A 137,364-nucleotide genomic window follows, 5' to 3' on the forward strand; every position below is an offset into this window, starting at 1 on the left:
GTCCCCAGCGAGCGCGGTGGGATGCCGGGGAGTTCCAGGGATGCGCTGCTTTCCCCGAGGAGGACGTGTGCGCTGGAACCCGCGCCCCTCTCGTGTTCCCTCGGCCACGAGGAGAGTAGCGCTGGGAAAACCCGCAATGTGTTTTGCGCGTCCGGTGTCCCACGCTGATTCCCGGCTGAGCTGGAGATCAGAGATTGCAGCATGGGAACTCTAGCCCTTTACACCTTACGGGTCGGCAGATGGGCTTAGCGAGAGGATCGGGTTATAAATCCTGTGTATGTGTTTTGTGGGATTCTTTGGAGCACGCCAGCCTTGGCTGGCTGTAGCAAACTTCCTATTGCCCAGGGAGGAACTGTTTGCTGCTGCATGGGTGGCACAGCTGTCCGAGTGGCACGGCAGTGTTATCTTGTTACAACCCTCCATTCAGATTGTTTGCTCAGGTGGACTTTGGTTTGTGGCAGGAGAAAGCTCAAAACTATGGGATAGGAAGGTGTTGTGTCCTAACTTGTTATGAACCTTGGAGCCTTCTGCCAGGGATTGTTCTGGTGCCTGTTCCCCTTTTCGCTGTGCTCTTTGGTCCCTGTGCCCTTTAAAGCCTTTCAAATGGTCTTCTTCCATCTGGAGGATGCAGGGTCAAGCCTACGTCTTTCTGAGACGCTAGCAGAAGCCATGGTGATTTTGGATGTGATGGTATGCGCAGTGTACTCCAGCACACATGCGAGGAAGTAGTCCCATTTAAAAAACAAACAAACAACAAAAAAAACAACTAAGAAGCCACAGCGTGCCAGGGAAGCTGAGGGAGGGCTCTTAAGCCTGCAGTTTGCAAACCTGCATACCACAGTGGTTCCCTGGCCAAGGGAAATCCAACCTCATTACAGAACTTCTAGGTAGGCCCTTTGGGAACCTAGAATGTGACCTGGGGACTTGCAGAGTCCCGAGCTGTTCACTGTTCCAGTATTTTTCACTCTCAGCTCTTCCTGAGAGGAGCTTGGTCTCAAATATCATCTACAAACCAGAGTGTTATGTTAGTTTTTCTTACTCTCTTCCTTATGATAGTTGAGCTGCTTTTGGGGACAGGTTCCCTGAAGGTGTCTTCAGTTGTTTAAATCCTTAGCTCCATGCATCCCCTTAGCTCCTGCTCCTGGAAGGCTTTATGTGCATCAGGCTTGCAGAAGTCCACTCCCAACATTCAGTTTTACAGCAGCTGGGTACTGGCTTTCTGTTTTATGGCTTTGCTGGAAAATAGCTGAAGAGAGCTGAGGAGATGAATTTGCAGTACAGTGAGTAATGATGTGAGCAGGCAGCTGCCTGGCCACGCTTCCCCTTCTGCCCCGTTCTCCTGGCTGCACGCAGGCATTTCCCTGTTCTGCTCTGGTGCTCATCCCTCCAACATTGCACAACTTCTCTCTGGAGAGGAGGTCTCGAGGCTCTCGGCCTTGGTAAAAGCAGCTGGGGTTGTTGATCTGGCTCTCCCAAGCCAGATTGTGTGCTCATGCGTAGCCAGAGTGCTGGGGTTTTGCACAAATGATTTTTCCACTTCTCTGGCTTAAACTGCAGGGGGTTAGTCCAGAGGTGGATTTTTTCTTTCCTGACGAGGAGTTGCTGCTGGACCAGGGGCTGGAGAAGAAAGGATTTATAATGAGACCGTGGTCCATTTCTGCTGCTGCTGGATGCTGGATGGGACGGAGCAGGGGTTGGGTCTTCTGCAGAGGTGGGATTTCTGTTTCCCTTCAGCCCCTGCCTCCCCTCCAGAGCCGAACCTGGAGGAGTCGTGTCCTCAGAGTACACCAGCTCTTTTCCCCTCATTCTCTAGACCAGTATAGACCAGTACAAACTGCTCAGTGGGCGTCCAAACTGGGGCTCGATGTTTTCTGGGCAGGGCAGTAGTGAAGACCATTTCTTGTCCTTTGAAAGAATGTGTTGCAAACACTTATTCTTTTCATGTTTAGTACTGTCAGGCACAAAACGTATTGCAAAAAAGAGTGAGGGGGGGACAACAACCCTAAATGTCGTGTCTAATTTGAATAGCATGATCTTGTCAATTGTTAGAACAGTGGCCTGAGAACAATGTGGGTGGGTTTATTCCAAGGTCAGCACAAAGATACAGAAAAGCCTCTTTTTGCTGGAAAAGTTGTGTTGGAAACGCAAGAGAGAAAGCCTGAGTAATGGTATTTTAACGCTTGCGCTGCTAGTCCTTTCATTTTTCTCGTTAATAAAGCCGGTGTTACGTTGTAGTCTGGGATGGTGTTTTGAGAATTTGGTCCATTGTGTTAGGTGCTAAATGACTGGGTGATATAGGAAAGCATCTGTCCAGAGTTTATAGCCGTGTAATTTAAAAGCAGCCTCTTCTCTGTAGAGATACCAAAAATATATAGGAAGTGTCATTCATTTAGCATCCTCAAAATGGGCTCGTTAAAACATAGTGGTGTTTGTTACCCTGGGCTGCAGTGAGGTACCTAAAAATGCTCCTTCTTGACCTCAAGCATGGTCGATGGCCACTGTACCGCGATGGCCACTGTACCGCCATGGCCACTGTACCGCGATGGCCGCTGGCCGAGGTGCCCTTTGCTTGCTCCGTGGCTTTGGGGAAATCACTTGTTACGTAGGATCCAGTTTGAAAAGTGTCTCCTGACAGTTACTTTCAGGCATCCCTCGGGCTGTGGGTGCTGAAGGTGAGGATGCTTAACAAAAGGGTGATTTCCAGGCATCTCAGAGCATCGTGGGGGGTTCTGGCTGCTCAGTGCTTGTAAGAATCAGGGTCAAACCTTATCACTTCTAAAAACATGGAGTTTTTCCCCCTCTTCCAGCACATCCTCTATTCACCTTTATAGATATGTGAGTATAGGAGGTGATGCACCAAACTGTCTTCATTTTAGCCGTTTCCAGTAGGAGAGGGGTTAAAAAACATGGCTAACTTAGCTGGCTGGACCCCCAGTGTGGATGCAATAACACATTCTCTGTGTGGTATAAGCACAATGACTTTCTGGCCAGCTGTAGCTGTTCCCCGGGGCTCTGACCACAGCAAAGGCTGCTGAGGGGTTAGGAATCGGGCCCAGTGTTACCAGTGCCCCTAGCAGCAATGTCCCCTTTGCATGTGCCCCCCACTCTGAGCATGCATGTGACAGCAAAGACAGAAGTGGGTCCCACAGCAGTACTGATGTCCTTGGGGGAGAGAAACTTGGCAGGAAAGCTGAATGGGCTGCGGGGAGGGAGGCATTGAAGTAATTTATTTCCCTGGGAACTGGTTTGCTTCGCTCAACGTGAAGCCGAGATGCTGGGCTCAGATCTAGACCACACAGCCTTGTAAGTCTCTAGTGGATAAACCCTAGCAAAGGAGGTTGAATTGTTCTTGCACCCAGATGATGGTCCTTGGAGGAGCTCGCTGAGGATGGTGCAAGGAGGGAAGAGGTTCAGTGTTTCCCATGCTGCTCCTTGCAGGCTGTTTCTTTTCTAGAGGTCCCTTCGGTATGTACAGGCAACCTGGGCTGTTGGATGCTCAGTGCCCTGATATCTTTTCTACCTTTAGGAAAGAGGAGCTGCTCTCCCCTTGCTGTGAAAGCCACGGCTGCAGAACTGCTTGTTTTCTGTGGCACCAAGGGTTTGTCTTCAGAATTTAAACAATAGCTGTAACTGTACCCGACACACAAGTGTAGGTCAGGGCCAAGGATCCTCAACGCCCCCATGATGAGTTCATCCGGAGAGTCCCCGCGTTGCAAAGGCGATGTTCTGCTGGGACTTGTTCCCTGCTGGGAAATTTTGTGGAAACCCAGAAATAAAGGTGCTGCTGTTTGTTGCCTTGGCTGGGTACCCATCTTGGCACTGGTTCCCCTGCTGCTGCTGGTGGGAAGGAGGTGAGGTGGCTGGGGGGGGAAAGGCTCCCTCTGGGTAGGAAAAACTTGGGTGACTTTTCCGTGCGAGAAGCAGGATGCGTTTTTGCTGTGACAAGCTTCAGTTCTTGCTCCACCTGAGGTTGTGTAGCCAGGGCAGAGAAGCTGGGGAAAACCAGACGAGGCTTTGAGAAGTGAAGCGGGGCTGGGGAAAAGAGGAGGCTGAAGTCTTGATCAGGAGAGAACGGTCACTACACGCCGTGTGTCTCCCAGAAAATGGGCCAGTGCGGTTTGAGCCTTCCATGCTCTGAAAGCCACAGTGAGGGTTGCTTTGGGTTTGCTTGGAGCCAGGTAGAGGTGGGGTTTCTCCTTCAGAAGGACACGTGCCATAGGAGCTCGCTCCTCCAGCAAAACAGCCCGATTAAAGCTGTTGTTGGCTCGCCGGCTGTTTCAGTGCTGGCCAGCCTGGACCATTCCTGTCTTTTCCCGGCGTGCCTCTCTCGATATCAACAAATGCGCTGTGAACCTTGTACGTATCAGCTGTGAGAAGGAAAGAGGGTTAGGTGTCTGAAGGCTAATTCTTAAATAGGCAGATCAGAAGGATTAAATCGGTTGCTCAGCATGCTCTCATTTTACAAAAATTGCCTTCAACCTGGGAAGAACTGCGCTGGTTTTAATCTCCTGCCTGGAGAGGTTTTCGGCCCGAATGCAAAACGTGGCTATCCCTGTTTGCTTTTTTTTTTTGGACTGAGTGCTGATTGTTCAAAGTGAATACAAATTAAATGCACAGCTGAGGAATATGCGAGGGTCGGCTGCTCGTTTTAGCCTGTTCATCCTTGGGCCTTGCACGGCGCGGGAGCTCACGGCAGAACAGCTCAGCTGGACTAAATGTGGATGAGAACGTGGGTCGTTCCACTGGTGCCAGTGTCTCGGTGGGGCTTGTCCTCATTAAAGCTGTCAAAAAATGAAGATTCCATAGTAATTTTGTAAGCATTTTTGGTATCTCTGTCTTCCCAAACCTCCTTCACGTCCTGCTATTATGGTGAGTTGTCGATCAACAAATGCACCCAGCAAAATCCTTCCTCCTGTCTTGGGGAGGAAAGCACATCCCAGATTGCAGCTGTTTTTTCAGCTGTGCACAGAATTGCGTACCCTTTTCTGGACATGGAAGAGAAGGCAGAGAATAAATAGTGGGCTGGATGAGCTGGTCTGAAATAAAACTCAGTGCGGACATTGCTTAGAGTTTGCAGAAAGAGAAAGGCTCCCTGCTTGGGACAGGAGGAGGTTTGGAAGAGGCTGAACTTATGAGCCGTACAACAGGAATAGCTGAAGAGGAGAGAGATGCTCTTAGCAGCTTGGCATCGCTCCTGCTTGCTGGTCCCTAGCCACAAATGTCTGTCCAGTTCTCCGTGGAGGAGCGATGGCTACGTGTGGGTGCCAAAAGGCAGTAATTGCTCTTCGTGCTGTTCTGATCCATCTGCTTGGTCCTTGTGGTGGCATGGTCTGGCACCAAGGCAGGGGACAGCAGACTCCCGTAGAGTATACAAACGCCCCTGAAGCCAGAAGAATTGATACCTGCATAGAAATCAGTGTTGATTTATGCCGGAATAGGATATAGGGAGGTTTTGTAATCGAACGAGGTATTTTGTGAGTCTACATGGAAGCAACTAACCGGTTTCCAAGCTAGTTTTGGACATGGACTGTTACACAATCCAGGTTAGAAGCTTCTATATGCTAAAGCTCTAAAATACCAAAATTATTGACTCAGGCAGAAAAGGAGGTCAACTGCAGCTGATCAGAATGGGTTCCTTCTGGCTTTTACAATTTGACTTTCATTTCTGTTCCACGTGCTGTTGGGTTCAGAAATGAATAATTTGTTCTCCAGGATACCAGTTTCTCAGAAGCAAGCGAGGAAAGGCAGCAGAGGAGCTTTGGGACCGCGTGCCCTAAGCAATGCATGGAGGTAATGGCTAAGTGACGTTGTTTGTCACTCCTTGGAGGCCGTTGTTTGAGGAAGCCACAGGTGTGGGATCTCAGTTGGCAGCAGTTTGTCCTTGCCACAGTAGGAATGCAAAACCCCTTACTTCTTTACAGACACCAGTTATTATGCTGCAGGCTTTTGGGTGGGATTGAACCTGGGACTACACCCCTCTGCTCAGGTAGCAGAAGTATGAGACCTTTGGCTTTGTTCTTTTGGCTGCAGCCTTTCTCTTTGACCCCGAGTGCTTGGTTCACCCCACCGGTGGCAAAGATTTGTGACTCTCTGTTCATTTATCTCTTTGTCAGGAGGTGAAGATCTTCCGTGCCTTAATCTTAGGGGAGCTGGAGAGGGGCCAGAGCCAGTTCCAAGCACTCTGCTTCGTCACACGGCTTCACCGCAATGAGATCATCCCCAGCGAGTCTATGGCAAAGCTGCGGCAGGTAAGAGGCACCTGCGTCTGGCTTCGGTGCCAGCTCCATCCTCTGTACATCCAGGGGTGTTTAGAGCTGTCCTGCCTGGATACTGTTCCCAGGCAGCTGCAGGATGGCTCAGCTATTAGACCCACCTTTGACTACCCCTGTAGCTTGAGGGACTTGGTATTAAACTAAGTTCATCAGTAATATTGATCGTGGTCTACTGATATATTAGGAGGCATGATTTAGCTCAATGTAATCTGTATCGAAGGGTAGGTAGATGACTAGAGTAGTCACCACCAAAGTCCCTGCCCCGTATTACCCATTTAAGTACTGATTTGGGACCATCCATCATGACAAAGCATTGAGGAACGATCACAGGCGAATGAGAGCAGTGATAAACTATCATCATTTTTGTCACCAACAAGTTTAAGTGCCTTCCATCTGGATAGGATGCAGGTGTATTTACAGAGGAGCATCCATGTGTACGTCATCTTACGTTGGCATGAAATCATGACACGCACTAAGGGATGATTTGTTGCAAGTAGAATTCAGGTTTTCGTGATTTCATCCTGTGCAGAAAAACCCCAGGACGGTGCGGCAGGCGGAGGAGGTGCGGGGCCTGGAGCATCTCAGCATGGATGTAGCTGTCAACTTCAGCAAGGGGGCCCAGCTGAGCTCTCACATCCACAACGTCTGTGCAGAAGCCAAAGAAGCAATTTACACCCGAGAAGAAGATGTCAAATTTTGGTTGGAAAAGGGTAAGTTTCCTTCGGTTTCGTTGGAACTGCTTCTGCCAGCGAGTTGCACCCTACCGTGATCTCCCCTGCGAGGTTTCTGGTGATCAGCACAGATCATTTTGGCTTTTCCTTCACCGTGTTTACAGTGGATAAGGCACGTGTATCGCTTGCTTGCACTTGGCGCTAGTCTATTTATTAGCATATCTGACTTCTTTTGGTGGTGCTCTCCTAGTCAACCTAATCAAGCAGGTATTTTTAAGGCAACCTTTCACCTGGTCCACCACCCAAAAGAAATATGTTCTTTACATGCTTTGTAAAGAACATGCTATGTTCTTTACATGCCTTTTAGCTTGCCTTTCCCAGGGCCCTTTCTTCTCCCGTGCTTTCTGTTCAGACTCCTGTCCAAACAGCCCCTGGAAATGCACCCTGTTTAACCTCGATCTCCTTGATTGTCCTGGACACTGTGCAGAGAGCAATGCTTGCTCTGGTGACCCTGTCCCTGAGCAGTGTCTGTGCTTTCTCCCGCAGGGGTGGATGGCTCCATGTTCGAGGTCTTGCCGCAGACATCTGATCTCCCTGACCTGCAGCGCTGCAAGCTGTGTGCAGACCGCTGGAAACCCTGCATCTGCAGCTACTCGCTGAGCATCGAGTGGTACCCGTGCATGCTGAAGTACTGCAAGAGCCGCGATGCCACGGGCAAGGTTTCCTCTTACAAATGTGGCATCCGCAGCTGCCAGAAGGGCTACACCTTTGATTACTACGTGCCACAGAAGCAGCTATGTCTCTGGGATGAGGAGACCTAGCTTAGCCAGGCCAAGCCTTTCAAGGGGCAGCTCATCTGCCTCTTGCCACCATTTATGATGCTAAGGGCCTCCTGGAGCCGGCTGCTCCAAAGAAGGAACACAGTTCACAGCGGTGCCTTGTACCAGGAGAGCTCTGTGTGCGTGCCTTCCCTTCTGGCCCCCTGTGACCCCTCCCCTCCTGATGCTGCCTCATACTGTGACAAGCGGGCTCAGCTCGCTGTGTTGATGCTCTCCTGCCAGCTGCCGGGAGACCCGGCTTCCTGGAAGAAGCAGGTTTCGGAGGTGAAGCACCGTGAGAAGTGTGTTTTGCCCTGGTCTGGAGTTAGTAGATGTGAAAGGGGGCAGCTCTGATCATTTGTCAGCCTTGAGCATCCTGAATGAGTGGTCAAGGCAGGGAGAGAAATGGTCTTGATGACCTGGCTTGTCAAACATCTCTGCCACCGAAGCAGCCCTTTCACTGACTTGACCTCCTGGTGACACAACAGCGTTTCCCAACGGGGAAAGAGCTGATTTATGGGACCACATACCCTGAACAAGGAAGGTACGAAGCTTACCCAAAGCAAGAGCCTGCCTATAGCTTTTTCTAGAGTCCAACTGGGCATTATATCCTCCCTGTGGCTAGAAGGTATAATGGAGGGATACATCCCAGCAATTACTTTTGCCCCTAAAGGGCTGGTAATTAGGGCTCTGATTAATCCCCATTTAGACTAGCGAAGGACCAACTTTTTGTGTTGGTCCTGTAGCGCTCACACTAAGAAAGAAACATCTAGAGACTTGTGACTACCATCATAACACTGGTTGCAAAGGGGGAAGCTGATCCCAGGTGGGTTTGCACTGTTGTTTTGAAGAAGACAACATTCTACATCTACGTCCAGTTTTATGTTCTACTCTGCCAGCTATTCACAAGAAGCTCTTAGATAATTGTACTGCCTCGCTGTGCCTTGGTTTCCCCATATGTAAAACAGGGGTGACACTGAAGCTGACCTTGGCCTCGGTACGTGCTTGGAGGGCACCAGACAAAAAGCACTGCAGGAGTGTTACCTGGTCCCTGTGTCCTCCTCCACTCAATCAGAACAAGAAGGAGGGGAGAGAGGCTGTTGGGGGTCATTGTGGATCCCCGTACCTCCTGGTGAAAAGCCTTCACAATGTGCCTTTTTGCCTAAAATATTGGAATTTTTGACAAAAAATATTTGGTCACAATTATTTTTGTATTGATCACTTAAGCGGGGAGAAGGGAAAGGTATTTTAATATTGCAACATGAAGTAAAACACACTTGAAATGATTTTTTTAAAACCAATTATTTATCATTTGTAAGGTAAAATAAACTGATTTTTTTAAAGCATCCCTGGCCCAAGAGATTCTTTGTGCATCTTGTGTGATGCAGTCGTTCGCGTTCTTGGAGTTGTTCCCTTATGGGTACATCTCAAGCCCGTGCTTGGGACATTGAAGACCTGTGGATGGGGAGGATGGTCCTGCTGTTCGGCATGACCACAGCACTTAGCGGTGTAATTCTGCATCTCAAGCATGCCCTCCACCCAGCTCCTCAGAACAGAGGCAGCTTGGACTCATCTCACACAGCTGTGGAAGCTTTGAGCCTGAGCTCTGGTGAGGACCAGCAGCAGGTCCTGGGTTAGGCAGCCTGGTGCCTGCTTTTCTCTCCAAGTGAAGGTTGGGTTCCCGTGGGGGCTGTGATGCAGATGTGGCTGGAGGCTTGTCTGGGTCCAGCAGCCTCAATGGAGCATTTGTTGTCTATTCCCCTGCAGCTATAGCTGAAAGGAGATGAGGGCAGCAGCGGTTTTGTCCAGCTCAGGTCTAGCTCTCAGCTTAGTGGCTGCTTGAGGGAGAAATGTGGAGTGCTGATTCCCCCTAGTGTGGTGAATGCAGAGATGGGACAAGAATTTCTACAACCTCTGCCCTTCTCTGCTTGAGCCTCTAAGACAACTTATCCCCTTACCGTGATTTCTGGGGAAGCTGAAAATGCTTCTTCTCGCTTATATGGGCAGCATTCACAGGGGTCTGTTGTCTGCTGCCTTGGCTCCTGCTGCAGCAGGACAGTGTGGGACTTTGTCCCTGCTGCTGGAGTTGAATCCAGCTGAGAGGTGAGGTGGGCCGTGAGCATCGAAGGGAGGGCTGCGGGCTGGCTGTGTGCCTTGGTGCTGGGAGCCCTGCGCGGCCCATTCCACTGTTACCTCCTGTACGGGGCTGCTGGGGAGGGAACACGAGTTCGCTCTGGGGGCATCGGGTCACATCCTGGCGAGCTTGGACGTGCTTGTTCTGTAGAAGTGAGGCTCTGGTGTAGCTGCATCATAGTGACATCTCAGCCCTTTCACTGCTTCTTCGGCAGCACTGAGCTGAGGCATTCCCAGGCCACCCTGGGAAGGCAGCAGTGCCAGACCATCTCCTCGGATCTGTGGGGTGCTGGAGGAGCCTTTTATGAGCTGGTCAGAGGGCGTTTTTTAGCTCTCTGCACGCAGCAGGGCCAGTGCTGTGTTGTGGGAACTGCAAGAGTAGCTCGACTCGATAGGTCTTTCTGGATCTGTGTGTGCTCCAGTGGAGCTGCGTTTCAAGGGGAAGCGAGCGAGAAGGGCACGTCCCTTGGGTGTGCTGCTCTGCTTTCCCGCGGCTAGCACCACCTGCCTGCCCTGAGGCCACCGGGGGCTCGAAGGGGTCCCCAGAGGCACCAGGAGTTTCTGGAGCAGCTGCCCGAAGGTCGGGGGCCGTGCCCGGGGCAGCCCGCGGTCCGGCGGTGCAGGTTTCCCGGCTTCCACAAGTGGGTGCTGGCGGAGCGCGGCTCTGCCGGCGGAGCAGGGGGCGCAGCCGGGCTGCGGGCGGTCCGTGCCCGCACTCTGTAATAACGCTGCATCTTCGTCCCGCCGCCTCGCCAGCCTTGCCAGGAGAGAACTGCTCTCAGGGCATTTGCCTTTCCGAAGAAAAATCCTTCTTCTTGATGCACTTCAACAACACCCTCAAAAAGCAGCTGTTGGCAGGTGGAGACATGAGACCTTTCTGGCACAGAGAGGAGGTGCAGTCGGCCAGGAGCACCGCTAAAAATCCCTGCTGCTAGGTAAAAGCAGTGGGGAATTTTGTAACATCTTCCTGCAGTTCGTTCTTGCAAGGCCCGTCCAAAGGCCGTACTCCATAAATCAAGTGCTATCTGCGGAGCTTATCTTCCTCCGAGAGGGGAATAAACACTAGCAGCAGAAGTGGAGGAACACACGATCATCCAGTGATGGCTACAGGAAAATAAAAAAGAGCAGTATATCTGCCAGCATCTAGAAGTGATCACCTCGGGAGAGTTAAAGTAAATCTGCCTTTTCCTGGAGAAGGGAAAGGAGTGATGATGCTGTGATCCTTCCGCTATTTTTTCTCTCTCTGGGTAGCCTTAATGAGCAGGGTGCATTCTCTCTCGCCTGCATGGCACAGGGCTGACGCCAAGGGTGCCAGGAGAGGGCACTGCGGCTACCTGGGACTCCTGCACGGCTGCAGGCACCACCGGCAAGGACCTGCCTCCCCGAGGCTCCGGGACCGGCTGCTCCGCTCCAGAGCAAGGGAACGCACCAGGAAGCAGGGAGAAAAGCTCGGTGTCAACTGAGCTCGGTGTACAAAAGGTGCTCTGATGTTGGGAAAAGGAGACCTCTCGTGGTCCACATTTCTAGGGCTTTTCTCCTCTGCCCCAGAGGCCGTTCAAGCTGGCTAGAAGCCACCGGCAAATCCATGTTTGACGCAGTGAAGATACCTGATCGCGTCAGCCTTCAAGATGGGGAAAACCCAGACGTGGGGGTCATGCTGCAAACACTGGAGAACAGACCAGCAGCTGCCCAGGAACGCCCCAAGGATCAGGACCTGCATGGCTGAGGCTCCGCCACAGGCTTGGGATCAAGTCCAGCCCCTGCAGCAGCTCAGGAAAAGCCGCCTGCACAAACCACTCCGTGTCACCTTTCTGCTTCCTGGAGCAGTGTTAAACGCATCCCGTAGAAAACTCCCCTTGCGCCCTGTCCTGCAAACGTTAGTCTGACCTGGGAACTTCCCCTCCTCCCTGCTTTCCCCTTTCCATCTCTCCCCCGACTTTCCTCCTCTTTTTCCTTGTTAGAGTTGCGTTTAACACCTCAACCCCTTTCCTCGCAGCGTGTTGCCCTCTCCTGAGGATGTCCTCCCTGACCACGCAAGCCGAGGGCAGGCGCTCCAGCCCCATGATGTCGGACTGGGTTGGAGGTGAGGTTCAGAGAGCCTGCCTGCCCGCCCACCCATCTCTTCAGAGAAACCTGTCTTTCCAGGGAGGGAGAGCAGTATGTGGGAAAGCTGAGAGCCCTGGAACGTGAATTAGCCAGGGAGAGATGAATGTGTGATAGCTTGTACCTGGCAGCTACCAATTGAGCTTGTTAACACTTTCAGGAGGGGTTTGAGCAGAGCTGGAGTTCAGGCATTTAATGCTATCCTGCTGTCCTGGCCTGTAGCAGGGGTCATCAAGGTAGTGCATGGCAGGGACAGAGAGCAACTGCAGTGCCACCAGGGTGACTGTTGGTCCCCTTCACAGCTCAGAGCGTAAGCTGAGGATCTGGCAGCTTCCTACCAAACAAGTCAACATTAGGGGATTTTTTTCCCCGGCTTCCCTGGAAGTCAGTTAATACTGCAGCTTTAAACAACGTGGAGGAGAAGGAAGAGGCTGTCTGCCACTTCTTTCCTCTTCTTGGGGGACCGATGTACCTCAGAGCACAAATCAGGAAAGAGGAGTCTCCACGTGCTGATCTTAGCCCTGCCTTGTGTCTTTAGCCAAGCCAGGTTACTGTTCTGCTCTCAACTTTCCCTTTTGTGCTTGTTGTTTCATAGGGCATCATTCAGTTTCGGCCCAGACCTTGGGGATGCAACCACGCAGGTTGCTCTCATGGCTCACCCTGGGCAGACCCCAGGGTTACCGGAGTAGCCAGAACTGGAGAGGCTGTTCTCGCAGTTCCGATGTCTTCCCTTCTGGGTGCTGCCCAGCCTAGCTCGATGCCTTGGCCTCTCTCACCCATGCATTGCAAGGGGCAGAGCCAAAAGCCCATCTGCAAGGGGACAGCTCAGACCTGGGGCTGGTGGGTTAGCCCCCACAAAGCCCCCTGCTTGCAGCCGAGCAGGCAGGTGCTGTGGGGTGTATCTGTGCAGCTGAAGGCGGGCAAACCGCCTTCCTTCCTCCCTCCTTCCCACCCCACCCCACGCCCTGGTAGCGCTGCAGGGACTCATCCATTCCCGAGTTACTAATATGCAAATGGGTGCTTTTGCATGGGCTGGGCGCCAGGCTGCGGGGTGTCAGGGCACCCGAGGGAGCCGGAGGTGGGGCGAGGCGTGGCGCGGCGCCGCATGCTCACCTGGCCCTGCATGGCAACAGGCAATGGAGCTCTAGGTCCCTTCGGGAGCGGACCCACGCCCGGTTTGAGAGGCAGCGGGTGGCAGAGGAGGGAGGGCAAACTGGCAGCCCCTGGCAACCTGGGGCTGACGGCAGGAGGCTGGGCGCACCGCGGATTTCCCTCCACCAGCAGGATGGTGAACCTGGAGTCTGTGCACGCAGGTAAAGAGCACTTGAAGGATCGGGCTGGAGCTCGCCACGGAGCTGAAACCGTGGACTTGGGCAGGAAACGGGGTTGCTCTGATTCTTGTGGCCTTTCCTCCCTCTTTTCCCTCCTCTTTTCTCCTGCTGGAGTTGGCTATCACAGGCAGTGCCTGGTTAAGCGCCCACATTCCTACCTGGGGACGGATGCTGTCCTGATCCTATTTAGGGGGCTGCCAAGCCATGCCCACAATGTGGGCGCGCTGGTCACGCTGCCAGCCCTAATGTGGGTCAGGGACCATAGCACAGAGCTCTTTTGGGTGCCTGGAAAACGGCATTTAGTGCATGACCTGTGGGTCCAGTCATTGAGATAAAGCTGGGAGGAGCGAGAGCAGATAAATTCACAGAGGGATGCGGCAAGGGTGGAGGGGAGCCTGAGTGAGAGTGAGAGCGAGATGGAACGTGGGTCGGTAGGAGAAAAGTTAACGACGAAGAGGGAATAGGAGGGAGAAATGAATGAGGAGGGAGCTGTAGGAGGCTGGGTTGAGTGAGAAATGAATGAACAGGGACACTCAGGAAGAGAGTTCCATGGGGTCTCACATCTTCTCTGAGCAGACCTCCCCTCTGCAATTAGCTGGGGAACAAGAGCAATCACTGCCAAATCACTTGGACATGTGCTGAGCGCCGCTCACCTCAACAGTGTGAGTTTGGCTTCTGCCCTCAGCTCAAGGCTCCGTGCTTGAGGGGACGGATGGTGTCCCTGGGCACGCTGGAGCTGAGGGTGACACTGGGGCAGGAGCAGAGCGACAGCACCAGTGAAGGGCAGATCCTGACAGCCCCTTCTGTGGCAGGGGCAGGCAGCAGAGTGTCGAGGGTACGGGAGTGAGCTGTGTCTGGTGCTTTGTGCAGCAGGAGATGCTGCATGTTGTCCCCAGGTTTGGAAGGGAGGCAGCAGATGCATCCATCAGTGTGTCCCAGGCTTATTCCCTTCGCATGCCTGTGTGCATGCTGCAGCAAAGCTCAGGTTTCAATGGTCCTGCTGTGCAGGGGAGATCCGGGTGTCTGTGCTCGGTGCTCGCAGCCCCTCTCATGCAGGCTGGCAGGGCAAGGCAGATGCTGCAACAACGCCATCACCTAACACAGTGTCAGCCTGCAGCAGGCAGCAGAGATGGCCCAAGCTGCTGCTCCACGGCTGCATTGCAACCTCCCCATGGCTCTGGGATGCCAGCAGGCCCGCCGTGGCCAGTCAGTGCCCCCCCGAGCAGCCGGGCTCCCCGTGCCAGCTCCGGGAGCCCCTGGTGCTGCGTGGCTGGCGGCGAGGAGAGGCTGCAGGAGCCTCGTGGTCTTGGCTCAGCACGTCAGCCTGACTAGTCTGAGCACCTGCGATGGGTGTGCTTGTGTGTGGTGTCTCTTGGGGACGCATCCCCCGCAGGCTCCTATCCACCCATTTGCTTTGCTTGTGGGCGACTCTTTCTTCATGAGAAGATTCCCAAAATCGATACTGTGCCCTCTGTCAAAGCCAGTGGCATCAGTCCCAGGGTGGATTTGGCCAGGAGCTGCACAGAGCTGGGTGTGCGCTGAGCTTCCATTCTCCTAAATCATCCCACCCTGTTGTCTGTCAGAAGGACCTAAGCTTTAATCGGTCTTTTTGCAAGGAGGGAATCCAGCCTGGGCCCAACCGCTTTCACGTGCCGGAGCTCAAGGCTGGTGGAAGGGTGTTTCTTCACCCTTCTCTCGGTGTGTTCAGTCTGGGGTCCCTGAGCCTTGCAGTGAGCTCCTTGCAGACGTGTGCTCTGTTTCTGTTCCGGCCATGCAGGGAAGACACAGCATGCAAGGAGAAGGTGAAGGTGAAGGTGAAGGTGAAGGTGAAGGTGAGCTGCTTGGGCTCTGCATCCCCTCATCCCTGCTGGGAGGGTTTCCCTGCAGCAGCACGGTCCCTGGCGTGTACCACCACCTCCTCCCCAGGCATTTGGATGTTTCACCTTCATGGAGCTTCCAGAGGGGCTTGGGCACCTAAAGCACAGAGAATAGACTCCAGGTTACGGCCTCAGCCAAGCTGCGTTCCCCACCACCACTGGCTTTCATTTCTCCTTTTAAATTCATCAGGCTGGTTTACCCTAGTGCCAACGTCTGTACAACTACTAGGAATAAGGCCTTGGGAAAGCTTTATTTGCTGACACCATTTGTTTCAGCAAAAATATAGATGCAGATATATCCCCAGAGAAGTGTCTGCACTGGCATAGTTTCTTTGGTCTGGGTGAACAAACCAGACTACCCCTACTCCAGGTATGTTTGCTAGCTGAGGTATAGCAACACATTTTTAATATGGCCCAGGCCACTGTGGCGGCTCCTAATAGGTCTGTGGTTGGAGTTAAGCAGTCCTACGTTGCATTATTTTTCCCAGAGATTTTTTTACTAGCCTGCTTATTCTGTGTATAGTGCCAAGCTGGCAAAGCTGTATGGAATGAGCCTCCATTTAGTCGGACTCAAAGTCTCACAGCCTGTCCTGTCCTGAGATATGATCTCCAGATGGAGGGGGCCAAATCCAGATGCACGACTCTGTGCTGGTTTATAGAGGAAGACTCTTGGGTACCAATAAAAAGCTGTTGGTTGCCTTTATCTTGGCTACACTTACATGAGGATGTAATTCCTCTGCATGTTTGCTCCTTGTTTTAAGGATCCCTTGGAGGCTGACGGGTGCTGCACTGCTGTCCATGGGTGCACAAAACTGGCCAGCCCCAACCCGCTCAGATCAGTAGGCTTTCATCAAAAGGGTTATCTTGTTTTTCCCTTTTTTCCCCCCCGGAAGATATTTAAACTGCAATAAGTTGTGTACATTTATGATGGGAACGCATTCATTCATCTTCATGAAAATAAACTTCTGCTGTATGTATGAAAAAATCACAGGGTACGTTGTTATCTCCTGACCCCAGGAGGAGGGAATCTGACTGATGGGTGGTGTGTGATTTGTAATTAAGTTGCCGTGGCGATTCCTCCTTTCTTCCCCACCCACCCCAGGTTATAAGTGACAGAGGGGCTGTGGGTTCAGTCCTACCAGAGAGCTTCTCATGGTGTGCTGGTGCATCTTCCCCCTTCTGCTCTGTCTGCACTGCTCTGCCTCTTGCTCTATGCCATAAGGGTCTCGGGGTTTAGCTAATTTTCTTTCACTAAAGTGCATTCATTTGTTATTTGTGTGCTCACGATGAAACTTGCGCTACTTTTTTCTTTGCAGACTTTCTCACTAAAGCGAGCACCGAACTTCCACATAGTTTATGTTTCTTTCTTGCTTTGTTTTATGAGAACCAGGGTTTTTTCTTTTTAAGATACTTTTGGCAGCAAGCAAAACTTTGTGCTTTGTAGCTTGCCTAAGTTAGGGTCCCTTGGCAGTGTTACAAGACAAGAAGATGTTTATAGCTGATGATAATTACTCTTCCTGCAGCAGAAGTGCTTAGAAGCCCCACTAAATGTTCATGTCTTAATTGCAGTGGGTTTATTTGAAGGGAAAAAAATCCCACAACCCTTTTCTCCTTTTCCCCTTCACTCCCTAATACAATTTAAAGAAAGGAAGTCTCTGAAGTACGTGGATGTTTATGCGCTCTCTCTGGTACAGAATCTTGTCGCTCTTTTCTTCCTTTATTCATTTGCTGAAGAAAAAGTTTCGAAATTTAACCTAAACGAAGCTATTCAATTTTGGCTAAAAAGCAGGTGATTTGCAATTTGCACTCTGGAAGCTTGAATAGGGGAGAAGAAAACCTGAACAAACAAAAAGCCCTGCCTGCTTCAGCGTGAGTAACAGAGGGGAATACGTATGAAAACCTATAGGGTCCTTCCCACTGTTTTGGCCTTGTGTTTGGAAGTAATATAAGGTGTATCTATAGGAAAGAGGAAAAGGTTTGCATGATGCCTTTAAGAAGGCTTCCACCTGCCTTTTCTACCCCAGCAAAACCACAGCAAACACTGGCCAAGCTTCCACGCTGTTGTTATTACCCGATGCAAATCGGATGACTTCTTTGGCCAGGACTGGCTGCAGGAAGCACATGCAAATCACTTGGTTCTTTATTTAATATCTATATATTTATATAGATATATATATCCCCTCCTCAATTAGACTGGAAAGAGTTAAAATTCCCATGCAAAGGGTAAAGAGCATGAGGAGGTGTCCATCTGAATGTGAATAGAAATTCTTCCTTCTTTCACTGGTGTGTACTTTGCCTCTTTTAAGGAGGAGATGAGCAACACCTTGTAAAGTTGACCATTCCCACCTTTTCTTTCAGCTGTCCCTGAAGGAGAACGTGGCCCCGGGTGTGGTGGAAGCCATCACTTCAAGGGTAAATGACAAATTGATTGGTATTAATAAAGATGGGGGGGAGGAATATGCAGGAGCTTGATGGCAAAGCTCTCCTCTTGTTCATGGTTTAGGAAGAGGAGCATGGCAGCTTCTTCGTGGTTTGTGAGGAATGGCAGAGAGCCGAGGGAAGAGTTTGCAAATAGGGATCATATGTATTGAGAGCAATAATGCGTTTGCAAGGGTGCGAGAGGGGAAGAGAGACTTCACCTCCCTCTCTGAGAGCATCCTGCCCTGTGCCTGCAGTTCTGAGGCTGGTGCTCCCTGCCTGTGCTTTGCACAGCACCAAGCGCTGGCCCGGCCGAGCTGCTTCAGGGGACAAGGAGAGGGTGCGGGAGAGGAGGGGAATGATGGGAGGGGTCCCCAGCCGCCCACCTCAGGTGTGGTGGAGGACAGTGTCAAACCGAGAGCCACACCAGCGGCTTCGGGAAAGCGGAGCCATGGGAAAGCAGCAAACTGGGGAGGGGGAAAGGAATGAGGGGGATGCAAAGAGCAACAGGAGGGAAAGTGCATCCTCGGAGCTGATGCATATTCTAGTGACTGTATGTTGAGGAATCAGAAATTTGAAAGTCTGATGGTTTATTATAATTACACATTCATTTGTGCTGTTTAGTGGAAGCCACATGTGCCTGTTGCCTGGGACTGTGACCTGTTATTAAAATCAGTTGTGCCTCGTTTTCCAGAGATCAAGATGAGCGGTGATGCGGCAGATTCCACAGATACTCGGCACGAACCTGACCAGGTGGAACCAGGTAAGGAGAGTCTGGGATGTGAGGAGCAGGCGAGGGGGCCCAAGGAAGGGAAGGGAAGGGAAGGGAAGGGAAAGGAAAGGAAAGGAAAGGAAAGGAAAGGAAAGGAAAGGAAAGGAAAGGAAAGGAAAGGAAAGGAAAGGAAAGGAAAGGAAAGGAAAGGAAAGGAAAGGAAAGGAAAGGAAAGGAAAGGAAAGGAAAGGAAAGGAAAGGAAAGGAAAGGAAAGGGGGGCATGGGTGCTCCAAGTTTCTGTCTGTGCTTTTCTTGACTCCTGTTGCTGCTACGTTGTGCTCATCCAACCAGCCTGGGAGTCAATCAAGAGTGTGCCCTGGGCAAGGATTGTGTTTGTATCGTGGTCAGCGTGCAAGATCCTTCTGTAACAGCAGCGAATCAGTGCGTGTCTCAGTAACGTCCTCGGCGGTTTTAGCGTGGAAATACGCTTACGTGTTGCCAGAGGAATAATGCCATTGAAATAGTCTTGGTCTGCTAGGTTTCGCACAAGCAGCTCTCTGGTTTTTGGAGGATTTGTTTTGTTAGACAAAACTACCAGGGGACTAAGCCTTTTGTGTCCATGTGTGTGTAGAAAAATGGGAGGGACTTTGGGAATAATCAAATCCAGCTAGGTAGTGCCAGCAAAAACTCATTGCTCTTCATCCTGAAGCATCATTGAGTTTCTCATTTCCAACACACCCACCTGATGGCTGCTCAGGCTCTCGCTGCTCATGGCTAGAAGCTCCAGTTTTCCTTGAATAGGGAAAGCTGAAGAACAGGGTGATTCTTTGAAGATGATAGCGCTGGCGTTGGCACTGATTTCTGCCAGGTTACCGACCAACAAGGCGCGATATACACCAGGACAATCAGCTTGATGTTTCCTGGCATCACTTCTGACTGCCACCGGCCTTTGAATGCAAGACCTCGAGTCTGTAATTTCACAAAAGCTCACGGTCAGGTTACTTTTTAGGCAAATAAAAAGCAATAAGAAATATTTTTAGCACCCAGCATGTGTAACAAATTAAGATTATTAGAAACCGTGAGGCTGATCTACAGACTTAGAAGTAAACACCTTCTAAGAGACAATGGTAGAGATGTCTAAGAGACAATGGTAGAGACAATGTAGAAGAATCATTCTTTGAGTGATGAAGAGCCCTAAGCTTGGGAAGGGGGGAGGTTTGACAGCAGATTAAAACTACCCTTTCATTTACAGCTTACACTAAGGACTAGAAACCCGCTGTGCTCTTAGCTGCTAGGATGGGGTATTTGACATAACCCAAGGCAGAGATAAAATGTGGTTCTTTTCATGCCCATGAACTCCAATGGACTTCAATGAGGTCAGCGGGGCAGCGTCTGCTCAGGCCTTTCAGATGACCCCAAGGTGGTTTTTGACAAATGTTCCCAAGCTCCGTAGCCACAAACGTGTCCCCAAAAAGCCCCGGTAGCTGTTTCAGGGCCTTACGTTGGGAACCAGCATCTCTTGCAATGTTTCTGCACCTTGGCGCACAGACCTGGTTGAATCAAGATTAGAGGAGGCTGTGCTGAGAGCGGTGTTGGCAGTCCCTGGTGTTCAATAGGCGAGAAGCTGGCACTGCACTTGATTGGATAAAATATGTTTTTCAGCTTAAGCCTCTCAGCCAGCCATTAGTGTCAGCACTAGCACCTCTTTCTAGTGGTAACTGAGAAAAGAAAGCAGAGAAGTGAAGTCAATTTGTTTTAAAATAACAAAAACGTTTGCAGCAGCGTTAGCTCTGGTCTAGGAGCCTTCAAATCAAGCAGGGAAATCAGAACGAGTAAATCTCCTTCATTTGCAAGAGGGTGACACTTCCCCGCGGATTGGTGCAAGGAACCTGTTTGAATCATCCTTTCTTTGCTAATGCGGTCCCGGTGACTGGTTGTTCTGCTCAGGATCCTCCAAAATCACCAGATTTAGCTGCGATCAGAGCCGAGCCACGGAGGGTCCGCCTTGGTGCTCCACCAAAACCCTCTACGGAGCTTTGTTCTGTTTCCTTTCCTCTTTCCGACCATCCTGTTTATAAACAACGAAGCTCTTTGTACTGAACTTCCCTGGAAGTTTTCACTTTCCCTTGTACGCGTCGTTAGGGGAATATTTACTGCAACACCCAATAGCTTAGTGCTTTGTTTACCAGCTTCATGTGGGAAAATCTGTTTTCCAGTGACTCATTAACTGAAGACCCATTTCCTAATGAACCGGACCAATTCACGTGGCTCTCCAGGAATCTTGTTACCCCCCAAAGGAGAAGAGAGTTACCAAACTAACAATATTATAGCTTATAAAGAATGAAAATACTTCGAAGTGCAGATTTAGCAAGGCCTTTCATCACCAAAAGGTGCAGACTAGATCCAAGAAGAATTTAAGAGAAGAAAAAAAAGTACTGGAGAGAGCTGGGTGCCAAAATGCTTTTGTAAAGCAAGCCCTTGATCTACAACTGATGCCTAAAGATCTGATGGGAAGTGTCAGTAGCAGAAGCATAATCTCACCCTTTCATATCTCTGCCAATTCTAGGCTTAGAGGGGGAAAAAAGGGTAATTTGGGGCACTGCTTTACTTTGAAAGTGTTTAAAATAATTAGGAAGGGGGTCTTTTTTTGAGAAAATTTCCTAAATTATTTATTTTTCATAGGAGATTAGGAAAGCGGAGCTTCCCCCCCCCCTTTTCCATCCGCACCAATTTAATAGAAAATGCTTCGAAGCTTTTACTAAGATGCTCTCCAAAACCCCACATCTGTCTGATTCCATCCCCTCCATGCCTACTGGTTGTAGGTATTTTGCCATTTTACACAAAATAGATGGATTTTTTTTTTTTAAACAAGCAAAACCAAACCCCAAAATCCCAGCCCTGCCCAAGCACAGGGTCCCCTCTCCCACCCCAGGGTCACCCCTCCCGTCCCAGGGTCCCCTTTCCCGGGCGATGCCCGTGCGGTTTGACCCTCGTGTGCGGAGGCCGTGTCTGGGCTCGCAGGCAGTCCCGCTGACTCCATGGGGGGTAATGACAAGCATGAGTTTTACGCTTGGCCGTAAGCTCTTTTCATCTCTTTAAACTGATGAAAGCCATGCCAGCAAGTTCTGGGTTGATTTTTTTTATGGGAACTGTGGGGGCTTGGCACTGCAGAGTGTCGCCCCTGGTCTTCAAGCCGAGAGGCAGAGATCTCCCCCTTCTTGTGGTTTATCTAAGCCCTCTGTATCTGATGCAACAAAATGCTGAGGTGGGACTTGCCTCTGTCTGTCTGTTTGTTTGTGTCAGACACTTGTTCCCCGTTTATCTGCTTGATCAAAACAGGTTACACCAAGCAAAGCTACTTCCCTTTGATTTCATCTGTTGAGGCTATGGGGGGGAAGCCAAAGCTTTAACAAAAGGGTGATAGGGAAGCTCTTCAAACACCAGCATCGGTAACTGAATAGCTGCAGGCACTCCGAACATCTTCCCTCCCCACCCTGTAACACGGGGAACTGGCCGGGCTGCCAGGAGCCCAGGGCGGGGTGCGTGATGGGCACCCCAGCACACGGGGAGCGGAGCCGGGTGTGTATGTGTGGGTGCAATATAGGACAGCCCCACGGCGTTATCGCTGCCTCCGGAGCAGCTGATATGGTTCCCTGGGACGGCGGTGCTTGGCTGACCCGGCAGCTTGGCCCAGCTATGCTGGGTCTGGGATCTGGAAGAGCGGCAGCCGGGTAGAGGAGTGCGGTTTGATGGGGAGAGCACACGCGGCCAGAAAGCCGGGCTCTTGGCTTGCTCCTGGCTCTGGTGGCAATGGCAGCTGGGCTGTTTAACCCTCACAGCTTGGGTAACATATCTGGGTGCATTAGGAATCAATAAAGCAGGTATCTTCTCTCTGAGGATAAGACCCTTTCCTTTAAACCCCAAGAAAATAAAGCTGGTGAGGAGCTATGATGCGTCTGCTCCTACGGTCTTGAAAGTGTCCCTTTTAAGGGGACACTCCATTGAATGTCATTGCTCTCCCCCTGCATCCCCCACTTCAGCCAGCTTGTGCCCGTGGAACGATGCCAGCAGGAGACACCTTCTTCCATTGCTCCGGCAAGGTGTCTGATGTCCCCTGGCAGTGGATGAGAGAAAGCAAGGGCAGCTATGAAACTGGATACCAGAATTTCCCACCCTAGCAAAAGATCCTCCTGGTACCCCAGCTTCTATGCCAGTGCATTTGACATTAAATCCATATCAGAGTAGATGGCGAAAACAGAGACGTTGTCTCAGTTTGTGTCTCTACCACACAGTCCTTGTACAACTTAACTAAATCTATCTGTGTTCCAAAGTGAGGGTCACAATCTGTTCTCCCACCCTTTTGGCAGGGTTTAAACTCTCTGATGCAGGTGCTGCTCTCCCCGGGATGGGTGCATCTCTTGGCAGAATGGAGCCCTGATTTCTGCGAGGCTCTGGAGATGCTGTCGTTCACTGTATTCTGACTGTATGTCTGGGTAGGGTCTCTTTTAAACCTGATGCCTCATGTTGGAATAGGGTATGAAGCCTCTGACCTCTGCGTCAGCTTCCAACTTGGACAAAAGCAAATGCGAACAAGCAAGGGATGTTAGATGGAGCAGCGCAATGGCTTGTGTGAGATGAGCTGGTGGGTGCTCAGGCTGTGCTGCTGGGTGCACAGGGGCTCTCGTTCCACGCAGCAGGCAAGCCAAGGGACGCACAGGCTGAGCTCTTTGCCTTTTGTTGTTACCTCTTCAGATGGGGCTGGAAACACATTGTCGGGCCAAAGCCTTTTGAGGAAACTTGGCCTTCCCTGGCCCCACGCTGAGCCCAGTCCTTGGCTACGCCTTTGCTCTCCCTGGTGAAACTTCCCTCAAAACCTCCAGGATTTCTCTGGTCTCTTCCCCCTGCAGCCATGCACAGCCCCAGGACAAGTCCTGAACAAATGAAAGCAGCAGCAGCCGAGCTGGAAACAGCTGGTTGCTATGGCGATTGGGCCTGCTCGGGATTTGCATAAGGCTGATGATTTTCATAGCACAGCCACATTTAAGGCAAGCAGCAGAAATTTCCATATTCCCAGCTCCGAGTCAGTTGGGGCGTGGGGGAGGCCAGGAGGGGGATATTTGAAATTCAAATGAAGGTGATTAGGGTTTGAGGTTGGGTTATTTTTTATTTTTTTTTCTTAAACATCCCATTATGGAAGAGGATAAAAAAGGATGGGGAGGGGAAAGGGGAACAAAAGGCTGGTTTGACTTGAATCAGAGGGGCAAAGGAAGAGCTGGTCTGATCTGCCTCTTGCCTCTGGTCTAAGAGAAGAGACTTGCCCTCTCCCAGCACCTGCAGGTGAAATGTTTTCCGTGGGAACAACTGCTGCCCTCGGGTTTCCTTCTGGAAGCTGCCAGAGTCTCTCACACTCGCTGTCCTGCTCTCTCTCCCTGCCCCACACGTAGGGTATATTGCACTCAGTGGGACTCGAAGATGTGATTTCTTTGAGGCATGGCTGACAAACGAAGGGCATTTTTATAACCCAGGGGTTTCCACCCAAATGCAACACCTGAGTCTTCAGTGAAAGCTTCCCCTGGAGACTGCAACCATCCAGCTGAGTCAGCACGGATCCGCTTTCCTCGCTAACCAACCTTCACTTTCCCATGGAGATGCTCTGGGTTGGTCTGTGTTTGTGTCTTTAGAGCAAACGGTTAACACGAAAACTGCAATCCTATAGGGCTGCCTCAAAAACTCCCCATTCTGCTAATGCTTTCACCTCTTCCCTTTAGGGTAAGGCTTCTTACTTCTTAAGGTGAGCCTTGGGAACAGTGAGCACACCAACAGGACCCGGGGAACACACTGGTGTCTGCTCAGCTTCAGCTCCTGCTCCCAGGTGCCACTGGACACAGCTGAAGGGAAACAGGAATCAGCCACTGAAATGGAGAGAAGGGGATTTAAGTGAGCTCTTAGCACCCAGGGCTTTTCCTGCGAGTTCTGGAGAAGTCACTGGTGTGGCTGCTGGGAACAGTGGCATGAGAGGTCTGTGACTTGGGGTTTGCTTGAGTCCCTGAACTGAACTGAAATCCCAAGGAGCACATTTGGTGCTGAATATATTTTTTGCTTAATAGAACCACATCCTTCTCAGTGCAGGTGAGCATTTTGTTTCCTTTCCAACACGTGGGTCACATTGTTCACAGTTATAATGGTTGACACTCTTTACCTGCTCTTGAGTAATCTTCCAATTTTACGTGTTGTTTCAGATGAGAGATCTGATTCTTGTGTCGGTTAATGCGAACAAATTAACTTCGCAGCTTCTGAAAAATGTACATTGAAAGGTGCTCTGTATCTGGCCTGTTTCGTCAATCTCTAGTGGCATTGTGCTTTATCAGCTGGAGTGCTAGAATCTCCAGGATAGGCGAGATTCATCTTAATTTTAGGTATTCAATACTTTGAAGCTGGAGCCTGACCTGCTCACCCTGGGCTCCCTGAACAGTCGAGGATGAAATTAGGTTTCTCCAGAGGGTGATTCATCTCTCTGCTGTCTATCTGGGGGTGAGGTGCGTTGCCCTCTGGAAGTGCCTGCTTCCTCTTCATGGCTGTAAAGGGAGCCTAGAGCAATTGGCTCAGAATTAGACACCTAAAAGTTAGACATCTAAGCCCAGGCAGCTGAATCCCCTGCCTGGTGTCTGCCTGGCACTGTTCCTCCGCTGCCATTCAGCTGTTCTGAATTTCCCTCCCAAATGCACGCAGCAGAAAACTGATTCCCTGTGGGAATTCCCCAACACCTGTTAAAGATTGAAATCACCTTCTAATTCCTTGTCCCTTCTGTGCAGCTGAGATCAAACTGTGAGGTGAATTAAGAGTGTAGTTGGGTGGGAAGGGGGATAAGGTTAGCCTCCTGGCTGTAGCCCTGTTTTTGTTGTTGGGGGAAAAGCCACAGGCGGCTGTCACTCCCTATAGGTGACATCTGCATGTTCCTGCATGTGTTTGCCTTGTGAAGATGAAGGCGCTGCAATCTTGATTTCACTTTTCTCCTAATATGGCACTTTTATCCTCAAGTGCCGGACTGGCTTGGCAGCTTCCAGTGGGAATCATGTCGGTTCTGATAGAGCACTTGTCTTTGGTTTTCAGAGCAAACAGCGCATTCCAGGCAGGGGGGGAACAGCAGCGGGTGGGGGGAAGCGTCCGGAACTGTTCTGCTGCTCCTATCCCCAGAGAAACCTCCCCAGGCAAACTCGCACCAGATCTGATGCCAGTGCTATGCAAAACAGCTGCCAGGTGAACCAAGGAGAGCAGCGCAGCCCTCGTCCGCTGAACTGCGGGGAGCCAGCTGAGCTATTGCTGACTTTCTACCCCTGTCTGGAACACCCATCAAGAGGGGAACGAAGGCTTGTTTGACAGGGAACCTGCTGGGAACTGTAGTCCGAGGGGCTCAGAGCAGTTGTTCCCCATTTAAATCCCAGGGACTGCCCATTTCGATGCAATTTAAGCAGGGAAGGACTCCATCTAGCAGATGCTGGATCCTTTTGTTTCTGGCTGGTGTAGCAAGAGGCACATTGTTGGCTGGTGCAATGCTCCATTAAAATTAGTGAAGTTCTGGCAGCTGAGAATCTGCTACTGCTTACACTTTTATTTCTTTTTATCTCCTGGAGCTAGAAAAGATTAAATCTTAAGTGTAGATCCTCGCTGTTTGAACAGCCGGTTCCTCTAAGGAGAGAAATGACTGCTTCAGTTTGAATCCCAATGTTGACAGAAACCGAGGAGAAACTGAGACTATTTTTAAAATATTTATAAGAATGTTACTCATTTAACTGAAAGAGTTATCATCCTTACCATACCCAAACCTCGGCAGCTGGAATCATTTGGATATTACTCCAACACAAGCTTTTACTGAAAAAAAAGATGAGATTTGTTTGCAAATAAATCTGGGCCCAACCACTCACTGGTCCTGCTGAAAAGCTGGAGAGATTTGTGTATCCAGCTCCCATTTACATAACCACTGGGAGCACAAATCACCTCGCCCAGTTTTAGATATCTCACTATTGGACATCTAAGTCTGAACTAGTTGCCCCCGGGTCCCTTTGTAGTCAATAAAGAGAAATAGTCTTCTCCAGAGGGCCATTTATCTCAAGTTGAGATAGGCGTCTAAGATAGGTCAGATGAATGGCCTCTGGAGGTGCCTATTTCTCCTTGCTGTCTACCAAGACAGCCTGGGGCAGTTCTCTCAGACGCCCAAGCTACGACTGAGTTAATGTCAATCTCCATGCACATTTGCAGTATGCGCTGCTGTCGCTAAATATCTCGGCTGGGGTGCTCCCGAACACCTGAGTTGACCTGTGGTGGGATGTGCGAGGGAACGGGTTGGACTTAGAGAAGGCTGTGTCTGGCGTTGTAGAAGAGGAAGGGAAAAGGTAGAAGTCTGTCAGCTGCACACGCTTGTGCAAGAAGGGAAAAGTGAGAGATGAGAAGCTTGGAAGTGGAGGAAAGAACGTGCTGGAGAACTTGGGCCTGGTGGCAGCGATGTGAAGTGAAACTCCATTCCAGCTGTGCATCTCAATTCCAAGTTTTGGGGTGCACGATAGTGACTCAGAGCTATCATCACAGGGTCATAGGGATTTCCCTCAAGGCCTCATCAACATGCTGCATCTGAACGTGAGCAAAACTCTTGTATCCAAGAAATCAGAGGATTACCGTTTCCGTCCTGTTCTATTTTAGCAACTGGGAGCTTTATTTCCTCCTCCTCTCCTCCTTGCCTTTCTTCCCTTTAGCTACTGCCTTTAGATTGCATCAACGCCCTGTGGGTTTCAAAGGTAGAAACTGCAGGCCTTGAAGATCCTCGCACCGTCCTCCTCAGGTGTGTGGATGCTGATTGCGATCATCTATTAACACTATCAGCATTCCCATCGTTGTATGTGCAGTTGTTGGCTCTTGGGGCATAGAGCTGGAACGCAATGAATGAACAAATTCCTGGGGCGGGAGCAGCTGGAGAGAGGTGGTCAGGGTGCAGATGGTTACACAGAAATGTGTGGCAAGCCGGGGGTTGTAGCGGAGTAGGGAATTACATGGAAGAAGATTAAGACCTGACATTGCAAAAAGAAAAAGCTTTGGGAGGAAGACGGGAGGTGAGGACGGGCTCTAGCACAACAGAAACGCAGACCGGAGGAGGGAGAAGCGCAGAGCTGGATCCTGGTTGAGTTGCAGATGGTGAGAAGATAGAGGAGATTTCAGAGCGGGACGGGAGTAGAGGGCAGCAGCTTTTTCTACTGTGAAATAGCGTCCTGGTATTGTTTGATAGAGAAGACTTGCAGCTCAGGCTAACAAGAGCAACAAAGGCAGCTCAGTTTCCGCAGTTAATGCTATTAACATGTTGCAGATTAAATCTCCAGAGCTGTTACTAGATAGCAGAGAATAGGGTGCCATGAAATTGTTGACTCTCAAATATTTTGCCATCTATGAATAATTGTACTAAGCACGCTCCTCCTGGGGATCTCAAAGAACCGTGCTGATTCACCTGGGAATATTATGTGTATGGTGTAAGGTGAAAAACTGCACACTAGATTAGGCCAGAGGCTCGTTGGGTTGAAAAACGCAAGTCAATGGGAGAGCTGGGCTTGCATTCCTGCCTGTGCAGCCTCCTCACCGCCTTCCAACTTTTTGCAAGAGAGACGTGAACTCCCGAAAAAACACGATGTGTTGAAGGTTGATCAGCTCACAGCGCACAGGCTGTGCCTGCTGGGGAGCGGTACACTGGAAGGAAACGGGAGAAGGAGGCCCTGGGGCTTGTGCCAGTGAGGTGTGAACGATTCAAGACTATTTATCCCAAACTCAGTTGGACTGGAAGAGAATGACTTAGGGAATGGATTGCAAAGAGAAGGGAAGGGGTTTCTTGGGGTTGCCTTTGCGACTACAGAGGCTTCGTGGAATCCCTTAAAGTATTCATATCTGTGGAGCATACAACCTTTCCTCTGTGATGTTTTTGATGAATTTGGCAGGCGCGATGGAGGGGGGGGGATGTTTATCATCAAAGGGGAATGAGTGAGGGCCTGTGCGGTACCTTCAGGCTGAAACCTGTCTGATTTTCCCCCTGTGCCTGCCAATCTCTTTTGGAATCAAGGAGACGCCTCTTGAGCACAACCCCACGGCACCCTCTGTTCCTTTAGATATCCCGTAATTACTCAGTGCCACACGGGTTCCTGAGGATCCCCGGTTACCAGCCTCGGCCACCTGTTTGCTAGCCTCTCCCACAGCTGGTTCTCGCTTTGTGTTCGGTGCCTTGGTCCTGCATTTCCCTGGGGATTTGTAACATCCTCCAGCTCCCCTCTGCTGCGTTCTCCCTTGTAGTTGGTGAGCTTTCCCCCACCACTGCTGCTTGGCCAGGTGTCTCCAGGCAGAAGCACTTCTGTTCCACTTCAGCAAAGGCTGATACCACCAAGCGTTGCAAAATCTGCCCTTGTATTTCCATTGCTGCATCGACATTGACTCCACCTTCCTCCTCCTCCTCTTGCTCTCACAGTAAACTGAGCTGGGCTAGGAGTGTGGTTTTTATTACGTGTCTTCTAAGTTCTGGAAAGTTTACATCGGTGCTGACTGTCATTAATATGGATATATTTTTCTGTTTGTTTCGTTATAGGAAATGAACAGAATGGGCTGGACTTCAACAGGCAGGTAAGATGCTCCCTGGGTTTCCAGGTATTCTCCTGCCTTCTTGAATCACTGTTTTTTAATTGCCCATCTTGCTGAGTCCCTGGCAGCTACTGCTACGAGATAAAAACTGTTAGGTCAGAAGCTACCATTAAACAGACCACATAAGTTCTTCGTGGTTCCCCTTGTGGGACAGAATGACGGATTAAACTTCTGGTTTCCAGGCCTTCCTATTTCATAGAAGTTCAGCTAATTATAGAGTTTCTTTAAATCACCATTTGCTCGAGGCCTTTTCTAGCTTTTCAAAATTTTTTTCCGTTGTCATTTAGAAACAAAAGGGGCCCCAGTTACACTGGTGGATGTGCAAATCCCACCCCAAAGCCCCACGCATCTCTACTGCTGGTGACACTGGTGCTAAAAGCCCTGTGGTGTGCAAGTCTGAGAGCACCGGCTGACTCACAGGAGTATCAGCGAGGACTGAAGATGAGGTGGTTTGAGGTCTCCGAGTGTGTAGGTCAAGACCAGGCCTGCTTACAACAGCAGATTCCTCTTTGCAAGGCAGCGGGGAAAGGGACAGCAGACAAAAGCAAGTGCATCTTGCAGGGCAAACACGACTTAATTGCAAATGAACATGTGAGAAACCGTTGTCTTTGTGTCTCCTGTTATCCTCCTGCTTCATACAGCTAAAAGCAACCCCTGTCTCACTGAGTGACTCTTCTGTCCTTCAAGCTTGCCCTGGTGGCTCCTGTCTAACAGTTGTCAGCAAGCTGCTGTTTGGTTGGTTTGGCTGCTCTGGTTTTGGGTGGATTGTAACTTCCTATCAAAGGTGTCTTAACATGTTCAGCCATCTTCCAGGTCTTTGGAATATCCAGCTGAAAACAAAAAGCCTTGTGTCTCCAGCTCTGTGAATTGCAGAGCCCAAAGCACAGGCTCCCCACATGCCAAGAGAAAAATCTAATCTACTTATAACTAGCGATAAAAGAAAACTCCCTCAAGATAGAAATAAGCTATGAAAGTACAAGATCGTTACACGGTGCAAACTTTTCCGATGGCAACACCACAAAGATGTTAGAACTGGAAGCTGGGCTGAGGTTAATCAAGGAGACATTATTGATTGTGGTGAAGCAGTGCTGATTTACATCCACTGATGATTTGACCCATTATCCCTAAGGCCCCAGTCCTCTGCGCGCCACCGAATGAGCGGATGGTGAAGCTGTGGCGGCAAAGAGCCTTGCAGTCAGTAGGATCTGGGCCAGAGTCTGCTTAATAGAAACTTTCTCCTCCCAAAAGAGAGGCTGTGGTTTTCTGACAGCCTTTTGTAGCATTCACTTCCCATTTTCTTCTTTCTCCTGCCACCGAAGGGGCGCCGCAAAATCTCTCTCATTTTTGCCAGCACATCTGTTTGTGTAACCGAGTAGCAAACCTGACTGGGGACTTATCAGGGTTTACAAAGCAAACCTGTGAACTAGTTTGGGTTTCCTTTGTGTTTCCAGCCTGGTGCGATTTCCCCGATCAAAGGGGGTGTCCACACCAGGGCTTTGCGGTGCTGTCGGGATGGGGTTCGAACAGCCTGCGAGTGGACATAACCATGTGCAAACGGCTCTTTGTCTCCCTCTCTTGGCTCTCTCAAGGCCACATGTAGACTTGAGCCACTATTGTTATTATTTCAAATGAGCATGAGCCCAAATGCACATGGGTTATACGCTCACGTTCCAGGCTGACCTCAACTATTCGTGAATTCGTCTTGGATTCAGCAAATAGATTTCAAATGATGAGAAAAAGGAAGAAGGGAGATATGGAAATATCAAAGTGTTTTCATGTAAAATCAGGTGCTGAGATCTTTCATTAGGGGTGGAGGTTGGTGGGTTTTTTAATTTTGGTTTGGGTTTTGAGGTTGGTTTTGGGTGGCTTTTTTTTCTTTCGTTACCTTGCAATTCAAGTTTGCAAACTGAAGCCAGAGAAGCATGGTTTGAAACCCAACTCCAAACCCAATGCAAGAGCTGCTGAGCTCTCTTTGACTTTATTTGGAGTCCTGGGCGCTAATCACTTTGAAGATCATAAATCTCACATCGTTTAAGCCTCTCCCCCAGTCTTTGTAGATGCCCTACATTTCAGGTCTGTTTCCCTCCCATGTTGTGCTCCAGGCGGGAAGAGAAGGGTGGAGTGACCTGGTTAGACCCCTTACTTGCCTTCCAATTCCCTGCTGCGGCTGCTCTCACCCTGAAAATGGGGAGGAGGGAAACTCTTGTGGAGTTTGAGGTTTTCTTGCAGTTTGTGGGTCAGCCTGTGCTTTATGAGAAAGCTCCCTTCTGATCCCTCAGCCTATTTGGCAAACATTTCTTCCCCCCTCCCCTCTTCAGGCTCTCCTCCACCTGGATGCAACAGTAATTTGTATGTGAATGAGAGGGGGAAAAGGTGTGTATGGAAAAAGAAGCATCTTCTGCCTTGCCTATCTGGTTTGGCTTTTTATTTAGTGAGTCTAGTGCTAGTAGTTTCCTGTTTATATCAAGGGAAATGCAAAGAGAAAGTAATAAACTTTCACCTTCAGTGCTGGCAACCTGGATAAGGACATCTGCTTCTTGATGGCTTGGGAGAGCGTCCAGAGCACGGCAGGGACAGAACTGAGCCACTTGGCAAATGCGGCTTCAGAGTCTTGAGTGGGACCAGGAAAGGTTCTGATGGAAAGTGTTGAAATCCCAACTTCTCCGTGCTCTAATGTGATCCTCATCAGGCGATGGTGCTGCAGCCTCACCAGGTTCTGTTTAGTTTATTTTCCTGTTGGTATATGCAACGTTCAGCCTTTAAGGAAACACTACGTAGTCTGATTTTTCTAGAGCTGTTCTGGAAAGCCAGGTAATTCAGCCTGTGTCTGGAGTTCATCTCTGAGCTAATGGTCCCTTCTGGAATACACAGAGCTAGGGCCGATGCTTTTGGGAGCCCAGGGCTCAGCATAGCTTGAATTTTCCTGTCGGTTCTTTACTCCTATTCCTTTAATTTCTTTGTTTCACAGAAATCGGGGGATGTAACAAGGATAGATATCATTCCATAAGGGCTCCTAGAAATGGGATCTGGGGGTGGATTTACCTGGGAAAAGGAGGCAGCTTGGAGATGTATTGCTGAGGCAGGAGGGACCTTCAGAACACAAAGGGAAGCATCTAGAACAGAATAAGGAAATAAGATATGTAATTGAAGTGCCCTCATATTTCATATGCACATTAGCTCAACGCTTACATTTGCACACCAGGTTGAGCACATTGCCGTTTTGACTGTTGCATATGACTGCAAGGGACACTTTTCAAAATGTTCCAGTGGACAGTCAGTATTAAATAATTGAGCTGCTTAAGATTCCCAGTCAGCAGGCCTTGAGTAGACATTGTTTGGCCAGTTGAGGGTGCCTGCTAGTATACAGTAAAAGAGCAGAGATGGACTGGGTCAGTCGAAGTGAAGGATGCTGTGCATTATTTCCCTGCCCTCTGTCCCTCAGAACCTCCTTATCTGACTCCTCTCCCTGCCCTGTTCATTTCTGAAAGAGTCACTGTCCAGGAGAACTTTAATTTTTGAGGTTTATGTGGGGGTTTTGGCAGTTATTTTGAGGTAACAGAGTGAATCATCTCAAGTCTTCACAGCTGATGTCCTGTGGATGCATGATACGAGGAATTAAAGTGGGCAAACTGCATCTGAGGCCTAAAATCACTGGTGGCTCTTCTTCAACGCTTTTAATAATCCTCTGACCTTGTTTGGTACTTTCCACCCACACGTCTGAAGGTACTTCGCTCATGAATTTAGCATCTCAGCGCCTCGGGAAGGTGGGGAGGTGTTTAACCCTGTCTAAGAGATGAGGCAGACAGAGCCTGACTACCTGGCTTTTCCCAAAGATGCTGAGCACCGCGATTGCAGTTGAAATCAGTGGATGCTTTATAGGACGGTTGCCTGTGGACACAGAGGTGTATTGTAATCCAGGGACCTGCTCCCTGGCAGAGCTGGGATACGGACTCCAGTTCTCTGAATCACAGTCTTGTGCTCAACCACAGACAAGTTCTTCCTCCCCTCCATCCTTTTGAAGGTGAAAAAAAGGGCCTAACTTGCTAGGGAGTTTGTTATTAATATCTGGGATGCAAAACTCCCTGCAGATTTAATTTTGCTCCATCAGGGCTTCCCTCCCCCCAGGGATCTCTCTCATAGTTATTCATTCCACTTTGTGTTCCCATCCTCCCAATCTCGTGTGTTCCCTATATGTCATTTCTGTTCCTGTTCGGCTTTTCCCTGTGGGTAGTTCAGGTTTCAGTCTGCCCTCCAGATTTCCATCCCAGGCCGGTTTTGCCCTCCTCTCAAGGGGATGTTCACATCCTGCTTCCTTCTCCCCTCTGGGGATCAATTCAGATTTCACTCTCTCTTCTCTGCATTGCCCCAGGGCATCAGCCTAAGTCTTGCATCTGCTTTTCATCTCTTGAGCCTTCACTAACTGGAAATTAGCCCGGCTGTCCATATCGGCCTTGACTGACACTGTGTCTAAGCTGAACACTACCCTGGCCTTTCCCTTTTGAAGTTTCCTTGTTCTGTCCTAGGGACAGACTGATTGCATAAATTTGTATGTGTGCTGGTTCTTCATTGAAATGCAGTCCTTTGGGAAAGCATCAGAGAAAGCCCTGGCTTCAGGGAAAGTCCTCTGCTTCTATATATGGCACTGTTTTGCTTAGGACAGATATGCAGAGGAACCTCTTCTTCAGGCTTGTTTTGTTCTGACACCTTGCAGAGGCTCTCAGATTGGGAATCTCATTGCTGGGAATGAACTCCAAAGCAGGCCAGTGAGTCTCTGGGGACGCTTATGAGGGAAAGGGGGAGCCGAGTAGGAAGAATGATTTGGGCTTTTACAATTTTTTCTCAAGAGATGGACTGAAATACCTGAATTAATGTTATGTTGGCCAATAACAGCTGATGGCAACCCAGCATCACTTCGGATTTGGTTGGATTGTGTCCGTTCCTTAAGATCCAGATGCAGTCTGTTGACAAACTCCTGCTTTCTTGCTCCATGCTTCTAAAGAACAACCCGTATTTATAAGTTATTTCTTAGACTTTCGCCTTGGTCCACTGGCAAAATATCTTGTTCAGCTGTCTCAAAGGTGTCTTAGAGATGGGGGAGAGACAGCTCTTATCTCCGTACAAATTCCCTGCTCCAAGTGGGCTTCTCTTATCCTTTCGGAAATACCTTCTAGGCTTGGAGGGGACAAGTCCTAGTTTCATGGACCTGTCTAAAGGGACACAACAATTGTTTCCACAACAGAAACTAAGCTCAAGGCATGGTTGTCACTGTCAAACCACTATTTAGGTTGCCCGGCACCTTTTTAAGTGGTGAGTTGCATGAACTATTGTGCATGCATATGACTCTTCTGCCTACTAGAGAATGGCTCATTGGTAATAAGGAGAGGACTCCAAATTCTTGAAGGCCTTTCATCTGGTGAGCTCCAAGAATTCAATCAAAAGCCTGCACCACCCAGCAAGGGTGGGGCCCTACACCCATTTTGCAGAAGGGCAAGTCATAGCATAAAAAGGTGAAGGTGATGGGGTTTCAAACAAGGCCTCTAATTTTGGGAGCCTGACATTAGAGTGCACTTTCTCTCTTCCCAGAGATGCTGATCTCCTTGCGCTCCATGTGAAATCAGTGGGCTGAACCGGAGCTGCTTACCCCCTTAGGAGTCAGATGTTCGGTTTATGGCAGCAAGAAACCCTCTTGCCCTGGTTCCCCAACACAACCTGCCCAGAGCCACCGAGTTGGGAGCTGAGAACTGGCGCTGAGCTCCCTCTTCCCCTCAGTCACTAGACTTCATTCCTTCCACCCGAAATGAGAAACTACTCTCCAGCAAAATTGTTCTTTCTCACTCTCCCTTTCTTTTTTAATTATATTACTTGTGTGTATTTAATGCAATCCCTCTAGCTGCTCTTCTCGTGTCCCAGTTCCCTGGGGCGCGGCAACTGGTGCCAAAACTACCGTGAACCAATGGGAGGAACCTGCGGAGCTGGGATGGAGCCAGCCCCGGTCACGGGAGCTGCCCGATTCCAAGTTAATTCCTTTCAAATGCGGGATGTGCTGGGAAGTGCCTTGCCACTGAGGGCCACTTGTTCCACAAGTCACTAGGTGGACATTGCTCTGCCCTCCTTGTTGGTGACTGATTCAGGGACACTGGTACGGTACAGCAGGGAGGCGGTGATGGGTATTTAGGTGGTTTGTGACCAGTTGGCAGGCAAAAAGCACAGAGAATCCAGAAGAATCACAGTCTGCTCCCCCTAGACAAGAGATCCGTAGAAACGGGAAATTTTTCACGCAGGGAGTTTGGAGAAGAGTTAAAAGTCTGGTCCTGGCCCCAACAAAACCCAATAAGGCAACTTCGCTGCTGACTTCAAAGCAACATGATTAGGCTCCAGGGAACCTGTGTGAGCATGCAAGAGGGCATGGGAGAAGCCATGAAGGCTGGTGTACGTGAAATCGGATTGATAAGGAAAGGGGCAGGGATGCAGCCCAGGGTGGCAGCAGAAGATAAGCACGAAGGTGTAGGCAGAGGTGGAGCTCTGGAGAGCGTTGGAAGTTGGGCAAGTGAAATTGGGAGAGATGCAGGGAGCAGAGCTGCAATGTGTGAGAAGGCTGCGGCAGAAGGGCACTGAGGATGGCTGGGGAGGAAGGGGCAGAACCAGTCCTGGAATGGAGAAAAGAGAGTAATCACAGCCTTAGTGGTGGTAAAGTGGTTTTCCATGCGCTCTTTGGAGGTTCTTATCAATCTGACCAAGAAAATGTCATCTTCACCTCCCCCTTCTGTAAATACTTCCAATTTGGCTTATCCACAGGCCTTGGCAGAGAAGGTGCCACACGCCTGAGTACCAATAGTAAGAGTGAAGATGCTTTAAGTGGTTGCATTTTTGCCTCTTTTTGCCAGTTCTGCTCTTCTGAACGCAGATCACCCTCCGAAAGCGCTCGCCGGCCTCTTTGCTGCTGCGGCTCTTGCAGAGGCTGCGGTCTCTGTGGGGAGCACCTTCGGCAGGGTGCATGTGGCCACCCAGGGCAGGTGCTTGTCCCACCTCTGGTTTGGGTTCTCCACTCCATGCCCACCCCCTGCTTTTGAAACCCGTTGTGCTACACGTGGTCATTTTGAGGTTCTTCATTCAGCACAGAGCAGAGAGGTGACTTATTTCTCCTGTTCTCTGTTTAAAAGCAAAAATGCAAGGGAAGTGCTGTACCAGAAAGCCTGTGGATGCAAAGCTGAGCGTGGTTCTGTTTGTTTTGTTTTATGAAGCATGTAGCTCAGTTACTCTTAAAGTCTTGGTTTCCCATCCCCTCTTTTACTACAGCTGAGGCACAACCATTAACATCCCGAACTGAAGCTCAAAGCATAAAGCATATCAGATCAGGTCTCAATTAATAAACTCAAAGGCCTCATATAGCTGTGATGCAGGTGTGTTGAGGTTAGGGATAACGCTTTAATTTTTCGGTGTGCTGTCTTTACTGAGTTTTAGGGTATAGTCTGTTAGGTATTCAGCATGGGATTAACTCCCCTTTTAACACACTGACGACTTCTGTAAAACTCCACACTTCATGAAAGGGTAGCAAATGTTTTATGGTGAATATCATTGCGCCGACTTAAGGTTTCTCTGCTTTCTTCCTGGGTTTCTGTAAAGCCTTGCCGTACGTGCAGGATAGTACATGTGGAAATAATAATTGCAAGCCCATTATTCTTATTGCTATAATTTATTATTAGTGTGTTTTTTATTTTATAGTGCCCACGTGTGCAGGTAATTCAGAGAAATACACTTGTGCCACTGGAAGGTGGGAAGGCTCAGTTAACTGCAGTAGCCTTGGATCCTATTTTGATACCTGTTCCTACTGCAGAACTTCCTCCCTTGACTTCAGGCACATCACTTTGGGGCAGCTTCAGACGCTCTATTGTATTGAACAGCGCTTTGGGACTGACTCAGCCCCCAAGAGCCGTGCTCTTTGTGTTCAGTAAGGGGCATTTTGTTCAGACCCTCTTGAGTCTGTGTGCACCTGAACCTCTTCTATCCAGTGAGTACCACCCTGCAGTGGAGGGAGGGATATGAGTAAGTCTTAAACAGTTGTGAGTTTCTGACTATAAGATAAGCCAGATACGAAGGCAGATTTGTTTCAAAGAGGTTACCATCTAAACAGAAACTACATGACAAATATGATCGTATTGTCTTAAATTAATGACCGCAGTTCCTGCCTAGTAACTGGTACTGAGAAGGCTGACACGGCTTTAACGTCCTCACTCTGGCAGCGTTTGGGCGTCTCTCATCTAAATTTGGGGAAAGCATTCTGGAGGCTCTGGTGCTGAATCAGTCAGTGAGTCCCACCTTTGCGGAGAGGAGGATGGAGCGGTGCTTATGTTACATCAGAAGGAGGTGGCTTGGGACTGCATTCAGGCTGCCTGCTTCGGCAGCTAATAGATGAGAAAGCCCAATTCAGATTACCAGTGAGCACTGACTCTAAACTGGGCTTATAAAAGGAGTCCAGCCTAGCCAAAGGCATCTGACCGTCAGGCCACTGGATCAAATGTGGCTCGGTCGGTCCGTCCATCAGAAGGACATGGCCTTCCAGGCGGTGAAATCAGAGCTGCTGAGGTGAATCTTTCCAACTTCCTCATGTAGGGCTGGCTTTTCACAGCTTTGCAATATGTCTGCAGGATGTTTTCATGAGCCCGATGTTTGCCAAAAGTTCACAGATCAGTTACAAAACAGATAGACTTTTTTTTCCTCCCCTTCTTCCTACTGGTAAGGAAGAGTTTGTGCAGTAATTGCAGGCAGGTTGGGAGATGTTTTCTTCATAATTCTCCTTCTTATGAAATGTTTATGAAACACCTTCCACAAATCGGTTACGCAAGCAAGCTGAAGAGCTTTGATCATTTTCCATTGCCCTCAATATGTTTCTTAGTTTGTTTTGCTTTTTGTTTTTAGGCCAGAGATAGGTAAGAAACAACCCATCCTTGGCCAGGCCCTGCAGATGTGCCAGCCAACTCGGGAGAAGACTCTTTCCACTCAGTCACCCTTCCTGTGTTTTTCACTCTGATTGCTTGGGGGCAGCTGACCCTATTTTAAGGCTGTGAAAACATCCACTTGAGATTTGCAGGTGTGATCCCTTTCCTACCCGAGAAGCCCCGGGTAGGTCTCCATATGGGTGCCGCCACCTGCCGTCACCTCCTCGGGTGGAGCTGGAAGGTGCTCCCAGCCCTGCCTGGAGAGTCCCCTCCAGCCCACGGGAACAAGGTGCCCGTGGGTTCCCAGCTGGCGAGCCAGGCTCCGCACCTCTCCCAGCTGTCAGGATGTGCTTGCAGTGCATCGCTTGATCCCGCTCCTTCACAAGTTCATTTGTCCTCAGCGCTATTTCCCCAAATCAAGTTCAACGGGAAGAAACTTAGGTTTGCTCTCCTTCTTGTTCCCCATTCCCTGTGTGTCCTGATCATCACATAAAACCAAGGTCCTGTTTATAACCAAGTGACTGTTGCTCGCTCGCGATGTCTCAGCAGGGTTCTCATCAGACCCCTACATGAGGTGATTCTGCGATAATTTCAACATTTTCGGTTCCTTATAGCAAACTTTCCTCATATTTGTAGAAAATGCCTGCAAACGTGAGCCAGATACAGTGGGAAAGGAGAAGGCAACTCCTCCTCTTGTTTTATTAATTTGAAATTTACATTATTTGAAGGGAGTCTCATGATATTGAGTGGCCTCGCCCACAATGTGTGTGGTTTTTTGGGGTTTTGGGTTTTGGTTTTCTTAATGTATAGTTGTTAATACTGCCGGTTTAACCAGGGAAAAAATGAAAGTGCAGGATTTGCATAAACCATCCCAAAAGTTTTGGATATACCCCGAACTCTTGCTAATGAACAATTAGCCAGCTGCAGGCCTGTTGGGGAGAGGAAGAGGAGGGAGAGGTAAATTTGAGCCTAAACCCAATGAAAATAGGTGCAGGGGAGAAAGATTTGTCAAGAGCAGCCGGGTTCCCGCCCACTGCGCAGGAGGGAGCCGGAGAATTCCAGGGATGGGGGAAGGAGCAGTGGGAGATGTTGTTGTTTTTAAATCGGGAACCGGTCCTTTGCCAAACCGACCTGCCGTTCTCATATTGTGCGATGCCGGGATGCAGCTACACACCCCTTTCACCCTGGAACGCTTCCAGATCGTTCTGCTTGGCAGCTGTAAAAATTGATTTCAGTTTGGAAATGGCTTGTGCTTCTTCAACACTCCACTCCTCCCGGGATCATAACTTGGGCAGGATCAAGTGCCTTGTTCTCTAGGACGTGGATGACTTGTCTTTTTGGGACTGTTGAGGCTCGGATGACCGCGTTGTGTGAGGCAGACACACATGAATTGCAAGCAGGGGTAATTCTTTTTATTTCTTCATTTTTACTTCTGGCTCCGATTGCCTTTTTTGTTTTTTCAATGCACCCTCAGAAAGAAAAACGTGCGTAAAACCATTTGCCTGCAATGAATGGACGGCTCGGGGTAACGGTATATTCTCCTGAGCCTTTTGCCTGATATTTGGTAACTTAGACACTATCCACGTTGATAGTGATCAAGAAGATCTTTCCATCTGATTTCTTTTTCACCAGACTAAGAGGGATGATCATGCCAACCTGAAAGGTAGGAAAGAACTGGAATTCATAGCATGTATAACTCTTGGAGCAAGGAGCTAGTGTTATTGCAAAACTAGTTTCGGCGGTGTCCAGAGCTATAGTTGTAATGAAAGGAGATGTTGTAATTCTCTTCTCTCTGCATAGCACCTTCTGAAATGCAGAGGTTAACGTTACAGGTCCAGCTCTCTCTATGAGCCCTTTGCGATCGCGTTTGCTCCCGTGGAGATTTGTGTCTTTGTTTGCTTGAGTCAAATTGAACTAAGACTTCCCTCAACCAAAAAATATTCACTTGGGCCATTGTTCTTAAAAGCTGGATTTCTTGTCCCCCTCTGCTGGTAGGAGGTTGCATGACCTAAAGCCCACAAGCACCGCAAAATTCCCCAGCAAACACGGTCCCGCTTGTCTTCTGGGGGGTGTTGGGCTCCGCTGTAATTCAATGGGACATCATGAGGTTCAGCCCTAGTAGTAAAAGTGAATCATCTGCAATGCTGAGCCTGTGGACAGGGTTTTCAAGACCTTCCCTTTCTGGTGTCCTCCTGGGTTTCCCAGTTTGTGGAAGGTGGAGCTGCTTCGTGCACTGGAAGGGCTTATGTGAAGGATGGGACTTCTGATGTGAGTCTCGTGCCAGGCATTCTCATGCTTAGGAATAACTCGGGCTGAAGTTTGGAAATGGTTTGTTTCGATCTTTTCTTAGCGGAAATGTGTTAGAAGAGCTCTGTGTGACCCTTCTGTCTCCTGTGCATGGCACCTGCACGTAGACGGCGTTCAGGAATTAACCTGAAAACCCCAACCAGGTGCCCCTCTCTCCTGTTCCCGTCAGCCCTACCAAAGGATTTCAGCTGCTGCAAAGTGATGTAATAGTTGCTTTGTTTGTTCCTATTTTTCTTTCTTTTGAATGTAGTAGCAATGTTAGAAATTAACATGAAGGCTATGGAATAAACCAGATGCAAGGATTTACTTCTGGTCCCTGGGTAAACTCTTCTCTTAAGGATGTGGACTCGGAAATGATGACATTTCTGTAGACGTGAAGCTTTCACTGGAACTCGGTTACTTCCTAAAGTGTTTCAATTAATTTCTTTTTAATTGAGCAAACTGCAAGCCTCCTCTTGGCAGAGCAGGAGAACTATGTCCTTGTTATAGACTACAGAGCAGAAGAGGGGAATGATTGCGCCTTTCTGCAAAGCCAGGGCTGGAAGCAGTGAGTCCTGACCTCTAATTTCTCTCTGGAAGGAACCTTTCCTGATCCCTGCCAGCCTCCCAGACTTTAGCCCCCCATACCTCCTGCATCCCCTTGTGTCCTCTCCCTAATGCTACAATTATTTTGTTCTTTTTCAGATTAAAACCGAAGACCTCAGCGACTCCTTGCAATCTACAATCCCCCCTAGGTCAGGTCACCTTGTGCAGGGATCATCAATGATGCCCGGAAGCCAAATTGCAGGGGTAAGTGACTTTGCTGCTTCAGGGATCCAGTGCCTGGAATGGCACTGGTTAGTGACCCTCCGGAGAAGAGGCTGGTTCTGAGACACTGCCACATTACACGTGCCTTTGGACAGTGGCAAAAGGAGTCTAGAGGATGTGATGGACACTAGATTGGAAAAGCGAATCTGCATTAGCAAAACTCAGCTTCCTCCTCAGCCTCTTTCTTTTCTGCAGAAGGTTTTACATGGATTCATCCCTTAGACAATTCAGAGATGGTTCAAGTTCCCCAAGCTCCAAAACAGCTCTTGAGAACCTCAAAGAGCTCATCTTGTTGAGTAATGAGCTCCTTTAAAAATGTACCTCTAAAGAGAGCTGGTCTTATTGGGGCTTTGCTGCTTGCTTGGTTGGTTGTTTCCTTTCCTTTTTTTCCCCCCTCCCTGTCTATCCTAAGGATACGGAAACTCTTATCCCCTAATCCCAACAAAAGACCTTGGCAGTGAGAAAGAGCGCGAGGATGTAATCCGCATCTCTCAGCACCTATTGCCTGCTCTGCTCAATGCAGGGAGGGGAATTCCTGGCAGTTACGTGGCCAAGAACAGGAAGCATTCTCGGGTCTGGTCACCGTGTCTATTGCAATGCATTTGCTGTTGACACAGAGAATCAGGAGCTGCTGGGCATTGATTCTTTTTCCCATCCTGGAGTTTTCACCGTTACTTCTAACAAACAAGTTGGATTGCCAGTGACTCAAAAAGAGTAATTTTTCAAGAATTAGCTTTTTCAGATTAAAGTAGACAACTCTCCATGTGGATGTCTGTGTGTGCACGGAATTCCTATACAGCTGAAAACTTCAGATCCTGGAGTACCTCTGGTCTGTAACTCTCCAGAGCATGAACTACATAAATCTGGTGTGCTGGCCCTTAAATGAGAAGTGTGAATGGGGTCGAGGGCACTGCAAAAGAGCAGGGAAGCTTTACAGGAGAGGTGACGCTGTGTGAACACCAGACATATCTCTGAGTTCTGTTGTTCCCTTTGCTTTTTCCCGTAGGATATGAGCTCTCTTCACACCCTGCAGCAGCTTGTGTTGCTTCCTGGTCATATGCAGTCAGTTCCCCAGTTTCTTCTGTCTCAGTCTCAGGCTGGACAACAAGGTAAGAGCAATGAATGCCAAAAGGGACATTATTATAAGCAGATACATATGTAGGAAAAACCTCCCTTCTCGCGACTGTTGCTTTTGATCTGACCAGTTACATTTTCCCAGCATGACAGTGTCTGTTCCACTATGTTATGAGCTGCATCTTCCCCGGCTCTTGCGCCGGTGCTGGTTCCCGCACCCGGGATGATCCCTTCTGCACAGAGTTGCTCCGGGCAGGGTCCAGTTGCAGAGATGCTCCTGGTACCTGTGGCTTGTGTGCACCACGAGTGCCACCTTGGGGCGAGCCTCTGCAGACCCGGTGGCGATGGCACCTCCGGAGTCCAGGACAGCACTTGGCTTTGAGCACAGCGGCGAGGAGCCCGCTCCTGGCAGCAGGCGCAGCCCGCATGGGGTCCTGGATGCCTGGGCAGAGCAAATGCTGAGCTGCTCTGGTGGAAGGATGGTGCTGGTGCTGGAACCAACAGGTCTAACCTAGCCAGGAGCAGCCTGCGGGTGAGAGCTGAGAGGTTTGGGGTTGCCAGTGGTTGTTCCCAAATCTCGCTCCGAGCCATGGGCAGGAGAGGATGGGGTCTAATTACTTCTGAAACACAGCGTAACCAGCTCCATGAAAGGGAGGGAAGGGCTGAGGGCTGAACTCAGTGCTAGAGAAAGTCCCGGTGTTTTTATTTTTACCACCAATACTTTTTAATGATGTTTCTCCAACCACAGGGATACAGGTATGTAATTTTTTCATGAAGTCTTATGCTGTTTGTGGACAGGAAAATATACTATTTGATCCATAACCTCACAGACGCAAAGGGACCTGGGTCCTTTGTTTTCATTATTTATTTTGGCACAGAGGGCCCTCTGTATGAACCAAAACTCAGAATTAAAACCTTAACAGCTTGAATCCACTGTACATATGGTCCAAAAGGAAACTTATACTGTAGGCAAGTGGGAAACCTATTTCTCATTGAGAGTATATAAACTCCTCTCTCAGCCAATTGATGGTAAGTGATGTATAAAGAAATTACTATATGTATATTTAACAATAATCTAGAATGTCTATTGTTTGAAATGGCAGGGTAAGGATGATCTGTTGCTTACGGTCTGCTTTTATCCATGCATAATGGGAAATACATTATACTGGAAAAGAGAACTTGCTTTCCTTTATAGACTTAGAGTTTCTTCTATGATGTGGCTTCCTTTGGCTCCCACAGGTGGTCACCTGTTTGGCCATGGCCCCTTTTCGTTCCAGATGTGATACAGATGAGATATTCTGGCCAGTAGCTGGCTTTTCATCCAATTGCACTTCCACTGGCATAGATGAAGTTCATTCATTCCATATTCCATTCATTCCATAGCCCTTCGAACAGCTAATGCTGCCACACTTGAATAAGGGGGAATGCTCTGTGCCATAAAGGTGGAAACAAGCAGCCAGGTAGATGCTGGGGATACCATCAGCCAAAATATTGCTGCTGAAGTCTTCATCTTAGGAAAACACAGCCTGGCCCATCAGCTGTCGAACCGGTGATTCCTGAATCCAGTTCATCATTTTCATTTGAGCTAGGGCTTAGCTTTCACAAAGGTGTTCAGTCATGGTTTTAAGGACTCCGAATGACAGATCAGCCGCCATGTCCCTAGGCAAGCCATTCCGGTGATTAATTACCTCCACTGTTAAAAATGTGCACCTCATTACCAACCTGCATTTGAAATTCAAAGTTGTTCCAGCATTAGAGAGGCTTATTGAAACACCAATCTAAATAAATACATGGGATCCTGCACATTCAGATCTAAATTTAAAAAGGAAAGGCAGGCAGGCAGAAAGAGGGGAGAGTGATTGATTTCCAAGGTGATATTTGTTCCTTTTCTTTTAGCAGAAGTCCATAAAAGTCTATAGTTTTCCCTATAATTGTCAGATACAATCAATAGAATATATTGGCTGTTTCAAGAAAGGTTATAAATCTTCACTAAATTATATAGGTTTCACCCACAGCAAACTTGGAGAATGTAACTAAATTTCTAGGGAACTACACTGTCTTGGTCACTATTTAATCCTTTAGGACTTTCCCTGTAAGAGATATAGGCTTGTACTCAGCAGTTTGTCAACCAAACAATTGCACAGCCTTCATAAATAGTAGTTTTTGTTACTTTTATAGATTTCTCATCTTCTTTACTTTCATCGTGTTATGTCAGTTTATGTATTCCAAAAGAAATTCAATTTATTTGAAATACAGTAGGGTAAAAAAGAAAGGGTCAGATGCCTTCGAAATGACACTTCAAAATGAAATGTAGAGCAGAGAGCAGAGTGGGTAGGCTCAGGAGATTAGGTGTACGATCAGGATTATTTTTAACAAGATCAAGTGGCTGAAAGTTGGAGTCAGAAAAGCTTCTCTTGGAAATAAGATGCGCGGTTTTTAACGGCTACAGTGATGAAGCACTGGGAGAGATCCCCACTAAGGATGTAGGACATGCTCGCTGCTCAGCATCAAAAATGTTAGATGTCTGTGTGAAATGTCTGTGCCCTAGTTCAGCCTCGGGTTAATAAGCTCCACACAGGGGTCAGTGGGTGAGATATTGTACCTATATCATTCTTGTATTAGTCCATTTCAGGCTAAAAAGCCATTAAAAGAACCTTTCCTTTCTTGTAATCCAACTCAGAGCCGTCCGCGTTCTGTAACGGCTGAAATGCTCATATTTTGAACAAGTGCTGGCTGGCACCGGCCATTCAGAGCATGACGAGTGTTCCCTGTGCAGGGTGATGCTCAGCTGCCTCGTGCTGATGGAGAAGCTGCTCTCATCAGATTTGTCTCTGTTTCTCTCCTCAGCTTTGCAGCCCAACCTCCTCTCCTTCCCTCAGCAACAGGGCAGCCTCCTCCTCTCCCAGCCGGGACCCAGCCTGGCGTCACAGGTAACTTGCCCCAATGTCCAGTCCCACCCTGAGAAGCGCCAGTCTACAAGAGCGCCGCTTCATGAAGGGCAAACGGCAGAGAAAATGGTGTGCTTTTCTATTGTCGTGACTCCGTGCACCTGTTCTGTTGTTTCAACAGGCTGTGGGCCGTTCTGGACTCCCTGGCTCATCGGTTGAACCCCATCTGGATGTACCCCAGCATTTGCAAGTGGCGAAGCACCTAACTCCATCTGGAGCATCTGAGGAGCCCAGTGACCTGGAGGAGCTGGAAAAGTTTGCTAAGACTTTCAAACAAAGGCGAATCAAACTGGGGTTCACGCAGGTGAGCGGCCTCATCAATGGGAAGGGGGTGTCACTTGCGATGTGGACATGTTGGGCTGGGGCAGTTTGTGGCAGAGTAGTGGACTGAGGAAGATCTGGATTAGATACAGTTTGGATTCCTTTGGAGCATCCCCTTCCAAACACATGAAGAGACAAATCTTTCTTAATACTTCATTACCACGACCTCATTACCCACTCCTGCAATACACAAAGGCTTGGGGGTGTGGGGCAGACTCCTGTGGCAAGAGAAGTTGCTTTCTCTGGCATGCAGGTCATGGGAACCAGGCTGCACCTATTCTGGAAGCAGCCTGGGAGGTGGTCGAGCAGCAGGAAGCTCTCATGTTGTGATGTGGATCTTCTGTGGCAGGGTGACGTTGGACTTGCCATGGGGAAGCTCTACGGCAATGATTTCAGCCAGACAACCATCTCCCGCTTCGAGGCTCTCAACCTGAGCTTTAAGAACATGTGCAAGCTCAAACCTCTGCTGGAGAAGTGGCTGAGTGATGCAGGTAGGTGACATTACATGCCCCCAGTCTTGGCCAGGACAAGAGGATCCATCCAGGAACCTCCTCTATAAGCCAGGAAAATGGGAGCTGGAGCTAAAACCTCGTAGACCTGTGGCTGGGCTGGGCTGTGGGTCACACAGCAGGCTGCACAGCAGCCTAGATATCAAACCACATCTGTCCTTTCTCTCTGGCAATGTAAGTTTATATTCACATTGCGGTTTGGTGTCTGGGGCAGCCCTTTCTGCTCTGCTGCATGGGCTGGTCCATTCAGTCCCTCCTTGTGTAAACAGGAAAGAGCAGGAAAGGACTCATTCTAAAGTGCCCAGAGATCAGCCCTGAGCAGTCATTAGAAAATGTGTGGTCCCCATCAGAGCAGGCTGGATATCAAGCTGGAAAAGGGAAAAACAGCGTGTTGATGAAAGTTTTAGCACCTGTATCTCCTTCCTGATTCAGACAATTGATGGATTTGCTACTGTTTGTGCAGTTTTAATCATCATCAGAGGAAGGATCCACAATGTAGGAACACTTTTACTTATATTAGGAGATGCCACAGGTCCTAAAGAGGATCTAGAAATGAAAATAACTCATCATCTTCTTGAATATCTCTTTTCCACTCCCTCTTTCCCCAGAATCCGCTCCTTTGGACTCTTCCATGAGCACTCCCAACTCCTACCCCTCAGTGAATGAGATGTTTGGACGGAAAAGAAAGAAGCGGACCAGCATTGAGACCAACATTCGCTCCACGCTGGAGAAAAGATTTCAAGATGTGAGGGGAAATCTTTCAATGTGTTGTGAGCTCTCCCCAGGTTTGGCATTTCCTAGGTCACGGCAGCACTGAGCCCTCGAAAAAGGGGATCTCTTTGTTTTGGTAGCAAGTTAGAAAATGCTCCAAGGGGTTACCAGGAAAAGTGTCGAAGACTAAGAAATCAGCCAAAAATTTCCTTGATAAATGCTGTTTTAAAGTAATAATGATTTCTTCACTACACCTCCATGTTGTTGTCCACTGCTCAGTGCCCTCGTCAGAGCTGATCTGTACCTGCCTCTTCTTTTTGGGAGGTATATGTCACAGGAACAGATTCCCCATTAAGCAGGTCTTGTGAGACCAAAGAACTTGCTGCTCCACATATCGCTGCTAAATCATTTCTAGAAGTGGAGCCTTTTACTTCACAAGATTTTCAAGAAAAATCGCTACAGAGAGCAAGCAGAGCTTTAAATCAGTAGGACTAACTTGTCCCTTGAAGATTTCTCACCAAACATGGTTTTTATCAGCCCCCATTTATTTGCTCTCTCCCTCGCACCTGATCATATAAAAATTTCCTCCTAAGGCTGCTAATGAGAACAAAAGACAATCATTGTCAGGTCATTGTGGGCACCTCATTTTTAGCTAGTATGAGTCATTCCTTGTAATGGGAAAAATGTCTTGGCATCTCTGTGCTGGGTATTTTTGACCCTCAAGTCTCCAACTCAGATCAGACCCCACAGAGCTTAATGCTCTCACGTGCATCAGAAAATAAGTGACTTGGAAGAAAGGACAGGTAGTATTATTTCGCTTCATAAATGAGGGATGGAGGAACAAAGAGAAGAAATGGCTTTTCTGAGATTGTGTAGGTGGGTGCAGAAACGGCACTCGGAGCTCATGTGTTCTGTGGAGCGATAAGAGGACCACCAGCTTCCCCCCGAGCGATGATTCAGGGTGCTGTTAAGATCAAAGAGAGAGGTGCTTTATGCAATAACAGGTCCAGGTACTGTGACTCATCTCCAACTGAGTCCATGAGACTTGATGTTGAATCAGAGGCGCTTTCTGGTTCGCAGAACATAATCTCTCACCCAAATATTTATTCTTTGTCTTAGAGGCAAGTTTTCTCCCCCCTGCAGTTTACAGCCAACCCCACCCTTGCCCTCTGCCTTTCCAGCAGCAGGAGAATTTATCGATGCTGTAAATTACAGCTTTTGGGGGCTTTCTTTAACCTCCTGCCTTTTCTTAGCAGAACCCCAAGCCCAGCTCAGAGGAGATATCCTTGATAGCAGAACAGCTCTCCATGGAAAAGGAGGTGGTTCGGGTCTGGTTCTGCAACCGGCGCCAGAAGGAAAAGCGGATCAGCTGCCCGATGCCATCCCCCATCAAATCACCTATCTACAACTCCAGATTGGTGAGACACTTTGAATTAAGGAGTTCCACATGCTGTCCCAAACAAGAAGGGGAAAAAGGTGGGAGGATACTGCAGGGTTTGCTGGAAAATGAAGCAGGGCAGGACATCTCATTGCTGTAATGTAGGGACTTGTGTGCACAACCCACCCCACGGTTCGGTGGGAGCTGCACCTGCAGAGGTGTGCAGGGAGGCAGCTGGACTGGCCAGGGATCTTGTATATGCACAACATCCCAACTTGAATGGAATCTCACACCTGCACTTACAGAGCTTTTTATTTGATTAATAAAAACAATAGAAAGAAAAGACATGCTTCCTAGAAGGTACAGCTCAGCTAAACTGAAGGATACTTTATCCAAACAGTGATGTTATCCCAAAATTTTTCACCCTGAGACTGGCAAATGAAAGCTTTCTAAAGTTAATGAAGGAGGAATCGGTATTCCATGGAATGAGAATTACATACACTCATGCCAGTTTGGTTGTTAACTCTGAAACCTAATGGCACCCCATTTACATATCAGTTTGTTGTTTGACATCTGTGCAGAAATGTGGAATACACTTCAGTAGCACGAATAGAAAAGTGGCAGGAGCCTCCCTGCAGTGTTGTTAGTGCTGGAGCACAAGTGAGTGGAAGGGAGAGCGCATATTAGCAAGCAATATTTTATCTTGAAATCTTCTGGGTTTTGGAATCATCCATCAGAAGGCAGGAAAATATCACAGGGAGCTCAGTCATTGCGCAACACATTTGGTCTTCAGTCACAAACTCAGAATGCTTTTGCAAGCTGTGAATTTTTAAAGTAGTAGCTTTGGTGAATAGTTTTCCTGTGAATGAATTGTACAAAGTATGCCTTTGCTCATCAGTCGTTCTGAACAACGTGTTGCCTGTAGTTAAAGTATCATGGTTGAACAACAAATGCTCCAGGCTCGCTTTGACTGCAGCCACCAAATTACTCATTGTCACCTGAGAGTTCTCACCCATCGAGAACTCCCTGAAGGAAAAGGGATTATTTGTGCCCAAGACCAGAGCGAGCTGGGAAGTTTCTGACTAGTACCATCCAGTCTGAAACATCTGAAGGACAATGGCTCCTACCAAAGGGGTCTCTGGGCTTCCAGAAAGTTTGGCATGTGTTTGATAATTTCAGGCTTTTCCATAGCTGATCCATACATTTAGACCTGCGTAGAGAATGTCAGGCATATGTAATACTCATTCTGATTTTTTCACATGGCCCTGGATATGAGAATGGTGCTTCCACGGTAGAGTATGAGTAGAAATGTCTGTGGGACCCTCAGATGTAGATAAGCAGTCTACCTGGGAGCCAGCACACTGCAAAGGGGATGTGAAGAATGGCATTTTGTGACCTATACCCTCACAGTGACAACTGCTAACCATTTGCTTCTGTTTCTCTCCAGGTCTCTACCTCAGGGTCCTTGGGGCCCCTCTCGGTCAATCCGGTGCATAGCACCATGCCTGGGACTGGTAAGCCCTGAGAAACCCACCTCGCTCACCATTCCTCCCCTCCTTCCTCTCCCCTTGCTCTCTATTTGGTTTCTAGCTCACATTTGCAGGCCACTCTTAGTAAGATCCTTGGGTTCAGCCAGAGAAAGTATCCCCATGTAACTAGTGTACAAGGGATAAGAGCAGCAGAGTCTTTCTCTTGGCTGGAACAAAGACTTCTTGGACACGGTAACATTCCTAGGATAATCCTAGGCAAATTTTACTGGGGTGTTCAGGTTTGGGAGCCAGGCACACCTGGAAGGAAAACAAGAGGAGCGCTTGGGGGTAGGTTACTGTGTTTCTTCAGCAGAACACTGTCAGATCTCCTTTGAGCAGTGTGGTTCACATGGATAGAAACCAAGCGGTACAGAGAGAGCAGCCCTGGAGACCCCATCCTTCTCTGGGGCTGGGGCACAGATCCTGCCTTGCTGCTGCAGGGCAGACAGGGAATCAGATGAACGACAGGATAGGGACAAGACGGTGGAAGCATCCGGGCTTGGGCTGTCCTAGGCAGGAAAAGGGAGATCCCAGCCTTACTGTGCTTTCTCTGCTGTGCAGTAACATCATCGTGTTCCCCAGGGAACTCCAGCAGGCCCTCGTCCCCTGGCAGTGCACTCCATGCCAGCAGCCCCAGCACAGCCCAGAGCAACTCCAAAGCTGCAATGAACTCGTCCGGTTTCAACTCTTCAGGGTAAGGCAGTGGGACCCACGGGTCATTCCTTGGCAAGGGCATCGGAGGGTTTGGGAGAAAAGCAATGGGACCTTGGAGACTCCAGCCACGTGGACCTACATGGTGGCATGTTCTTAAATGAAGATTCTTGAGATATGGTTATTTTTCTGCTTGAAGACAAACTGCAAATCAAGTTTTGCCTGAAAAACTCTAATGGTCAAACAAAGGGAAAACAAAGCATTCCAACCAAAAGCCTGAATAGAAACACTGGCCATAAGGACTGTCCTAAAATGACTCCTTGTGTGCAGGAAGCAGAGGAAGGCTTGTTCTGCTGTTTCTGCTTGGGTAACCCCCTCCACAGCCAGTTTGCTCTCCCGCAGCGCCACCCAGAGAGCTCTGCTGCAGAGTAACTGTTCCTCCGTGGCACACGAAACCAGAACAAGGATTTTTCTCTGCCTTGCCTTTAGAGGCTACAAAAGCGTTAAGGCACACTCACGGGCTCAGAGCCCTTATGGTCATTTTGCTGAACACGCCTCTGCCACAGCCCGTGCCTCTGCATGTGTACTTTGTGCTGCCCATTGCACACCGCATCAAGGATGCTGTGTTAGTAGGAAGGCAACAGAGAGCAGAGGGCGTTACCCGGAGCTGCCGGCTTTTCTGAGTCACAGCTCATCCTGTGCTGGGAATCAGACCTTCTCTTACGTGGAGGAAGCCCAGCAGCCAGGTAATTCGCGAAGTCACAGGCACGATGTTGCTTGGAAAAACAGGGTTTGCTATGAGCTTTGTATAGCAGCAAATGATCATTTGCTGGCTGCCAAGTCAGAGTAAGGTTACCAATGAAATAATAATGATTTTTATTTCAAGGGAAACTGTTAACAACATGGCAATTGTAGCTCTTATTCCCGGTGTTTCAAACAGATCCTGGTACCGATGGAATCAACCTACCTACCTCCACTGAGATGACTACTCCGTCATGTGTAAAAGGAGCTCTGACTTCTAGCTATGGACCAACTTCTTTAGGAAAAATGCTTGGAGCAACATCTGGCGTCCCAGTGCCTTCAAAATGCTGCCAAATGAAGGTCTTGTTTAAGGGAACCCATAGCAGCAGAACTGTCTGGGGACTCAAACTGCAACTGACTTTCCCCAAGGATTCTCAACGCCAACAGTGACATTATAACACTCTTCCAGGCCTTCACTTCAAGAATGAGCCCTTGCTTAGCACTATTAGCATGAAACACTGCCCTCTGCTTGCAAATCTCTGCATTCACCCCGGATTGCCTGGCAATCCCTCATCTGGAAGGATTTCTATGTCAGGACCCACTTTTCCCCTCACTCATTTCAGAGCTTCCCGTAAAGAAGGGTCTGTCATGCTGTTACTGTCACGCACATACCATAAACCCCCAAACTGAGCCGAGGGTACCCAGTTCATTTCACCAGAGACCTGTGTCTAGATGTGAGCCTTGGTTTCCAACAGACTTCCAAGGCCAATAGCACTGTACTTCATCCACCACCAAACTTGCTTTGCTTTGAGCTGTTCTGCTCTGTTTCTAAATGTGCCTTTTGTTTTGTTTTGTTTTTAATTAAGTATTTTAGAGCCTTCTTATTTTTTCCTTTAAAAAATTGTTGTCTTTTGCAAAATTTGTGTCGAGGTCTTGTTATTGCTCACAGCTGCCTTTACTGCCCCACTGGAGGATGTCACTGCTTGAAAACCTTGGGCAAGCTTCTGACTCCATTGAACACAAAAGCAGTTTGTGTTGATTTGATGGGACAAGGATTAGCCTTGACCTTCCCTTCTTTCCTTTGCTCATCCATCGGGTTTTATCAGATACCAAACAAAACCAGCCTCTCGTAGAGGTGTGCATGTGTTCTGGTCTTTCACGAATTGTAAGTGATGTAGTTCACCTGTTCTCGGCAGCGTGCTTTGCTGTTCCTGGGGGGACAAGTTGTATTGCTCAGGTGTGAATCTCGAGGATTTCACAAGATGCCAAAGTGTAGGAAACTTCAACTTTCACAGCATATCATCAGGGAAACTGTTATTACTTTGAAACTCTCCACTTGAAGAGACACAGAGATTTGATTTTCTTAAAGTAGCCTTGAGTAATACGAAGTCCTGGTCAGGTTGTCTATGGGTACAAGTGATTAATTCAGTGGAACTAGAGTAAATGAGTAGCTGGTTCACAGATTGTAAATAGACATTTCTGAGTAGCAGTCTCTTTTTCTGATGGCCTTTTTTTTTTTTTTTTTAAGGTAAATGTGAGGGGGGTTTTTTTTAAAAAAAAAAAAAAAGTAAAAATTATTCTTTGTCACTTCTGGGGGAAAAAAATATATTTGATCCATTGTTTCTTGTCCTACTTATCCAGTCCTGTGTGATGAATTATTGCCTAGAGAGAGTCTGTGAACCTTAGAGCTTCTCAGCTACCTTCACACACAGTATTGAGTGGAAAAGTCTTGCAACGTGCAAGCAGCGTGCAAACCCTGCAGTGTGCAAACCTCTGCAGCGTGCCAACACACTACAGCGTGCAAAACAAGTCTTGCACTGGGCTAAAGTCTTACCACATGCAAACCCCTGTAATGTGCAAATGCTCTGCAAGGTGCAAGTGCCCCATGGTGTGCAAAAGCATTGCAAGGTGCAGAAGCCCTGCAATGTGCACAAGTCTTGCAACATCCAAATGTCCCACAACGTGCAAAGCCCCGTGGTGCACACACATGTGCACAGCAGCAGGTACCTTCTGACACTTGTGAGATGACCAGACATAGAACCACATGCCCCAAAGAGCAAGCTGAGAGTGTTGGTAAAATTTACATTTTTAAAACTGGCACGAACAATACAGAACTGAAGCACAAGCTCTTTGCAACTGCCCTGGTGGTAGTAAATGTCACCAGTTCCACCTCCAGGGTTGTGTAAACTGCTGCAACTGGCTGAGCTCCACCAAAGTGACTCCTATACACTTAGAGGCAGCTGCTCCTAAATCATTAAACGTGGCTGAAGCAACAGCAATGCCTGTGATGGGATTTTATTGTGCCTGGTTCTAGCCAGCTAAGCACCTCATCCTTGGGCTCCCAATCCCTTCCAAAACTCCACTGTTTTGGCTTGGGGAAGCTGTGCTACCGAATCCCAGGCACAGGCTGTCACCACAACCGCTGCACAGGGCAGATTCTGGAGCCCTGTGTCCCCATACAGAACCGGGATACTGAAGAAGTCGAAGCCAGGCGCTAGGGACACGGAGAATCCGAGAGGGCGGCGAGCAGCGCTACACGCGGGCAGGGCCACGCGTGTCTCCCGAATGCTCTGCTCTCCGCGGGGGCTCCCCGGGCCCGGGATGCCCTGCGGCCTGGGGGCAGACACGAGGGCCGAGCTCCCACGGCCCCACGCCGATCCCGCCGCTGCGCGTCGCTGCCCCGAAGCCCCCCGCCGCCATCACTTGGCGGCTCCGCCCCGCCGCCCGCCCGCCGCGCTTTACGGCAGCGCGGCAGTGTCGCGCGCGGCCGTGCGGCGCCGTGCCCGGACGGAGGTCACCGAGCGGCGGCGGCGGGGCCGCGGCTCCGGCTCTGGCTCCAGCATGTGGCGGGTGTTGGCACGACGCGTAGCCCGGGGGGCGGCGGGAGCTCCCGCTCCGGTGCGGAGCTGCCGAGCGTTCAGTGCCGCTAGGGCCGGCCGCGGAGCGGCGGGGGGTGTCGGGGCTGTGCCGTTGGGCCGCGGCCCAGCGTGGAACGGCCCCCTGGCGCGGCCTGGCGGGCTCCTGCAGCCTGCTGCCTGGCCCCGGCTCGTCCCGTGCCGCTGCTGCAGTCTCCCCGCACACCAGAAGGTGAGAGGCTCGCCCCTGTCCCCCACCCCTTGCAGTCCGGGTGCCCCCGTAAGCCCTGCTGCTGGTGCCCCTAGAGCCACTGGGATGTCGTCCCCTCCTCCGCCTCAGGGCAGCGCCTTCCCTCTCTGTAGTCGGGTCTTGCTTCCCCTCGCTGGGCAGCTCAATTTACACCTGGGAACTGCAGTTCTTCTCTGCCCACTCCTGCGGTTCTAATACACTTGTTGCCACCCCGCTCCAAGCCCCTGTACCACCTCCTTCACCACTAGACCTTTTATCCTCTCGGTCCCCTGGTGTAGCTGCTCCCTTTCTTGGTCAGCCCCATCTTGGCACCACAGTATCGGTTGTACTCTGGAATCTCACCAGCGGGTCGGAGGCAGTCCTGACGTGCTGAGGATCTGCAGACAGGCCCTTCTTTCCGCCCACTGTCCCAGCTTGTGCTGAGGATCTGTCTGAGCTGCACATGTGGGATTCCTGCTCTCAGGGTTGTCTGGGTTGTAATATTGCTCTGTTCCTCACAGGTGGCCTTGCCAGCTCTGTCTCCCACAATGCAGATGGGCACCATTGCACGCTGGGAGAAGAAGGAGGGTGACAAGATCAATGAAGGGGATCTCATAGCAGAGGTATTTTGGGGGCACAGGCTGTGCTGTATTTCCAGTGAGCCGCATGTGCATCCTGGATTCTGTCCCTGGTTGCCCAGATCTTGGGTTTGAGATCATGGATCCCAACAGATGCTGTTGGGAACAAGTGGCTTACAGCCTTTCAAACCTGGTTGCTGCTTTTCTTTCTCAGCAGGAGCAGCACTTAAGCTGTTTGAGAGTGTATGTTCCTAGATTCGCAGCGTGACTTTTCCAGAACTGTGTGTGCCTTGACCCTACACTGTCAGACTGGAAGGCTCTGAGCTCACTGATCTTTTTCATTGCCATAACAATATTCTGTTTTCTCTCAAAGGTGGAGACAGACAAAGCAACGGTGGGATTTGAGAGCCTGGAGGAATGCTACTTGGCCAAGATCCTGGTGCCAGAAGGAACAAGAGATGTTCCTATTGGGGCCATAATATGTATCACAGTAGAAAAGTATGTATTTTGCTAACCCTGGAGTTTAATTTTCTTTGTTAGAGTTTCTTGGGTGCCCTGTGTGAAAGGCTCAGGGGCATCATCCGATTGGTTTTGCAGTTCCGTGTTCTTTTTTCTAGGCCTGAATATGTTGATGCCTTTAAAAATTATACTCTGGATTCCGCAGCATCTGCCCCCCCTGCAGCCGCAGTGCCTCCCCCTCCAGCTGCAGCTCCCTCACCACCAGCTCAGCCTTCTGCTCAGGCTCCAGGCAGTTCTTATCCTCCTCATATGCAGGTAGGAGAGCATTGCTGGTGATTTAAGGCTTGTTGCACTCTTTTTCTGTCCTTCGCATTTCTAGCTCTGGGGCACTTTGTCATAAATACCATCTGGTGTTGGAGGTTATTAGTTATAATTCAGGAGTGTGCGCCACTTCAATTGTTGCATGTTTAAAGCAAGTGTTTGGGGAGGCTCCAGAAAACGTTTTTCAATAACTTATTGTAGCATCCCAGCTGCTAGCAGAGGAGCGACTTGTCAGTTCTGCTGCAAAAAGACATTGTGCTAAGTGTGACCAGTCTCTGAAGGCCCTGCTTACATCTCGGAGCAGAACTCAAGTCTGTGATACTCTGATGAACACATCAGATGTGTTTGTGGGTGACTAATAATGAGTTGTATTTGTGGATAATCTTTTTACCTTGCTTAGGTATTGAAGTATTGCAGTTAGGGGGGTATTTCTGTGACATTCCTTTGAAAAAGAACATTTGAAATACCAAACCTCATTCCACAGATGATATATGTGGGAACTGATTTGTCTGAGACGTTATGCAAAGTCAGTAGTTGAACAAAGAATTAATTGAATGCTTTTTAATCTGACTTGTGCTTTAGCTACGAAACTTGCTTACTTCCCACTGCGTGCCCTCTCTGTCCAGTTTTGCTCTGGGGCTGTACTCACTCATGCTGTGCTTGTTGCATGTGCAAACCTGCAGCATCTTTGAGTGCTTATTGGAAGACAAGCCTGTATAGCTTTTAATGGGCCAAACTTCTTTGTTACAGAGTTACTTGCTTCAGTCTTCCTTTTAGCCTTGCAGGGAGCAGCCGCAAAACACTCCCAGTGTCATGGTGGTAATAATTATTTTGATACGTAGATTTCTTGCCCCTTGATTTTCCTTCCTTTCTTGCTTAGGCCTTGATAGAAGAAGCCAAACTAGCAATGTAGGACAATACTGTGCTTTGCTGTAGTGGAGCCATATCTAGGAGTGCATTAAAGACTGGCTACTTCTGTAGGTTGGCATCGTTTAGTCACGAATTAAAACTGTGCTTCTGTTCCTTTTGGATTACCAGCATCTGATTCTCTTGTATTCTCTGGCTTCACAGATCACTCTCCCTGCCCTGTCACCAACCATGACAATGGGCACAGTGCAGAGATGGGAGAAGAAGGTTGGAGAGAAACTGAATGAGGGAGACTTACTGGCAGAAATTGAGACAGATAAAGCCACAATAGGTGAGTCAATTCCAAAGCCAAGAATGGATGAGATCCCCTTAAAAGAGGAGGATCCAGAGTAGCCTCTGTACCAACTGTTTTCCTGGCTGCTCAGGATGTGAAGCTGTGGGGCAATTAAAACAAGTTTTGTTAACTTCTCATTCCATTGGAAAGCTAAATATTGGAGCTTCCAAAACAGTTCATCAGTTTCTTCATCAATCCTTCTTAGTAAATATACAGTGCATGGAGATGTTTCCCTGCTAGTTGCACTGAAAAGAATTCTCTTGCCTGCTAAATATAGGAGAGGGCTTTAGCTACCCAGGTCTTTAGAAGCAGCATTTACAGGAACACTTCAGCTGCATCAGCCACCAAACCGGTTTTGGTTTTTTCCTTTGCAGGCTTTGAAGTGCAGGAGGAAGGCTATTTGGCAAAAATCTTGGTACCCGAAGGAACAAGAGATGTGCCCTTAGGAACCGCTCTCTGCATCATTGTGGAGAAAGAATCTGATATTCCAGCCTTTGCTGACTACCAAGCTACTGCAGTAACTGACATGAAGCCACAAGCTCCTCCTCCTCCACCACCAGTAAGGACCATTCTTAGCCTGTGAGAGAAGTTATGGGACCATTAAGAGGTCTGACCTGTTCTGCTGGTTTGATAGTATGAAACCCTGTCTCCAACAATAATGTTTATGATTCTGGGAATGTAAGGTTAACACATGTGTTGGTGATAGGTGACCTAAGAAGTGATCCCTAGCTTGCCCTCCAAAAACTGGAGCAGATAGTAGTAATTCATGACAGTCCCTTCAACAGCTTAGTTGGCCTCCTTCCCAGAAGTTTCTGATTTAATTTCTGGCATTGGAAAACTCTGAATCTGAAAATTCTTTCAGAGCAGTGACTACTATTGGTATTCCCTTAACTGGTAGTTAGATGGCCCTGTTCTCTTACTGTACCTTCAAAGCTTTTGCTGAATGATCCTGAAGCTAATGGGTTTGATTCTTCTGTGAAGGTGACGGCAACTCCCGCTGCTGCTCCTCCTCCCCAGCCTGCTGTTCCTCCCACCCCAGCTGTCACCACAGCTGCACCACCTCCCCCGAAAGGAAGGGTTCTGGTTAGTCCGCTGGCAAAGAAAATGGCAGCAGAGAAAGGAATTGACCTTGCCCAGGTGAAAGGTAGGTTGCCCTTCTGCTTTCTTGCGCTCACTCTCAAGTGTCTGTCTCTAGGTGCGTAACTTGCCTATTCTTTTCTTTCCTCCCTGTCGGGAACATCCCGAGTACGCAGCTGCCCTCACCAGAGGTTAAGTGACTTTCTGTGTTGAATTAAACTGGCACCTTTAGAAGCAATGCCCTGTTGCAGATAATTGAAATCCTCTTATGTTTTTCTTTGACCCTTTTAGGTACTGGACCAGATGGCAGAATCACAAAGAAAGATATAGAGTCATTTGTGCCACCAAAGGTTGCTCCAGTGAGTAGGCTTGAGATCTCTAAGAATGGGTACTTTATTATAGTGATGGACATGCTGTGTAGAAATGCAATACTATATGGAACTGCTATTGCTGAGTTGGTTGAGTTATGATGCTCTGTGGGCTATGGTGACTCTTAGGTTGTAAAGCTTAACCTGTCAGAAACACAGATGAACTTTCTTACCTTACTTGTCCCTTTGGTAGTTCACCAAGAAAAAAAAATGTGCCTCCCAACCCTTCATTTGGTTGCTACATTGTTACAGAAGGTAACCTCATTGTTATGAGCTAAAAAGAGACAGAGTGAAAGCCAGATTTACAAACCAACCTCCTACTGTCACTGTTGCCACAAATCTGTTCTTATACCGTTCCTGGTCATTTACATGAAATGGTGCAAGTGTTGCTTTGTGTGCTGCTGGAATGGGTGCAGCTGAGGGCAGTTTCAGAGTGCATGCCGCTGCTGCATGGAAAAAACACGTCCTGCAGGACTTCCTGGTTTGGGAGCTTCATAGTGGTATGTATCAGTGCCACATTTCTACTGCATTTAATAATGAAATACAGGCTTAGAAAGAACCCAGTGGGTACTGAAGGGGTGAGACTAGAGAGTAGAAATATCTGCTGCTCTTAAGCAGGAGGCAGCTTAGCCTCAGCGCTTGTCCCACATACTGAATTAGTCTCTACAATTGATATTTGGTTAGTATTGTGAATTAAGCTGTGTTTCTCCGATTGCAGGCTCCAGCACTAGAGGCAGTTCCTTCAGCTGCTGCAGTTGCAGCAGCACCAGTGGGGACCTTCACAGACATCCCTATCAGCAACATTCGGAAGGTAAGAGGATTTTATTCCATTCCGAGATCATTGTTTGCAGTCATTAATTTTCTAAATGGCTTTCTTTTCATCGTTTCTGTTGTATACCTGCAGGTCATCGCTCAGCGGTTGTTACAGTCTAAACAAACAATACCTCACTACTACCTTTCCATTGATGTAAACATGGGAGACGTACTGGTGCTAAGGAAAGAACTCAATCAGGTAAAGCATTTAGGCACGCTGAGAATCTGTGTGTGGCGAAGGCTGCATTCTCTCGCAGATAATGTGTAAGAGACAAACTGATGCCTCAAATCTTTTTATTTACAGGAGGTCTCAGATAACATTAAGCTTTCTGTCAATGACTTCGTAATTAAAGCTGCTGCTCTGGCGTGCTTGAAGGTGCCTGAGGCAAATTCTTCGTGGATGGACACAGTTATTAGGCAGTAAGTTTATGGTACGGTCGAAGCCAGAAACTTTCTTTGTTCAGTACAGAGTTCATGGCAAAATAGCAGACCTGCTGGGATGTTGAGGAGGGAGGAGAACAGGTATAAGGCAGAGCTTGAGGGGCTTTTGTTAATGTGCTAAGAACTTTGCATCTAGGGCTAGTATGCAAGGTGAAATAACTGTCGCAAGATTGATACTAATTTAGAGTTGTTTGAACAGTTATGAAAATGGTTTTCTTTGTTATCTTGCTAGAGTCACTGGCATGTCCTTTGTGTCTTGCAGAAATCACGTAGTGGATGTTAGCGTTGCAGTCAGTACTCCTGCAGGGCTTATCACCCCTATTGTGTTTAATGCACATATAAAGGGCCTGGCTGCCATTAGTAAGGACGTGGTTTCTTTGGCAACTAAAGCCCGAGAAGGTAAACTTCAGCCTCATGAATTTCAGGTGAGAATTTCAGATTGCTGTTAAACATTGCTGCCCTTGACTTCTGTTCAGAAGCCCTGTTCAGAATGAGCAGAGCGTATTTGGTGATGTTTCAGCCATGTTCACTGATACTGCACATGAAACTGCTCTTGTGAATTTGACTATGAATGTCTTTTTCTTGTAGGGTGGTACTTTCACAATTTCCAATTTAGGAATGTATGGGATTAAGAATTTCTCTGCCATAATCAATCCACCTCAGGCCTGCATCCTTGCGGTTGGTTCCTCAGAGAAAAGGCTGGTGCCAGCTGATAATGAGAAAGGGTAAATATTCATCTGATTCTGCATATACTGAGCTGCTGAATTCAAGCTTTGCAATAGTGGCTGGTTTCCTAACACCTCTATTAGATTATAATGTAAAAAACACTGTTGGCATACTGCTTTTAGTACCTGCTGAAGAAGTACAGTGACATCTTGCATAAAAGGTTCACATGGGTGTTAAACGCAGTGACTGATGAATGATCTGCCACACATTTATTCCTGCAACTACTTAGCAAGTTAAGAAAAGGCTGTTTCTTTCCTGGAGCGATAGGGTAAAGCTGTGGAAATGTCTGGGGTGCACAACAGTTTAGGCACCTGTTTGTCTTTAACAACTTGCATAAATTTGCATTTAAGGCAGACCTAAAGCATGGATTATAGCTCAGGTGTCCTGTACATAGCATCACCGTCCTCGAAGCTTGAACTAGCATAGACCCAGGAGAACGTTTAGGATTATTTAAACTCGTTAACAGTCCTGGGTATCTGTCACAGACACACGGGGAAACTGGAGGTTACTGGGTAAAACGGCTCTTTTTCTTTGATCATGTGGGGCTGTTCTTGTGATACAAAGAAAGATGAGCTTCCTGTTCTATAGAGAACATACAGATGCGTTCTTAACTGTAGAAAAGGAATGAATATGATCTGCTCTCAGTGTAATCTTTTTTAGAAGTGCACAGGGAGAAACAGCTGTTTCCAAGCACCCACAGCTATTCCTGGTTCTCTGATAAAAGCTATTTTGCGTTGCTGGTGGCACTGACTTGGCACCGACTCGCAGAGGACTCTGTTTAACCGTTTTTCTTTGTCCTTTCAGATTCGATGTGGCCAGCGTGATGTCCGTGACGCTCAGCTGTGACCATCGCGTTGTTGATGGCGCGGTTGGCGCACAGTGGCTTGCTGAATTCAAGAAATTCCTTGAAAATCCAGTAACTATGCTGCTATAATTTAACCATGCAAGTAAACTTTTCCTGGGTCACACTGTTTTGTTTTAAACAAGCTATTTAGACTTCAGTGTTCAGACTTGTTCAAAGAGTTCCTTTTTTATTTTAAATCTGTATTATAATATCTGGTAATGTTATTACCAGTCTGTACAGAAAAAGTTTGCAAAAGTGCTTTTCAGAGCAATATTACAGCTATACTGTATTTTTATACAGTTAGTTAACTTGCAAACTCTTCCAAAACAGCATTAGGCATCCCAGATTTAAAAATGATCCAGACAGTACTGGCAATACTGGCAATAATGCCATTACTGCCATCTTCTTCTAAACCAGGGTGAATAGGGGGGTGCATACCAAGCAATTTCATGACCTTAGCGTTCTCAGAAATTTGAGTTAGGAACATCTCTTCACAAGAGCTCCGATGAGATGGTAACCGAAACACACAGGTTAGCAGAAGGTGAATTCCCCTTTTATCCTGTTCTCCTGCTGGGGCGGGCAAGTGTTACAGATGCACTAAGGGACTGAAGTGCCTGGGAATAGTTTCTCAAAGGCCAAGTGCCAGCGTTCCACATCTCTCTTGGAATTTGGCACCGCTCTGGACCTTCTCAGCTATGTGATCCCTTTTGAGCACTTTAAGGTGAAAGAGCACTGGTAACTGTGGGGTCACAGCTCTCAGATACCACAGGGAATGTGCTGTCTTCTCGTTGACTTTTCGCTTCCATGTGCTTTTTGTATGAGAACTCTTAATGAGAACTCTTTAATTTTTGTATGAAAACTCTTTAATTGCTATTCCTCTTGCTAAGTTAATATCAGACTATAATGCCACGGGGGTAACTGCTTTGCAGAATGTTCAGGAGAATCTGCATGTTGGAACCCAGTATAGGCAAGTCACACGTGCTAATAATCCCATCAGTGGATATTGATCATGTGGTGACTCGAGTGTTGGGAATACTTCAAGCATTCTAGCATAGGAAGCTCTGAGTTAATCACTGGTACCGTGGTTCTTCCCTGAATCATCTATGTTGTTCCAGGCTCAGTAAGCTGCAGAATCCATGTCTATGTTCTATGTGAAATGCTTTAATAGTTTGTTGGACTTGTGTCCAGTTACCCCAGTCTTTGTATCCTGAAAGGGGAGCAGTGCTGAACATTCATAAATTCCACTTTTCGCATGGACATGTTGATGTAAAAAGGATGACTGTATAGTAATTACAAAGTGACCGGGAGAATTGAGGGGGGAGAAGTTTGAAAAACAAGACAAATTGAAAGCTGATGTGTTATTCTGTATATTGCATTAAGTACCGTCTCCTGTAAAGTTCTACAAAATTCACTAAAGATATTGAAAGAAAATACTGTGGAAATTAAATATTTTTGTGGGAACTATTTAATGTCTGGTTGCTGCGATACCTGGTTTTCATGCCTGGCTTAAGCAAAAAAGTTCGTTAAGGTTTTGTTTTTTCTTTAATGATCTAAAATATCTTGGTTCCAGACTTGCTCTAGTGAACCTGTATTCTATTAAATGTTTGGAATTGACAACTACTAAACCAAGTTCCAGTGCTTTTCTATGGTGCGTGGCTTACTGTACTGCTGTAGCACAGAGCTGTTCAGCCTGTCAGTCTGATAGCGAAACTCACCCTATTAACCTCAAATTGGGATCGGAGATGTTCCAAAACGATACATGCTTTATTAATGTCATGCAACAGTGAGCATTAATCTTCCTGATTCCCTTGCTGCAGTGTTCACCAGAACCTCAAGTTCTGCCTGCAGGTACCATTGACTTCCTTCCTGCAGTAGGACCACTAATGGTTTATCCTATGGAAACACTCTGAACGATTCAAGAATCTGGAACGCTTGCAACTCAAAAAATCCTATCCAGTGTGTGTGCTTAGAGTGCTGATAGTGACTTCTAGTACTTGCTTGCATCCTGCAACGGGACAGCTCGGCTCATGCAGGGATAGAGTTTCAGCTTGAACTTGGAACCATAACCACTGAACAGTATTTCAATGCAGCCTTCTAAGTTGCTTTGAAACAAAGGAGGAAAGCGAGGAGTTGCTGCTCTTTTTTAAGCCTGTATTTTAAAGCTGAAGCTCAAAACCAATTTGTCTGTTTCCATTTCTGTTCTGATGAATATCAGTGCAGAAACATGGTTGTAGTGCAAATGTGTCATAGGAGCCGTAAGGATGGCATACTGCAAAATCAATTGTGAAACTAAGATCACTTAAACTTTCATTTGGCTCTTTCCCAATTAATTCTGGTAATGTTTGGTGATCCTTGAAGCTGTTTTGTGTTGCTTTGTATTAGTTTGTATTTTGTGTATTCGTGTAAGCTGTGATTTGAGGGCTCCAAGGTTGGTTTTGGTTGCTGGCTTCACACTTAGCGTTCCTGAGCATCGAACCTCTCGATGCTCTTTTGAAGAGTACAGAACAGGTCTGTTGGTTTTTGGTCTCATTTTGAGATTTCCAAACCATTAGGAAGGGAGGTTGAGCACATTCAGTGGCTCAAAAGACTACAAAACCTATTCCAGTTAAGCAGGGATTGTCCTAAAGAGAACAACAGCAGCACGCAGGGCAACTTGTAGAGCTGTGTGTGACACACGTCTGCTGGTGGTCCCAGTGTTCAATACATACGAGAACTGCTCTAGTTGAACCCAGTAATCAATTTATTTAGACACAAGATCTCACAACTGTTACTGCTGTACTTTTAGGCAAATTAATGGTGTAGTAAAGCATGTATGCATTTCTGTTGCTTTACTACAGCTGTTACACCTGTTCAAGTACTCCTTGAACATTTACAATCTTTACTTATTTGTTTCCTAAGGTGGGGGGTGCTAGTGTTCCTCCAGACTTCCTTTTATACCTGTGTCTTCTAAAGGCAACTGAGGTATTCACCCCTGAAGATAAGAATGTCAATGAAAAAAAACCAACCATCATCTAAAAGTCAGGGTTGTTATCCTGGACTTCGGTTTTGTTCTGTCCTATGTGAACACAAATTGGACACAATGCAGTTCTTAAGGATCTGGCTTGGCAACTGGTAGTGTGATAAACAACACCCGTTTTCCTGTGTTGAATACTGCTGTAGCTCTTTCTTCATCCACAAATTCTGGCAGGTCTAGTTGTAATTTGTATTTTTCGGGGACTTCAACGATCACGTCATCCTAAACCAAGAAAATGAAAATACTTGATTAACTATTTCACAGTGAATTAGCAGTGAGCATTTCTAGGAGTTGGATACTAGATGGAAACCACGAGGTTATTCTTTCTTTCTTTCTTACCTTTGAAATTCTCAGATCACACTCGGAAACAGAGCTAACCTTAGGCAATTCAATTTTTAGTTCAATTTTGAATGGTTTACTGTTTGCATCCTTGACGGTGATAATGTTGTAGATGGGAGTACTGAGCTCCTCTGGCAGTTCAGTACTGGTGATTTCCTCTATCAGATGCGCTTTAGGCGGTGTTACGCTCTCTTCCCTGAGCAGCGCAGGGGCATTGTGGCAGTCCTCGGCTTCCATAGTCTGTAGCAGCTGATCGAGTGTCGGTTCTTTGAAGAAAAGTAAGGTTTTCACACGTGTCACTCTGTCACTAAGAACTGTAACATTATGCCACCTGACAAAGATATCACAGAAGTTTTAACTGTAATTGCAATGAGCAATTTGTCAGCTGAAGGCTGTTCCGGACAGTTCATCCTTCACTCGTGATTTCGTTTTATTGCTAATAGGTTAAAAGTTGTTGTTTTCAGAGGATGAGTTATACCAGCAACCCCCTTGGCTCAGGTTAGAGCAAAAGAAACTGAGCACCTCAAAGGATCAAACCCGAGCAGAGTTCCCATGTCTGGTGGATATAGGAATAAGGGCATTTGCTGTTCCACTGTCACTACAGTTTCTCAATGGTAAACCACCACAAATTAATGCAGCTAGGCCAGCAGGGTTAAACTAATGTCCATAATGATTACTACTGCCTTATTCCAAATTCTTAGAAGTGTTTGCTTTATGCTTATGGCAAGAATTGGGATTAGAGAGAGTAAATTTGTGATAGGTCCTCAAAGAAAAGGGACAGCAGATGTCTACGTACCCTTCTTTGTGTTCTGACTGAGATTTAGAGTTGGCATCTGCCTTCCTCTCAGACGCTGCTGCATCGTCTCCAGGCTTCCTTTCAATGTGAATGATTCAGTGGTGTACCAATCAGAAAGAACAAGGTTGTATCGTTCCTCAACGAATTTTAGTGTCAAATGGATCAAGTGCTCCCTTTTTTCTGGGTTTTCTTCTCCTCTCTGAAGAACATCTGGGTTATATGCAATGTCTATAACACTGTAAAGGTCTACAGAAACGAGTTATGTGTCAGAATTATTGCTATGGTACCACGTGCCAGTGTTCTTGGTTTAAAAGCAAATGAAATGTATTTGTGGCTTCTGGGCAGAGCAAATTCTATCACCCTTGTCTAGAGATGACAGCTCTCCATGTGCTGATCCTGCAGTCTGTGTTCAAGGACATGCATGGGAAAACAATCCCAGTCAACGTGAGTATATGTGGTCAAAGAGATTCCGAGTGCCTACGTACTTTTCAGGGTTTAGATGTGTGCAATTCTTTGGTTTCTTCATTTTTTTTACAAAAAGGAAGGTCTCTCTGAGTCCCTGTAGCCATGCCTGTCGCATCCCTGCCTTGCTGCTGCTACCCCAAGCTAAGAGCTGGCCACAGCACCCTCTGTTACAGCCAGAATCCGTGTGAGATCGCCACGCAGTGCAGTAGCGCAGGAAGAAAAGCGAGGGGCAGCCTTTTCGGACCTACCTCCTTCCCCTGACACTTCTTCCAGCAGCCCCGCGCTGACGGGTGTGGGGTCCGTGGGGGCCTTGGGCGCCGGGACCCTTTTCCAGCTGCAGATGTTGATGAACAGCGGCCCCCTGCCAGCACCCTGCAAGAGACCGAGCCGCAGCTGAGCTCCCCCGCTCCGGCCCCGCTCCCAGCGCCCGGGCAGGGGGCCGAGCCCCAGCCGCCGCGCACCCACCGCGGGACGGGCCCGCAGGCACAGGTGCGGCTCCGGGGGGGAGTAGAACCGCTCGGCCTCGGCGCGCTGCTGCAGCAGGAGCCGCCGGTAGGCCTGGGGGTCGTTCTCCGCCATCTCATCCAGCAGCGACCAGAGCTGCGCTGCCAACCTCGCGTCCGCCATGGCTGAGCCGTCGCCTAGCGACCGCCACCGGAAGGGCCGTGCTCTGCGGGTCCGGCCGCCTTTCCGGTCCCCCGCGTGCTTCCGCGGGTTCCGGCCCCGCCATCGCCCTCCCAGCCCGGCCCCGCGGCGGCGCTGCTCCTGTCCCCGGCGCTGCCGCCGCGCCGTTCCGCCCCGTGGTCGCCGCGGCTCGGGGGTCGCAGCGGCTCAGCGCCCCGGCGGGTGCTGCCCGGGGGAGGCGCTTCGCCAGGACCACTTCCGCCCGGCCGCTCCCGTCCCTTCCTGCCCGTGGCTGCGGGGGTGGCCCGGGGAGCGGCTCCCGCCCGGCCCCGGTGCGGCGGGCCCGGGAGTGCCGGTGGGGCCGGCTTTCTCGGGGCCGTGTAGGGCGAGAGGATGTCCCGGGTGCCCGTGGGGAAGGTGCTGCTGCGGAACGTCATCCGGCACACGGGCGCGCACAACAAGGTACGGCCGGGGCCGGCGGGGGCTGCTGGCCTGGGCGGGCCCTCGTCCTCTCTCTCTGCCGCGGCTCCTGTGCCTGGCTCTGGCCGTGCCCCCTTCTGCGGCCTCCTTGTGTCCGCGGGTCCCACTGGAGATGCCCGGGGCACCGCCGCCGTGCTGCCGTGCGGCGTGTGCGGGGCCCGGGGCTGCGGTTCCGAGCGGGCGGCGGGGAGAGCGGGCGGCGGGGAGAGCGGGTGCGCTGCCCGGGGGGAACGGCGCTCGTGGGAATCAGCGCTCGTGGAAACACCAGCCGCGCAAACGTCGTTGGTCTCACTTTCAGTTTAACGCTGTTTCGCTTGAGTTCTCATCCCGCCGAGGCAACGTGTGCGTATATTTACCTATAAGATTTTTCCGATGAAAAACCTGTGCTCTCAGGACTTTGGTGAAAATCACGGTTTGCCTTTTGAACAGTGGCAAACCTGCGGTTGTTGTCTGCGGGGGTTTTGTGTCGTTTTTGCTGCCGTTGTGCTGTGAATGTACTTCTAATCGCATCAAAGAATTGGAACTTTGTGTTAACATGCACAGGCGATATTTTAGTGCAAGATCAAGAAACTCTGTTATCTTTGGCAAACTAATTAATTTCTGACGTAACGCAGCAGGTCTAACTCATTTATTTGGCATATTTATAAAATCACTTACTTACAGCGGTGTGCATGGACACAAATCTGTGCTAGACTACTCTGTATTTGCGTGCTGTGTTTTCTCAGCCTGTCACATAACTTCTTTTGGCTCGATCTTTCCAGGTGGTATTTATACACTGAATTCTCTAACAGTACGTATGTTTGGGATGATAACAAATGACAAGGCAGGGTAGCCAGAACAGCCGATACAGAAGAATCAGGCAAACCCACCATTCCTGATGTTTTTATCCTTCTGTGCTTTGTTGGGTTATTTCCATCAAGAGATTTTCCTTTTGGTTACCTTGGTTATAGCCAGAGACAATAATCTGTTTCAGTATGGTAGGAAATCTTGCTGTGAATTCTGTTAGTTTTGAGCTGGGAGCTGATGTTACGTGCTACACACCTGTAAAGTTTCCCTAATGTTACACTTGTTTCTGTGACTTTCAGATTCAGGAGGAGACAGAAATGTGGAAAATAAGGGAGTGGGAGAAGCAGACAGAAGAGACTTACTGGAGAAGGCAAAGCAGAATGCTGTCGGACACCTCCAGGTGGGTTTGAGTTGTATGGAGGAGATCATTGTCTTGACTTAGCTGCTGGACCCTTTTGTGTTTAGCAGACGCTTTAAGAGCGTTCTGTAATGACTCTGTGTTTACAATATATGAAAACTACGTAGGCTACAGATATAACTATTTTCTCCTCAGTGAGTCCCTGGGAAGAGGTCAGACGTATGCTCAGGTCTGACCTTCTATCTCTTCATCTGGATGTATTGTCTTCAAAACACATTAAGTAGGCCGGGCTCTCTGAAGCGATGGGGGTAGTGAGGCGAGTCTGATGTATGGCTGTTTAGGTTAGCAGTAAACAAAACTGTTGTGGTGGGGGATGCTGCACCATTGTAACACACCGGTGTGGACCGCTGCTTGTGTGGCAGCTGTTCTGACATGCCCGAGGATCTTTACCAGCCACAGGAAAACAAGCGAGGTTTGGTGGGCAGGTTGGGGTTTTGAAGGGGAGGAGGTGGGCTTATTACTGTGACGACTTTTGAGAAGCGTGAATGTTGCAGGAAGTGGCTTTAGTGTCTCAGGGGAGAACACCTTTCAGACTTACGCTAAGTGCACAGCTGCTGCTTGGCTCAGGAAGTGCGGTATGTCAAGCGATAAGCAAAACTAGAGCCAAAGGCATGTGAAATCACTCAAAATTGTTGGTGCTTTCTGTGGATTTGGGGTCTTAGTCCCGGTACCTGACCAAATTGCGATTCTAGGATATCAGTTCTCCTTCTTCAGTTTCCCCTTTGCTGGTTTTACCCGCCTGTGTCTCAGTGCGTGTTATTAGTCTGCTCTGCAGAGCATGCCAGAGGAAGAGAGCTGCATTTGTGATAGGCAGGATAACTCCTTCCTCTCATTTTGCATTGTGAGCGTCTCTGTGAAGAATTTTGCTGTGCGCAGAGGGCTGTAGTGAGTTTTGAAAGCCAGCGTTAGCTACTGAACTGGTTTAGTGAGAGCTGTTAATGCTGGCTGCCTGTTAAAATGATAGCTGGTCTTCTTGCGTAGATGGACATCCAAGACTTGCTGGATTTTTGCTGCTCTCGCTGGCCTAACCCCTTGCTCAGAACGTTTCTCCATCAGAGCTGGCAGCTGAAGGACAACTGTTCTCTTTCCGCAGCAGCCGGATGCGCAGCGATGGCTTTGATGAGGATGGGTACAGGGCGGACTGGAAAACAAGGAACTCTCAGTTTCTCGAGTCAGTCGACGATGATCTCCTCAGGGCCCGATCCTGGAATAAAAAGCTGTATGAATGTGAAGCCAACATGCCAGACAGGTCTGTGGAGGAATTAATGTCCTGTGATCCTAACTGTAATTAAAACACCTTTCTGGGGCCCTGTACAAAAAAGCTAGTACGTTGTCTTTTCAGTATGTACTCCTATAAGATAATGCTTGATCTCATTTTGAGAATGAATTAGTAACATGGACGAACTATTGCAGTGTTGCAGAATACCTGTTTGAGTTCACCTGTCGAGTTCCCAAGTCACGGTAGCAGCCACAGCTCAGCCCTAAGCTTAGAAACTAAGGTTGGTGTTTATCATTTTGCCCAAGGAACTTAAAAAATATCTCAAGAAATGCAAGTTAGTGCTCTCTGGAGTTATTGTAAAGAAATTTGAGCTGTAATTTTCCCTAATTAGAAATTGAAGAGAGACTGAGAACATAAGGTGTATTTAAATAGTACCAACCAAATCAGTCATATTTCCTTCCTTCTTCGTTGGGAAGGTTCTGATATCCCTTCTTTGCTATCTAAACTCATGTTTATTCTGTGGCTTTGTCTTTTCAGAATGATATTGTTCCTGAAATGCCTTGTCTGTTTCTAAGAGCTGGTTCTGCTTTCTTACAGGTGGGGTCACAGTGGCTATAAAGAGTTGTACCCTGAGGAATTTGATACCGATAGGTAAGGCAAGCAGGCTTGCTAATGTATCCAGAATCTTCTGTCAGGTTATGCAGGGAATTTTTCAAACTGTGTTTTAATATATAGATAGCCTCGAATGTAAAGCAGCACTACTAAGTTACAGAGACCCACTGAAAAAAATGTAGTCCATTAATGCGGTTCCCCCTTGTCTGAGCCTTAGGAAGGGATTGTATCTCTTATAGTAATTAGAGATTCAGCTTTAGCTTGAGTTACTAAAATGCTGTGAATCTGGAAGGTCTGTCTGGGCCAACAGAGAGCCTGGGTAGGAGGCTGAATCCCAGTCAGCTCAGTACACACTCTCTCAGGTTCTCCTTTCTGTTATCGTGTATTTTCCTTGTTCCTCCTTATTTGGTGAATATAAATTCTTGCAGTATCCAGGAGGGTGGAGACTGACCTGTAAAACAAGATCCTTTGAAACCACACATAACAGAATCAAGTACAGTATTTGTCAGGCTTACAGATTTGATGCAACCTGTAATAAATGACTTTTCATCACTCAGTGGCTTTCAATACGCGTAATCCTTGGTTCTGGCTCAAATACCTTAAACAGGGTTGTTAGTAAGGTGTGGACCAAGCTGTTAATAAGAAACAAAACTGCAGCTACCACCTCTGTCAGGCATCTGCTTTCCTGCTCTAGCCAGGGTTAGAATTGATATGCTTGCTTAAATCTTCGATATAGAGAAGGCTCAACTGCTGTGTCCCTGCTTGTCTGCTTCCTTTTGGTCATCCTCTGTTCTTTTCACAGTGACCAGCAAGAAGGAGATCAACAAAATGCTATGAATGGGAAGAAGAAATCTCACCTGGGAAAGCAAACTGCCCGTGAGTCACACAAACGGAAAAAAACCAAGAAGTCGCACAAGAAGAAACAAAAGAAACGGTCACACAAAAAGCGAAAGAAAAAGAAAAAGGAGCAGGGGAGAACGTCATCGGATTCTTCCCAGGAGACTGAGCGCTCAGAGGAGGAGACTTCGAGTACCTGGAAAGGGAAACACAAGCGCAAGAAAAAGACCAAGAAAGTGCCTCCCAGGGAACCCACGTCTTCTGGGCAGGAAACGGACTTTTCTCATGCAAGCAGCTCAACCACCAGCAGCTCTGAGGACAGTGAATCTGAGGAAAAAAAAGATAAACGGCCCCCCAAAAAGAGAAAGAAACGTCACAATTCTGTGTCAGAGGGGCACAATGAAGTACCAGAGAGGAAGAACAAGAGGAAGAACTGGAAAGTGGCCGCTGATGAAAAATCAGAGGATAGCTCAGATGAGGACTGATGAGTCTAGGCTGAAGCTCAAACCATAAGGTAGAGGACAGAGGCGGGTATTTACCTTTCAGCACTGCCCTATGGTACAACTTGTTACAACACTGTGGTTTATATACATCCTGCCAGCCCGCGGGGGGAAACTGAGCCTTGGCAGCCTGCAGTAGGTACCCCCTTGGTTTTCATTCACTTGACGTTCGGAAAACCAGGGGAGCAGTTGCCTATCTGACAGGCCAACTTCAGATTCTTTTTCTGTGCCCAGGTACACAAAAACGTAACAGGCTGCTGCACGGGGAAAACAGGCATGTTTGTACTGTTATTTTGTTTTTAAATTACGTTTTAACAGAGTGCTTTGTTGGGTTACCAAATCAATGACCAAGACTTGCAATAGGAGAGGGAGGAGACAAAAATCACAAGAGAGGCAATGTCACTGGATTTCGCCCTCTGGTGGTTTTGTATTCCCATCCTCCACCCAAAGCAGACCTGTGTGGTGGCGTGCACACGGTCAGCTGGACGCAGAAGGGATCGGGAGGGAATACCCTCAGTCCAGCTGAAGGTGCAGTGAGTCCTTCCATAATGATGAAGATAAGATACCAGTGCGTTGGCTTGTTTTAGATCTCTCTCCAAGTCCTGGCATGGGCTGGCTGGTGTGTCCACCTTTCCTGAGACCGATGGTGCTGACAGAGAAGCCTTGGTGGGTGTTGTGTTCTGTCTCTGGTCTGCCCAATGTATTACTGGAGAAACTTATTGGGCCGTTCTCCCTGCAGCTGAACAGCCAAGTCCTTTAACAAAATAAATAAATCCAGACATGTTAGATGCTTTTGTCATTGTTTTGGAGTAAAGCCCAGGGACAGAGCACAGTCCTGAGAGGTCTAGGTGGTCTGTGTGTTCTCCCTGATCAGAGCAGGTGGCCGTGGAGGGCTTGGAGGAGCATGAAGTAAGGGAGGCTGGCGTGGAAAGGAGCCCTGGGGGAAACGTGAATGGTGTGTGTCAGTGACTGAGCGCAGCTCCAGCTTTAGTCTACATCTGAAGTACAAACAGTGTCAGTGCCCCTAGGGCCTCGTTCTGAGCCCTGGTTACTGTTCCTCTTCTTACTGGAGGTGAAGCCATTGTCCGCATGCCCTTGTCTGCTGGCTAATGCAGAACACGTTGAGAAAGCAGCGCTGCACTCGGCCAGCTTTGGCCGCTCGCCCTTTCACCGCAGCCGCTTCTCTGCTGGTCGGTCATGCAATAACAATGCAGGTGCTTTAGGTACATCACGGGAGGCGTTCAAGGTGTTTCTTTGGTACAGCTTTCCTGGTACACACATTTTTCATTAGCAAGCGTGCAGGCGAGGATCTGCTGTGGCCATTGTGGATTTTGAAGATGCGCCCAAGCATCTCCTCCGCTCTCAGCTCTCGCTGCCCTGAGCGGCTTTTGCGCAGCCGCTTCTGGGTCGGGGGTCGCAGGCGCGACTCGGCTGGGTCTCCCGCCCCAAGGGCTCCGGGCACGGCCGCGGGTCCTCCTCGGCGCCCCGTTCCGCCGCAGCGAACCGGGACACCCCGCCGCTGCCGCCCCGGCCCGGAAGCGGAAGGTCTGCGGCGGCAGCGGCTTCCAGCTCCGGTGCGCGGTGCCCTTGGCCCGGTGCGGAGGATGGCGGCGCTGGTGCTGCTGCGAGCGGGGCTGGCGCGGCCCCGCGGAGCGCAGATGGGTGAGTGCCCGCCGGCCCGGCTGCCGCGGCGCCCCGGCCCGCCGCGCCCTGACCCCTCGTCCCCGTTCTCTCCGCAGCTCTCCTCGGGAGGACCCTTCGCCCCCGCGCCGCGGTCCTGGCGGCCGTCGCCGATCGGAGCGCTCCGGCGCGGCAGAGCCACAGTTCCCCCCAGCAGCGCCAGGGTACGTCCCCGGGCAGCGCCCGCGGCTGCGGGGCTGCGTGCGTGTGTGTGTATGTATGTGTGTGCGTGTGTGTGTATGTATGTGTGTGCGTGTGTGTGTGTATGTATGTGTGTGCGTGCGTGTGTATGTATGTGTGTGCGTGTGTGTGTGTATGTATGCGTGTGTGTGTGTATGTATGCGTGTGTGTGTGTATGTATGCGTGTGTGTGTGTATGTATGTGTGTGCGTGTGTGTGTATGTATGCGTGTGTGTGTGTATGTATGTGTGTGTGTGTGTATGTATGTGTGTGCGTGCGTGTGTGTGTGCACGTTTGTGTGCGCGGGGGGTCTCGTCTCCCCCGGGCCCGCACCGGGTCTGTGAGCCGGTGCTGAGCCGTTACTCCCCCGTTCTCGGAACCGTTGCTCCAAGTGCCGCCAAACGATGCGTTTGTTCTTCATGTGCCCTTTACACCCATGTCTGGTCAGGGTTGTTGTTTTTATCAGCCAGGTAGGAGCAGCCGGCAGAAAACATCGATGATAGTCACAGTAGTTTTTGTCACATGAGGCAAGCTACAGGTATGAGCAGAATGTGCCACCATCGCCCGTGACAGGACGGCTCTCGGCGCGTGGCGCGGCTGTTGATCTGCGCTCCGCTCAGGTCTGGTTTAAGACAAGGCGGGTTTGACTTGACGCTGCTTGAGTTTCAAACAGTCGTGTCGGTTTCAAGCTTGTGAGTGCTGTGAGTCTCGAAATAGGAGATAAGAGCTGAGTGCTAAAAATGAAATCTCTGCTTATTAACGAAGATGGTGGGGTTTTGGAGTGGGAGAGAAGGTTGAAAGATTTTTAAAGGAATCAGGAAGAAGGTGTAACTTTTCTTATCTATCAGTAGCGTGAAAACACTGCAGCTGTGACTTCCTGAACAGCAGAGCTGCTGATTCAGGGAGGTTGGTCTGAGAAGTCTGACCCGTGGGCAGACAGCATTTCTTGGATTGTTTTCTGTGTTCTCCACGCGGTGATGAAAGATAACCATGCCAGTTGCATAATTAAATATGAGAAATGTTTTGACTGGAAGTTAAGGATGTTTTGAGGCCATTACAATGCAACTTAGAAGTGGAAAGGATGATGAAACACTTGTAAAAGAAATTGGTGTAGAGACAGCTAAGCCGTTTCCTTCTTTCCTGCTCTGAACGTCATATTGACAACAGACTTCATGTGTGTGCTGGGAAGCATTCTTGGCCATGGATTTCTGCAGGGACAGCTTATTAGTCCACAGCCCGGCTCTTTCATGTTTTACTTCAGGTCCTTTGCATTTCTCATCTTATCACTTTCTAAATTTCCTTCTCCTTGCAAAAATGAAGAACAACATTTGCGTTTTGGTTTAGATGGATGGATAATATCTGTGAGTTAGGTAGGCACTTTGGCGGGGTGTTCTGTTATAAAGGTAATTTTACAGAGTCGATTTTTGACATTTTTAGCCTGGGCTGATGCTGACATTCTGGTTCAAAATATTGTTTATGGTGCTAGGGTGTGGGTTCACTCCAGAACTTCCTAGATGTTTGGCTTTAGTTCTTTCTTCCTTCCCTAATAGTATTTGCATGCTTCTAAAAGGTAAGAGTTGGTTCCAGGGCTCCCTAACTGGGATGCTGTCATGTGGTTCAGGTTGTGCCCAGCAGAGTGTCAATGGAGGACTGAAATCCTTTGGCTTTTAGGCTGCTTCTAGGCCATATAGGACTTGATGGTGCCAGAAGTTTAACCTGCTGTTCACAGTTAAAATAGCAGTGCTGGTTCTGGGCAGAGCTGTGCACACTTACCATGGTGTGCCATTCACTGGAACTTGGAGTTGTGGTTATCTGGATCTCAAAGCCATTTCTCAAAAGGTGGGAGTAGTAAATAGTACATAATATTCAGGAAGTTCGCTAGACAAAAAGGCATTGTAAAGTAGGTCCATAGCAGTATTTCAAAGGTTTTGCTTGGATGAAAGTTTAGTAATTGGGTTGGAGAAAACACGTAATTGTGAGGTGCTGATCAGGGTGAGGTGTCTGGTTCTAAGGTTACAGCACTTCAGGCAGGAACTTTGCCCTGAAAAATACTTCTCCTTGCAGGCAGTTCCAAGGCTGCATCCTTGCACTGGACAGGTGAGCGAGCGGTCAGTGTCCTCTTGCTGGGTCTCCTTCCTGCCGCCTACCTGTTCCCTGGACCGGCCATGGACTATTCGCTGGCTGCAGCCCTCACTCTTCATGGCCACTGGTAAGCACAATAGGTCCGTGTTAAATAAAAGGAGGCTGAGCAGAGACCTCCTCGCTCTTCACAGCTGCCTGGAAGGAGGTTGCAGGGTCTCTTCTCCCAAGTAGCAAGTGATAGGACAAGAGGAAACGGCCTCAAGTTGCGCCAGGGGAGGTTTAGATTGGATATTAGGAAAAAATTCTTCCTGGAAAGGGAAGCCAGATAAGCTGCCCACTGTTTCTTGGAAGCAGAATCTGCGGATTCTGTTGTTTGAAAGAGCTGTGCTCAACACTTTGTTTCTTCAGTACTGTTAAGAAAACTCTGAGTCAATATGTATATTTTTAATAGAATATGTGGACTGTTGGTTGGCTTCTTTTTAGTAGGTGCACCTTTTTGGGGAACTGGGTATTCTTTAGGAAAGGTTGATAGTAGCAGGTGAGAAAGAATGATGTGTTTGAGTCATTTTGTTGGAGCGCTCACATGAACAGTGTGGTTTTAAGTGGGGAACGCTCTTTCCTCATTTCGGCTCTTTTCTGTCTCTTTCTGTAGGGGTCTCGGACAGGTTATAACTGACTACGTCCATGGAGATACACCCATTAAAGTGGCCAATACGGGTCTGTATGTACTGTCGGCTCTCACCTTTGCTGGCCTCTGCTACTTTAACTATCACGATGTCGGTATCTGCAGGGCCGTTGCCATGCTGTGGAGTCTCTGAGATGCAACCGAGTCCCTGACAAACACGATTGTTCACCGCTGCCTCTGCTTCGTAACGTTTTTATGAACATGTTTAATGCGAAAGAAATTAATAACCATGGGTCTGTAGTGAGTACGTGCTGCAGCAAGTGCAGAGCTCGCGTTTTAGAAATAAATATCCATAATTTTTTGATTTAGTGCAATAGCAGTAAAAATGTTAGAAAAAGTAGACTTAGAGTGGGGAATGTCCAGGTGAGAGAAAGTTGATTTAAGCTGCACTGTAATTGGGAGGAATTAATGAGTCATTATCAATGACAGAGTTACACAGCTGACGGTACCTTGGAATGGCAGCTTTACTGATGTTTTCTAAACCGTTGCTTGGTTTCCTATTTTGTAAACCAAATTTGACTTGCAGAAAACTGAACTGTCCCTGCTGACAGCACAGCTGAACTGGATGTAGGGCACACCCTGTAACTCTCTGGACTCTGATGTAAAAAGGGAATGCTTTTTTCTTAATCCATACAATAAAGAATTTACAGAAACTGTGTGTGCACTTCTGAACAATTTTTACTGCTTTTGGGTTATTTGAAATGTTTTCTCTGCAGATAGTATTTGAATTTGATTTTGGGTGAAAAAAAGCCCTAATTCATAGAGTTATTAGATGTTATAAAACAACCACTATTTTTATGAATATGTATTGTCCTTATTCTAATGGTACTTCTGTCATGCTGTTAGGAGGAAGCAGAAGAGGACTGGGTGATGCTCATTTTCGTACTGACTCATGTAGCTAAAACCACAAAACCAGCTCATCTCAGGTGAATGAAGAGTAAGATTTATTTGAGAAAAATCCCAAACATATTTAAAGCTGTTGAAGTACGTCATAGGTTGTAACTTTCATTCTGACTTGACTTGTAAACTTATTTCCATGGTTTCATCCACTTCGTCTTCTCTCGACAGTTTCTTTAGAATTAATTTTCTCAAGTAGCCTTCATCCTCAAAGGCCAAGAACATTCCTTGTTCCAGCGAGTATTCAAACTTAAATGTTCTGGAGCTAAAAGATGTAAACGTCTTTTTGAAAAAAATTACATTACTTTCATCGGGAATTTCTTTGGGAACTTCTCCTTCCTGAGGAAGAGAAACGCAATGGGTTAGTCCCAGCGTAAGGCAGGAGCAGTTTTGTTTCTTACGCATGTTTGAATTCTGTATTTTGCCTATACTTATACATACATAAGGTGTGGAAAGCAGATACTTACCCTAAATCGAACGATGGTTTTCCCCTGCTCTTTCTCACAACACATGTAATAGCTTTTGTCTTGTACCTGGATGCTGAATGCAACAGGCATCCCTGCGGAAGGTGTGGTAGTTTTGTAGTAGTGAACGTTGAAGTGCATTCCACTGCCTGCATGGAAATTGTTTATAATTAATAGGTGCTCAGGAGAGAGCTGCAGCAGTTCAGTGTGTTGGGTCTTACCGTTCCACCGGCAACTGACTCTTCCCGTAAAGCAAGCATTGGATTTCTAAATAGTAATCTGTAAACCGTATTATAACTGTAAATGTGTTCCATAAATATAGTTCTGAATGAGCTGCTGAGGCCCCCTAAGATACAAGATTTCCGCTCTCTTAGCTTAGCTTTATGCTTATAAATGAAGTCTTTACTCTCGTTTAGAGTCAGTGGTTACTGAGCACACCTAGAGTGAACAAACAGGGCCATGGTCATAGCGTATATTTGAAAAGGGTGTACCAGACTTCATCTCCTGATCTGTCACATCCTCAAACGCCGCCATGTCTAAATCTGGTCGCACCACAAGCAGCTGGCTCCTCACATTCCGAAGGACCCGGTGGAGAACCTTTTCCTTACAAAAGGCATCACACTCCAGCCCTATAGAAATAGCAAGCAAAGAAGGTCAAATATTTTAGCTGTAATCTCAGATTTTAACAGATCCCTACGGGCTTAATCTCATCGATAAGGATGCCAGCTGGAATAGGTTCTTAGCATGGAAATCTCAAATAAAAGTGAGGCCATGTAATTATTTCCATCCCTGGGCTGTAGCAGCCCGGGTGCCAGGAGGGTGTCCCAGATTGCAGCAGTCCGTATAAACAGGCACGAGAAGCTGCTGTGTGTTAATGAGCATTCAGAAGCAACAGTTCTCTCTTTTGCCCAACAGTTCGAATTGCATGTAAAGGTCCTTAGGTTAGGGAAGCCGCCAACCTGTACTTTAGGAGGAAATAAAGCAACATTGACTTCAGAAGGAGAAGGTGAGCTGCAACACACTTTTATTTTTACAGTAGCCATTATGGGTTTGAAAACTTGTTCTCTAAGGCACAGAAAGCATTTGTGGGCTAGCGAGAGTGAGCAGGTTAGTTCAGCTAAAATTGCTAATGAAGTTAATAAATAGTGACCGGTCACCTTACCATCATCATCTTGGTTCCAAGCCAGCGATGAAAAAAAGAAAAGAAAAGGAAAAACAACATTAAGCTCTGTACCCACAAAAGAAAGCGCTTTCTAGCCAGTTCTGTTCTACAAGATGGGAAGGCACACAGCCGTCTGTGCATTTCCAGTTGTACCCCCGGTATCGCTCATCCACCAAGCTGAACTACTCTAACCACAGAGTGTATTTTATTTGTGAGCATAACAAACTCAACAGAATGATGAAACCACCAGTCATTTGAGAACTGGAGTTACCACCAAACCAAGAGGCATGCAAAATGGTTTAGGGTTACTGAAGGGTGAACAGCTCGGGTCAGTTTAAAGCTATAACCAGGGAGTAAATAGCATGTAAATTTCTGTTTTCATCAACACCTTTGTGTGAGCAAAGGAACAAGAAACAGTCCTTAAACATTGCCTCTAAAGAAGAGATTGTTTTCTAACATTTTCCTATAAGATTGGAAATTGTCCACACACTTCAAGCCCACCGCACAGTATTACAACACTTGGGAGTTTCCTTTACAGGAATGTATTAGATGAAGCAACAAATATTTCGCTGACTCAAATGTTAGTCTAACAATGCTTGAAACTGAGGCTTATGGGGAAATTAGGTGAAATCAGACTGATAAAGGAATTATATTCAAACAACAACAGGTTATTAAATGCTTAAGGTGTTCATCGACGATATGGTACTGGTCTGTTAACACAGCTGTCTCAAGCTCAGATTCTTTTTGCAGTGAACAGCCTAACAATCTAAAACCTGTCATTCTTCTGAGTGGGGTGGATTGTAACTGCTTTGAGGGTTGCTCAAATAACATGGGGGAACAGGATTCCAGAACACCAGGGTTGCCAGCCCCAGGAAAGGGTTTAATTGGGTATCAGCTTTTGATCTTCCCCGCAGAAAGATAACACTGTGTGTCCTTCAGCAGCGAGTAAGGCTTACCTTCAAAATAGAGGCAGAAGTTTTCTCCAAGTTGTACTGCACGCACCAGAATGTCTTCATCGCTCATCTTCACCCTGCCAAAAACACACGGAGAGGATTTGGAGTCAGGAACAGTGCTGCTTACTCTGTGCCTTGGGCTAGTTCTGCTCTAGCACACAATACTGTAACAGGGATGGCATGTTTGGCTACCTGTTGGAAAACTGCCTTTTTAAGCGATTGGTCTCCTCTGTTGCTTTTTCTCATGATTTAGAATGTCACAAAGCAGCCTTCAAGTTCTGTTACTTGCTTATGGTGTTTTAACTCCGGTTGAATTCTGAGCTTGATTTCACAGCTATTCCCCCTCAAGAGTGACAGAGGAAGAAGTGAAGAAGATAGATTTCCCTTGGAAATTACAACAGTCATTTTAGGAAGAAAAAAACCCCACCCTTTGAGGGAAGTATTTGAGAGTGATTTGTTCTCATCATATTTGTTATGTGGTCTATAGTTCTGGCTGGTTCGTGCAGAAGAGGAATGCATTTCTATTTCAAAACATGCGTACCCAAGTCTTCGAAATGAAATACCACAAGACTACGTAGTGCATGTCTCATCTGCCATCAAGTAAACCAAGAAGTCCAGGACCACTCTAATTCTAAAGCAGAGGGGGAAGGCATAGGCAGGAATGATTGCAGAAGGATTAAATGAAAAGATGGCCTTTGATTTAATGCGTAAAACATATAAAACTACTACACTTTTTCCCTGATGTGCAGTCGCAGGCGGTTACATCTTTCACCAAGTACATCTGAAAGGAACAGTAGAAGCTAAAAGGCATTTGTAGCTGAGTGTTCGAGGCAGTGCGCAGCGACTTGCCCCGCGGGGAACCAGGGTGCCCAGCAGGGCCACACCCTGGCGAGCTGCACCGCGCTGGAGCGGAGCCCAGCGCAGCGCGGGAGCCGGGGGCGCGGAGCCGCCAGCGCTCGGACCGCTGCGCAGCGCCTGCCCGCGGTGCGGCTCCGGGATGCCCGCCCTCCATCGCCACCACCGGAGGGTTCGCGCTCTGCCCGGCCAGGACGGGGAGGCGCCGGCCGTCCTACCTCGCTCCTCGGTGGGCTGCAGCGGAACGATGCGAGACGGAAGGGCGAGCGCAGGCGCGGCGGGGACCGCCGACGCCCGCTCCCGCGGCCGGAGCCCACGCGTTCGGCCCCGCGGGACGCGATCCCGACCCTCTCCCCCGCGCACGCATCCCCGCGTACCTCGGGCGGCGGAGCTGAAAGCCGGGCGGCTGCGGAGTCCCGTGTGGCTGGGTGCTCGGGCTTGCCCGGGCCAGGCTCAGTGCCGTGCCGCCCGCATGCCTTCCTGCGAGCGGGGCGGAGGGCGAGCCCGCTGCTGCGGGACGGGGCGCCTGCTCGAACGAACGAGCGAGCGAGGGGGGTTTTCTGGCGGCTTGGCTCGCTAGAGGACAAAAAAAGCCGACTGAAAAACTGCAGAGGAAATCAGGGCTCTTTCCCAAGATATCTGTCTACGTCTGCATTTATTCTGCGGCACTTCCCCTCCTCGGTGGGGAAGGCAAATCATGATCTGAGGTTACAAAGGAAGCTTTGTACGAATCTCTTAATCTCACATAGATGTCGTCAGAGGACGTCTTGTAGTCCGTTTGCTTGGTCAATAAAGTCTCAAGTAGCAGTTTTGAAACAGGCATTAGCCATCGGCATGTAGATTGCCCCTTCTCCACACACTGAAAAAGTGCCCGTAAACTTTGCGGCTGCCTGGGGGGAAGCCAGTTCGGGATTGAACACACATTGCACGCCTCTAGTTCTTCGTAACAATAACAAGAAATATATCACTGGTTTCTGGTGGGAAATCTTCCAATTATTTTCTATCCCTTTATAAATAGATAGCTCCAGGGCAGGAATTTGGGCTCCTTTCAGGGAAACAGACAACCGGACACCGGCTAGTAGTCGAAGCCCGATTGGTAGTTCCTAATTTACCAGCTGTAAATTGTTTCCCACTTATCTGTTAATTGCAAATAGATAAATCAGCGATGACTGTGATTCAAACCCGACTGCTGCAGGCTCGGAGTGGGATGCTTCTCGAAGTGTAAGTGCTGCCTTTGGCGTTTACGGGGTGTTTAATGTGACAATTAACAGGATTCTGGGTACTCATTCATTTCTGTGTGTTTTCCCGATAGCCATTTTGTAACAAATAGTCTCTTCCTGCGAAGTACGATCAAATTGCCTCTTGTCTTTTCCAAAGAAACAGCTCCAGCCTTTTAAGTTTCAACCTCTGAATAATTTTCTTCAGCTTCATTTTAGTCTCTCAGATTTGAGTAACTCACGGCTTATTCTCTGAGGCAGACCCGTCTAGCTTCTTCTGGCATTTCGCTGTCATCCCACAGCGTTACCAGTGATTCAACCTGTGACTAGACTTGTCGCAGATGCTTAGAAGACGAAATACGACCGCAATTGTGGACAGCGCAACGCTTTAAATAACGAGTCAGTTTCATCCCGCTCTAAGTCATCTGTGTAACGGGGATGAAACGCTCCTACCTGGCATGGCCGAAACGGGAGAGGTTTCGGCGGGGAGCCGTGCGGGCGTGTTCCCTAACCAGCCTTCCAGAGGCGGGCCCGGCTGCCACAGCCTCAGCGGGGGCTGCCGGGCAAGGCCGGGGCTCCGGGGCCGCTCCCCGCGCCGCGGCCGCCCCTCGCGCACCGGCCGTTAACGGCCGCCAACGGCCGCGAGGACTTTGAAGCGGCCTGGGCCGGCGCTGTGTGAGGAGAGAGGCCCGGGGAGCGCGCCAGGGCGGAGGGGCTGCCCCGGGTCCTCCGGGGTGGGGGCACGGGGCTGGTCCCTTCTGGACGAGGCAGGATCGGCCTCAGCACCCGGGGCACCTCTGGGAGCCGCTGGGCTGGAGCCGGGCAGGCCCGGACTGGCCGGCCCTGGGGGCTCTGCCTCTGGTGAGGGGACAGGGGAGCGTACAGAGGTACTGCTTGCGGGTTTGCGTACTTTTATATAGATATGTTTTCCACTTGCACACTGTAATCACTCGCCAAATACGACATTGTACTTCTTATCAGGCAGCGATGACAAGCAACGCTCAAAAATCTGATGAAAGCAGATGTAAACGTAAAAAAGAGATGGAGGTGAGCAGTAGTGTATGAGAAAGGGAGGGAGAACCTGGACCCTTCTTCTGGCCCCGGGGGAGCCACGCAACCCCCTCCACCCCCATGTCCTTCTCTGGCGTTGCTGTGGGCTCCTCTGAAGGAGCAGAGAGCTCCATGTCGGGTTGTGTAGGTTAGGGGAAGCCTCTTTGACTTTCTTGTGTGAGGAGGCTAAAATTTCTCGCAGTGTTTCGAGTCCAACAAAGCTGGGCATGCACTGCAACGCGGTTCTCTAGGGCTCCTCCAGAGCGGCCTTGTCAAGTACACAAACTTCTGATATGAGCAGAACTTCTCAAGCTGGTACTACCCACACACTCCCCCAGCACTGAGATGTTGTGCCTGTTCACAATGGGTGGTGTTGATGCTGTGAAGCCAACACTTGTACTTTCTCTGAAAATAGTCTCTCGAGATATTTGTAAGACGCTTCTTTTTCTACTTAAACTCTATTTGTACTGAAGTCCTAGAACCTGTGATTTTTTTGTGCTCTGTTATTAGAATGAAGCTTCAGAAAATCCTCAGTTGTCCTCCCTTGAAAGCACAGACTTGGCTTTTTCTGAGGGCTCGCAGTCCCTTCACAAACCTGAACCACTGGACAAAGTTTTAAACGGTGATGTATTACATACACTGGAAGTAGCTGTCTAATTACTTAATGGGATATTGAGATAAACATTTGTTGAAATGTTTAAGTAAAATTACTTTTTGTCTTTTAACAGAGATGAATAAAGAAATTAAGAACTTGTTATCAAAATATGCCAACATTCTAAGGCAAGTTAACTGTCCTGCTCGTACAGCACTTTTCTAACTTACCTAGATAAGATGGATTGTGTGGCTGCAGTTTAGAGAAATTAGTGCTGAAAACTATTGAACATAGATCTTGAAATAAAAATGCTGGTTTCTGTTGTACCAGAGAACTAACCCGGTCAAAAGTGAGTGCTGACAGACAACGTTTCTTTAAGTAAAGCAGAAAAGTAGTTCTAACTAGTGAGAAATTTCACATCTTTAGTAATGATTTTAACCACAGATTTTTTTCAATTAAGTGAGAGAGCAGCGATGGATGCTTCTTATGTCGAAGAACTCGATGGAATCTTAAAAGAAGCAAGGACCATAGAAAACCACTTAAAGCAGAAAAGGGAGAGTCTGAAACAGAGATTCGCTGTGATCACAAATACTCTGCAGAGCTAAATGGAGCTTGTCAGGTTGCAGACAGACAGAGCAGATCTTGTAGTACATTTTGTGGACTGAAACAGGAACCATGCTGAGCGCTATGATGAATGTGTCCTATGTAAATATTTCTAGCAGTTCAGGAAACTTTCAACAACTGAAGCAGTAACTTAATTTAAATTTATACACACTAAAGCATCTTTTGTCACCATTGCTGGGGCTGTCCCTGTGCTTCCTGCGCTAGAAAATACTGGAAGCATTTGAAAAAGGAAGTAGGGTGGATTTTGCATTGCTTAGCTTTGAGACTATGGAAGTTCAATGCAACCTAATCCAGAAGCAGCCACGGTATTTCTAATGGCACTGCTAAGGATTTCTTTTCTTTTATTGTCATAACTAATCTTTCACTCTAGAACATAGTACAGAAACATTTCTATGAAACACAGAATTTTACAATGTAAGTGGAAAAGGACCTCTGATTTTTTTCTTATCAACTATTTTATTTTTTTATTACTACTTAAGAAATATTTTAGTACTAAATCTCCATAGAATGTACTTGCAATCTTATTTCTGTTTTGTCTCTGAACATATAAATATATCTTTACCCCAGTACTGTGTGTTAATTTTCTCTAAATCCTTTCAGTCTTAATCCTCCTCTCCTCCTCTTATTAGATAAAAGTCACGAGCAAATGTGCTGCCTGTCAAACTGATACTATTTAAAACAAATGATGAGGGAAACCGGACATCCAGGGTGAGATTTTTCAAGGTATTTAGATACTAAAGATGCAGATATGCACTTAGTAGGATTTTCAAAGGGCCTAAGCGTGTAAGCGCCTTAGATGCTTAGGAATTTTGGAAAATCCCATAAGGTGCCTATCTGCATCTTTAGCACCTAAAGGCTTTCAAAAACGTCACCACCAGGGTACGTTATATTTTACCAGTCTCTTACTTTTTCCCTAATAATTGCATCTTGGTTTGTAACTGGTTTTGGTAACGCTGTTTCAACAGAAGAAAGTGGGAGAAAGAGAGAATGTTTTGGGAGTTGAATTTTCTAGAATATTGTGCAAAGTGTTTGTAAAGTCTGTGATCATCTAGAATGATAACGAAAAGGAGAGTTTTAAATCATCATCTATGAAGTGCCAGAATTTGGAAATTTACCCAGAGTTATTAATGTAAGCCTTTAAAGAAAAATTAAACAGTTTTCATTATGGTGAGATATCTGCCTGTTATTATTAAGAAAACTACTGGGTCACATAATTTAAGTTGCTTCCTTCAGGGGATCCAGAAGGCACAGACACATTGTATTGCTGTTGCAGCTGTTTGCTCCATTTAAAAACCTGATAAAATGCAATAGAAATTAGTAAACCCACACTCATTAGAAGAATGAAGGACTGCTCGGGCTGGCATTCAAGGGCAGTTGAATTCAAGACGTACCTCTCTAAATGATGACTCTTGTTTTTCTGCAGGGATTTCTTCTCTGATTGGTTGTCATTATGTGCTGCCATTTAGAGTGGGATCTCTGTGGTAGTAGTAAGGGGATTTTACAATTCAAAGAGACGTTACGTTTCATTACATTTTCCCCTGCCCAGCTCTCCAGCCTGTCCAGGTCTCTGATGGCAGCACAGCTTCCAGTGTCACCACTGCTCCCAGCTTGGTGTCATCAGCAAAATCGCTGGCAGTCACTCTATTCCCTCATCCAAATCATTGATGAATATATTGAATAATACAGCCCCCAGTACTGACCCTGAGGCACTGCACTGGATCCAGGCCTCAACTGGACTCTGCCCCATTGACCACGACTCTCTGGCTTTGTTCCATCAGTTTCCCAGGGGTGGAGGTGATGCTGACCGGTCTGTAGTTACCCAGGTCCTCCTTCCTGCCCTTTTTGAAGACTGCAGTGACATTTGCTTCCTCCAGTCCTCTGGCACCTCTCCCGTTTCCCAAGACTTGGCAAAGCTGATGGAGAGCGATCCAGCAATGACCTCAGCCAGCTCCCTCAGCACCTGCGGGTGCATCCCATCCAGACCCATGGATTTATGGGTGTCCGGATTGCCGAACTGCTCCCTAACCCATCTCATCGACCAAGGCAAACTCCTCCGTTGTCCTGCCTTCATTCCCAGTGTTGCAAGATTTTTCTAATGGGTGTTTTACATTTTCTAAAGGCAACAAAGCTTCTGCTTTTGCTTCACGAATCTTTGTGATGATATATAGAGAAATAAATACTGATCAAGTAAAGGGAATAAAATACGTAGCTTTAGAAAGTTCCAGCTTGAAATGGTAAGTTCAGAAATTTTAAAGCATCCATTGGAAACAAACCAGTCTCTTCTCTTTTGAAGTTAAAAAATCCTTCAGCATGCTAAATTCCCACTTACAGGTTGTTTCACACATAAAGATCTTCCTGTTTAAAAGGGACCCTTCCTGAATTACTTTGCTGGCTAGAAGTATAGAGCGTTTTCCTCTTGGCTGCCCTTCAGTGTTCCACTCTTATTTTCTAATGGTTTAGATACTAATTGTACTGTTTTCCTATTTGTTTCTAATTTGTCTACCCTGCTGATGGTGTTGCTGTACTGATAGCCTCTCTCATGTATTTCAGTATTTATTGGGAGAAACAAACCCAGATTTTTTACTGTGTTCTTCTGATGTGAAACTAAAAGCTCATTGATTCCATCTCTCAGGAATGAGCTCCACAGGAAATCTGGCTGGCACCTGTCCCATCGCTATCCGCTTTCCAGTTTTACTGAAGGAGGCTTGAACAGAAAATTAATTGGCTTTAAAGCTGCCAAATCTGATCAGCAAAGCTCAGCTGGTAACTATGTTTTCTTTTAACTTCTCCCTGTTGTTTAAGCTGCAGTGACTTAGTAATTCAACAAGAACCTCTAAGACGATGGATCAGTAACAGAATATAAATAGATTAGAAAACAAATGTGGGAACATCTTATTCAAAGTTCCAACAGTTTTTGGCAGTGAGTCTCTTGCATTTCTGAGCCTGCTGTGAGCACCTCCACAGCCTGGAAAGTATAAGGGATGAAAAGCTAATACGCAGTTTCTCTCTGTGCTCTTCTATTATCTAAAAGCTGAAACCAAAGAGTAACAGATAATGCACAGCTTACGTATTCAGCAAGAATTCTTCCCCATGAAAAGGCCAATTGAGACCGTTCCCCTGAAATGAAACTGCGTTTTAGCACAGATGTGGGTACAGTGTGTGCTGCCTTGCTCTCTCTCAAGGGATGGGGCAGCTTTTGAGAGCTGCTCAATACCATGAAACAAACACGGCCATTGCCGTGCACTTGCAGGGTGCCAGGGGCTTCCTTTCGGCATCCTGGAGGAAACGGTCCATCTGCGGTCCCCTTGGTCTGGAACAGCAGAGCAGGGCTTGTGTGGCTGCTTCCCTGTCCGATCGTCTGATCTGGTGTGGCAGCCGTAACTCCTAGAGCCCTGAGATTCACTGAGCTGTGGAATGGTTACTCAGCTTTTGAAACAAAGCAAAAAGGTGGTTTTGACAGGCAAAAAAGACAAGACTAGGTGACAAGAATTTTTAAAACAATTACCTTGAAGCCTGGCTGTCTCAATGTACAGATGCATCTCCTCTGCTCCCCTTTCTTCCAATTCCTCCAGCTACAAGCAGCAGATAGTGGTAGAGCACAGTTTTCCACAGTGGCAATGTGTGCTTTAAGTGCTTTGGCAGCTCACCTGGCGCAGGTGAGGGTCGGTGAGGGCTGTGGAGCTGCTGGGGCCGGGGGGGGTGTCCCCTGTGCCTGGTGGCCGCCTGGCCTGGCCACGGAGCGGAGGGCAGGCTGGCTCGCTCATCCTGCCCTGCTTGGACAGACATTCCTGGCTTTTATTCTGAAATGATGATGTCAGGCAGCTCTCTCCACCTGATCCATCAGTGCTGGCTGCACACTGCCATCCTGGCACCGGTACCCTGCCTAACCATGTCCGATCCGATGCCTTCTTCCAAGCGGAATATGTTTTCCAAAATCCTTTTGTCTGCCATCAGCCTCCTGCTTGCTAATTTGCGGCATTTCCTCTGCTCTTTGATGCAATTCGTTCCAGGTAAAGTGCATAAACAAACAAATCGTTCTATCCCATCATCTCGGCAAGGAGTTTGCTGTTGCTGCTGACACAGGTCGGTAGAGCAATTTCATTTCTATTGATCAGAAATTAGGAACTAAGCAGTTTGAAATGTTTGTTAGAAGCCAGAATTTCTCTGTTGTTTATTTAAAAGATAAACAGGACGGACAAGCACATTGCACAGGTTCTCTCGGATTACGAGCAGATCCTGATGGTTTAGAGCTGGCAAACCAGCAGGCAGCAGATTCTCTCTGCAAGGGAGCCGTGGGACGGCAAGCGGGCTGTGAAAGGGAGAGGATCGCCCGGAGCAGCGACGGCACTGGAGCTTCGGGCTGAACGTGCGAGTGGGAAACCACTCCAAGGGACTTTGCATCACCTCTGATTCCTGTTGAAACTGGGGCTCTCTGCTCCCTTAGTTCTCTTGCACTCTACCTCTGTTATTATCCTTTAAAGCTGAACTACATAGGAACATAAAGAGCTGAGTTTCTTGTCTTGATTACCTGAGTGAGGTGAAAAACCTGCCCATTTCCTTGCGTCGTTTTCTGTCTCTTGTTGAAATCTCCCTTCTACTAAGGTCTTCTTGAAAAAGCTTGCTGGCATAGAGTTGTCTCAATTTGGCTAAAAGCTGAGAATGTTGAATAATGAAAAAGAAAATCCTCTATTATTTGTTCAGGCATTTGAGTGAAACAGTTATCATAAAAGAAAAAAGTGCAAATAAAATGTATTCAATCTGATATATTTCCTGTGACACTGGCAAAATTTCCCTAACTCACCAGTTGTTTGTAGTGCCTTCTAGGATAAGTGTTCCCAGGGCTTGATAGTGTAAATCAATATTTAACAAAAACAACACCCCCGAAGCATAGACACTATTTCTATAGGTTTCTGTGGGAAATCAGCAGGTATTTCAGATGCAAGAGTCCACACAGTTCACAGCTGCTGTTCTCCCTTTAACAAGCTGCCCTGCACTCCTTTCCTCCCATTCTTGTCCCCGTGTTTTCTGTCACTTTGCTTACGTTGTTCTTTGCTTCTCCGCCTGTTAGCAAGGAAGCAGTTGTCTGAGCCCCTGGCTTTGGGAAATCAACCTGCTAGATGGAACAAGGAATCAAGCATGGGGACTTCCCAGCAGACACAAGGCAAGTGCAACAACTCCAGGAATCAGTGCAGGACACTGGGCTGAGCTGAGGGGTTCGAGCCTGGTGCAGGGAGAGGGTGAGGGCAGGAGTCTGCAGAGCAGAGACCGAGAGCTACGGCAATGGGGAAAGCTGCTTTGTGTGCTCTGTTGTTCCAGTCTGTGATTTACAAGGATCATAATGTGGCCTGTATCTTGTGCCAGAGGATTTCCAAATCAATTGTAAGGTTCTTCTGAATTTGCGTGAGTCATCAGGCAAAACATAATTCTTGCGTTACTCTCCCCGCTTTAAAATTATTAACTGTGAGCATTCTCTTCTAAAGCCTGTCCTGCAGTCTGCTCCGGGGTGCCTTGGACTTGAATATGTGGGTTAAAATCAAAGTGAGTTTGCTATAGCAAATGAAATTTCAATTTCATGGCCAGCAAATGGCTTCTGTGTTTCCCCCATCCATTGTTAGTGTTTTCTGCTCCACCTCTACTGCTACTTAAGTACAATTTAATGTCTGATTCATTGCCACCCCACCCAAAGCAGGTGGGGTATCTTCTGCACACAAACGTTTTCAATGTGCTTGTCCTTGGATCTGCTCTTTCGGGATATAAATAATCAGTGCCAGGATGTCAGCTTGTGACAGGCAGAGAAATCACGGCACACTGCGTTTCAAATGGAAACCGTATACGAACAAACATTGCCAGGCTATGATAATTCTGTAGGAATTGCTTACAGCCTTTAGAAAAGATTTGAGGAGAAACTAGGATGCTGTGTTTGGCGCTGCCCCTGCTCCGCTGTGCCAAAGGGACTTTAGATCTTAAGCCTTTTTTTTAAAGGTTTGACGTAAAAAGGAATTATAGCACAGAAATGAGATTTTAGAGATGGCACGTTGTAATCTTGTGCTGATTTTCAGGTGTTATGTTCAAGCAAACACAATAAGCCCCATTGGGACTGCAGTGCCTTGTTGCTTATTGGAGTTGTTCTGCCTGGGAGTGCAGCCAGAACAGTAGAGCTGCATCCGTATTCAATCTTATTTACAGATTGCTCAACATTAAAAAGGAGTCTCCCTTCTGTCTTTTGCAGAGATTGGTGTCTCTAGATATTACAACAAGTTAAGCTTTATGACTGAGCTTTAATGTGAAGGTGTCACACCTGTATTACAATTGCTCATGAACGGTGCGTTTGAGTAGGAGGTATTTGTGTTCCATCTGCCCAGTGCGTTTCAGAGGAGGTGCAGATCAACCTAACGGTTTTTAGTATTAAACTATGATTGAATTTGGAGGGTAGACTTTATTCAGGTTGATTTTTTTAAATTGGTGAGAAGTGTAGGATGTGTAGCTGTGGTGTGGTGTTGTTTCTAAACACAGCTATGGTCACTCACAGATCAGCAGCAAAATGACTCCCTTTGATGTGTTTGTATTGTGCTGTCCTGTGCAGGTATTGCAGAAGCTTCATTTTTTTGGAATGAATGCAAGGCTTTCCTGTGCTGACAGGGGGAATGGTCTCATGTGCTCATTAGTCTGTGCTGTTTGCTGCTATTGCTGCTGATCAAATCTCGGATGTTGCACGGATAATGATTCCTTGAAAAATGAGAAAAAAAGGGCAGGTTGCATAAGGGCTCTGCAAATAAGCTGTTTAACTACACCCACCCCACTGCGTTGTTCCAGTGCGCTGCTTTCTAGAGGGTGGTCACCAAGGAAATCCGGGACGTGTGTTTTCCAGTGCAGACCAGTGATCTGCAATACCGAGGCGGTTTATGTAACGCCAATAAAAGACCCGGTTTTGGTGTGCGTGTTGTGCTGAGTTTAAAAGAGGTCATTGCTTACTTTTGTTTTCTAGGCTGTTCTCAGCCACTTTCTAGACTGCGTGTTGAAATGAATTCTAACTAGGTCAGATTTCAGGACGGATTACTAAGATTATCATGCGAATGGCAAGGTTATCACAGGAGAAGGAAAACGAAAAGAACTTGGCTTGCTTAGCTTAGGAAGTGATATGATTACTTACTCTAAATACACGTGGTAAACACGAGAGAGGGAGAGCTACCAAAGCCATGGAGCAGTGCTGACAGAAACACAAGAGGGACGAACCCTCCTAGGAATAAAGCCCTTCTGCAAATTCAAATAATAATTTGAGCAATGAGCAGCCCTCCAGAGGGGATAAGTGCCAGGAAACAGGGTAACTTTTAAGATAGAGTTCATATATATATGATTTCTGGAATGGCAATTGGGAGGAGGTGACCCATGAGGTCTCATCCATTTCTGTTTGGGCTCTTTTGTGAAGTTTATCTCACTAAGTTCCAGTCTGTAATTACGCTGCTCTCCATGCAGCTTCTGTGCCATCCTTGCTCACGCCATCTCTGTTACTGCTCCGATGTAAAAGCGTCTCCTTAGGGACGTGTTCCCCTCATTTTTCCTGCTGCTTTACATCTTTACAAACTTTAGCTTGTCCTACCAAAGCTGCATTTCTCCGGGTACTGGTGGCAGTCACTAAACTGGCCAGGTGCTGGTTGATATGAAAAGCCTCTCCTTCTTATGGCTAAGGAAATAGTCTGAAGCACCTGCGTTGGGATCAGATTGAGTGCTTCATATAGGATTTAATCAGAACTTAATTGAATTTTAAGAGGGAGAGGATGTCAGTGGTTTGAGGTTAATTGCTTTAGCCCTACAGTCTGAATTCTTTATCTAGCTGACTTACCATATTAGAGATCTAAAGAAGGATTTGAGGATTGGCAAGCCAGAGAACTACATTGAAAGGCTCTTGCGATTGACCTTCCTGCGTGCCTAACGCCCATTATGTCTGTGGCTGTGCTAAAGAAGCAAGCTTAGAAAAATGCTGTGTGCCAAATCGGTTCCGTTGGAGATATTTTCCCATCCGAAATAGCGAATTTCCTCTGCAGATGTCAACACGCGGTTTCGGAGGCTCCCAGGGAAGGTGTGAGGCAGATTCACTTAATCACCTGCATTAAAGAACACAGGTCAGGGAAGCAGCAGTGGTGAAAGCGAGTAGTATAACCAGAACCAACTGACACAGCAAAAAATGAGGATGAGGACTCTGTGTAGTGTGTGGTCTTGTCTGGCTTGGGGCAACATTTCTGTATCCCACACTGTCCTTTCTTATCAGGGTTTCACTTACACTTAAACCTCCGTCAGTTCTAGTTTTGCTCAAGGCTCAATGGTCTCACGGTGAGGATGGAGCGGTGTAGCAAAGCAGCTTCCCTGACCTGCGGATACGAAGCCCGAGACAGGTGAGGAGGTGATAGCGTCGGAAGGGGAGGCAGCAGCCTGTGCACTTTCTAGGTAAATCCACCTCTGCAGCTAAATGGATTGCTAAAACAATCCTTGTGTTGATGAGGCTTTGAAAGCCAGGCTGCTGGAGCCAATAACTGAGTGCTGGTAGCACACAGCATTCCAATCGGTTCATGCTTGCTTGACGCTTTTGTCCTCTAACTATGTCTAATAAGGGAGGTATTTCATGCAAACAAGAGGCTCCATAATCATGTTCTGCTATTGCTTGTTTACTTACCAGCTCAATCTATCTCATTCGTTTTGTCATGTCCTGTAAATGTGTTTCAGCTCAGTTTCATTTGTGTTCTTCCTGCCTTCCATTTTCTTTGGTGGCTGTGGGTTTGTTTTCTTTGGTTCTGTGCAAGGGGGAAAAGGCAGCGATTGCCGTTCGGAGCTTATGAAATCAGAGAGTGCTGGTGGGTTTGAGAACTGACCTGTGCACCTTGCAGTAGCCTCTGAGCTTCTGGTCTGCATTTCAAACAATGCCAGCTCCACAGAGTCCTCCGTGCACCATGCAGAGAAAATATGGCAACCTATATTTGACAACCCATATTCCAAGACTTTGGGGTTTTAACACCCTGTTTCCCTGAAAATAAGCCCTACCTCAAAAATAAGCCCTAGCTTGATTTTTTCAAGATTGAGGATGCTTAAAATATAAGCCCCACTCCAAAAATAAGCCCTAGTTGCAGTTTGTTTAAAAAGTCAATTTAAATAGTGTCCAGGCAACTATACGTGTAAGAAAGTAAGCATCTTTTGGAGCAAAAATTAATATAAGATCCTGTCTTATTTTCAGGGAAACAGGGCATCATGTTTGTGATATTTGCTGTGTGACAAGCTGTGGCTTGCCTGCGTTGAGAGCAGTTCGCTGGGACTACTGTTGTCCCGTGGCGTGTTCTTCCTAGGGAGCTGCGGGCTTTTTCTCTCTCTTCTCTGCACACCTGGAAACTCCTCGGGGATGGCTGATTAGATTACCAGTCCTGGGGAAATATGTCCTAGTATGTACAGTCTCTTCTATTTCTCTGACTCACCCATGGTTATGATACCATGGTAAACCTGAGGGTGTTTTAGAATGCAGATGCCTTGCTTTTGGCAGCGTTGTGGGGTAAAGGCAACGTGTGCTGCTTTACGAGGTGCCTAATTACATCCTTCTGCTTGTGGCTTCCAGCTGCAGCACTCACACCAGCGCCTTCCTGTCCCTTTCTTGAGCAGCCTGCTGGTCAGAAATCACCGTGGGATTATTGTAAGGGCTCCCCCTCAACACCACTCTGTGTATCATCCCACCTTGGAAGAGATTTCTTTGTGCAGCCTCACAGGTTCTTGTAATAAATATCCCTATGTTAAGCTGCTCTCAGTTTCTTATTGAAATACATTCCAACTACCAGCTTCTTTAGTAAAAGTTTGCTCTTATCGTCATGTATTTTTATTATCTCCTTTGGGCTGCAGAACAGGTGTCCCTAATGGATTAATGACAGAAGAGTTAAATCCACTGGATTTTCAGCTCCCTCTGGACGGGTGAGGTATTTCAGGAACACAGCTTTAGTTTGAATATCCACTGCAGCTTCGCTGCTTGCGGAATGCTGAACGCTCTTCTAGACATTCAAACTCCGGCTCCAACAGCTGCCTGTTTGTTTAAGCGCAAATCTCAGTTACCTGCTTTTTGTTCTCATTGTTTCCTTTGCAGGTTCAAAGAATCTCCTGCTCAGCCCAGCAAAAGGGCAAATCACCTTCCACAGCCCCAAGGGTCTGCAATGCATTTCCCCCCTAATCCAGACAGTGGAGGAGACCCCTCAACCCATCCCAGCAAAGATCAAAGGACACATTCCCAAATGGATTAACGGCAATCTGCTGAGGAATGGCCCTGGGAAGTTTGAGTTTGGTGAGGAGAAGTAAGTCCAGGTTTGGTGAGTTTGGCCTGATCTCCTCTAAAGGGACCTCCCCTAAATGTCTCACACGGTTTGGAGCATGTTGTGGTTTCTTTTTAAGTAAGTCAAGGGAGAAACGCATGTGTTATCGTTCTTTAAGAACAGTTGCTCCCTCATCTGGAAACTCCCAGTGGCTCTGAAAATAGGAGCACGGTTAGCTTATTAAGGTTGGAGCAGCTGAGTCACAGAGAGGCTGTGACCTACTCAGAATGATATAATGAGGGAACAGAGCCGGGGATTAAAACATCCACACTCCTAGTCCTTTGTCACTAACAAAAGTCCATCCCACGAGCGCTCTGAAATCCAGGGCAGGATTGCACTAAATTGCGTGAGTTGCTTTAGAATCGAGTCCACCTCATTTTAAAAAATAATAAACTATTTCAAGAAGGCAACTACCGCCTTTGGCTTGGAATCTGCCATTCTAGCTGACTGACAAACCTGGCTCTTCCTCCAAAGAGAGCTGATGGCAGCAGCTGGCCAAAGGTGATCATTTTATCCTATTTCTGGAGATAGACCATAAGGTTTTCTCAAGGTCTCAGAGCCTTCTCATTTTGGAGAGAATAACATCCTGCAAACAGCTGAGCGCTAAAGGCTCCTTCTTATGTACTTGGGCTTTTGGTAATAATTTCCATTTTTGTTGTACATACAGTTGTACAGTAAAGCACCATTTCTGTTCCCTGTGCAGAACTCTGTGGAGTGGTTGGTTTACCAGTATAGATTATTTCACCCAAAAAACCTACCCACAGTGTTTTCAGAAGTCCCCGTTGTCCACTTTCAAAAGTAATATAGGGAGCACAAATCTCATTGAAAGTCAGCATCCAACTTCAGGTCCCATGGCTGCAAATACACTGGATTCGTTCCACTAAATTCACACGTTTTTCCAGACTCATCACAAGGTTATGCATGTTTGAATGGTCAGGGGATCTGGGCATTAGCTTTTTACAAACAATAACCAACCCAAAGGCAAGAGGGAGAACACCATACGGTGCCCAGCTCTTGCTTATCTTTTCTTATTTATCTTTTCTTGAAGGTTTAACCATTGGTTTGACGGCATGGCCCTGCTGCACCAGTTCCAGCTGGAGGGTGGCACGGTGACGTACCGGAGCAAGTTTCTGCAGAGCAGCTCCTACCTGACTAACAGCCAGCACAACCGCATCGTGGTCTCAGAATTCGGGACGCTGGCCATGCCAGACCCGTGCAAGAGTGTCTTTGGGCGCTTCGTGTCACGCTTCGAGATGCCACGTAAGAGGGATTCTAAGAAATAAGAAGTGTGCTGAGGTTTTCTTGGGGAACTTGTGGTTAGGTTTACACGGGATGTGAGGAAGTCTGGTAGGCCTATTTGCTGCTCGTGTTTTTCTTGAACGATGGCCCCTCGGAGCAACAACAAAAATGCAAGTTGGTGTCAGACTTAGCTGGCCAAGGCACATTCAGTTTAATGTTTTAGTGTGGCTTCAGCTCACACAGTTCCACAGTTTGTTGCGAATTTCCAACAGCAGTCTTTCCCGAAGAACACCATGTGCAGTCCTGATAATGAGCATTACAATCCGCTGTTCTACCTGAGACACAGCTTTGCCCTTAGAACACCCTGCCTGGCTAAGTGGGATAATCCTTCCCTTCCTGTACAAAGGTGCAGGAGATGATACGAGTAGGGCGAGAGATGGTATTGCACAGGAATGGAAGCACCATTTCCTATAGGATTCTGTGTATGTCAGGAAAGAAACAGGCTTAAATGCAAGTGAAGTACTCTTCACTAAAACCAGAACAGGCATAAAGTTTGCAGCTTGCTCGTGTATGTGACCATATTCTGCTTCTTCTAATCCCCGAGGAGATGGATCCTATTCTGCCATGTCATCTGTGCTTTGCAAAGGTGCTCATACCTTCCCTCATTGGTCTGCATGTGTAGCTCTGAAAAGGCATCTCCCTATTCAGTTCTAAAGAGAACAGGGAAGAAGCAGCATTCCCTATCCAAGCCCTGCCACACAAAGAGCATCCCTGCCCTCCCCTCAGCCCGAGCTGTAGCTTCAAGCCTTGCCTCTCATTTCCAATGCTGTGAATCAATCGTGGCACTCTCATGTGGCTGTCAGAGAGGACTTCGGCTGGGGAAGAAAGGAGAGAGACACAAAGAAATAACAGCTCAGAACCAAAGGGCATCTGGAAGTATGAAGATTTTTCTTGACATCGCTCCAGTGATTTCCACAGGAACCGGTCCTTGTCCTTTTATCCTGAGCTCACCTGTGCAGACAGTTTCCTGAGTGCCTTTGTAGATTAGTGAGATATTTCTAATCAATCACAGAGGGATTAGTGTCATTGCAAATGGGTTTATTTGTTTAAACATGTCTAACTTGTTGTAATGTGACATGAGCTTGTGTACAACTGTGGGATTTCATTTCAGAACCAAGTGACAATGCCAGTGTGAACTACGTTGTGTATAAAGGAGACTATTATGTCAGCAATGAGAACATCTTCATGTACAAAGTGGACCCGGAAACGCTTGAAACGAAGGAAAAGGTTCGGGCAGCTGGGATAAGGGGGTCAGCTTATGCTGCAGGAGAATCACTCCCTGTTGTTTCTAAGAGCAGCAAGGGGGAACCCGGATTCCGAAGGAAATGATCACTGTAGTTCTGGCCCATAGCCACAAGCATCTCTTCGCGGTGTGCAGAGTCCCTGAAACATCTTCTTAGCGATAAGGCAACTCTTGAGAGTGAAAACAGAGTCATTGCCACTGTCACAAGCCAGGGGACAGGCAGATATATTCATTTCCGCTCGGGTACAGCTGGCGTTCCTCCGGTGCACACACTGCTTGTCTGGGCTTGTCTGTACCTATCAGTGTGTGAAGAATAACAGTGCAGAGAGGAACCGGTTAACATCACTGATCTCAGATCTGTATTCTCGTCCTATCTCCTCATTCTTCCTCTCGGTTCCTTGCACCTCCTTACACCCCCAGCTTTAAAGACTCCGAAATGGCCCTTCGAAGTCCTCACTAAAACCTCTGCTGCACATTGGGGGAGAAGTCACTGTAAAGTCAAAGTTCAGCTGCCACTTTACTTGCTCCCATGCTAGCAAATGAACAAAAAGTCAGTGTAGGAGTCTTCCTATATATTCTGTCCATCACCTCACAGGAACGTGGCTGTATGTGAGGGAGAAACATGACTTGCGAAATGACAGCATAAGCTATAGGTCCCCCTTCCTGCAGCCTCAGAGGTGATTTGGACATTTGCTGGGCTGGAAAATAGTGGAAAGGACTGAGGAAGGATTCTGCCATTCTGGTGCCAGTATTTACTGCTGTGCCCATATGTTACCAGGGACTATTTAATGCCACAGAATACCAGGCTTAGCACACCCTCAGATCTCAAGGGAAGCATCCCAGGAGTCCCTTCCTCCCTTTGGGATCAGCTGTGAGTCACAAAGAAACTGTTTATGAAGTGCTCTGAGTTACTGTCATATTGAAATGGAGAGTTTGATGATTTGCTGGTTTATCTGTTTTGTAAACCATAACGCAGCGATGAAAAGATGCGTAGGCATTTTTAGTTTGAATGTTCAGCTCTGTTGAGCCATCTTGTCATTAAAAAGAAATCCCCTTCAGCTGCATTTTAGATGCAGACTGGTGGGTTTTTTTGGCTAAGTGAAGAAATGGAAGGGATGATTTCATAGTTAGACTCTCCCATTTGAGACACTATAACAGGACATGGTTTTATAAGCTTCTGGTGTGGCAATTTTTTTACTGCAGCCTCCAAAAGGGTCTCAGGTGGGATATTTAAAGCCATTATTTTTTTAAACTTTAGAAAAGAAGTGTATCTTCCATGCTTTAACGTTTCCATGGTTTGATCTTCCTCCAACTTTTCCCTTCAGACGTTCTTCCCAGTACGTCCCCTCCACTGTCTGAGCCCAAACCGTATCCAAAACCAGGAGCTGGGGTACATGTGAACTGTCCTACAATCGTACATTTGCCCTGACTGTTCCTTCGAGCCATAGACAGAGCAGTTCCTTTCTCTGTGAGGAGGGTAAACACTGTCACTTAGTTATGGGTATTTTCATAAAAGTTGGTGGCTTTTGGGGCAATGGCTGTCTCTTCACTCGTGCCTGTCAGTCGTTATCACATAGGGTCCCAGCTAAAATGCTCATGTTGGCAACATTGCTGCTGTGTCAGCACTTCCTGCCGTTGGTCATGTTCGTGTCTCCTAGAGGAACAACTAGAGCTGTTAGTCCCATTTTACCGACAGGACTAAACCAGAGAGAAACAGTGGTCAGTGTCAAGGACTTCAGGAAGATCACTGGGAAGATGAAGGCTTAAGTCCGGATCCCACATTAGGGCCTCAATCATCAAACCCAACATTTAGAAAGTCTGTGGCTTGTACAGAGCAACAGGAAACTTCTTATTGACAGAAACACTTTGACATTTGCAGGTGGACTGGAGCAAATTTGTTGCAGTGAATGGGGCCACTGCTCATCCTCATTATGAGCCTGATGGGACAACATACAACATGGGCAATTCCTATGGGAAGCACGGTAAGACTGGTTTGTGGGCAGGGCGTACAGGGTGCTTCTTGCTGTTGCTTCAAGGAGCAGTTGTTGACGAAACTTCAGTGTCTAAAGAGACCTTGGAACTGCTGTTTCTCTTTGTGTCAGAATGGTGGCAAACCATATTAGTTCTTATTTCAGAATGTCAGTCTGTCCCATAAAAATGGCTTCTCTCAGCAATTAGTTTCAGATGCTTCTGACACTGGCCTGTGAATATCCACCACATTCCACTCTTCCTCTCCCAAGCTTTGATGGAAAACAGGAGAATGATTTTTTTAAGTCCCACCCAGCACTGAAGCCTCATCGGAAGAATTGTTCCAGTCAGCCATGTGTTTGCCGCTTACAATAATTGGCTTTTAATAAGGACCATAAGGGTTTATACAGGAGAGAAGGTGGAAGTCATTGCAGTGACCTGGCTGTCTTAGAGTGAAGCTGAATTTTCTAGGCTATTTTTTGTAGCTCCCAAAACAATGAGCGTCACGTCCAGTTGTGATCTAGTTACACCGACATGGCTGCTCGGAGCTGGCATTCACTGTTAGTTACATGAAAGCCTTCTTTTTCAGGTGCCCGAGGGCTGCGAAAACAGCCATTGCCCTTTATTATGAGACCTCAGGCTGGTTTCAGTTCACTGAACGCTTGCCCAGTCTTGACCATTTTTCATTCTTGCTGTTTAATTTCCTTTTGGCTTTAGCAGTATCGAGCTGTGCAGCACCTGCTGTTTTCAGCTGGAGAGGCCAAACCATAGATTATTATTCAAAGATGCCATCCTTTCCTGCCCATATGCTCAGGTTTGTGAAATGAGCATCAGTCGTCACCAAGGCTCAAAGTTTTCATTTCCTTTGGTATACAAGCTATGAACTTCCTGATCCTGTTATTACAGGATTCTCGAAGTTAGCATAAGGAATGTATTGCAGATAGATGGTAGTCTGCCAGACTGAGAAGACCTTTTCAAGCGTTATTGGTTGGTTTTGGTTTTGTGTTGTTTTAGTTCTTGTTTTTTTGCTAAGCAATCCTCTGTTTTATTGACTTGAATACTGTATTTTTATTTTCCGCTCAGTTTAGCGGTGACAGCGGTTCCTGGCATTCTAGGGAAACAGAAGAGAACAGAGCCTGGCTTTGGTTTGATGGATGTGGACAGTCTCGCATCTCGGTGGTGTTGAACTTTGGTTATTCCTTTCCAGGGTCTAGCTATAATATCATCCAGGTCCCTCCACAGAAGTCCAACTGTAGTGACACGTTAGAGGGAGCAAAAGTGTTGTGCTCCATTGCTCCAATGGATAAGCTGAAACCCTCCTACTATCACAGCTTCGGTAAGAACGCTTTCTATCTCAGACTCCGTATTTAGCCTATTGCACGGCAGAAAGGGCTGCTCACTGTCCTCTGCCCCCGAGATTCTTCTTTTAAACTGTCTCATGATGTCTCCTTCCTTCTCTTCTCAGGAATGAGTGAAAACTACATCATTTTCATTGAGCAGCCCATCAAGCTAAATCTGTTGCAGATTATCACTTCCAAGCTTCGTGGGAAAGCCATCATTGATGGGATAAGCTGGGAGCCTCAGTACAACACTTGCTTCCATGTGGTGAACAAGCACACTGGGGAGGTAGGTGGATTTGGGGCCTTTCCAGCAGTTCTGCAGCTGTAGCTGGAATCTTAAGTCCCAAGAGAAGAACACTGGATAGCAGCCACAGGTAGCTGTATGAATCAATCCAGAAGCACTGGAATATAAGCTTTATAAGCATGGGTGTAGGTTTACTACAATAGGGATTGCCTTGTGCATTTTCCTCTCTATTGATTCATTTCTTTATCAGTCCTAAAAGAACGGGTAGAAATAAGCAGTTTGGGGTTCCTAGCACAGCAGCACAGGGCCTGAAATGCAGTTACCAAGCACTAAGGAGTAATATAAAAATGCCAGTTACAGCCTGGGAATGATGCTTTAGAGATGGAGGCAGAGCAGCAAAGGGCTGCTTTACGTTTCGGCTTTTCTTCATCTGGTTTTGCCTACTTACTGGCTTAAAGCAGCCATTCTATAGTAATGCAAGGACACAAATACCAAGGAATGAGTGGGGAATTAAATGGGGGAAACAAGAGCAAAGTCTCTGAGGCATGGCTTGGATCTTTGGAGAGGAAATGTAGCCTCTCTGGTGGTCGCTGCAGGTGCTGCCGGGGCAGTGGTACAGCAAGCCCTTCGCTACTTTCCATCAAATCAATGCCTTTGAAGATCACGGCTGCGTGGTCCTTGACCTGTGCTGCCAGGACGATGGGACAACTTTGGCTATGTACAAACTCCAGAACCTGCGGAGGAGCGGGGAAGGTCTGGACCAGGTAAGACCTCTGCGCTCGTGTTGCGTAGGATCACTTTTCTGAAGCAAGGTTCAAGTTAGTGGAATGGAGAATACTACAGAGGACCACAAGGAAAGGAAAGGAACCATGGCTATGTGGAAGAACTACAATTATGATCTACTGATACGTTGGTATTTTTCTTTCCTTTTAAATCTCTTAGCAGACAATCTCCATGAAGAGTTTCCTTGTAACTTTTAAAGCTGGTGTGTGACACAGGTCTCCATAGCCTGGCAGGATGTACTTCTGTTTCCAAATCTCATTTTAACAAAACTCATTTTCCATATCCCCGCGTAATAAAATTTTCCCTCGAGAAAGTATGCAAAATAAGCTTTTCCATGGCTTTTAAAAGGCAAAGGAAAAAGAAACCCTGTTGTTTAAAGGCATCACTTCAGAAAACCAGCCTTTATTATGTAAATCTCAGGAACACAAACATCACAGAAACCCCTGCATTGTTCTTTACATTCACCTCAGGACAGCATGCCCTCATACTCCTAAATCACTTATTATGGTCAGCTCTGTCAAAAGCACCATTTAAAGCCAAGTAAGGGGCATTATTTTGCATAGGTCACACAATGGAAAAGTGGGGGTGCTCTCAGTTTCTTGTTCTGCAGGTGTGTTTATGGGTAACCCAGCCCATCGTGGCGAATGGGCAGGCATCTCCACCACCTGTTCAAACAAACCTGAGCTTTCTCTGTCCATGTCCTGAGCTCTCCAGAAGCAAGTCTGTTCTGATCTGAAAAATGTATAGATTGGGTCCCCGTAGGCTCATTTTGGTTTGCTTTCCTCTGTTGTTTTTTTGTGAAGATGTGGTGAGCGTAACAGCAAAATGTTAATAAGACCATTTGCTTTGGAAATTGCCTCCAGCTTTTGTTCAACCTTCTCTGAGCGCAAAAGAACTATAATTTGCCTGAAGATTTCCTTTTGTCAACATTGGGCGTGTGTTTCCAACGCCCACATTCTTCAACTGACAAGTAGCATAGCCATTAAAGCCATTAAACTGTAACACACACGTGAGTCCGAGTCATTTCAGAACAGAATCTTGAATTTACGCTGCACCAGAAGCCCAGGGCATGCCCGAGCATGCTTTGTCTGCTTTCCCCAAATCATTTTAGGGCTTTTGCTCGCGAAGTAATCTATATTTTGTCTGGTAGAGTTCCTCAACCAGTAAGTTTACTGTGGGTACACAAACCATATAAGCTTTGAAAATAGGGTTTGGAGATTAACACATATGATCACAGTGAAGTTTCAGGTTGAACTGGTGAGTCACAGGTTGAAGTAACTGAAAAACACCAAAACAGGGTCCTTGGCACTAGTTTTAACTAGAAGGCATAATATTTGGAAGTCTTATGGGTTCTGAACTTGGCTTGAACAGAGCATTAATGGCAATGGGGTGGAATTATTCCTCTTGTGCAACCTGCTGAATGTGCCCCACTCAGGGCTGCCTGTTTGCCAAGAGAATCCACCACTACCCTAGACTTCCCAAACGTGAAGTCCACGTGTACCTGAGAACAGAAGAGGAAACCATGCAGGCCAACTTCAGGCATTGAACTGAGGTCCAGTAGTGCCCTTCTGCTCACCTCATTGTCCAGGGCAGAGGGAAGCGCCTCCAGGGACTGATGTAGAGCATTAGTCAGATATTTCCAGTCCTGATCTGGACAAACCCCTCCTCCCATTAACTTCACAGCCAGCAGTATGGTCAGTATTCACATCATGCTGTTATCCCACGAAGTCAAGCAGTTTTTCTTCTAAAACAGCATGCAGCTTACATACGTAGAAAGTTATTTTTCCATGCATAGCTCATACTATTTAAAATAATGGGGAATTATTCAGTGCTTTGTTCAGTCTCAGGCTTCCAAAGTGTGACTGCCACTCATCACCACTAAGGCTGTAGAGGGTGCGTTTCCAGCAGGGGTGTCTCCTCTGCTCACTCGTGCTATGGAGGGTCCTGTTTGCTGTAATTCCTCTGTTAGCCCATGGTTTTGATGAGGCAAGAAGAGCCTGAGTCACAGAGTCAGCAGGACACGTGTGGATAGGCTGCAAAAACAGTCAACGCAAGTCTGTTCTAACTGAATATGATATAGCGCGGCGTATGCTCCCAGTGCTGGATTTGGAGAATAGCAGTGATTTGCATACCCAACACAGCACTAATTACTGTCAAAGCATGCTGACTCATTTAATAAGCTTTTTGTTTTCTGCTGTAAAGTACTGGAACAAGCAGAGCCCTTACCAGAACTTGCTAAAACACGTAATAGAAAGAAGAATAATATTTCAGGGGTGGGAGGAATGTCCAAAACTTCAGAATTGTTCCCAAAAAGGGCACTTAGCTCAAAGTGGCACTGTCCTCTCTCCATCACTGTAACTTTCTGTCTCCGTAACAGATTTATGACTCAATATCCCGAGCTTTCCCGCGTCGCTTTGTGCTCCCACTGAACGTGAATGCAGACACACCTGTGGGCAAGAACCTGAACCCGCTTTCTTATACGTTGGCAAGGGCTGTGAAAGACACAGATGGCAAGGTATGTATCAAAGACTTGTGTAACGGTGTTTATGGCTGTGGTCTGCAATGGTGAGTCAGTTGTTGGAGTGAAGCAGGTAAGGGAGATGGAATTGGTGCTTCTACTCGCCTCTGTGTGATTGTCAGGCTCACCTTTAAACGTTTCTTCTCCGTGATGGTTGTGCAGTGGGTTAGTGGGACCTGTCAGGTCTTCTGATCAGCCAAAGCTAAACTGACACTGGTGTCATGCTTCCTCTAGGTCTGGTGCACACATGAAAATCTCCACCCTGAGGGATTTGAAAAGGTTGGGGGCCTGGAGTTCCCCCAGATCAACTACTCTCGGTACAATGGCAGGAGGTACCGTTACTTCTACGGGTGTGGTTTTCGGCATTTGGTTGGAGATTCCTTGATCAAGGTTGACGTGGAGACCAAGAATTTCAAGGTGAGGTGATGTTATCCTCTTTCAGTCATAGGAGTCATTCCGCTGAACTGCCCTTGAAGATACATCATTTACTAGGCACTTTATTCTTTAGGGATCTTCATTCATATGGGTCTGAGAGCAGGTTCCTGATTTCACCTCTCACCTTGCACTTCATGAATGTGGCACACTCACCAGGAGAGGAGATCACTCCAGGTTCTTAGGTAGATGGTGGAACAAAAAGGGTTGGGTAAAGTACGGATGCGTCTTCCAGGCCAAAGAGTCGTCGTCTCTTAGACGGTACAGAAATACCCAAGCAGCATAGGCAGTTGGAGATAAACTGCCAGAGCATTTGTGGCTCAGGAAAGAAACAAAGTTTAGGATATTTCCCAGCTCCAAACACAAGCTGGGGTTTTTCCTGTATCTCCCTTAAAGAGGGAATAATGATTGTTTTGCAGCGAGCACCCTCCTTCCGCACAGCTTTGGGTGCTGTTGGCGCAGGAGGAGCAGCAGCTCTGTCCTCAGGAGGTGGTGGTGATGGATCTCCTCTCTGCCCACATTGTACCTCTCTCTGCACACCACCTGGGCACAACGTGCTCTGCACCACCATGGTATGAGGGTGGTTGTGCCAGACAGGTTGGCAGTGTTCTCTGAAATTGTGGCTTACGCCTGTGCCCATGCAAACTGTTGGGTGAAATGAGTAATAGGAACACTTTTTGCTGTTTGCGTGATGCCTGGCACAACTGGCTGTCACAACATTGGCACCATCATACTACTGGAATCAAAATAAAAGGTTGAACTATAGGTTTCTTGGAGTGCAAAGTATGCCTGGGTATCTTTGTGGGGAGCCCTCCGACTTGCAACTCTGCTAACTAGAGCAGACAAATATTAATGAAATGAAACGAAACACACCCATATGTTACTGTGCTTGCTAGATTTGGCAGGAGGATGGATCCTACCCCTCAGAGCCCGTGTTTGTGCCAGTGCCTAATGCCACGGCAGAAGACAGTGGAGTCATCTTGTCTGTTGTGGTCTCCCTCACTGAGGTAACTTCTTGGTGCTGGTTCAAAGTCACATAGTATTAGTTATACTTTCGAAATTGCAAAGCTGAATTTGAGGCTCTCTGACAGATGGTTCTAGCACCATGTGCCTCTGCAACTGCCAAGCACAGCCAGGCCAACTTCAAATAGGAGTGTGCCTCGAAATGTCAGTGTTTCTTGAGTGGCATCTGTGACTCCTGGCCGACTGTCTTAGAGTCTTGGTCTGTATGGCCTGGCTGTACATCTGGGCTCCCTTGTGGGTGACAGATGGAGCGGGTTGGGCAGTGGAATGAAGTTCAGCCTAGGCATTCATTCTGGTTTGCTTTTCATCCTGCAGAACCAAAGTGCTTTCCTGCTTGTCCTGGATGCAGAAACCTTCAGAGAACTGGGGCGAGCAGAAGTCCCAGTGCAAATGCCTTATGGATTCCACGGCGTCTTTACTTCCCACTGACCAAAGACCTTGTCATCTCCTGTAATTCAGAGCCAGCTCGGGCTCAGAAAGAAACCTCTGCTTTCTTTTGCCTCCCACCTTTGCATTATGCCCTGCATGAAGGAACTGCTTTTTCTCTATCATAACCCCCAAGTTACCGCTACACTGCTAACAATATTGTAAGCAGCAAATGGTCTGAGGAAGGCAGAAGCCCCTTCACTCAGACAGCCCACTGCTTTATCTTAATTTTCTGGCTGTCTCGATAGACCAGTTAGCAGCAGTTCACAATGGCTGCCACGTGTAAGGCTTGCAAGGGGGAAAATGGAAATTAAGATGACCATTACTTTCCCTTCATAGCTATGTGCTCTGAAGGGAAGAGAAAGGGAAGACAGTATTGGCGTATTGGTCAGTGACTTTGCCAGATATGTGTAAAGCAGAAGAGAGGAGTAAAACCAACTAGTAACATGTAGGTTCAGTGAAGGGATGTATGCAATTTCATCCCCATTGCGTCAAGATTGCCTTCAGTGAACCCCAAAAAGCAGATGTAAAGCCTCGCAGAAGCTCTACATGTAGTGCTTTTCTTTGCACAGTAACAGTGCCCTCAAATAAAAGCTTATGAAGTTTGTTTCCCTGCTCTCACCAGCCCCACACCAACTTTGTGCTGTGCCACGAGAGGCAGTGGCTGCAGCCCTGATGCACAACTTATCATATAGCATGGTCTTGTAGACATGCATGAAGTTTCCACCATGCTCCTACTTAAACAGCATAGCTGGATGCAGCTCTGATGGCTGATTTCCTGCCTTCCTCCTAAATAAATCTGTAGGAAACATGTAAAACTCCATTCTGGCCTCAATGTCCTTTTGCTCTTAAGTTGAGCAGATCAAACTCAGCCTCTCTATGCTTGCTTCATCACCCAGGCTCCTCCAGTTCTGGAACTCTGAGGTGTAGGTGGGTAGATGTGTTGAGACAAGCCTTCTATAGCAGTTCACTTGCAGGCTCTGCCTTTAAGGACATTGTGAACAGTGAAGGCTTTGAGGACAATGGATTCCCCTGGTGGCTTAAGGACTTTCTATATTGCTTCATTGTGAGTAACCTGGGGGATGTTTTGAACCACATCCTTGAGCCAAATTCAGCCCTTGTGCCCTAGGGTTTGAAGGAAAGCCCTTGCTTTGTATTTCCCAGCTTGGCTTGGTTTGGCTTGGTTTGGCTGGGTTTGGCTTGGTTTGGCTTGTTTTGGTGGTTGTGACTGCTGATATTCTGGAGGCCAGCCCAGGCAGCATACAACCAAATCAGAGCTGACTCACTCTGCCCAAACAACCCCACTTTATCTCCTCTCTGACCTTTCTGCACCTGCCACACAGGTCTTAGGGAAAGACAAGGGAGGGAAACAATGGTTGTACAGCAGGCCTGCAGCACTGTGAGAAGGCAGAGCGGGAGGCTCACGCCAAAGCTGATCTCACAAAGCCACTAGATGGCAAACACCTCCCGTTGCTGATGCTGTAGCCCTGCCAACCCAGTGCGGCTGGTCCAGCCGGCTCACCACGTCAGCCAGCGGAGCTCCCCTCCTGGAGCCTGTCACCCACAGCGAGGGAACGACACCCAGCGAGGTCACATCCCAGGACTGAAAGCTGAAGGGTGCTAAGGAAGTGCTCAGTGACGATGGGGTGAGTTCTATCACCATTGCTGCCCTTTTTGAAACTTCTTGGTGTTTCCTGGTGAGATGGTAAGGGGAGGGGCAGTGTCAGAGGTTTACGTGCAACCCCATCCTGGTTGCAGCCAGCCAGAGCACCCAAGACAGAGCTGTAGAACAGTAGTGCGAAGGAAGAAAGATGCCCTGCACAGCTCAGTTATTGGAGATGGGTAGGAATCAGATCCATGAAGTTTTCTCCGTCTCATCAGGTGAGTATCGCTTCATGAACTGCTTCTCTTTGGATCCTTACGATTGCATTCAGAGTCTGCCCGCTTTCCTTTGGCAACCCCCACCACCCCCCATGCATGTATACATTAATAAACACATTTATTGCAATTGTCATAATATAAGAAAACAGAAGCAGATGAAACTGTTGGCCCACAGGCCAAGACATTGCTAATGTTACCTCTACAGGACAAACAAGAGGATGAAATGTCTTGAAAGAGGAATGTCAATGAGAAAAGGCAGGATGCACAAATTTCTGGTTCTGCCCTGTAGAAAGTTCCTCTGCTGTCTGAACTTCGCTGATGCACTTTTTTGGGTTCACATCTCAACTCATTGTGCTCCTGGGCCTCACATCCACCAGCCTGGAAGCCTACATAATGCAAGCGAGAAACTTTGATGTAGTCCAAGATAAATTTCGTGTATGTTCTCTAAAGTGTAATTTAAACTAAACTGAAACCTTAGCTAATTGGTACTCAACAGCATCGCTTTACCTGGTACTATTGTACCAAGCCGACATGGATGAAAAACAGTGATTTGTACTGGAAAATGCAATGCATTTTTTTCAGTGTCACATTCTGTCCTTCAGAGCTGATCTTTCTCTGTCCTGGGAGCCCATGTAGAAATGTTTTAGCAGCTGCTTCTTGCCCTTATGGCAATTCCTACTATTTTGATGGCTGTTCTCTATTTTTTGTATCTCTATTTCCTATTCTTCTGCATCACACAGTGATTTAGTGACAACTGAGCTGGTCAACAGCTGGTGTAGAAAAGCATTTGCTACCACGCATGACGCCATTGGAACATTTGTCAGACCTCTGCATCTGGCGGGGCTGACACGGTAGCTCTTAAAAGCCTTTTTTTATTGCCTCTCTTTATGAACGGCTCGTACGAGGTCGCCGTACGTGTGCAGGGAACACGAGCAAAAGGGGGAGGGAGCGGCCGAGATGTGGGAAACGAACACAGCTGCAGTTTGCGTGCCCGGGGAGGGCGAGCGCAGGGAGACCTCGCCGTCGTGTCCGAGGAGCTGAGCTCTGCGCCTAAGGGAGCAGACGGGGCGGGCTCCGGGACGGGCTCCGGGATCGGCTCCGGGACCGGCTCTGGGGCCGCCGCGGCTTCCGGGCTCGCATCCACCGGCTGCCCGGCGTGCGGCTCCCGCGGGCGGTGCCGCCGCCGCTCCGCCCCCGGCCCCGGGAGGAGCGGGGCGAGCCCCGCCCGCCGCAGCCCTAAGATGGCACCGCCGGCAGCGCGGCTGGCGCGGGTTTCCCGCACCGTCTCCTTCAGCGCCTGCCACCGGCTGCACAGGTGAGCGGCCCCGGCGCGCCCAGCCCCGCCGCCTCGGGACGCGGGGTCCCCCGCCGGGCGGCCGCGGCAGCCCGGGTCCCCCCGGGTCCCCCCGCCGCTGCTTCGCCGTGGGAAGCGGCCTCGGTGAAGGGCACAGAGCTGCGGGCCGGCCGCGTTAGCGCAGCGCAGGACACCGCTCCGGAGCCGCGCACACGGAGGCAGGGTCCGGCTCAGCCGGTGTGCGCGTCGGTACTCGATCACTTCCCGGTTCTCCTTGCTTTAGTCCGTTTTGTGCGGCTTGTAGTAGCCAATCCTGGTTTTAGACGTCACTGCTTAACTAGGTCTAAAGAGAAGGGAAATTCTGGTTTTAAGTGGGATTAATTATACTTGCAGTTTGTAAGCACCTCATTGTGCCTCTAATCTGTCGCCTTTTCCTCTGAATTTATATATTCCTAAAGAGTGTCTTGACCTGAAATACTCCTCAGAGTAGGCACTTCAAAGGAAAGCTGGCTTTCGTACTTCTTGGAGAAGCTCCCTAAGCTTTGTTGGTTAATAGTAAATAAATGCATAGTGTGCTCCAGGCACTCCTCCCTAGGACCCCCAGTGATTTTGCTGTATGTGTATGTGAATAACTGTTAGTGTTTATACAGCACTATTAGGTAGTTGTTAGGAAACCAGCATAACCACAGCAAAAACTCCCCTGTTGTCAATGACATCTCTTTATGGTCCAAATACTCCCCTGGTTCTGTTTGTGCCTCGTGAGTAGGAAAAGCTAGAGGCTTAAATTTAGGAGAGTGAATGGATGGAAGAGCTGGGAAGCAGCCACAGTTGAAGCTGTGAACATCTGTAACGAATCCTGAAATGCCGTGTCTGTATTTCTCACAGTAAATCATTGAGCGATGAAGAAAACCTGAAGCTGTTTGGGAAATGCAACAATCCAAATGGTCATGGACACAACTATAAAGGTAAGGAGCTGACTTCCGTGCTTACACCTGCAGTCATGGACAGGGGCTGCTCTCAGGCTGGGTTGAATGCAGAATAAGCCATGGGAGAGCTGGGCCGGACGTGTCTCAGTCTGGCATGGCTTTGGTGGCTGGTTTGGGGGGTTATTTTAGAATTAGAAGGAATTCTCCGCATCAGGGAGTTGGAAGCATGGCATGCTTGTCTGTCCCTATCACTGGTGTACTTTGTTGTGGTGTTTATGGTGTCATTGTGACCTGATGTTTCCTTTTTTTTCAGTTATAGTCACTGTGCGTGGAGAGGTAAGTGTGATCCGTGTTGTGGTTTTTGTCCGTGCCTTAGGGTGGCAGCATGGATGGGTCCCTAGCAGTGAAGTTCTAGCGCAGTTGCTGGGTTTCCCAGGGTGTTTGTGTAAGCTCTGTGCACATCACTATAGCAGGCTTTCTGTAGCTGCTGTCCTGCTCACCTTGCCTCTGACAAGGATTTGCAGGTGACCGTAGTGGAGTCCAAGGTTTGTAATGATCCTCTGGGCACATAACGTCTGCCAGAGCGTCCCTGCACAACGCATAGGCTCTGGCCAGGTTTATGGGGCACCTTTGGGTGACAATGGAGCCACATGGAGGCTCAGCACTTCCAGTAACTGATTGTCTGCAAATATAGAAGGAAATTCTGCTTGTGCAGTTGGTTCTCACCCTTCATCCCGTCATCGTTCCGTGCGTTCTGCAGAGCGAGTTGTTCAGGCAGCGCTTTGGTTTTGATCTTTTCCAAATGACTTTTTGAGGATTTGTAGTTCATAGGAAAGGAGGTTTCTGTTCAGATCTAGAACTAACGTTTTAAACCTGCTTCCGTCTGCATTCCCCAAATACGCAGCAAACTGTGAGCTGTGCCTTCTCCAGATGGGACGATGCCCTGAACTCAGGCTGGTTTCTGTTTTGTCCCTGATTGTTCAACCCATGCATGTTTTCCTGCTTGTGTCCATACCAGGTTGTTGCTTAAGACTGAGTGTTTCAGGGAGTTTTCCTCCCTGGTGAGCGAGTGGAAGCACTGAAGTTGTTTGTATGCTCTATCAGCCTCTGGGAGCATCACACGAGTTGGAACTCAGTATGTGAAGGTGGAAGGACATTTTTCTCGTGGCTCAGATATTCACAGTGATTTGTGCAGGCTCAGAGCAGCCAGGGTAATAAGTCTTGTAGCTAGGCTGCTAATCTCCCTTTTGTGTTCCCTGCAGATTGACCCAGTCTCAGGAATGGTTATAAACCTGACACACCTGAAAGAATGCATGCAGGTAATGGCACTATTTCCTCCGCATCCCCAGGGAGAACTGGTTAGAGCTCAGCAGTTTGTCTGGTACCAGGGTGGAGACATGGTCGGTTGATGATGGTGGGAGATAAAGAAGAAATTAAGGAATGATTTAAGGCTGAAATGCTTTAACACTGTGATGTGAGGCAGTACCGTGTCTCCAGCTGGGGAGTTAACAGCTGGATGTGGGGCTGGGTAAGTTGAACCTCAAGTCCACTGACCAACCGGGATGAGATTGTCACCGTTCTCTATCTGCAGGAGGCGATCGTGGAACCGCTTGACCACAAAAACCTGGATAAGGATGTGCCGTACTTTGCTGAGGTGGTGAGGTGGGTGATGGTTCAAACCCCGCTTACAGTCAGGGTGTTGTGTTGTGAGTGCTGCTCACCCTGTGGCCTTCAGCATCTCGCCTGGCCCATTCTAGGCAGGGCTTCCTCAAACATTGCTGGTAGTTCTGAATCTGCTTGTCTTTCGCTCTTAGCACCACAGAGAACGTTGCAGTGTTCATCTGGGAAAACCTCAAGAACCTCCTGCCCGTGGGAACTCTTTATAAAGTCAAAGTGTATGAAACAGACCAGAACATTGTTGTTTATAAAGGAGAAGAAACCATCTCTGAGAAGTGAAATGAACTTCAGCTCAGAAGCTCTGCTGGTAGCCCGATCGGTGGATTACTCCAGGCCCGCTCTCTCTGTTTCCTACACCTAGACATTGGTTATATGTTGCTTAAGGACAGATACGGATGTTTCACAAGAATTCTTGCAGGAATCTAGCCATTTGGGTTCTCAGAATTTGGTGATTTGTCTGCTTTATCTCAAGATGTTCTTGTTTTGCAAACCCAAACCACCAAGCTGATGTGAAATTTACAGTTGTGCCATGGTAAATAGAGCGGCTTTCTGGAGAGGAGATGGCCTGGCAAAATATGTGTCCTGTCACAAAAAGCTTTGATTTTTCTCTAATTAAACGTTGGATTAATTTATGATTTTTAAGAACCTGGTCATTTCAGTTTCCTAAAATGATGTAAGTTGTACTGGATGGTAGCCGCTGCTGCTGATTCACAAGGCATTTGGTGTCTTCAATGAGTCATGGAGACTAAAGAGTGTCATATGGCGCCTTTTCTCGGAAGGGTAATTTAGCTGTTAACAAAAAACAAGCAAACAAATGGTTATATCTATATTGCACGGCCCGTTGCTATTGTTAGCATGAAGTCGGGTGCTTGCCCAGAAATCACTGGCTCAAATTCCTGGTGTTTCACTGCATAGCCCTGCAATGTCCCACAGTAGCTTGGGCATTTATATTTATTGCTGTGCCACACGTTGGAGATGTGCTCGTATCCTTTATTCTGATCTCTCCAGTTTAAACTGCAGTAGATCTGTGAAGATGGAAAGAAATTGGTTGACTGGGTAGTGGCTTCGGTGAAGGGGTTGGCAGTGTCAGAGCTGGAATTGTCTATGTGTCAAGAAATTACAGTGTTTTCTGTCCCTTAACATGCTTTTAGGGGTCTTGATCTTTGCAGGTGTATGTGAGCTCCATATAGGGGAGAGTCTGTAGGAATAAGCCTCCAAATTCACAGATGAGGGAGGGTTATATAAGGAAGTAATTAACTCACATAATCAGACATTAAGCATCTCTGGGCTGTAACTTAGTTACCGAGTGATGAAGTTGTTTGAAGAAGTGTTCAGGTGCTAGTGGGGTCCAGGGCAGCAGTGAAAAGGTCCAAGCTGATACCAGGAGAGCTACTGTAGGAGCAAGACTTCCAGCTCTAGTGCACATAGATCTGAATAGCAGTGTAACGACAGCAAGAGCAGAAACGTGCTGTGTTGTTTCTAGAAGGGACTGAGAGGGAAGATCCAGTTCTGCCTTCCTGTCCCATGGAACGATGAATTCTCAGGTTATGTAGAAGAGGAGCAGTGCCAGGCAGGGGCTGGGTGGATGGGGAGCCTGTGCAAGCAGCCGTGTTGGTTGCTTGCACTGCACTTGTGCTCGTGTGCTTCAGTTAATGTGACCATTTGGTTCTGCCAGCTGGAAGCAAAGTAAAGTCTGAGGCTGCCCGGTTTCAAAGGAAAGCTGTTTAGCCACAGCCCTTCTTTTTTATTCATTGTTTCTAGGGGACATTTTCCCATTCTGCCTCACTGCTCGGAGGAAAAACCTTCCTCTCTTTTCTGTGCTTGAAAAGACAGTAACCATAGGAGGACTGTGGCTTTTGTAGTGTGGGGAGTGGGAATCGCTGATTGCGTTCCCGTGACGTCTGAAGTTATGTAACAGCGCAGAGCGAAAGGGCCACCGTTACCAAAGGATCAGCGAGGCGAAGAACAGCAGGTAGGACCGAGCCAGGTTCTGCCCGTCAGTCGTACCATGCCTCTCCCCAGGCTGTTATTTATAGTTCATTGTTGGCCCAACAATGACCGAATTAATGAACAATCCAGGCTTTGCTTCTGCTGAGGGACTGTAAGTGGGACACGGAGCTCCCTCCAGGAGCTGTTCCTCCGAGTCCAGCCAGCGGCGTCTCCCGAGTCCTGAATGGCAGTTTGCCCCGTAACGCGGCTTTTTTGCGTATGTGCACAGAGCCTGGAAGGCAATGAAGTCCCTGGGGATGTTCACAGGACCTCTACCTGCTTCATTTCAACCCCCCCACCACATCACAATCAAGCCAGGAAATAACGTTAGGTGCAAGAGCCAACTTTGATTTTTCCATTTATTTAGATTAGTTTAACAAAAAATTACTTTCCAGAAGTCTGAAAATTCCTAAATAAACTCCCTCCGCATAAAAATACAAACCCTAATAAAATAATCAAGACATTCAGTGGCCCATACAATCTTGCCCTACAGCAAAATCGGCTGTTGATTATAAGAACCCCTCTGCCATTCCAGAAAGCCAGAAGAAAAACAGGGAAACTTTGTAAGGCACCCAGTGAAATAACAAAATTTAGAGGATGCTGGACCGAATCACGGTATGGAGCATAAATTCCAAAGGCCTGGACCTTTTTGGGGGATATCCTGCCAGCAGGATCTCCACCTTGTCCTGCTGAGGGGGTTCCTCCCCAGGTTGGTGGCCTCACTTATTTTCTCTGCGCTTGCCCTGGAGGTTTTGAACTGGCTGAGGCTTGTGAGTCCTAAACCCAGGATTTCCCCTCCTGGGTTCAATTCTACTTCCAGCGGTGTTGGTGAATATATGGGGGTGTCTGTGCCGGACTGTCACCGGGGATCATATAGACACACGCACACACGTGCTGGGAGGGCAGGTCCCAGGCTGCACAGCCAAAAGCAGACCTCTTCTTGAGCTTCTCAGCAGGTCCTGGTGCCCTGATGGAGAGGGGACCTTTTCTCTCTTAAGCATTTTCATGCTCTGTTGTGCTTCACAGAACCTCAGGTGACGAGGAAGGAGTTAATCCATGCAGTGCTGCTTTGGTAGATGGGACCTGCTCTCGACCCTGTTCTGCTGATGTAGCCGAAAGGCTAGAACGGAGTGAGCTCTGACTTGCTACAGAACATTTCATCTTGCTGGGATTCCTGGCTCTGGGCAAGGGGAGTGAGGGGATTTTCAGCTCTGTGCTCAAACAGATCTTCATAATTTAATGTAGAAGTGCAGTTATCATCTTAACACACGAAGAGGTAAGTGGTTTTCCTGAGTAGATCAGCTGCCTGCCCTCCCATGCAAACCTCAGCCCTGGAGGAAAGGTGCAGCACAGGTGGGTCGTCTCCTCCTCCTGGCGCCTAGGAGAGCAGTTTGCTTGTGACAAGGAGCAGTGGCAGCTGAATGACAGCTAGGAAGAAGGAGCTGCTCTGGACCACAGAGACGGAGTTGGGGGTGGTGGATGACGGCAGTGTGGTTGTTTCTGCTGCTGAAAGGGAAAGAAACCCCCAGGGCTGGTTAGGAGTTTAGAGGACCAGCTGAGCTACAGAGCTGCTCCAAGAGGCTGCATTTAAATCTGATTTCTCAAAGCAGTGGGGTCGAACCCACAGTAGGGGAGTGGGATATCTGAAATATCCACTCTCGTTTGTAGCAATTTAGTGTCCCTTTAAGCCAAAAGGAAGCTCGAAAAGGTTTTAAGTTCAATATTATAGCCTGAAAAACCTCTATGTAGCTCTAAAACTCCAGTGTCTAAAGACACTCTGGTGTCTTTGCCTGGTCTCCCGACTATTGGAGAGATGAGATATTCTTCAGCACAAGGTCCATCTTTCCCCTCTCCCAAGACACCAGAGCACTAATGAAGCCCTCGCTGGATGTGTTACCCACCCTGCTGTTCGAACTGCCCAGCTGAGGCTCATTTACCTTTGCTCAGAGTCACAGTCTTGAACACGGCGGATCTATCAGCAAAGACAATATATGCCCTGTGGAAGGAGCGAACAGAGAGGAGAACAATTTCAAAGGAGAGAAGCTAAATGTGTCATATAGACCCATGCAGGGGTGCAAAGGGGACATGAAGAGCAGATGAAGAGGCAGGAACTGAAGTCACCCTGAGCTCACTGTGGCTATTTGCTGCTTACTGTCCTTTTCTAGAAGGGACAGGAATGCCTTGTAACAGGGGGGCAATTTACTGTGACCATCTGCTGCTTGTAATGAGAATCACTCTTGTCATGAACTGTTACGTTCTTTCTCCCCACAGATAAGGCAAATCAGGCTAATTACTCTGGTTTAATTGACAAATACCTCCCGCCAATGCAACTCCATTGGTGTTAATGGAAACAAGAGGCGTGTTCAGTCCATTCATTTCGGATTCATCTACCTCCCTGCTGGTGGGAGCAAGTCTTCAAACTACGAGACTGTCTGTGATGTGACCGCTAGTATGGCTTTGCAGATGTTTCCTTGGGATTTTCAAGAGGAAATCTGGAGAAGGCACAAGAGGTTTGTTTCAACCCCTGCTCTACAGGTGAGTCCTTGATTCTGGGTGTTGTCAAGAGCTTCCACAGACAAGTAGTGCCCCAACCGAATACTTAATGGTGAAGTATAGTCTTACCTTATTTCCACGGAAGAAATGTTACTAACTGAAGATGTCCAGTTTGCTGCTTGCTGAGTGACATTTAATATTGCTGTGTCTATGCCGCTGCAGTTCTCCTTGTCTGCCACTTCCCATTCTCCTGTGGAGGCATTTTGTGGCGATACAGCTTGCAGGAGATAGTTGGTCACGTTCGTGCTGTCACTGGCGTTTCTGTTGTCCGTTATTGTAACTGGAAACAGAGCAAATTAGGCAAAGTAAGGTGCCTGTTCTGCAGCACAGCCACCTCCACAGCCCGTGCTTCAGGGTTTTCAGCCGAGGAGGTGTTTGCACCGTGCTCTCTGTACGATGTGAGTGCACCACAAGCCTGCAAGGAGAAGATGTACCGCAGCCCTCCCCCAGCCGCAAGAAGAGCCCCCTTATCTCCCCCTCCTCAGTCAGCAGGTTCAGCCCATGCTATTGTGGGTGCCGTGTCTGTAAGCCAAACCAGAGCTGCCTGGGAGTAAATCTCTCCTGTATCTCATGCAAATGGCAGAGGCGGAATTGCTAAAGGGGACAAGCTTTTGTGCAGTCAGTTCCTCCTTTCAGCCCATAGCCGAGTGTGCCAGACCCCCCCTTTCTTCTCTGTACCTCCGGCGTGGGTGGCTGTGTCGCAGCCGTGAGTGCTCGGTACAGTGCTGCTGTGACCACGCTTTTGTTGGGAGCAGATGTTGGACAATAAGCAAATGAAGCAAGAGGATCTGGTTGCCAGGAACAAGTGGCGCCCTGGCTGTGCCTCCCAGCCCAGCTCTGTGTGCGCCGTGCGGCTGGTGCTGTCCTGGCCCTCAGCACCCTTTGGGTCAGGACTTGCAGATGAAGCTGCCAAGACTGTCAAAAGCTACAGGAGCTGGGGTGACACAGTAGCGAGCATCAAACCTGAATTCTGCGCTCAAAAAATTAAATAACAGCAGTGAACTAAACGTGTCCCTATTGAAAAAAACCACCAACAACTGCGGTGGATGCCCCCTGGGTGAGAATTGGAGGAATCCGTGCCAATTAATGCCAGCAGATTAACCTCCCCCTTTGCAGGAAGGGCTCAGGATGTCTCTCCTCCACTGTTTTCTCAGCGGTTGGGTTTTCCTGAACCTCAAGGCAAAGGGAGGTTTGTTGTCAGCTCTGGGAAGCAGGGTCAGGCTGCCATTTACTCTGTGGCTGTGTTCCTTGTAATAGTAAAAGCCACCTTCTATGGTTGATGCTGAGCATCTGTCAGCATCAAAGCAACCTCTTCACCTTTGTCTTTACAGCCATTACTACTGAGAAGGGCGGATTCTCAGGAAGAAGGAAAGGGAACAAAACCACAAAACAAATTCCCCCCAAATTCTATGTTTTTGTGAGCATTCAAATCCTCCCATGCAAGTTTAGGCAAAAAGATTAAGGGAGAAAAAGCACCTTAAGGAAGGAAAGAGATTTTGGGACTGAACCTGTAGACACGAACATGAAACAGGAACAAAGAGGTAAGGAGTAGTGCCATTTACCCACCTCCTGCTTGAAATTATATATAAAGAAGTGTTAGACCTCACACGTTTTAGGCACATCTAAGAACACCACACAAGACTCCAGACACCAGCTGGGTTAGGGGCAGGGGGGATGCATTTCAGTGCAGTGTGGAAAGTCTGAGATCTACAGAGAGGTGGCTTACCTAGGTAGGTTGTGTTTGCCTGGTACGCTGTGGGTGACGTGCTTATAGTGAAATTGCTTTCAGCTGCGTTCAGGAGCCAGTCACATACTTCTGTCGCTGTATACGCCGGTACGATTAGTGCCCCAATGAAGAGGAGTTGCACCAAAGAGAGGAAAGCTGCCATGATCCCCTTTGACGTCTCTGCTTCGCGCACCTGCACCTGGGAACTGAGAAAGCCTGGTGCTCTCCAGCCTATTTATACTCCTTTTTTGATGAGGTAAATACAGATATTTGCTCCTCCCCATCCAGCTCACATGTGCACACCCCCAATGGGAGGTTTCACTGGTACTTTTAGCGTTTACTTCCTCCTACCTGCTTAACCTCTGGGTGAACTGGTTAAAATAAAGGGGTGACCAGATGAGAGGGATTGAAATGGGCAGCGTGCATGTCACTCAGGAACCCATGGGCTGGAAATCAAGTCTCTGCGTGTCCACATCCCTTGAGCTGCCTGTCTATGGTGAACGCTGTGTTGTGTGCTTGCATGCTCATAGTCCCTGTAAACCTCTGCAGTAGCCCACATTCTGGAAGGGTGAAGGAGCACCTGCGGCCCTGTTTCCAGCCCTGGTCCAGGGTTTCCTTAAAGGTGAAACAATTCCAGACAGTGTGGAAAATCCAGCAGGGGTATATCCTTTTAGAGATGTTTAAATACAGGCTTTGCTGCTGCTTGGAGAAAGCTGGGTAGTGAAGGGCCAAGAGTCAGTCCAAGGATGGTCTCTCTGACCCTGCACCATCACCCCCTTTCCCAGCAATTCACGGATGAACACAGCATGTTCTTGCTGGGGGCAGATCACTTATGTGATTCTTCTCAAGTGGTACCATGCCATGTCATTTTTGGCTGTAACCCCTCAAATATTATTATATGGAAAAAGGATCGAGTTTCTCTCTTCACTCCTTGGTCTTGTGGGGGTTTCCTCGTTCTCTGCTGCAGTCCCTTGGCTGGGGTTTTCAGAAGCTGATTTTGCAAACGCTTTTTGAGCCGTTGGGGCGGTACCGATGTGGGGTGAGTTCTATCAGCACCGGGGGAAGGTGAGCGCTGCCCCAGTTCTGCAGGCAGGAAGGGATCCTCCCGCATGGCTCCTGCATCGCTGGGGAAGGAGCAGCGGGCACGGTCCAGAGCGAAACCCAGGGTACGTGACACCCAGTAATTAGACATAGCGATGATCCTGAATCAGTTCCCTTGCAACGGAGATCACTCCAGAACCTGTTGCCAGTGCTAATGCTGCCAAGGGCAGTTATTTCCAGCAGTGTGAGCAATACGCTGAATGCATAGGTATTGCAGATGAACTGGAGCCTCAAAAAGGAGGAGGTTGTACCCTTCCGTTCCCCATGTCTGCCTTACACTTGCAGACGTGTCACTGGCAGCCCACATGAAGCTCCCAGAGGCATTTTTGATGCCCTCGTGCTGTAGTTTTGTCAAGCTCACCTGCTTGGTTTCCTCCCAGGCTCTGCTGAGTCACACGTGTGGGTACGCAAGTGAGATGTCTGGATTTCCCCCCTGTGCTCATCTTCCCTTTTCCCAGCCCCAAAGCACCCGGGCAGGGCTCGCCACTCCACCAGTGCCCCCGGCTTAGAAAGAAGCCCTTGTGTTCAAGTTTTCAAACAAAAGTTGAACAGAAGTGGGAGGAAAAGGGCAAGTGCAAGAAAAAGAATAGGTGAGTTAGGACAAGCGGAATAAAAGGAGAGCAGCAGGAAAGAGGTCAGAGAAAGAGAGGATGTGTTGGAAGAGCTGATACATGTTCAGTGATGCTAGCATTGGTCAGAAGTAAACTTTATCCTAATGCACAGAGTGTGGTGAAAAAGAGAGCCCGAGGTTTTCTGGCTCCAGCTCACAGAATCAAATACTCCTGCAGGGCCTCATTTCCTTGTGGTTTTCTTCCATGTCTTCTGCCCTACTGGGAGATCTCCGGGCAATGTGAGCTCAGTGAGCAGCTCGGTGCTGGGTTCAGAAACGCTCTGCGTGTTCTCCCCGTGGTGAAGAGAAGCAGGAAAGTGCTCTGAAGGGACCACAGGGCTGCAAGTCCCCTGGAAATACAACCCCCCACTTGTTGCACGCCTTTTTCTGCCAGCACCTGGAGGAACATGGAAAGTTAGCTGGTAAAATGAGAGCAAATGGAATGGGGAAGCGGCAAATGAAAATGGAAGTGGAGGATTTGGCAAGCACAGCTTCACTGCTGACGCTGTTTGCCCTTGGCAGTTTCATCTGAAGCCTCCTTGCAAAAGCTCTGTGCCACCTTTCAGCCAGTGAGGATGACTCAGTTTCGTATCCCTGGAAGAAACAGAGTTGAAAATACGTATGTTTGCCTCTCGGAAAGGATTAATTTTGGAAAAGGCAAGGCAGGATTGGATCATATCACATATACAACAAGGAAGACTCTGCTTCAAAAATGTATCCGGGGAAAAAGAGATCTTTGCAAGTGATGGTGGAAGTGGCAATGTTTGTTAAACTCAGTGGGGCTTTTCAGTTCTGTCTCTGCTTGGTTCTAGAAGAGGTTGAACTTGCTGTGGGAAACCGGGAGCTGAGGCTTTGGGAGGGGATAGAGCCAGAAAAAGCTCTGTCAGGAGAGTTCTCCAAAGCAACAGAATGAATATTTTTAGCAGAAAAGGTGACTTCATAGTAATTAATTTGACCAGGGATAAGCCTGTGTAATGAAGCAAATCAAACGGGTGTGAAGTCCACTAGAGGAAGGGTAGGGAGCAGGAATTACAATGGGGGACTGCATGTGTGTTACCAAGCAGCAGTTGAATCACAGAATCGTAAGGAGTTTGAGCTTCCAAAGTACCCAAAATATTTGGACAGAGCACTAGGACAGTTGGGGCGGAAGCTGGAAAGGCCTAAACTGCCCAGCCGTGCTCAGAGCAGCCTAAGAACAGCAGGAGCTGGCCCCTTTCGGGCTGGCAGCTCCAAAGTTGGGCTTTCAGATGCCAAAATAAATACAACCTCTGGGTACTGGGCTCCCCAGCCACAGTCCTAATCTGCGGTTTCGCAGCAAACTCAAGGACAGTTTGGAAATTATTGAGGGGTGTTTCCCTGCCTCCCGCCCACACTGCAGGTATTACACCATATAGAATGACTTGGGATTTATTCCCTCTTGGCAAGCAGACAGAAATGACTATCTCATCTTTCTCTTTGTTAGCACAAGTGGTGTGGTTCCTTCTCTATCCTTTCTCTGTGTATTTGTGGGCAAAACTTAAGCTAGAGCTGTAATTTCCACAGGCTTCTTTCAAGGCCAAGTCTTGGCTATTTCGGAGGAAACCTGTGCCATTCTCTGCTTGCTTACAACAGTCTGCTGGTCCCTGGGGGATGTCCACATGGCTCTTTGAGCTTCTCAAAAGGCTCCATCTCTGTACACCAGGAGCTCCTGGAAGCCTGATGCTATCTCATTCGAAGTGGGACCTCATGATGCTGAGCGTCTCTGGGCGCTGCAGCTTGGCTCAGCTCAGAGCCTCTGTACTGAGTGACACAGAGGGTGTCTGGTCCTTGCTCCCTTTCCCTGCAGCAAATCCACTCCTCTTTGTCATCCCCAGACTTAAGTTAATCTTCCTTTTTGTGGCTGGAGGACTGGAGTTCCTAGGCAAACAGCAGGGCTTTGAATCCAGGGCTCTGCTTCAGGAAGGGAGGCAAAACCCTTCAGTGTATTGACTGAGAGTTAATGATCTGGGGAGGACCAGATGCCGGAAAAGCAAACCCACCTCCTCCCCCATGCAGCCCAGGAGGAGGAGATGGCAGGTGGGGAGGTGTCCTTTCGGCGAAAGTGCAGCGGTCTTGCAGGGCATAAACAATTGCATGCAACCACCTGCTTCAGAGCGCGGAAATGTGAGTCACAGCCACACGGGATCAGGATGTCTCTCTGGCACAGTGGTTGTAGCGAACAAAAGCATTTGGGTGACGCAGAGTCTGACCCAGGGCAGAGTGCCGAGGGAAGAAGGGAGCAGAGGCAGCAGACACAGGGAGTCCCGTATGCATGGCAGGAGGGGACTGACTGCCCAGCTCACGGCAAGGAGAGGTCTGTTTGCTCTGAGCTCCTCTACGTTGCACTGTTTGCTCTAGGTGAAGGACTTAAGACCATGGGGATTTACTGGCCTGTTTTGCAAACAGCGTGTTTCATAAATACAGGATGCTTTTTACTGCTTGGACTGCTGAGCTGGCTTTAAAAGATTCCTCGTCCTGCTTGTGGTGTGGGGTGGCTTAAGGCAGCTGGAGTGGACTCTGCACCTCTGGGCTGCCCAGGGGACAGGCTGTCTCAGCACCTCTCTGCAGCTTCCAGGAAGCAGATGAGGACCCTGCCACACGCCACCTCCTACCTCCATACACCAGAGGAGAGAAGAACAGAGAGGGAGGGAGCAGGTCCGGCTTGCTGGAGTTGCACGGTGGACAAGGAATGCTCTTTGCATCTGGAGGCAGCTGGGAGGCTGCCGGTCCCCTTATGTGTCCCAAGTTTGCTGCAGGGGAACATCTCAGTCCTGCCCCTCTGCCAGCCAGGCTCTTGGGCTGGCCCTGGCAAGGGTTTCCCACAGCTAGACAGAAGGAACCTTCAGTTTTAGGGCACTTTATGTGAGTTTGTTAGACCTGAAGGGGCTTTATCCAGGCTTGGCTAAGAAAAAGTGAATGGTTCTCTGCATTTGCCTCTATGGGATAAGGTCCTGAAAGCCTCCTTGTTATCTACATCAGAAGAGCCATCAGCTGCAAGGAGAGGGAGGGCAGGTTTGCTCTGGCAGTTTATAAGGGAGGAATCTGTTTTGAAGGACAAACATTTTGCAAAAGGGCGCTTCCCTAAAGCAAGCAATTTAAGAAGGTAATTTTCCTGTTTGACCTCCGTTGCTTCTTTGTACTTCCTTATGTCAACTTCTGGGCATTTGTCCCCTCCTCCAGTGGGTTTTACAAGCAGAGTTTCCCGTCATGTTCACCTTCTGCCAGTCTGGCCACCTCCTCGGTCAGCTCCCCTTGCCCTTGCCCTGAACCCACAAGACACTTCCTTTGGGAGGCTGGGAGGTGATGCAGGGTGGGATTGCAATAGTAAGCAGATCTTTGTATGTGTTTACCTATGAGACAGAACATGCATGAAGTTACATCTCATCATGCTGGACGGCAGAGCCTGTTGCTGAAGGGTGTGTGTAGCACTTGGGTAAATAGAGCCTGGTCATTCTGGAGCAATAAGCCTGTGAATCCTTGTGCAAATAGGCACTGTTTGCTCATGCAAACCTGCCCTAAGGCAGCAGGGTGAGACAGCCCAGGTGCAGCAGTAATCCTCCGCAGGTCACTGCAAATCTCTTGGTTTGCACTGTGGACCGCCCAAGAGGTTGGGTCTCCAAACAATCCTCGATCACAAGACATAGGAGAAATAGCAGCCAGGAGTTTGGTCTCTCTAGGACATGAAGGGCTACACAACAGTAACTGGATTTACTTGTCTCCTATACCTCCTCCCTCTCTGAGATGCAGATGAGGTCTCTACTGCTACCTGCAACCCACCCTGGACCATAGTCATTCTCGTCCTCTTCTTATGTCTGCTGAGCATTTCTGGAAATAAAGCCTTGTTTGCTGTCCCGGTGCCACTACTGCACTCCTTCCTGTTTCAGCATCGGAGTGGTCTCGTGGGGTTTCCACTATGGTCCCTTCTGTCCCCAAACCTTGCCATGGGCAAGGGAGGGAAATCTGTCCAGAGCAGTGCAGGTGTTTCAGTGCTGTCTCTAGCAGGTCTGGTACGAGGACAGACATCAGCCCTTGGGGAGTGGAGGTTGCCTGGGTGCGATCTGAGCCCTGCAGATGCAAACAGCACAGCAGGAGCTCAGCTGGCATCTTGTCGCCGTGTTACACGGCTTATCTGCCTTGGCAAGGAAGCGTGTTTGTACAGAAGCGTTATTGTGCAATGCAGAGGGTACAGCCCTGTTGGCAGGAGCGGTGGCCAGAAGCCACAGGCAAGAGCAGCTGTCAGAGGCTCCTGTGCTGGGGCGGGGGGGTGCAGGGGAAGGCAGCGCCGGGCTCAGGGATTTGGGGCAGGAGGGAGCAATAGTCCTTTGCAAAGCAGCTATTAGGAAAGGGTGCTGGATGGGGCCCGGCTGTCCAGAAGATGGCAGCAGCTTTCCACCAGCTGTGCCCGGGTTTGCTGCCCTGGTTCCCGTGTGCCCTTCCACACGGCCAGGAGGAAAGACGGGTAAAAACCTGCCCTCCCTCTGCCTGCCCGGTTGCAGAGGGGCTCAGCAACCACCCCAGATGGGCCCAGCACCCCAGCAACGTGGGCCACAGTGTCCTGTGTGGAACCAAGTGGGTGCTGTCCCTAGAAACTGTCTTCCTTTCCTTGGTGGCTGTGCGGAAACCCACGCAATTTGTTAAGTCCGGTGCTAACCCCAACGGTGAGGGTTTGATGCAGCTCAGTGAGAGGAGGTGTGGGACACCCCTACCAGCCCCCAGGTTTCCCCCATACACCGGCTGCTCCCTCTGTGTCCCATGGCAGCGGGAGCTGGGGTGCTGGCAGGGTGTGGGGAGCAGGGCAAGCTGCAGGGAACCTGTGTGACAGCTTGGCTGTTTTATTCATGCCTTGATAAAACGCTTCCCTCTGTCTCAGAGCACCTGGAGCTGAGTTATTTGTGTCGGCGGCTGGCAACTTCGCACTGACTGGGGACAAGAAAAGGTAGAGGAGGAAAAACATTAAACATGCTTCACTTGAGCTGGAGATTCAGCACTGTCTTGGCTCACTGCCGGCTCCAAACACAGCAGCAGAACCTCTTGTGCTTAGCCCCAAAGGAGTCCCTAATTAATGGCGAAACTGAAAAGCTCTGAACATGTTTGGGAATGCTTCAGTGCAGTGTCCCCCTGAGGTTCATTAAACAAATTAATTCAAAGCAGTCAAATAGCTAGGATCTTCAAAGTGACAGGGACCCCGGTCCCAGAGAGAGCAGCACAGCCGTGAACGCAAGCTGGCATTGCAAAGAAAATGCTTTCTAAAATGGGCAGAATAAAAGCACCCAGATCTTTGCAGCACGCCAGCGGCTCTTGAACTTCCAGGCTTACCGTGCTGCACAACATGAGGATACACATCAAAAGCCCGCTTAGAAGATCACTGTTTAATCTTAGCTTCTCTGTCCCTCCTCCCCACAGTCCTGTGAGCTGCCTGGCCTGGGCTGTTAGCTGTTGATATTCCATGTTTCAGGGATCATTACTAAGCTGCTGACAGATGCAAGCTTGGTTCTTGGAAGTTTTCTGGAGGTGCAACTTCTCCGCTGAGTGCTCTGTGAGTGCTTTTTCTGTCCTGGCAGCAGCTCCTCGCTACCACCCGCCGCGCCTTGGCACCTTCTTCTGAGCATCGTGGGTCGGTCTGAGCACTGAGAATTCCCAGTGCTGCCTGCTGGGGCTCATCATCCCATGGCCTCACGGTGCAGTCACCCCAGGGTTAACTCTCTGACAAAGTACCAATTTACTCATGCACAGCTCTAGTAAGAATAAGTGTAAGATTCCTGCTGGGGTATTTAGGGAGGAAGGTTTTGTTTCCTTCAGAGGGCGATGTGTTCCCCAGGTGAGAATGCTCCAGAGGGAAGGCTGGGGACAGAGCTGCAGAGATCCCGCTGCACCAGGAGAAACGAAGGTGTCATCCTGCATAAATCACCCTCGTGTTCTTACTCTAAATACACACAGTACTTAAACATCACAAATCCTTGACAATCCTTCCATTTTATAAACTCTTTGGATCGATTTCTTTTTTTCCCCAATGAAATCCTCTCACTGCAAGATCTAGGTTCATTTCTATGAATTTTACCGTGATTTATTTAATGCCCTACTTTGAGTGCTATAAATTGCACAACATCCGTGCGATATATTATTTAAATGCCATATAAATCATGCAGGAGGCAGAAAGGGGAGAATGTGTGTGGATGGGAGTAGCTGGCGTGATGCTTGACCGGGAAGAAAACAAGGCATGGAGTCCAAGTGGTGCATGGGGCATGAATGCTCCAGGATTTGTGCAAACATGGCCAGTCCCACTCAAACGCTTATCACTTGGCCTAAATGGAGGTGATATGCACTACATGTAACCCAGCTCCATAGGAGTTTTCGGTATGGTCTGTGTTGTATTTGTGTGCAAGATCATTTGGCCATTCTCAGTAAATCCCAGATGATAATTTCAGGAAGGCTTAGGTTGCCGTCTGGCACAGAGATGTCTCTTTCAAACGTAGACAAGCTGTATATTCAGATCTTGGCTGTTGTCAGAGCTGTTTTAGTGTTCCACACGTGGGCAGCCAGCTTACCAACCCCTCATGATTGTCTTTCAAGCCTTGCAATATTTGTGTTGTATCTCTTCATCCCTGAGTCGGGTTTTGGTGGAAATACAGGGGTTTGATTTAAGGAGAAGGTTTCTAACCCTTGTGACAATAGAGAAGAGCAGATAATGAGTTTTGGGTGCAACTTACAGGATTAGAAACAAAAAACAAAAGGTGCAATTAACTTCGACTCATCAATTTTTGGTGTCTGGTGTGTTGTGTCGGTGTTGTGGGGCGGGTTTTTCGGCTGCTTTGCTGTTGTTGTTGTTCTTTGTTTGGTGTTATCTTTTAGAAAATTGAACTGTTGGAATTAGTGACGTTCCCAAGAACAAACAGGAATTTTCAGGCAGATGATGCCCACCCTTGGTTAAGGGAACACCGTGGGAAGGAGGGAGAAAGGGCGGAACACAGGCAGCCAGGCTGTCTGTGGGCTGGTGGCGGTTCTGAGCACAAAACAGCCGCTGAAATTAGCAGCCGTGAACTTTGTGCTTCGAAGGAATAACGTTGAGAACCCCTGGTTATAGAGTCTGGCTATTCAGCAGGTTTTCCAAAGTGTTAGCTGGCGATATCCAGAAGCCTATCACATTTCGGCAGTAAAAGTGTAATCTGGCTCCCTTATAATAGTTAAACACCCTTATCTGGCCATTAGTTGTTTGCCTAAGGCTGTTACTGAGATTAAAGGCACGCTGTACTAGCTGCTGTCCCTACAGCAGGGGGTGTCAAACTCATTTTCACTACTGCTGCATTTACACAGTCCTAAAGCTACATTTGGCCCTTTGAGGCTGATGTGGCCCCCGCTGACAATGAATTTGACAGCCCAGCCCTCCCGTGTGCACACATGGTGCACAGCGATGGAAGGAACAGCGCATCCTTGCTGCTGTTGGCTTCGTATATTTTCTCTTTTCCTTGCTGCTCATCTCTCATACGAAACACATTAAGTTCCAGGCTTTAGGTTTAATAACTGATCCAGAAGTTCTGGAAGCTGGGGTGCCCTGTGCCCTGGAGTTTGGTGTCACTATACTCAACAGGCAGGCTTAACTTGAAGCAATCATTTCAACTCGGAGATTAGAAGCCGCTCAGACTCAGTATTCTGTGTGTAGCCGGTGTTACCTTTTCACAGGCACAGTAACAAATAGAGTCGCTGTGTTTCCTGGCATGGCCCACAGCCTGATTAATAGGATTATAACCACTCTTGTCAATGACAATGGGAACAAACCACCTGATAAGCCCAGGGTAGGGGCTGCCTGCAATCTGGGCGTCTGTCGAGACTCTGAACGGAGAGGGTGTTTGTGCAGAGATGGAGGAAGGGGTAAGGAGTTGTTTTGGGAAAACAGAACAAAGCAGACATCAGCTTTCCCTCCCTCCCCCGAAAACTGACTGGATGCCTATTGCCAGAATGAATTGTCTTTTTGTGACTTCTCTTTCTGCTGTGAAGAAAGGGGAGATTCTCATTTTCAGGCGTAACACCCAAATCTCAGGTTATTTCTTTCTTCTTCGCAGTGGATGTTTTTACCCCTCAAGCTCCACTGAGAAACTGCCCCTTTTTTGGGTATAACTAATAGAGGGTTTTTCAATGTGCTTCATTTGGGACAAGACAGGTGCTGCAATCCTCAGGCTTCAGTGCCCTGTGACTCACGGCTTGCTTGTGTGGTGCTCATCAATCAGAAATGCAGCTCCTCGGCCTCTTGCTGTTCTCAAGGTGTTTCATCTCCATTAACCACATTAATACAGCCCTGCTTTACAGAGGATGCTGCTACTGAAATATGGTTTGGCTGTTGGAGGCAGAGCAAGGGGCCAACACAAGCAATACCAGTCCTCATTTTTCATGCTTTTCTCTAACTTAATCTCCTCCTTACAGCTCCCTCCACAGCTATATCTCCATTTTTGGTAATGTCTTTGGAGTGAGGAGAAGGAACTAGCTCTGCTTTAAATAGGGACGGGGGGGGCAGAATCCATCCCCTCTGGTAAAGCTGCACCTATTTTACTTCAGGAGAAAATATAAACCAAGGGGAAGCTTGCAGCCATGAACCCCAAGGGAGGTGCATCACTAACTTCTCAATTTTAAAAAGCACTTGACAGTTGATGCAGGACTCAGACTGGTTCATACCTCCATAATGCTATGGGCTGATCAAATATCACAGAAGAAATAGCATCTGTCCCTAATGTACAGGAAAGCTGAATGCTGGCACTTGAAATCTGGCTGGAAATGCCTGCCTTGTTACTGTGCAGCTATGCCTGGGTATTTCTAGTTGTTTATGCCAGCTGAAAGGCCAGCCTCTGAAGCCCATCTTCATTATGGATAGTGCTCCACAAAGGCTATACTGAGATCAACAGGACTGGTTTTGGACAGAGCTATATATGCTGCAGCTTGAGGCTATGGGAACCAGGCTGAAACTCTGGCTCGTTGGAGTCAGTGGGACTTTTGCCATTGATGTAATTGGAGCCAGAATTTCCTGTCGCTAGCGGTGTTAAAAGCAGGCGCTCATCCAAGGGCATGTATGCAGGGGTTTGCTGAAGCATTTCTTTTAGCAGCGTGGCCCAGGTTTGCTGCTGCAGGAGCGCGCTGGGTGCTGGTGCAACGTCCCAGGGCTTGATGGCTGGTGGTGGCATAGCCAGCGTTCCTTGCCCACAAAGGAGGCAGCAGCTCTGTTTGCAAAGGTCTCTGCAGTCTTGGCTTTTCAGCTGGAGGCTCAGTTTGCTTGCAGTGGAGCTTCCTGCCATGTCTGGGCAGAGAGAAGAAAAGCATGCATAGTGTGCTCCTGAAACCCTTTACAGAGAAATCATAACATATTAGCTACAAATCTGCCTGCACTATGTTTGTTCTGGTTAATAAATTGTGCTGGTGAATAAATAGATGCTAAATTACATCCTGGCCTGGCCAGAACTTTTTCTCTTGCCTGTCAGGACTGTGCATGTTAATTATAGCCTCCCTCGGATGCCCTCGGGGAGAGCTGGCAAACTGCAGCAGTCATCTGTGGCTCTCCTAGCTCTTATTGGATTTTTCATTCAATCGATGCCCAATAGGTCTGTAATCTCCTGAATCTCGACATCTGTGTTTCATGTATCCAGGGAGTGACCTAATTAAATTCTGCACCATCCCACAATGGGACTGGATGCTTGGCTTTCTGCTTTTGTGGCATCATATTAGTGGGGATATATCCCCATGCTTGTTAGTGCCCTTTGTGAAGAGCAGGGAGGCCCCAGGAAGAGGATTTGGGGAATAAAGCAGGACGAATATTTTCAAAAGTGTTGCAGAGGTTGGTTGTTGGCACTGGACACTCAGTGCTTGCTAGGAACGGCTGCAGGAACATGTCCGCTGCAAAGTGCTGCGAAGAAGAGCTCCTGTTCGGCTGAGCGCATCCCACACTGCAGTGTGAAGTACAGCCCGCGCGTGGATCAGGAGCGTGTTTGAGCAGGAACCATTCCAAGTGCTTGCAGCATGAGGAGGCTGTTAATCTCCTTGAGGTGACCCACTGAAAGTGAGCATGACACGCACTTCATTATTACAGTTTATGCAGAGAGATAGTGCTGTTGAACCCAGCATAAAGATGGGGGGTGGATAGACGATGCTTAAAATTACCGTACTGGCTCTCATACCCGTTTTTTGGCAATAGCAGTAGTGAATACTTAGAAATGAATGCAAAAACATAAAGTATATGTAGCACTGCTGTCAGACTGTTAGTGTCTTAAGGTCTTCCTGTGCTGGAGGGCATCTCCAGACTATCAGCTTCCATAGTTACTGCTGACTGATAGAGTGACAGATTTCCTGCTCGTTGGTAATGCCAGATCAGTCCTGACCACAGTGATCTTTGCTTATGGCCATGAACCAAGGCATTATATCTGCAACTGACTTACTTCATCTTCAGAAATTCTTGTTCTGGATAAGACGGATTAACAGGCCACAGTTTTCATTTCAAATGAACAGGTGATAAATTGTTATGCTGAGGAATGAGACTTGCTGTTTGTATACGGCTGGTAACACAGTTTAACCTTCCTGTGGACTGTTTTCTCCACTGAGTATTACCCCCATTAGAAAGAACAGATTTCACTATTTTATGCATTAAGAATCTAACTTGTTTGCTTTGTACGTCTTTCAATAAACTGTTTAATAAACGCTAATTGTTCTTAATGCCTTAAATTAATTACAGTCATTTTCACTGCCCCTCTGTATCTGCGCTGCATCGCCAGAGGATCACCATGGCAACTTGCTCACCAGGGTGAACATTGACTTCCAGCGTTTCCTTGGGCCTGATGGTACCCAGACAGCTCTGGGCCCCGAGACAGCACAGGCTGTTCCCTGCCCTCCTGGCTGATGGTCCGCAGGGTGAGGAGCCCGGAGAGGCTCAGAGCGGCGGCAGGTGAGGGCGTCTTGGTGTTACTATACAAGCTGGGCGCAGTCCCAAGGTCCACCCTGACCACCCAGCTGAGCAATGTGCTTTGCTCAGGGCCTCAGTTTCCCCTTTTATAAAACAGAGATGAACCCAGCTCTCTCAGATATCTCTAACACTTTGGGAAAGTAAAATTGTTTTACGTCTCTCTCCTTTTGTGGATAGGATTGATTCTGTGTGAGCTCAGGGCCCTCCAATTTCTCCTATTGAAGGAAGCACAGACATCCCGTGTCCTAACAGTCTGCTTGCATCAGCAAAGGCTTCCATGCACAGAAGCTTTGGGCTTCTGGTTAGCTCTGTGTGGCCATGAAAGTGAAGCAATGTTGCTGAAAGGAGGAAAGCAAGAGGAAGTTGCAAGAGCAAAGGAGAGGAAAGTTTGCGTGCCCGGTCTCTGTTGAAGCCCGAGGGGGAGTGGGGAGCTGTGGTGTGCGGGCAGGGCCGGAGCCTCTTGAGGGGCAGGAGCCGCACAGACCCCGGTTGAAGACAAAGCATCCCAGCTGACCAGGGGCAAGGGATGAACAGCTGCAGCATTTTCATTTCCTAGGCATGCTGCGTCAAAGAAACTGGTAGAAACCTAAACCCAGGCTGTGGCTGACAGCCTTTGCAGTGCACATTTCCTCCCTGACTTGCGATCTGCTCTGTTTCTGCTTAATTACAGCTGCCCATGGTCAGCTCTTTGATCTTTCCCCTCTGGAGTTTGCATTATTAGTTACTGCTTGCACTGATTGTCCTAGGGAGACCTGGCTAGCACCAGGGAAATACAAAAAATAATAGCAATGGGACAGGTGCAGGGATATGAGAGCACGCAGTGGATCACCTGGGAGTGCTGCCTTGGGGCTGGGGAGCCTGGAGAGCTCTAACACGAACACTTTGCTGAGGCTCCATCCTTAGGGGCTGGACTAGGGGCTGATCGCGCCCAACTCAACCCGTTAGATGATGCTATGATCTCTCCCTGTGCACAGCTCTGCTTCCAGGGCTGGGGGTGCTCTGCTGGCCCGGGCTGCAGGCTCCCCCCGCAGTGCCAGCAGGTGGCAACCCTCGACCGAGCAGCGCCGGTCCCCGGGCCCCGCGGCTGCGGGCGGCAGCGCCGCGCACCGTGTGCGTGCGGAGGGCCGGGAGCCGGACGCTCCCCGGCGGGCGAGCAGCGTGGGGAGCGCGGCTTCGTGGCAACCAACATCCGGAGCCGCTCGGAACGGTCGGACCCAGATCAGCGCAGGAATCGGCGGGTTCTGCCAGCTGCCGCGCCGGGAGTTCGGGCATTCTCACAGCCGCGTTTACGCTCCGTTTGGAGCATTGATGAGAGGAAAGCCTACGTGTCGCTGTCTTATCTCTGTCAATGGGAACGCAGCCCTTCTCCCCACCACCCTCTTCTCCGTCTACACAGCTGCGGAGCTCATGAGGATGAGAGAGGTGTTCCTCGCAGGGCATCTGCAAATCTGCCCCCGCCCAGCATCCAAAATCTGGAGCTTCAGCGGCTCTTAAGCAAAGGATTTGGTGGGTGCCAAGCAGTGAGGAGGCAACAGGAAAGAGGCGGCTCTGAGGGATGCGTGGGCTTTTCTTGTGTGTGGCTGTGCGTTGCAGAAGCCACCAGGCAGGACTACGCAGCAGCGCTGGCAAAGCCTCACTCCCCGCCCCCGCTCTGATCGCGAGTGGGCTGCAGGGGTTGTCTGCCATGCATAATTTACAGCTTTGCTGCAGTGACTCCGAGTCAGTCGGCTTTGAAACATTAATATGAAGGGAAGAAATGCTGCTCTTTTTTGTTCTTCTCGTGTGCTTTGGGCAGGAGCCTTAAAGGGGCCAAACTGAGATTAATAAATTGGAAAGAAGGAAAATAAAGTGAAAGGTTTTCTGCAGGTGTTTGAGCAAACTCTCAGCATAAAATTCACCATTGGGGGAGTGATCAGCCTTGGTATAGGCAGCCAAGAACGAGAGGATTGCGGGTATGATGGCGAATGTTCTAACTTGGGACCATTACGCCAGTTTCTTGCTCTGACACAGACTTCCTGCATGGCCTTGGTTGAATCTCTCAGCATATTTTTCAGCCTCCACTTTCTGGCTGCAGGGCACTGTGCTGAGTCTGCTGTGGCTTCCATGTGAGCAGCAACTGTGGCCAAAAGCAAGGGTGGCTTTGAAATGGGTATTTTAGGTGGAGTATGAAGAGGCGAGGATGCGGCTGCTCAGTGGTGGTAGTGATTAGACCATATCCATTTTTACACTGTCCCACATTTACCTTCCACAGCATGCGTTTCTCAGTTCAGTAGCTCCACTACCTGGGGGAATATATTCTGCTTCTCCACCTTACTATTTGGTATTTCTTCATGGGCCAGTGACTCTGATATTCAGTGTTGGGAAAACTAAATGAAAACATAGGTTCAACAAATCAAGGAGCAACTGCTTCAGCAGTTCTTGGTGAACTCTTTGAAGCTGAGCGTGAATTTTTCCAATGACGAGCATGCAGATGCATTTTCCCATGACATTTGCTGCAATAGGTACAAAGTCCTAAGTCTTGCAGTTATTTTGCCCCTGAAAATCCTACTTGAAGCAGAGTGGGTCTTCCTTCTCCTGACAGCCACTATGGTCCTGTTTAAAATGGCCCCCACCGCAGAGAGTGAGACTTTGCTGCACATTCCATGCCAGAAATGTTTTTCTTCCTATTTTTAAATTGACTTAAAAGCCATTGGTCTCTTTTATTTTTTGCTCAGCCTGTGCCTCAAAAATCCTCATGAATTTTACACTAACATCTTGAAACATTTCTTGTCTCATTACATTAGAAACATTTTCCAGAGAATGAACAGGCTGTATATCAACCACTTCTGGTACCATTACAATTTAAAAGCAAGCAGATATCGTATAATTGCAAATGTCTTGGAAAACTTCCTTCTGACTAGAATCCTCTAAAGGCTTTTCCATCCAGCTTTGGACTGGAGGGACGGGATTTTTCTTTTGCCAGATTTCTCTTACAAATAATTTTCAGCAGCACTTTGCCTCGCGGTCCCTCTGGGTTTAGCACTGTGGGTAAAATCTCCTGGGATATTTCTACGACTTGTGTGTCAGACATTTGAGTCAGACTTTGATCACTCTGCATGAAGAGTTGAAGTGGTATCTTTTTTAGCAGGTGGCAGAAGAACAGCAAAGAGAGTGAGCTTTTATTCGAGTGCTCAGGAGGAAGAGGGCGCAACAAGTGACTACAGGAGGCATCAGTAGTAGCAAAAATGGACAAGTAGGAAATGTACAATGCTGCCAGTGATTCTGCAACAGACGTGACTTTAGATCCTTAGATCCTTAGAGCAAAGATGCATCTCAGCAGCTGGGAGCAAAGTCAGCTCAAGTCACCCACTCCCAGCATGACATGTGCATTTGTCCAGCCTGCCAGCGTGCAAAGCTCTCTCATCGATACATCCATGTTTTAAAATACATGTATAGCCTGGCCTCCCAAGACCTCACTCAGCATGACATCTAAAAAAATAAAGGTTTTTTGTGTTGGTATTTTAATTGGTGTCTAAGCCTGACCTCAAAACAGCTGAGATCATTCATCATGAAGAGCAGCCCTTGCCCCAGCTGGAAGTGATAGGCATCTGCATTTATTGCCAGGGAGCCGCTGCCCCAGCTTTGTTTGGGGAACCTGGCTGTTGTATCTGAGAGTGCCTGGATCATCCCTGGGATGCAGCACAGATGTGGTTGGTGAGTGGATGTTTTGGGGTGTTTATTCTGTCTGTAAGGCTTCACTCATCAGTCAGAATATCAAACATGTTAGTACTCTTTATTAGCATATAATTCTATAGAAAGAACAAGCAAGCAAACATAAAACATTAAGAATAAAACCCTCCGGGAGGGAAAAGGGTCTGTCATCACTTGAATTCAGGTGATCAATTCAGTTCTGCAATTAAGTGAACAAGCAGATGCATCAGTGATGTGTGCTCGTATTAAGGGACTCCTCTTCCCCCTGCTCCCCGCCATTGTCCTGGTTGGTTTCCCTTTTCTAATTTTAGTCTCTATTCTTTCTTCCTTTGGGGTAAATTAAAGACAGCTTTTCTCAGTCTCCTCCTAGCTCTGACACGTTTACTTACACTGCTGTGCAGGAAGAGGTGAAATCAGATTGGGATGTGCCGCGTCTGCTGTTGTCTCCCTGCTTTCTCCCCATCAGATACGCAGGGCAGGTCTCAGGTCTCTGGTGCTGCACTCGTGCGTTGCCTTGCAGCCGGGCTGATGTGCTGGGGTTCTGGTGGTGGCCGGTGGGACCGGTGGCAGCACGCAGCTTTCTCCCCCGCAGCACACACTGCTCTGCGGGCCTTACTTGCGAGAGGCAAGTTCAGTGCCAACTCTATTACAACAGCTACCAGATGGTGACAAAAAATCCCCAGGTTTCTGATGGTGGAGCAACTTGAGTGGGAGCTGCAGACGTGGGAAGTGTGCTGCACAGATGCAGCTGACATTGATGTAGCCCTGTGTTATTGAACTCTCCTGACATACCCCTTTTCTCTATGGAAAGCACTTAAACATGCGGGTGATGCTGCACTAACCCGGAGTGGGGAGCATATGCTGTGACTGGCACCGGCTCACCGGCTGAGTCCAGGCCCAGTGACTGTGTTCATTAAGCTGTTCTAGCCGGCTTCCAGCAGGACGAGATTCCCTTTCTGTCTGTTAGGTCAGTGCAACAGAAACCAGACCTGTCAGGAGCTGTCATACAACAAAGGCAAGCGTGGTGAATGTGTATTAAAACCAACAGCAGCAGCAATGGATGTTGTGTCCCATATAGCCGCGCTTGCTGCATTAGCACAGCTCGTATTGTAATAATTGTACCCAGTGCCTAGACAGCAGGTAGTGCTGCCAAGGATCCCCTTGGGCTTTGCAAAGCAAATCAGGCTGGATTTTCCAAATTGCCTGTCCCCAGTTGCGGAAAAGCCACTGAAATACATACACAGGCTTGCAGTCATAGCTTATTCTGCTGTTTGTAATTGCTTGAGTGTCATCTAGGATGCCCTTATCCCTTCCACAGGGTGGTGGTTTGGCTGGGGTTGTACAGCGGTTGCGGAGACGTCCTGTACTCACAGGAGAGGGGTAATGATGAGGAACAACACAACTCATCTGAGTATTTGAACCATTTTGGGCACAGAGAAGCTGATGATAGCAGCTGCCGCTGGTGTTCGTGGGCTTGTGAGCGGCCTGCCAGGGGCTGCAGTGGTGGATGGAGAAAGCGTCGGTGTGAGAGCTCACCATTGCTGAAATGCAGCTGACGCTTCGGTGGTGCTTGGTGTATTATCCTGCGTCTGGTTGTGAAGTCAGGGTGTCCTGTCTGACGCTGAGTGAAAGACCTGGATCTTCCAATTCTAAATTTGAACACAAATCATATGAAGAACAGGGGCCCAGAGCTTCAGCCACTACACGGCGCACTCACGCTAAAAGCACGTGAAGAAAAGAAAGCCTTTTCTTCCTTTTTCCCCAAAGAACAGAAGGCATATGGGAAGAGCTGATATAGCAAACAGACAATATGATGAAACCGGAGCATAAAGCGGGCCGAAAGTCAGAGGTGAGCTCTTGGATGGGAAAGGAAATAATTTCCGTACATACTAGGCTCACCATTATTCTTGAGTCATATCTGGTTAGACATCTTCTCACAGAAGCAGTAATAACAGTAGAATGGGATAAAAGTCCCTCCCACAGTAGCTTCTTGATGAAGATAAGAAGTGACTGCGCTGGGCTGTGCCTCTGTAGCGTGATTCCAAAGGGTTTGTGTCATCCTGGGAGTAGCAGGGAGTCGCATTGTAGTTGACAGCAGCCTTGCAGTGAAAAGCTACAGGAGATGTGCACACAGATGGATAAATGCAGGCAGGAATGCATCTGTGCTTATGACTGCAGCAGTGCAGATATGCATACAATTACACTAAGGGAAGTACTGGGAGTGTTTGAGGACGCATGGAGTAGCAAGAAGCACAGAACTGGGTGGTGCACAGGTGGGGGGGGGCTTGAACACGCGTGGATGTGAGTGGGTGTCAGAGCAAGCAATAGTGTGGGCACAAGCCTTAGTGAGAAACCAAACTCCTCCCCTGGTACAGTGAGGTCTGAACTGCACTCCTGAACGTCAGCCACACTTAGAGTTACCTCCTGGACCAGGGGGAGAACGGATGTTTTCTTTGGTAGTGTTGAAAAGCTCTGCTGCCTGAAAGGCATATGGAAAAGTTTTCGGGGTGTGAAGAAAAGTGCTTTGGAGGTGCTGGATGCCTTTTCTTGCTGGGCCTATTAGCATTGCCTCCCTGGCTCTGCACAGAGTGCCCTGGCCATGGCCCTGGTGTCAGGCTGCTGAAGCTGAGCAAGCCCCAGAACCCTGCCTCGGGGAGCACAGCAAGAACTGACTCCTGAATGTTTGCTCGGAGGTGTTAACGCGGTTCTTCAGCTGAGACCTTGCTCTGTCACAGCCCGGTGCCGCATGCAGGATCTCCAATCTGTGTTTGCAGAAGCTTGGCCATCCCCCTGAAATCACCCCGAGACTGTGCCCGCTTCTTCCACGCGCCCTCATGTGCTGTACCTGGCACAGGCACCTGGCAGCCCCACTGCCTTTCCTCACTGTCACGCTGCTCATAGATGGTCTTACTACACAATCAATAGGTAGATGTTTCCTGCTGTGTTTGTGCTGGGGCTGGAGATAAATCTAACTCGTTTGGATGGATACACAAGGGGAAGAAATCTAGAAAGGAAAAATGCCTCGGTGATGTTCAGCTTAGCTTGTTGCTACGCAACATCGTGCGGTAACCATAGCAACTCCCAGAGAAGCACCTTGTACAGACCTTTTCTTCTGATACAGGCTGGAGAGAAAATGCAACGGAGATGCTGGGTGCTTCTCCACACTACGGCAAGTCTGGGCTGCAGAAGAGAGAATGAAAGAGGTTTTAAAGACAAAGCAGTTTTCAGGAAGAATGTGCACAGAAGTGGGAGGCTTGGAGCAGAATATGATAAATGTTTGGGATGAGGTATTGAACCCAGAAGGGGAGAGTGACCTGGATCGTTCCTGAGGCGTAGGAGTGACAGACTGTCCATCTGGAGTGTTTCGTGGGCATGTGGGTGAAGTGAGCGTGTTCCTGTTGGTGGTGCAGATGTGCTGGTAGCATGCTGAAATACGGGTGTGCATCCCCCAGCCAGGGCCTCTAAGGGGATACCAAAACCTCTTGAAAGATAGGTAGATAGGGCTAGTTTAAGCAGCCAGATTTGTGGGCTAGGTTTATAGTAGCTCACAGATTTATTCTGCTTTGCTTTAAAGGTCATTGTGGGCAGTCGGCTCTCTAGTTGAGAGCAGTTATTGCCCTCCAGGGAAAAGAAAAAGCCTGAGGAGTTCTCCAGACGTGGAGCTGAACAGGAGGCAGTTAGGAGCAGCCTTGGCTGCTGTCGAGCCACAGGGGCACAGCGCTTCGCTTCTGGGTGAGCCCAGGTTGGGGCAGTGCAGCGTACGCTGGTCCCCGTGCTTCTTCGCCCTTGACTGTGGCGCCTGATGCTGATGAGAGAGACAGAGCTGGTACCTGAGCAGGACCACTGCATGGTCACTCCCCGCCTGCAGAAACCCTTCCAAGCTTGACATCATCAGAAGCTCAGAAACATCCCAATTAAATGGACCGCAGGTACAGAGGTTGCTAAGCAACGCCATTATCATGCAGCAGCCATCCCATGCTCTCACCTGCTGGAGCTGCATTCCCT

The 137,364-nt window shown here is 48.2% G+C and overlaps 9 protein-coding genes across 17 annotated transcripts in view; 7 read left to right on the top strand and 2 right to left on the bottom strand.

Moving 5' to 3' along the window:
* Positions 1–9,107, top strand: part of OAF (out at first homolog) — a 9,924-nt gene extending 817 nt beyond the window's left edge. Inside the window, exons 2-5 of one of the 2 annotated variants that reach the window (XM_071798690.1) lie at positions 5,713–5,790; positions 6,114–6,248; positions 6,802–6,982; positions 7,490–9,107. In XM_071798690.1, the coding sequence (XP_071654791.1) occupies positions 5,713–5,790; positions 6,114–6,248; positions 6,802–6,982; positions 7,490–7,764 (669 nt within the window). In that variant the 3' untranslated portion in view covers positions 7,765–9,107. The remainder of the gene's footprint in view (positions 1–5,712; positions 5,791–6,113; positions 6,249–6,801; positions 6,983–7,489) is intronic. The other variant, XM_065855703.2, reaches the window with a different exon arrangement.
* Positions 9,108–13,024: 3,917 nt separating this feature from the next.
* On the top strand, positions 13,025–51,780 carry POU2F3 (POU class 2 homeobox 3). The gene is made up of 14 exons (XM_065855744.2): positions 13,025–13,310; positions 17,564–17,617; positions 18,318–18,386; positions 28,946–28,980; positions 40,926–41,030; positions 42,055–42,157; positions 44,970–45,052; positions 45,192–45,374; positions 45,741–45,882; positions 46,509–46,645; positions 47,868–48,029; positions 49,437–49,503; positions 50,080–50,212; positions 51,110–51,780. The coding sequence occupies exons 1-14, from the start codon at positions 13,025–13,027 to the stop codon at positions 51,147–51,149; spliced, it is 1,599 nt and encodes a 532-aa protein (XP_065711816.1). The 3' UTR covers positions 51,150–51,780.
* Positions 51,781–53,672: 1,892 nt separating this feature from the next.
* Positions 53,673–62,447, top strand: DLAT (dihydrolipoamide S-acetyltransferase). The gene is made up of 14 exons (XM_065855656.2): positions 53,673–53,997; positions 54,516–54,617; positions 54,946–55,070; positions 55,190–55,346; positions 56,424–56,550; positions 56,928–57,112; positions 57,535–57,697; positions 57,922–57,989; positions 58,717–58,809; positions 58,903–59,010; positions 59,116–59,231; positions 59,515–59,677; positions 59,841–59,977; positions 60,783–62,447. The coding sequence occupies exons 1-14, from the start codon at positions 53,752–53,754 to the stop codon at positions 60,910–60,912; spliced, it is 1,920 nt and encodes a 639-aa protein (XP_065711728.1). The 5' UTR covers positions 53,673–53,751; the 3' UTR covers positions 60,913–62,447.
* A 1,094-nt stretch (positions 62,448–63,541) lies between these two features.
* Positions 63,542–66,210, bottom strand: PIH1D2 (PIH1 domain containing 2). 2 transcript variants are annotated; one of them, XM_065855616.2, is made up of 5 exons: positions 65,901–66,210; positions 65,684–65,807; positions 64,971–65,216; positions 64,175–64,440; positions 63,542–64,057 (listed from the first exon to the last, which is right to left on the bottom strand). In XM_065855616.2, exons 1-5 carry the CDS (start codon positions 66,060–66,062, stop codon positions 63,911–63,913), a joined length of 945 nt encoding a protein of 314 aa, XP_065711688.1. In that variant the 5' UTR covers positions 66,063–66,210; the 3' UTR covers positions 63,542–63,910. The 2 variants fall into 2 exon arrangements, with proteins under 2 accessions (XP_065711688.1, XP_065711687.1); XM_065855615.2 differs by having other exon boundaries at positions 65,684–66,182.
* Positions 66,211–66,302: 92 nt separating this feature from the next.
* Positions 66,303–71,697, top strand: NKAPD1 (NKAP domain containing 1). Of its 2 annotated transcripts, none has more exons than XM_065855618.2 (5): positions 66,303–66,521; positions 67,625–67,725; positions 68,837–68,992; positions 69,560–69,613; positions 70,377–71,697. In XM_065855618.2, the coding sequence occupies exons 1-5, from the start codon at positions 66,453–66,455 to the stop codon at positions 70,894–70,896; spliced, it is 900 nt and encodes a 299-aa protein (XP_065711690.1). In that variant the 5' UTR covers positions 66,303–66,452; the 3' UTR covers positions 70,897–71,697. The 2 variants fall into 2 exon arrangements, with proteins under 2 accessions (XP_065711690.1, XP_071654900.1); XM_071798799.1 differs by lacking the exon at positions 66,303–66,521 and adding an exon at positions 66,765–66,881.
* Positions 71,698–72,233: 536 nt separating this feature from the next.
* On the top strand, positions 72,234–105,784 carry BCO2 (beta-carotene oxygenase 2). Of its 6 annotated transcripts, none has more exons than XM_071798795.1 (13): positions 72,305–72,573; positions 72,651–72,755; positions 93,463–93,667; positions 94,734–94,945; positions 96,096–96,211; positions 98,107–98,209; positions 99,403–99,531; positions 99,661–99,821; positions 100,376–100,543; positions 102,940–103,077; positions 103,315–103,497; positions 104,409–104,519; positions 104,851–105,784. In XM_071798795.1, exons 1-13 carry the CDS (start codon positions 72,516–72,518, stop codon positions 104,962–104,964), a joined length of 1,803 nt encoding a protein of 600 aa, XP_071654896.1. In that variant the 5' UTR covers positions 72,305–72,515; the 3' UTR covers positions 104,965–105,784. The 6 variants fall into 6 exon arrangements, with proteins under 6 accessions (XP_065711691.1, XP_071654896.1, XP_071654897.1 ...); XM_071798798.1 differs by lacking the exons at positions 72,305–72,573; positions 72,651–72,755 and adding exons at positions 87,182–87,361; positions 88,420–88,512; XM_071798796.1 differs by lacking the exon at positions 104,409–104,519 and having other exon boundaries at positions 72,309–72,573.
* Positions 76,460–80,152, bottom strand: IL18 (interleukin 18). Its single transcript, XM_071798800.1, is given in 6 exon segments — positions 76,460–76,556; positions 76,558–76,773; positions 76,902–77,047; positions 77,390–77,527; positions 79,017–79,090; positions 80,087–80,152. Coding segments are annotated over 5 exon segments (597 nt in total). The 5' UTR covers positions 79,084–79,090; positions 80,087–80,152; the 3' UTR covers positions 76,460–76,526.
* Positions 81,845–84,466, top strand: TEX12 (testis expressed 12). Its single transcript, XM_065855819.2, has 5 exons — positions 81,845–81,972; positions 82,067–82,132; positions 82,646–82,757; positions 82,864–82,915; positions 83,188–84,466. Exons 2-5 carry the CDS (start codon positions 82,073–82,075, stop codon positions 83,330–83,332), a joined length of 369 nt encoding a protein of 122 aa, XP_065711891.1. The 5' UTR covers positions 81,845–81,972; positions 82,067–82,072; the 3' UTR covers positions 83,333–84,466.
* Positions 105,785–107,502: 1,718 nt separating the features above from the next.
* PTS (6-pyruvoyltetrahydropterin synthase) lies at positions 107,503–111,384 on the top strand. The gene is made up of 6 exons (XM_065855735.2): positions 107,503–108,157; positions 109,022–109,101; positions 109,376–109,398; positions 110,325–110,381; positions 110,654–110,724; positions 110,877–111,384. Exons 1-6 carry the CDS (start codon positions 107,730–107,732, stop codon positions 111,016–111,018), a joined length of 801 nt encoding a protein of 266 aa, XP_065711807.2. The 5' UTR covers positions 107,503–107,729; the 3' UTR covers positions 111,019–111,384.
* The last annotated feature ends 25,980 nt before the right edge of the window (positions 111,385–137,364 follow it).

This window comes from Patagioenas fasciata, chromosome 24, assembly GCF_037038585.1.
Source record: "Patagioenas fasciata isolate bPatFas1 chromosome 24, bPatFas1.hap1, whole genome shotgun sequence".
Classification (NCBI taxonomy): domain Eukaryota; kingdom Metazoa; phylum Chordata; class Aves; order Columbiformes; family Columbidae; genus Patagioenas; species Patagioenas fasciata.

What these genes read in the sequence shown, in the direction of transcription:
- POU2F3 (XM_065855744.2), top strand. Translation starts at nt 13,025, where the DNA reads ATGGGCTGGGCGCCAGGCTGCGGGGTGTCAGGGCACCCGAGGGAGCCG. An exon ending in CCTGGAGTCTGTGCACGCAG is followed by an intron (nt 13,311 to 17,563) that starts GTAAAGAGCACT and finishes CTTTTCTTTCAG; the next exon opens with CTGTCCCTGAAGGAGAACGT. An exon ending in TGGAAGCCATCACTTCAAGG is followed by an intron (nt 17,618 to 18,317) that starts GTAAATGACAAA and finishes CTCGTTTTCCAG; the next exon opens with AGATCAAGATGAGCGGTGAT.
- DLAT (XM_065855656.2), top strand. Translation starts at nt 53,752, where the DNA reads ATGTGGCGGGTGTTGGCACGACGCGTAGCCCGGGGGGCGGCGGGAGCT. An exon ending in AAGGGGATCTCATAGCAGAG is followed by an intron (nt 54,618 to 54,945) that starts GTATTTTGGGGG and finishes TTTCTCTCAAAG; the next exon opens with GTGGAGACAGACAAAGCAAC. An exon ending in TGCCACCAAAGGTTGCTCCA is followed by an intron (nt 57,990 to 58,716) that starts GTGAGTAGGCTT and finishes CTCCGATTGCAG; the next exon opens with GCTCCAGCACTAGAGGCAGT.
- PIH1D2 (XM_065855615.2), bottom strand. Translation starts at nt 66,062, where the DNA reads ATGGCGGACGCGAGGTTGGCAGCGCAGCTCTGGTCGCTGCTGGATGAG. An exon ending in AGAAGTGTCAGGGGAAGGAG is followed by an intron (nt 65,217 to 65,683) that starts GTAGGTCCGAAA and finishes TCGTTTCTGTAG; the next exon opens with ACCTTTACAGTGTTATAGAC. An exon ending in GTGATCTGAGAATTTCAAAG is followed by an intron (nt 64,058 to 64,174) that starts GTAAGAAAGAAA and finishes TTCTTGGTTTAG; the next exon opens with GATGACGTGATCGTTGAAGT.
- NKAPD1 (XM_065855618.2), top strand. Translation starts at nt 66,453, where the DNA reads ATGTCCCGGGTGCCCGTGGGGAAGGTGCTGCTGCGGAACGTCATCCGG. An exon ending in ACACGGGCGCGCACAACAAG is followed by an intron (nt 66,522 to 67,624) that starts GTACGGCCGGGG and finishes TGTGACTTTCAG; the next exon opens with ATTCAGGAGGAGACAGAAAT. An exon ending in GAGGAATTTGATACCGATAG is followed by an intron (nt 69,614 to 70,376) that starts GTAAGGCAAGCA and finishes TTCTTTTCACAG; the next exon opens with TGACCAGCAAGAAGGAGATC.
- TEX12 (XM_065855819.2), top strand. Translation starts at nt 82,073, where the DNA reads ATGACAAGCAACGCTCAAAAATCTGATGAAAGCAGATGTAAACGTAAA. An exon ending in AACGTAAAAAAGAGATGGAG is followed by an intron (nt 82,133 to 82,645) that starts GTGAGCAGTAGT and finishes CTCTGTTATTAG; the next exon opens with AATGAAGCTTCAGAAAATCC. An exon ending in AAATATGCCAACATTCTAAG is followed by an intron (nt 82,916 to 83,187) that starts GCAAGTTAACTG and finishes TTTTCAATTAAG; the next exon opens with TGAGAGAGCAGCGATGGATG.
- BCO2 (XM_071798798.1), top strand. Translation starts at nt 87,241, where the DNA reads ATGTCCGATCCGATGCCTTCTTCCAAGCGGAATATGTTTTCCAAAATC. An exon ending in TTTGATGCAATTCGTTCCAG is followed by an intron (nt 87,362 to 88,419) that starts GTAAAGTGCATA and finishes TCCGCCTGTTAG; the next exon opens with CAAGGAAGCAGTTGTCTGAG. An exon ending in TGAAAGACACAGATGGCAAG is followed by an intron (nt 103,078 to 103,314) that starts GTATGTATCAAA and finishes TGCTTCCTCTAG; the next exon opens with GTCTGGTGCACACATGAAAA.
- PTS (XM_065855735.2), top strand. Translation starts at nt 107,730, where the DNA reads ATGAACGGCTCGTACGAGGTCGCCGTACGTGTGCAGGGAACACGAGCA. An exon ending in TAGTCACTGTGCGTGGAGAG is followed by an intron (nt 109,399 to 110,324) that starts GTAAGTGTGATC and finishes TGTTCCCTGCAG; the next exon opens with ATTGACCCAGTCTCAGGAAT. An exon ending in TACTTTGCTGAGGTGGTGAG is followed by an intron (nt 110,725 to 110,876) that starts GTGGGTGATGGT and finishes TTTCGCTCTTAG; the next exon opens with CACCACAGAGAACGTTGCAG.